General features: G+C 43.2%; 4 protein-coding genes and 1 long non-coding RNA gene across 6 annotated transcripts in view; 1 reads left to right on the top strand and 4 right to left on the bottom strand.

Moving 5' to 3' along the window:
- Positions 1 to 12,524: 12,524 nt before the first annotated feature.
- LOC115560363 (apoptosis-associated speck-like protein containing a CARD) lies at positions 12,525 to 14,232 on the bottom strand. Its single transcript, XM_030379764.1, has 2 exons — positions 13,713 to 14,232; positions 12,525 to 13,041 (listed from the first exon to the last, which is right to left on the bottom strand). Exons 1-2 carry the CDS (start codon positions 14,088 to 14,090, stop codon positions 12,913 to 12,915), a joined length of 507 nt encoding a protein of 168 aa, XP_030235624.1. The 5' UTR covers positions 14,091 to 14,232; the 3' UTR covers positions 12,525 to 12,912.
- Positions 14,233 to 18,101: 3,869 nt separating this feature from the next.
- adam12b (ADAM metallopeptidase domain 12b) lies at positions 18,102 to 87,014 on the bottom strand. 2 transcript variants are annotated; one of them, XM_030379162.1, is made up of 23 exons: positions 86,579 to 87,014; positions 78,012 to 78,133; positions 76,951 to 77,024; positions 54,896 to 54,974; positions 53,220 to 53,296; positions 51,530 to 51,737; positions 50,210 to 50,275; positions 49,096 to 49,167; positions 48,473 to 48,642; positions 47,438 to 47,522; positions 43,013 to 43,161; positions 34,638 to 34,815; positions 32,877 to 32,966; positions 31,432 to 31,627; positions 30,950 to 31,058; positions 30,113 to 30,311; positions 29,554 to 29,631; positions 27,735 to 27,843; positions 27,204 to 27,390; positions 26,794 to 26,905; positions 24,269 to 24,544; positions 20,305 to 20,474; positions 18,102 to 19,869 (listed from the first exon to the last, which is right to left on the bottom strand). In XM_030379162.1, the coding sequence occupies exons 1-23, from the start codon at positions 86,688 to 86,690 to the stop codon at positions 19,794 to 19,796; spliced, it is 2,994 nt and encodes a 997-aa protein (XP_030235022.1). In that variant the 5' UTR covers positions 86,691 to 87,014; the 3' UTR covers positions 18,102 to 19,793. The 2 variants fall into 2 exon arrangements, with proteins under 2 accessions (XP_030235022.1, XP_030235023.1); XM_030379163.1 differs by having other exon boundaries at positions 27,204 to 27,342; positions 86,579 to 87,012.
- Positions 87,015 to 87,855: 841 nt separating this feature from the next.
- LOC115560186 (uncharacterized) lies at positions 87,856 to 94,031 on the bottom strand. The gene is made up of 4 exons (XR_003979706.1): positions 93,598 to 94,031; positions 91,332 to 91,395; positions 90,147 to 90,246; positions 87,856 to 88,283 (listed from the first exon to the last, which is right to left on the bottom strand). It is a non-coding gene; the product is annotated as an uncharacterized LOC115560186 (long non-coding RNA).
- A 22,601-nt stretch (positions 94,032 to 116,632) lies between these two features.
- LOC115559482 (indoleamine 2,3-dioxygenase 2-like) lies at positions 116,633 to 124,674 on the top strand. The gene is made up of 10 exons (XM_030378242.1): positions 116,633 to 116,976; positions 118,676 to 118,771; positions 120,665 to 120,781; positions 121,413 to 121,531; positions 121,659 to 121,673; positions 121,760 to 121,859; positions 122,536 to 122,653; positions 122,739 to 122,790; positions 123,015 to 123,163; positions 123,841 to 124,674. The coding sequence occupies exons 1-10, from the start codon at positions 116,890 to 116,892 to the stop codon at positions 124,239 to 124,241; spliced, it is 1,254 nt and encodes a 417-aa protein (XP_030234102.1). The 5' UTR covers positions 116,633 to 116,889; the 3' UTR covers positions 124,242 to 124,674.
- A 2,213-nt stretch (positions 124,675 to 126,887) lies between these two features.
- The window catches only part of LOC115560217 (inhibitory synaptic factor 2A), a 22,048-nt gene continuing 4,756 nt past the window's right edge, over positions 126,888 to 144,179 (bottom strand). Inside the window, exons 2-6 of the mRNA XM_030379536.1 lie at positions 140,259 to 141,001; positions 139,747 to 140,174; positions 136,264 to 136,335; positions 128,913 to 129,434; positions 126,888 to 128,752 (exon numbers count right to left, since the gene is read on the bottom strand). Of these exons, the coding sequence (XP_030235396.1) occupies positions 129,251 to 129,434; positions 136,264 to 136,335; positions 139,747 to 140,174; positions 140,259 to 140,996 (1,422 nt within the window). The 5' untranslated portion in view covers positions 140,997 to 141,001 and the 3' untranslated portion in view covers positions 126,888 to 128,752; positions 128,913 to 129,250. The remainder of the gene's footprint in view (positions 128,753 to 128,912; positions 129,435 to 136,263; positions 136,336 to 139,746; positions 140,175 to 140,258; positions 141,002 to 144,179) is intronic.

The following is a 144,179-nucleotide window of genomic DNA, read 5'->3' on the forward strand; positions in this document are numbered from 1 at the left end:
TTCTTTGCAATTCTATGCACTACGATTTTAAGTCATTGCAATGTGGTTTTATTCTGTGCAATATAATCTGAAATATGTACTCGGACAATTGCAGTTGGCCAATTGGGGAGTATAGTCGACCTATGGCTATAAGATGTGTATGTAAACATACTGACTGTACAGCAAATGCAATTGTGTTGGGAGCGTTTCACCTGGTAGCCTGGAAGCTAGTTTGCTCCAACGCAACTGTGTTGGGAGCGTTTCACCTGGTAGCTTGGAAGGTAGTTTGCTCCAACGCAACTGTGTTGGGAGCGTTTCACCTGGTAGCCTGGAAGCTAGTTTGCTCCAACGCAACTGTGTTGGTAGCTTGGAAGGTAGTTTGCTCCAACGCAACTGTGTTGGGAGCTTTTCACCTGGTAGCCTGGAAGCTAGTTGCTCCAACGCAACTGTGTTGGGAGAGTTTCACCTGGTAGCCTGGAAGCTAGTTGCTCCAACGCAACTGTGTTGGGAGAGTTTCACCTGGTAGCCTTGAAGGTAGTTTGCTCCAACGCAACTGTGTTGGGAGCGTTTCACCTGGTAGCCTGGAAGGTAGTTTGCTCCAACGCAACTGTGTTGGGAGCGTTTCACCTGGTAGCTTGGAAGGTAGTTTGCTCCAACGCAACTGTGTTGGGAGCGTTTCACCTGGTAGCCTGGAAGCTAGTTGCTCCAACGCAACTGTGTTGGGAGCGTTTCACCTGATAGCCTGGAAGGTAGTTTGCTCCAACGCAACTGTGTTGGGAGCGTTTCACCTGGTAGCCTGGAAGGTAGTTTGCTCCAACGCAACTGTGTTGGGAGCCTTTCACCTGGTAGCTTGGAAGGTAGTTTGCTCCAACGCAACTGTGTTGGGAGCGTTTCACCCGGTAGGGTGGAAGCTAGTTGCTCCAACGCAACTGTGTTGGGAGCGTTTCACCCGGTAGCTTGGAAGGTAGTTTGCTCCAACGCAACTGTGTTGGGAGCGTTTCACCTGGTAGCTTGGAATTTAGTTTGCTCCAACGCAACTGTGTTGGGAGCGTTTCACCTGGTAGCCTGGAAGGTAGTTTGCTCCAACGCAACTGTGTTGGGAGCGTTTCACCCGGTAGGGTGGAAGCTAGTTGCTCCAACGCAACTGTGTTGGGAGCGTTTCACCTGGTAGCTTGGAAGGTAGTTTGCTCCAACGCAACTGTGTTGTGAGCGTTTCACCTGGTAGACTGGAAGGCAGTTTGCTCCAACGCAAATGTGTTGTGAGCGTTTCACCTGGTAGTTTGGAAGGTAGTTTGCTCCAACGCAACGCGGTTGATTGTTGGTTTTTTGTGCGCTTTTGACTGAACAATCCGGACAACGTGGCCACCAACGGGGGAGCGAGGACCCCCGCATGCAAGTCACCAATCGTTTGTTATTCCTTGAGCTGGTTGAAGTTGTTTGGTTATGTTTGGCTGCTGTTTTCAGAATGTGTCCACCGCACACACACATCGCTATATTCTTTCCCCTAAACTTAACCTGGATTTTACCGCTCGTCTGTTTGTTTTTGGCTTATTCTAAGTTTAGTGCAGTGTTGTAGGTTGTTTTTTAGTGTATTGTTGCACGTGTTTGTTTGAGGCCTAACGGGGGACGACTAAACGACTGACTTTACTAACGCTGCGGACCGCTACAACAACAACAACAACCTGTCTGGACACTGGGAAGGATGTGCTCTTGAAATTGGACGCAAAATGGAAGAACACCTGCAACTATTGTGAAAGTTCAACGTTTGGGCAAAATTGGAATTGGTGAAAGCAAACAAGCGCAAGTTAAATGGTAAGTATACCAATTGGCGAATGCAACTATTTTCGCCAATTGCTTTTTTGTTTCACAGCACCACTGGACTACAGAACATCCCTAGTGGAAATGACATCGGTGCAATTCTGGATTTTACAATTTGATGTCACAGCACCTTCTGCCGATGCTTCACCTCCCTCAGGAATCCACAAAGAACTGGAAGTTTTGGGAAAAACCCAGAACGGATGTCTGGCAAACCGAAATTAGGGCGAGTGTGAAGTTGTGACCTCAAACTTCCACAATGGGGTTTGTTTTCGCTCCAACCGTAACCCCACTGGACTGGTGTATGAAAAGCTGTCAGACTGACTTCACTAGACGAATGACTGCGGGCACGTTATGGTTTGGTTTCAATTGTTGGTTTTTGGTTTGGTAGGTTTGAATTTAGGAGATGGATTAGTTGATTTACACATCCACACAGTACTCTACATTCTCCCTTTTTTACAACTTTCCATACATTTGCAAATTGTTGACATCTGCTGAAGTTGTAGTCTACTGCTGCTTCACACTTCAATGTGGTTTTATTCTGTGCTAAATGATTTTAATTCCTTGCAATGTGGTTTGATTCTATGCAATACGGTTTTAATTCTTTGCAATTCTATGCACTACGATTTTAATTATTTTGCAATTCTATGCATTATACGATTTTAATTCTTTGCAATTCTATGCACTACGATTTTTCATTCTTTTCAATTCTATGCACTACGATTTTAATTCTTTGCAATTCTATGCACTACGATTTTAATTCTTTGCAATTCTATGCACTAAGATTTTAATTCTTTGCAATTCTATGCATTATACGATTTTATTTCTTTGCAATTCTATGCACTAAGATTTCAATTCTTTGCAATTCTATGCACTACGATTTTAAGTCATTGCAATGTGGTTTTATTCTGTGCAATATAATCTGAAATATGTACTCGGACAATTGCAGTTGACCAATTGGGGAGTATAGTCGACCTATGGCTATAAGATGTGTATGTAAACATACTGACTGTACAGCAAATGCAATTGTGTTGGGAGCGTTTCACCTTTTAGCCTGGAAGTTAGTTTGCTCCAACGCAACTGTGTTGGTAGCTTGGAAGGTAGTTTGCTCCAACGCAACTGTGTTGGGAGCTTTTCACCTGGTAGCCTGGAAGCTAGTTGCTCCAACGCAACTGTGTTGGGAGCGTTTCACCTGGTAGCCTTGAAGGTAGTTTGCTCCAACGCAACTGTGTTGAGAGCGTTTCACCTGGTAGCCTGGAAGGTAGTTTGCTCCAACGCAACTGTGTTGGGAGCGTTTCACCTGGTAGCTTGGAAGGTAGTTTGCTCCAACGCAACTGTGTTGGGAGCGTTTCACCTGGTAGCCTGGAAGCTAGTTGCTCCAACGCAACTGTGTTGGGAGCGTTTCACCTGGTAGCCTGGAAGGTAGTTTGCTCCAACGCAACTGTGTTGGGAGCGTTTCACCTGGTAGCCTGGAAGGTAGTTTGCTCCAACGCAACTGTGTTGGGAGCGTTTCACCTGGTAGCTTGGAAGGTAGTTTGCTCCAACGCAACTGTGTTGGGAGCGTTTCACCCGGTAGGGTGGAAGCTAGTTGCTCCAACGCAACTGTGTTGGGAGCGTTTCACCTGGTAGCTTGGAAGGTAGTTTGCTCCAACGCAACTGTGTTGGGAGCGTTTCACCTGGTAGCTTGGAATTTAGTTTGCTCCAACGCAACTGTGTTGGGAGCGTTTCACCTGGTAGCCTGGAAGGTAGTTGGCTCCAATGCAACTGTGTTGGGAGCGTTTCACCTGGTAGCTTGGAAGGTAGTTTGCTCCAATGCAACTGTGTTGTGAGCGTTTCACCTGGTAGACTGGAAGGCAGTTTGCTCCAACGCAAATGTGTTGTGAGCGTTTCACCTGGTAGTTTGGAAGGTAGTTTGCTCCAACGCAACGCGGTTGATTGTTGGTTTTTTGTGCGCTTTTGACTGAACAATCCGGACAACGTGGCCACCAACGGGGGAGCGAGGACCCCCGCATGCAAGTCACCAATCGTTTGTTATTCCTTGAGCTGGTTGAAGTTGTTTGGTTATGTTTGGCTGCTGTTTTCAGAATGTGTCCACCGCACACACACATCGCTATATTCTTTCCCCTAAACTTAACCTGGATTTTACCGCTCGTCTGTTTGTTTTTGGCTTATTCTAAGTTTAGTGCAGTGTTGTAGGTTGTTTTTTAGTGTATTGTTGCACGTGTTTGTTTGAGGCCTAACGGGGGACGACTAAACGACTGACTTTACTAACGCTGCGGACTGCTACAACAACAACAACAACCTGTCTGGACACTGGGAAGGATGTGCTCTTGAAACTGGACGCAAAATGGAAGAACACCTGCAACTATTGTGAAAGTTCAACGTTTGGGCAAAATTGGAATTGGTGAAAGCAAACAAGCGCAAGTTAAATGGTAAGTATACCAATTGGCGAATGCAACTATTTTCGCCAATTGCTTTTTTGTTTCACAGCACCACTGGACTACAGAACATCCCTAGTGGAAATGACATCGGTGCAATTCTGGATTTTACAATTTGATGTCACAGCACCTTCTGCCGATGCTTCACCTCCCTCAGGAATCCACAAAGAACTGGAAGTTTTGGGAAAAACCCAGAACGGATGTCTGGCAAACCGAAATTAGGGCGAGTGTGAAGTTGTGACCTCAAACTTCCACAATGGGGTTTGTTTTCGCTCCAACCGTAACCCCACTGGACTGGTGTATGAAAAGCTGTCAGACTGACTTCACTAGACGAATGACTGCGGGCATGTTATGGTTTGGTATCAATTGTTGGTTTTTGGTTTGGTAGGTTTGAATTTAGGAGATGGATTAGTTGATTTACACATCCACACAGTACTCTACATTCTCCCTTTTTTACAACTTTCCATACATTTGCAAATTGTTGACTGCTGCTGAAGTTGTAGTCTACTGCTGCTTCATACTTCAATGTGGTTTTATTCTGTGCTAAATGATTTTAATTCCTTGCAATGTGGTTTGATTCTATGCACTACGGTTTTAATTCTTTGCAATTCTATGCACTACGATTCTAATTCTTTGCAATTCTATGCACTACGATTTTCATTATTTTGCAATTCTATGCATTATACGATTTTAATTCTTTGCAATTCTATGCACTACGATTTTAATTCTTTGCAATTCTATGCGCTACGATTTTAATTATTTGCCATTCTATGCTCTATATGATTTTTATTACTTGCAATTCTATGCACTAAGATTTTAATTCTTTGCAATTCTATGCATTATACGATTTTAATTCTTTGCAATTCTATGCATTATTTTAAGTCTTTGCAATTCTATGCATTACGATTTTAATTATTTGCAATTCTATGCACTACGATTTTTCATTCTTTTCAATTCTATGCACTACGATTTTAATTCTTTGCAATTCTATGCATTATACGATTTTAATTCTTTGCAATTCTATGCATTACGATTTTAATTCTTTGCAATTCTATGCATTACGATTTTAATTCTTTGCAATTCTATGCATTACGATTTTAATTATTTGCAATTCTATGCACTACGATTTTTCATTCTTTTCAATTCTATGCACTACGATTTTAATTCTTTGCAATTCTATGCACTAAGATTTTAATTCTTTGCAATTCTATGCATTATACGATTTTATTTCTTTGCAATTCTATGCACTACGATTTTAAGTCATTGCAATGTGGTTTTATTCTGTGCAATATAATCTGAAATATGTACTCGGACAATTGCAGTTGGCCAATTGGGGAGTATAGTCGACCTATGGCTATAAGATGTGTATGTAAACATACTGACTGTACAGCAAATGCAATTGTGTTGGGAGCGTTTCACCTGGTAGCCTGGAAGCTAGTTTGCTCCAACGCAACTGTGTTGGGAGCGTTTCACCTGGTAGCTTGGAAGGTAGTTTGCTCCAACGCAACTGTGTTGGGAGCGTTTCACCTGGTAGCCTGGAAGCTAGTTGCTCCAACGCAACTGTGTTGGGAGCGTTTCTCCTGGTAGCCTGGAAGCTAGTTGCTCCAACGCAACTGTGTTGGGAGCGTTTCACCTGGTTGCTTGGAAGGTAGTTGCTCCAACGCAACTGTGTTGGGAGCGTTTCACCTGGTAGCTTGGAAGGTAGTTTGCTCCAACGCAACTGTGTTGGGAGCCTTTCGCCTGGTAGCTAACCTGTGTGTTGTATTTATTCATATTACTTAATTGTCTAGCATCTGCATTAGCTAGCTATAGCTGCTGTATACGGGGAATGGTTTAACCTAGCGATTTTTAGTACTTGCACTTGGTCCTATGAACATCAACACCGGCAAATTCAGATTTGTAGTACTGCAAATTTAAATCTTTGACAAATTTTCCATTTCAATATTTTGTCAAATTTCACAAAGTCCATTCCCAGATATGTACGAACTTCGGCAATGGAGGCAAGTAAGGTTTATCACTTTCTATGGCAATTTACTTGAGTTAAATTATTTGCTCTATAAAAACATATGGTTCTCTCTGTACCATAATCATCTTGCTAGATATGCCTCATGCTGTCCTTTATATTACTTATTTGCAAGGAATTTACGCATTGACAATTATTTATGAACGTTGAACCTTTAAAGAATTGAATTATTTTTGTTCAGGGGCGGGTTTGCCCCTGAACATTTAATTTCAAGATCAGAGTTCTACAGTGTTTGTCAAATTCAGGACTGGCGCTGGAAGCTGTAGGTGGAGGGATGCCCAGGAGTGGTGCAGCTCTGCAGATGCTGAAGGGTAAGACAACGGAATACACATATTGATGGCTTGTTGGATTGTTTAGATTGTTTGGAATGACACGGTCAGCGACTCATCATACAGATCTAAAGTAATCCATACAGATGTGTTCATTCTGACTGGCTGTTAAGAAAGCATTCTCGGCCGCTAGGACTAGTCAGGATGTGTATTACATGTGGCTGGCTTTTGGGGTTGGGAGTAATAACTATTGTAATTAGTTCTATCAAAACAGCCCACTATGTACTGTGCTGTAAAAGTGCATGTAAAATACACTATTGACATCTGAGTGAAGTGTTGGACTGCATTAATGGGGAGAAAACAAATGTCCAGTGTGCCAAAGGGTCACGTGTGTTCCTGAAGGGACTGTGGCGACGCAGTCGGAGGTCCCTGCGGTGGCGGTCAGCGGGAGGTGTCAAGACCAACCAGCTCCTCGTCCAGGAAAGGTGAATTCTTCAGACCGTTCTTCAAAGGTTCAATAAAGTAAATCTTATCATCTAAAATATCTAGGACACAGTAGCTGGGTTCATCAGCAAATTGTATCTGGGCTTTTGGTCCCCCAGAATAAAAGTCAATGGTGCTGAGGAGCGCTGCTAAGGGGACTCCTCCCCCCCCCCCCCTTATTTATTATCTCTCTTCCCCCCCCCTAGAGGGGGGTGGGGGATGGGGGGGAGTTAGAGATTTATGTTTATTTATTTTTTTATTTATTTTTCCCCAATGTCTTGTTTTTTTAAAAGATTTATGATGACTATATGCTCTGTAAGGTGACCTTGGGTGTGTTGAAAGGCGCCTCTAAATTAAATGTGTAATTATTATTACCTATGGGTGATATTTATTCGAGAGATGGTACATGAAACGGATGACCTGTTAAGATGCTAGGGGATCAACTCCCAGCAGCGGTACCGTATCCCAACGTCTTAATGTTGTAACCTGTCAAACCCAACGCTAACATTTCGGGAAGCTTTCAGTGCATCCTGACAATGCCACTGTTGAGATACATTTACACTTGGTTGGGGCCATTGTATAAAATTAATCCATCGATACCATCTCAAAATAATGCTCTCATAGTGTGTGCTTTTGATTTTTTTTTCCGCTTAGTCAAACTGATATTGGCTAATGCTTAAGAATCGTAAAAATTAATAATTGCTCTTCCGGTCACACAATGCTTGCTTCCATCCTTTGTATAATTTTTATACCTACCCTTGGTGTATATTTTTTGCCCTTCTTGCTATGACTAATTTCCACTTGGGATCAATAAATTACTGTTTTTTTCAGGTCACGATAGAAGAGCAGATGGCTGTGCAGTTGCCATGGTGCAGAGACCCAGGTGAGAACTTTGATAAATGGTTCCTTCATTCTTAAATGGACCAAATGGCAATCACATAATCCCTCCCGATTTTAATAAAAATGTTGAAGACTCTGGGAACAGCTGAACTGACTTGTATACATTTATTGATGAAAGACGGTAATCCAGCACTGACTAATGTGGTTTTGATGTTGATGCACTATACAATTTTAATTCTTGCAATTCTATGCACTATACAATTTTAATTCTTTGCAATTCTATTCACTATACGATTTTATTTATTTGCTATTCTATGCACTATACAATTTTAAGTCTTTGCAATTCTATGCACTGCGATTTAAATTCTTTGCAATTCTATGCACTGTACGATTTTAATTCTTTGCCATATGGTTTTCTTCTGTGCAGTATAAGACGGAATATGTTCAGTGCGGTTCCTTTGGGATTGTTCTCAGGTGGTGTCCTTTTGGTTCAATCCATCTAAACATGTAATCACCAGCGAGACATGTGTTTACATGACGCTCGAGAACCAAATTATTGGGTTAGTCTCACTGTGATTGTATTTTTAAGATGCATGTATACACCTTAGTCTGACTAAAACCAGACCGGATCGGGTTTCTCATCGTCGGATTAAGACCTCTAGATTATTCGATTGATGGTCTCATTAATCGTGCATGTACATTCAATCAGGGTTATGCGTTCTGCGCATGCTGGAGATTTTTTCCCCGAGCAGGAAATAGAAGGAGACAATAGTCATGGTGTTGTCACTGTCAAACGGCAAACACGATTGAGAGGTCCAGGAGCAAGACACACTTTTGGACTGACGAGGAAACTCACCACGATGTACCAGTTAAAATAATGCACAATTTACAGTTTATGGATGGGAGGAAGACTAGAAACTGATTTATTTAAAAGAGGTGATTGAAATGGGTACAATGCCATGCCACCTATCGTACTGGGACATGACATGCTTCGGCCATTGAATCGATGTGTACTTGGACAATTGCAGTTGTTTCATAAAAAGGTTGAAGGCTCCCTGGGAATAGCTCAACTGACTTGTATCAATTATACATACATTTATTGATGAAAGATGGTAATCCAGCACTGACGATTTTGATGTTGTTGCCGTAATGACTTGAAGCCTTTTCTCTCCGGTAAATCAATATAAAATCCAACCTAAATTACTGAATGTAATGACCTATGTTTGATGCCAGATGGTGTTGTTACTGCATTTGTGTCTTTGATTGGCCTTCACGTTTGGTGATCAAAATGTCTTCTAAATCTGCCAGCACACTGTGAGACTGACTATACTTTGTGCCTTCAATTTATTTCAGAGTATGATGACCGAACAGTTGATCTACAACGATGGCCTACTCCCCATCCACCCTGAGGATCCCTGGCTACACCTACAATCCAATCTACCCCAGACATAACCACTCGGAGCTCAACAACTCCTACAACTCCTCCTGCCTCCTACACACCATACTGTTACCACTTTACCATTTTAACTTTAAAAAAAAGTACTGTAATTCACACCATGTTGTAGGAAAAGCATGTTTAGCTCAATGATTTATACATTCTATTTCTGTGACCCCAACTATTGTATTTCTAACCCAGTTACCTCGTAACCCTCTTTCTAAGGGAGCGACTAAAGGGACAAAGCTGGAGCAAACCTGAGCTTAACAATCTTTCTAATCTTTCTTTCAAATGTCCTAAATTGAAACATATAAAATGCCTAAAGTAACTTGTCTAACAAAACAAAAAGCCAACCTAATACCGAAACTTAACCATCTAACTAAAGTGCCTAAACTCTCTTACCTTAACCGAGTACCTAAACCGAACCATTTAACTAAACATCTCAAAGGCCTAAACTCGCTTACCTCAACCTAACCTAATACCCAAACTTAACCATCTAACTGAAGAGCTCAAACACCTAAACTCTTACCTTAACCTAGTACCTAAACTGAACCATGTAACTAAACATCTCAAAGGCCTAAACTCGCTTACCTCAACCTAACCTAATACCCAAACTTGACCATCTAACTTAAAAGCCCAAATGCTTAAACTCTTACCCTAACCTGGTACCTAAACTTGACAATCTAACTAAGCATCTCTAATAACTAAACTCTTTCCTAATACCTAAACAATCTTTAATACAATCACTAATGCCTAAACTTAAACAAACACCAATAATAAAAGTTAACCATCCTTAATCTTGAACCCAAACCAGACTTGTCCCTGGGTCGCTCCACTTTGTTTCTTTAAAGGCATCTCTTTTCCCCTGCATCTGTGTTTTGTTCCTTGAGGACTTCAGGTGGGGTGCCATAGAGTGTTGCATGGGTTCTTGGGTCAATTGTGGCACCCATTGCACTCCTGACCATCCCTGGAAGAAGGGATCCCCTCCACTGCGTTTCTTCTCAAGATTTCTTCCTTGCTGATTCAAGGGAGTTTTTTCTTGCCCGTGTGGGGGCATGGGTAAAGGGGGGTGTCACAAATATTTGGCCTGTTAAGCCCTTTGAGACTGTTATGGTGATTAAGGGCTATACAAATAAAATTGAATTGAATAAAGATACTTCATCTTTACAGATTTTGTTTTGGGGAATTGGGACAGCTGAGCAGCTTAAGCATCCTTACTGGTGAATCTGATCTGACGATATCAATCATAGGACTAGGAAGCTGCAGAGTTCTTCCAAGAAAGGGTTCCAATCCAGGATAGCTTTTAACACACTTTATTTGTTAAAGTATTTCGGTATGGTAACTACGGAGCAAAAGGAGGTGGAAGCGTGTTGAACACGTGCTGAGCGTCTCCCTGCTGATCAAAAACATTAACCCTTTGTCTGGTAGCAGCTAGAAGATTCTGAAGTCCAACTTCTCTGTCGAGATTGAACTGAAATGCAATGCACAACATGCAATTTGTCCTTATCTCAATTTTTAAAACTTATTATATTTTTTATTACTATTTATTGTGCTGCTCTCTCTCTCGCTCTCTCGCTCTCTCGATCTCTCTCTGTATTAATACTGTACTTGACTTGGGAAGCCCTGCACAAGAATTCCAATGTGTTTGAACTGTCTGGTTTATGCCCAAATGGCGAATAAAAACCTTTGAACCTTTGAACCTTTTTTTTTTTTTTTTTAACCTTTTTGAGATTGATAGGGTGAAGTGGGCGTGGCCTATGTGACGTATTAGCCTCGGCTTCACCTATCTAAAGGTGCTGCCTTCTGTGTGGTTGGAGCAGCTATTGCAGCCTTCAATAAGGTCCTGCTCCCCTTGTGGCAATGTATAGTATTTAGGGCTTATATGTTTGGTCCTGCTTCCTTGGGGCTATGTGGGGGCAGCTCAGGTTCTTAAAATACGTAACAAAGCCAATTACATAAGGCTGAAAATGTGAAAAGACAAGGTAGATAATGATCGAGGAGTAAACAAGGAAATGATTGGTAAATATCTAACATGGAAGGAAATTCCTATTTATTTGATCTGTTACTGAGGGGTCGCCTTAGGTCCGGAGGTAGAGCAGTTGTCTTGTAACCCAAAGGTTGCTAGTCCGATCCCCAGCTCTTCCTAGCTGAGTGTTGATGTGTCCCTGTTACCGTCTTCATCGCTGCATTGGGATTCGCTCTCCCTCCGGTAGCGTACCGCAAGAGCTCCACTTATTGGGGGGAGGCATCTCCTGGTGGGCTATGGGAGCCTTCTGTCTGTATGAGGCTCCCCTGACTACCAGATCTGACCTGAGTGCCCTGAGAGAAGAAAACATCTGAACCGGGGTCATCTACTTCCAGCCAATGAAGCCTTGTGCAAAGGTTACCATATCAACCATAGAGTTCATAGTGTGTAGCCTAACTCATGGACGTAGCCCATGTCGATTACTACTAGCGTTCCGTTCACGAGGTTTAAGGTATCCCCCACAATGTTTTGTATGAGGCACATTTCAGACTCAAAATAAACAAATCTGAGTTTGATTACGGAGCATGGTTTGAAATAAAGATTCGTGATGTTATAATATTTGAGCCTGGTAGATGCAAATTCAGATAGGGCATGGGCGCCTAAGCAACCAAAGGTCTCAATGTTCTCGCTCGCAGCCAATCAAAGCGCGTTCTCAATTAGTTCTACCTGACCATCCAACCCGGTCTCACGAAAAGTCGTGACACCGGGTTGGACCATCATAAGCAACGCTGTAGCAGCGAGGCGGATGCGCGGGGTTTGGACACACTTGGCCATGGACATCGAGCTCCGAGAAGGTGCTTTTGTATGGCAAGCCACTATGAGGTCACTAAAGTCCGGACCTCTGTACATTTTTTAAAACTGTATCAAAAATCTGCGAGTCAGAACTTCTCCGAGATGATCGATGCTTAATTCAATTTAGACTTGTTACTTTGTGTCCGCTGTGTGTGACATCTGGTGGTCCATGCGCGAGTCCTCAACAAAATGTAACCCCCAGAACTGATGCCGCACCAACGCACCCCCCGTACCACTGTTTTTTAAACCCTGTGCTCGGGATAGCGGATGGCTACATAAAATTCCAACAAATTACAAAGAATAACATGAATTACCTATGACCGTTTGTAAAAACAAAATGTAGGCCTAATTCTGGTTCTACATCTTCCGTTACGTTCAAAAACAGCATGATTCTTAATTCATAAAAATGGATAGAGAAACATTATATAGGCATAGTAGGCTATTTATTTATAACAACATTTTATAAACAAAGCATTTAGTTCAGATTGAGTAAAAAAATACCCCAAACAACAATGTAAAAAAAAAAAATGTAATTCTGGTTCTACATCTTCCGTTACGTTTAAAAACAGCATGATTCCTAATTCATAAAAATGGATAGATAAACATTATAGGCATAGTATTTATTTATTTATAGCAACATTTTAAAAACGAAACATTTAGTTCAGATTGAGTAAAAAAAATACCCAGCACAAAATAATCAGCACCCTCCATTATTGTTGTAATTAGGCTACTTATGTAACACACCATGGCTCAAGATCTCCTCAGGTCCTCGATAAGAAAAGTTTATATTTCCTCCAGCACGCTGAGGAAGATTAGGTTCCGCTGGACCTCAGATGTTGGGTCAGGTCCTGCGGGTCGTGTTTGGCCATGATGGAGTCATAGTCCTCCTTACTCATGATGCTATGCTCCAGCAGTTTATCCAGGATGGGAACCTCCGGATCCTTGAAAAATAAAAAAAACAGGGAACTCCGGTGTTTGTCCACAAAGTGCTCACCAGGTCTCGCTAGAACTAGGCTACACAATTCAGACTCATGTCCCATTCTTTGTAAAAAATTATTATATAGCAATTATAAATAGGCAAATCGAGAGGGCGAGATGATAAAACTGAGAGAGAGAAAGAGAAAGAGAGAGAGAGAAAGAGAGGGAAAGAGAGAGAGAGAGAGAGGGAAAGAGAGAGAGAGAGAGAGAGAGAGAGAGAGAGAGAGAGAGAGAGAGAGAGAGAGAGAGAGAGAGAGAGAGAGAGAGAGAGAGAGAGAGAGAGAGAGAGAGAGAGAGAGAGAGAGAGAGAGAGAGAGAGAGAGAGAGAGAGAGAGAGAGAGAGAGAGAGAGAGAGAGAGAGAGAGAGAGAGAGAGAGAGAGAGAGACTAACCTGTGGACGGTGGGGTCGTACGGTTGCCATGCACTAGGTCGACTGCAATTCTGCGTCAGTAGAAAATAATAAATACATGGCATATCATATATATATATCGCTCGAGTGTTGACATTCTGAACATAAAACTTTCCGAGGGCAGCTCACAGGAGTCTAATGTAAAAAAAATGGTTGGATGATGACCCTATAGTTTTCACTCGAAGTAGCCTAATTCGCAATGTCTGAGTATCCACTTTCCATCACGATTCCGTGATAAAACCCAAATCGAGAGCGTGTAGGCGCACTCTGGTCTAACAGCGATCTCGTCTTAATCCTAATATCCTTCCTATCATCTCCATTAGTCAACTTACTCTCCAGTTCGGCCTCAAGTCCCACTGCGATTTGGTTACACTCTATGGCCCGCAGCGTTTCCACTGCTACCCTCCCGGCTTTAGCCTCAGTGAAGGTTGAGACGAGAACATCAGCGATACCGATTTCGTCCTTGTCCTCCAGTGCGCTGCGCCTGACCCGAGGCTCTCCCTCCCGCTCACGGTCCAACAGTCTGGCGCAAAACTTCCTCTGGTCTCTCTTATTCAGATCCTCCAGACTGTCTAGCAGAAGTTGTCTTATCGTTGAAGCCATAGCTTACACCAATTAGTTATATATTAGTTACATATATTTATGTATTATTCATTAATACAAAATGTTGTCTGAACTTCAACGCCGCCAACGTAGGCTACACTAGACCGACTAGACCAGGAAGAGCCAAGATAGTGACGAAGTCACGCCCCTTCCCCTTCTTCGCCACTCTATAGCGGAAGTAAACTACACTATAACGCCCAACGATATATAATATATATATATATTTTTTTTACATAGTAATCTCGTCGCGTATCAATCGGTAATCACATTAAAGGAAAGCAATACAGATACACAAATAGTCCGTTTATGTTGCACTGGACTAGCCCTGATAACAGCGGTAAAGCAACACAAAGATGAGATTCAGTTGGTATTATTGTGGCATGAACGGATTTGAAAATATGAGGAAATAACTGTGAAGAGAATAAACTTTACTTTTTGTTATTACATTATTTTTTTTATTTACAAAATTACACATTATTCTTTGCATGAAGGTGATTACTCATTGAGGTAGATAGTTGCACCTAGAAAACATGAACATAAATAACAAATACAGATGCTGTACTGACCCTAGCCCAGTGCTTACAGTACACTTTATGTGGCAGTAGGCCTATTAAAGTAAACTTTATGTTGTAACACTAAATTCAAATTATGTCACCGTACTAAGATCAACTAAAAATAGGTCCTGGACCCGTTCCAGCACTTTTTTTTGTATTTAGTCCCAAACCATAGGTTTGGACTTATAAGGCTGGGGGTGTTACAGGCCCTGAATCTGTACCTGTGTTTTCTACAGTTTTCGCCTCCCCCTTTTCTTCACAGGTGAGCAAGAGGGTTGCTCTGGCCAATCAGAAGAGAGGCCCATCATAAATGGAGCACACCTGTTCAACTCTCTCTGATCTCTGTTGCCTCCCTGCCTCAGCTCTTCATTTGAGTTTTGTAAGAGCCTTAGTTAAATCGTATCTGCGTTTTTTTGCCAGCACGCCACCCTATCCTTATTATGTGCAACTGTGTTGCCCCTAGCTGTTATGTGATTTATAATATTGATAGTCATAATGAACTCCTCATAGGAGTTCATTATGACTATCTGTTCCTTTTGAGTGCAATAGACTGCTCTTGATCTATCCAGTTTGTAAAGGTGAGTAATATGACGGGATAAATGCACCTTTCACGTGAAAGCGCATTGAACCAGAAGCGGAAAACCTGGCTCGACTAATGACTGACTTAGAGTGTTTTTCAATTGCTTGAACACTATAGACACATGCTTAGACCAAAGTACCACAACTTGAAGTTTTTGTTACTATACCTTAAACACATGTACCCATTCCTTAAACAAAAGCGCTGCTTTGCACTTTAGTTGCTATTCTACAACACACTTGCTCCTTTCTGCAACACACTTGCTCCTATACACTACACACCTTTTCAAACATAAGACACTTCGTTCAAAAATGACATCTCAGTATATCATTGGGAAAACACATCTATTCAAAATACTAAACACATTGGGTAATTGAAAATACTTAAATACACCTCAAAACACTTACTTACAAAACAACACCTATCAGCCATCTACAAAAAGGCCAAAGGGCAATTGTGCACGTCCCGGGGCAGCGCGGGGGAAATATATCATTGTGTGCCGCCATAAGCCTTTGAGGGTAACTGCACCATCATGCAAAAATAGGTCCCTACAATACCCAACATATCATCACACTTCTAGATGCACTTCATGATGCAGCTGAACAGGACAGATCAGAGCAGCCCAGGTTTGTTTTTGTCTGGGATAATGTTCATTTCCATCGGGCTGCTTTGGTCCGGAACTGGTACACCAACCATAAACAATTTGAAGTCGTATACTCGCCATTTCTAAACCCTATAGAAGGTTTTTTTCGGCTTGAGGATGTAGCGTATGACCGCCAACCACATGCCCGCATGCCTCTTCTGCAGGCAATGGAACAGGCCTGTGCAGACATTGAGGTAAGGTCAAGCATGGATAGATTCGGCACACAAGGCGAGGATCCATAAGCCCACCCCAATTGCCGTGTTTTTCTGTGTTTATGTACAATTGTGTATTTTTGGTTAATTTTTGATATATTTTAGCTTGAACTGAATTTACTGAACTGTAAAGTACTGTACTGCAATGTATATTGAGCATTAGATTTTTTGGTTGTTGTGAAAACGTGCCTTCTTTGAAACTGAATAAAAACAGTGAATATGGAAGACTGCAGTGTTTTATATAAAGTAGAATAGTGTGTTGCTGCTGATCTGAAAGTGTATTCATATGATACAAGTGTGTATCATTTTTTTCATCAGTGACATTTTGACAAAGGATTGTTAGGTTTCGATAGAAGAGTTTCAATTTGACGTAGGCCTAGATGTGAATGGTAGGCTATATTTCTCAGTGTCTTATTTGCTTGTGTGTTGAGTTTTGACCCAATGAGCCAAGTTTTGCAAAATGTGTTCAAGCAATTGAAAAAAACTGTAAAGCACGGCAGGAACCGCGGATGAACCCAAAATGAATATGCGAATATCTGCCGAATATCCAACAACAAACTAACTTTACTACGGTAATAAAAATAGCTCAAATCTACCCCTTCTGACCTTCTGCCCAAACTTGGCCATGTGTTACCTTTGCCTAAAAATCACCGCCAAAAGATCACCAGATGTGCTTGAAATTGAATTAATCAAATGAGCCTTTCAGCATGTCAATCATTTGCATGATGTAACATACCCTTCATGGATTTGAGTGCAGGTGCAGATCTACACAACATATTTCAAGTTGTCTCAATTACATGGATGTCTAATGAGAACTAAGAGTAGCTGGCAGCTGACACCCCCAGTTAATTAAAGGTGCTGCACGTAAAATTGAAGAGCTATAATTTGTCATGTCGGACCATCAACAGGTTTTATTTAGGCCGTACTGACGGGTATGGTAACTGTGGTAACCAGCGGTGAACACTAGGTGGCAGTCCTGAACCATCACAGCGGAGCGGACCGGCTAGAACGAGAGAACACGAGATGTGGTTGTATTGGCGGCACCACCACCCCTATGTTTGTGGACATTAAGCTGATTTAACTTCACATTTGAGAGAGCAAGGTTTCTCAAGGGACTGATTTCTTTGTTTATGACATAGAAAAAGGGAACTTCTGTAATATAGGCCAATATAATTAGTTAGGCCCATAGTAGGCCTACATATGTATGTTTTTGTCATAATTAAATTGGCCTTTCCAAATATGATGGTGGAGCAGCGAAGAGGGCAAAAGCATATGGAAGAGGGGTAGGCCTTACGTATTTATTCAACTACGAGAGGGCTCTATTTCACGCTTCCTGGGTATCTACAATGTCCTCTTCTCGAACAGAATATACACTCACTGAAGCAAGAAACTGCAGAGGAAAGGGACACAAGGAATATATTCAATTTCTATTGGCCTTGAAGTTGAAGGGTTTGCGATTTAATTGAATAACTTTTCGAAATAAAAGTGAAGTTTTGACGTCATTTTTTAAAACTTTGTTCAGGTTATACATGCTGGCAATGGAACTCACATCAACATTTTAAATGCATACTTAAGTAGTAACGACTCTTTGGATGGCCACAGGTAAGATTAAACCACCTTAACTGCTTTCATCAATGGCTGAAAAGATTGTATCCTTGCTATAAAGGTCTGCTTGAGTATAGCAATTATAATAATAATATCTAATTTGCAAGGAAATTAATGGCCATTAAACATGTTCAACAATGTGAGCAAATGTAATGGCTTTGTTACCAACAGTGTTCATGGCTAATTACATGGCTACCGTTCCATCAAACATCTCAAAATCAAAATGGATTCCATTAATGGTTTAATAGCACATCCTTGAATTGAAAGCCTACTTGGTTAAATGTTCACGCTACATGGACGTTCTCCAGGAGTAGGTTGGGAAGACATGTGTCGCACAAGGTCATTCACGCTTTTATTTTGAACTTTCTGAATAACCTTGAAAAGGGGTATTTGGAGCGAATGAAACAACACAAAAGATGATCGAGTTCAGTGTCTTTTATTTCGCCCCCATTTTAATTTCTCTGCAAATTTCCACTTCATCATCATGACCTCATCATAAACCTATTTTTCTTCAATTTGAGCTTTTTGTAAATTCCCTTTTAATCCTTTGAGTGGAAAATATGTTATACTAGTTGTTAAAAAAGTATATTTACACTATACAATGGCTTCTGAACGCCTGATGGAAATCGACAATCATTTGGAACATACAAACAGCAATACATCTTGAGGAAGAACAAATACACACACAGTGCAGACATGTACAGAGTTTCCCGTGAAGAGACCATACTCTGTAAGCAGGCATGCTGTGTACTGCATCAAAAACCATGAGATTGACTCAAGTAGGCTACAGTATGTGATTATGGCCCTATGAGAGCAGAGCAACATGTCTGAGGGTTTTCAATGTCTTGTGGATGCAACACAACATGCACTGGATCTGGCTGAGCTGACATACAAAGCATGTAATCTAAAAGCTGACGCCAATGGAAAACATATTCAAACACAAAATAATTATGTGTGTGTGTGTGTGTGTTAATAACTTTTATCGGCTCTTGGAGGAAATAAAATCAAAATAAAATTGTGTCAATGAATCATAAAATCCAAATGTAGTGCTTGGATGTGTTATCAAAGAAAGAAAATAATAATTTCACTCTGGGAAGCTGAAGGCAGCGCTGATGTCATTCTTGTTTGGCGTGTTCCATGTCTGCGTTAGCATGCCAAGTAGCACCAGTCTGCTGGAGTTTTTTTACCGTAAAACCTGAGAAAAACACAACTCTGAAGTCTGTGTCTGTCTCTGATTGGGACGTCTGTTCATCTGTATTCAGCCTGACTATGTGGGTGTCATGAAGAAGTGAAAACGTTAAACGGTAACTATCTTTCTGCCCGTCTCTCACAACAGTGTACTTATAAGGTCATGTGCAAGCCTTTGTACCTCGCTGCGGGTGTTTTTCTGACGAGGCGCGATAGAAAACTTTCATGATAGAAAACTTTAATGTCCTGCCAGCGTGAAGTCATGAGGCCCTCTGCAATTAAATGGAGAGAAAGCAAAAAAATCCTGGCAGCTCGCTGTGTATACATGGATGTTAAAGTGTTCATGTTAAAAGGGTATCCGAGCGAGAGTTAGTCTACGTTGTAAAACACTTGCGTCGACGTGACTTCAGAGATGCACGGGGAGCAATAACCCAAGCCATGAACCCCTATCGTTTGAAAAACTGAATAAATTAGATTTCCCTTCTCTATAAAACTGTTCTGTGGTCTATATGGTGCACCCACATTGTCGTATTAAAGTATTAAATCGCCCGGTGAAAAAAGATCAAGCCAAAAATAACAAGTCATACTTCACCGCTTTTCATGTTGCTCTTTCTTTACTTTTGTGAGAAAACAAAACAAAAACGAATCGCCCTTCGCCTCCGTCAGGTTGCACAAAGTCCTAATAAATACGAAACAGATAAATTAAAGTTCATGTGTACCTGAGTGAGGACTACGTCAGTGCCTTATAAAGGCGTAGCACCAGGACGGGACGGCAGCCCTCCTTTTCCCTTTTCATGACCGCCCCGAGAACCGCGCCCTGTCCTAACCTGTCACCGGAACGTTCTCTCGGGGCTCGTGAAATAGTGCAAATCAAACGTGATGTCCACGTCGTCGTGGTCTTTGTCTCTCCCTCGGAGGGGTCCGCTACTCCAACGAGATGGCGTCACTGCGGTAGACCTTGTGGGCTTTGGGGGGGATGCGGGGTAACGGAGGGGAGTGCCTGGACGGGGAACAGAGCATGCAAACATCAGCGATGAGGCTGCACGTCGCGCCCACTTGTACACATCATGTAAAGCGCTTGTAAAGTGTAGCATAAATGCAGTTCATTATTATTATGGATAAATGGGGGACAGGACTATGTACCGGCTAGGGGGATAATCTTTATCTTTTTAAATTCAATAGAATCTGAAATACTTTGTTGATCCCGAAGGGAATAGAGGACTCTGCATTTAACCCATCACTATCAGCGCTAGCAGCTCTAGGAACACTAGGAGCAGTGGGCAGGCAGAGGGCAGCGCCAGGGAACCAACCCCAGGGCTACTGCCTATTGCCTACGTTAAGGTCAACGGCAGGACTATTAACTAGTCTTAGTCATTATACTTTTGGGTATAACCCAGGTCCAGGTACTGGGTTCGATCCTCATGGACAGACCTACCTGTTGGGGAGGGGGATGCTGGGAAGGGGGATGCTGGGTGGGGGTCTGGGCACGGTGGGGATGGGGATGGGGAGGGGTACGCCCCCGTGGGCGTGGAAGCTCGGCCGACATCTCCGGCCCAGCGGGTCAGCAGGCAGCGGCTTCTGGGGCGGGCGGGGCTTCTCTGGGTCCTAAAGCCCGACAACACAAAGACATTTACTTAGTGGTGGACGTCACGTTGTGTGTGTGTGTGTGGCTCAACAAAAGGATGTATATAAAATCCGTTGTTCAGTTGAAACTTGTATATACTAAAGAGCTCATGGGTTTTACGTCCTCTCTGACCGAAGTGCAAGACCTTGTTGGTCAGTGTCTGTTTTCCGACATAACTGTGTTTGTTGCTTTCTATTGGAGACTCCAACACTGTGCAGTGCCTGCAGTGAGCAGTTCTGTTATTTATTGAAAGGGTGGATGTAACATGCTATGAGGAACGAATGGTAGGCCACATGTAACGTCATACCATATCGGTAATCCCCGAAATATGGATTACTGATATGGTATGTAGACTCACTGGGCGTATAGAGTACAACAGCACTTTGTTCATTTATTGATCCTTACACACACACACACACACACACACACACACACACACACACACACACACACACACACACACACACACACACACACACACACACACACACACACACACACACACTGTCTCTCTCCACATACATATTCAGATCGCATAAATGGAGAAGTCCTTGAGCTGCATAAGAATTTACAGAAGCATCTTACAGAAAATTGAAACCAAAATTATTAGCATATCACTTCATGCATACCATTCAGACAACAATGTGAAGGGGGGCACTAAATCATTCATGAACAGAGTTGCGAAGAAGGAGCTGACAAAAAAAAAAGCATTGACAACGAGAAACAAAGTCACACAAGGTTATCGCGCCGATGTGTTTACACGCATTCCGGTTAAGACCTGTTTGTGAGGACCTCCATGGGGCCTGCCGCCATGGGGCCTGCCGAGTGGCGCCAGTCGCAAGGTGAGAGGTACCGCGGATAATTGGCTACCCCAATGTCCTCCCAGAGGGACCATTATTTTTCATATTGTTCACGTGCTATTCGCCATTCACCTATTGAGATGTGCTGAAGGAATTGCTCGATTCATGCACAACACACATAACACACCTTAGAAACGTAGAGGACAAATAAAGTACTTTTCGTTTCATTCGGTGGTTTCAATTGTCTTGATGAATTACCTGATCACGAGGCTTGAGACCTTCATTTCATCATGGCGATTTGGAATGAAGTCAAGTAATCAAGTGATTGAATCTAACAACCTTTTTGTGGTTTGACGTTCAAGTAAAAATAGTCCCTCGATTGGCTATGTTGTTGTGTATTCAGAGTGCAGCAGACTGCAGCATCTCAAAGCCTTTCTGATGTCTGCTAGGGAGGCAGGGCTGTGGACCGCTGAGTGGAATACAGCAGGAGTGTTTGGAACAGATGATTGTTTGGAAACGTGACAAGTATCTCCTGCTAAGCTCTTAAAATTCGCCAAAAAAGTAATCATTTTGTGTAACCTCAAACAGCAGAACAAAAAACCCATATCTGTTAGAATGTCTCAGCTTGTAGACTGAAGTTATTATGACCACTAGGTCCTCAGGTGAACGTTTAGGAGATTTCAAAGAGAAAGTTAACTGGGTTGGGTTCATTTTGGACCCTTGTACTTTTTAGCAAGTATATATTATACATATGTACAGAATATATTTTTTTTCAATGATGGCCTGGCAGTTTGGAAATAAGTGTTGCCTTATTTGGTCGCTGATTGATAAAAACATGCTCACTTCATTTGCCGAAGATACAACGCTGAGGATCTCTGTGGTTTAATATATTGCACAACCCATTGGCCAATAAAACATGAACAATTCTGTTTCTCTTTCTAAAAATAAGCCTTTTACAAGGTTTACAATTCTAGCCACTACATGTTGTTTGAAATAGGGTTTACATGATTGGCTAATCATGTAAACATGCCTTCTATTCAAATGATTCGCTCTCACAACGTTGGCTTCACACGGCTGCTTGGTTTTTAATTAGCGTAAATCCAAGCAGGATTATCTTCTCTACTTCATTCCCAACTAATTCTTCAATGCTGAGAAATCAGATATAGGGGCAGGATAGTAAAGTGCTTAGGGGGGTGGATTCCCAGCCCAAAGCCTGGGAATTTGAGTTTTATCCCCAATGTCTGTGTTGTGCCATCTGAGAGCAAGGTGCCCTAACCCCCACCTGTTCATTAATGACATGTATCAAGAAATTCAACAGAAGTCACTTCTGAAACACAGGCCTAACCACCACAAATCATAACTTGCAAAATGTATACATAGATGGAAATCATTCATTATTCTATTCCCATTAGTTCTCTTTTGTCGAATAGTGTTTTCTCTATTGTATATAATGGGTGTTTTGCCGTCGGTTACCTGAGCTATGAACCATCTCACTCTCTCTCTCTGGTCCCTCTATCATGTTTATCTTCACGTCTGGAAGTGATTTCATGATCTGCATCCAGCAGACAAAGTACCTTCCTCCACATCTGATACCCCCCCCCCCCCCCCCCTCCCTCCCCCTGGTAGTGTCTGGATGTGAGGGGCAGCGGGGGGGGGGGGGGGGGGGGGGGGGGGTCCAGTAGCCCTGGAGGGGGTCCAGTAGCCCTGGAGGGGGTCCGGCCTAAAGGCCCTGACATTCTTAAATTGGCGCGTTTGCCGAGACCAACAGGACCAAATGAAAGCGGCGGGAACAACTGCGGGCAGACCCCATGGGTTCACTGCTTCCCCCCTGCAGCCCATAATGAAGAGAGAAGCCCCATCAGCAGACCCCCTCTCTGCAGTCGATACTCAAGGAGCCTGATCAGTCGCAGCCCAACATCAATACGGGGACTGGTTAACCGCGGAGACGCAAGATGGTGTCCTGACTCTTAATGCTCTGTTTTGTATGAAGAAATACATTAGCAAACGGCGTTCTCTTTCAAAGCATTATTCGGCGGGCCGCTGCATACATATTTATGATTTCCTCCTCATTAACCGCGGTTGTGACAACAATGTGATATTGAACGGCCTCATTGAGACGCAATAACCATCCAAAACAAAACCCGGTGTCATTTTCAATTTGAAATCCACATCTGCTGGGCTAATTACAACAAGACTCTCATCACACACACACATGCACGCACACACGCACATGCAGACATACACGCACACACAAAATACCCTCAAATAGATTATACTGGTAGAATAACACACACACCCACACACAAAAGACCCCCAGTACAATAGACTAGCAGAATAACACCCACCCACACACAAAAGACCCCCAATAGAATAGACTAGCAGACTAACACACACACCCACACACAAAAGATCCCCAGTAGAATAAACTAGCAGAATAACACCCACACCCACACACAAAGTACCCCCAATAGAATAGACTAGCAGAATAATACACACACCCACACAAAAGACCACCAGTAGAATAGACTAGCAGAATAACACCCACACCCACACACAAAAGACCCCCAGTAGAATAGACTAGCAGAATAACACACACCCACACACAAAAGACCCCCAATAGAATAGACTAGCAGACTAACACACACACCCACACACAAAAGATCCCCAGTAGAATAGACTAGCAGAATAACACACACACCCACACACAAAGTACCCCCAATAGAATAGACTAGCAGAATAATACACACACCCACACAAAAGACCACCAGTAGAATTGACTAGCAGAATAACACCCATACCCACACACAAAAGACCCCCAATAGAATAGACTAGCAGAATAACAAACACACACACAAAAGATCCCCAGTAGAATAGACTTGCAGAATAACACCCACACCCACACACAACTAGCAGAATAACACCCAAACACAAGAGACCCCCGGTAGAATAGACAGAGAGTGCAGAATGACACACACCTGGTCCAGTATGTAGGAGGTGGGCTGGCGAGGCAGGCTGTGGAAGGGCGTGGTGCCGGCGGCCAACTGCAGGGGCAGGTGAGAGGCAGGGTGGGTCGGCCTGAGCCTGTGGTGGGCTGGGAGGGGAGGCAGGGTGGGCTGGCTGGACCGGCCCACGCTCAGGGACACGGGCATGGGGTGGCTGATGTGCAGCGGCTGGTAGACCGGGAGGCGCCGCAGGCTCTGGGACTGGAGGTTGCAGGGGGGCAGCAGGGGCTCTGAACTCAGGAGAGAGGGCTGGGGGGAGAGCGAGAGAGCGAGCACGGGAGAGAGGGTGAGAACGAGGGGGGAACAGAGCGGGAGGGAGAGAGGAGAGACAAAGACATTATTTTTTAGTTATTAAGTTCATCGTTTCATCGATAAAAGTGTTGTCCCTTCCAGCAAGAACATTTCTGTCCCGTGTTCTGCATAATTTCCTGTCTTCATCATTTCTCTGGCTCTTTCAAACTTTCTGTCACTGCGTTTTGTGTGCCAATCAGGCCATCTTTTATTTGTACAATTCAATCACAGACAGACTATCAACATTAATAGAATTATAACTTTGTGACGGATGTTCAGTTGATAGCTTAAGTCAGAATATGAACAAAACACTGTCCTTAATCCGGTCAGAATAGGGACAGCATATTGTAATGGATAGTGGGTTCCGTACTGGGTTCCAGCTCCCTATGTCCCCGGCCGCCCTGCAGGGATTCTTGAGCTGGATAACCTAACCCTCCATCTCTTCCCACATGAATCTGTATTCACCACAAGTCAATCTGTATCGAAACCCGTCTCCTAAATGACTACACAGTAAACAGTCCTAATAAAATGAGACTGCTGGAAGCCACATCGGAACCAATTGTCCACGGCAGCTGTCAGTGCCACAGCGCCAGAAAAAACACCTGAAATGACCAGACTAGTTGGCGGACGGAGGCAAACGCACACGTGCGCACGCACGCACGCACACACACACAAACACACACACACACACACACACACACACACACACACACACACACACACACACACACACACACACACACACACACACACATGCACGAACACACACACACACACACACCTTGTAAAGATGGGAGCCGGCCATCTGTACATCTGGATGACCCAGTGTAATCGGCCATTCCCAATTACCCTCACAGTTGGACGGTATAGTGGACGTCCACCAGAGATAATTAAGTGATTTAACTGGTGCTGGCTGATCACACCCGAGCAGGGTATTTATCCATGTCGTGAAAGACACATTTATGGAGTAACTTGTGGTTGTATTGCGGCCTCGATGCCAGAGTGTCATGAGAGAAGCCGGCGTGTGGAGTTATAAAGGTTAACAACCGCAGAAGTCTGAGAGTCTCGTCTGCTCCCGTCTGAGGACAGATAATAGGACCACACATCATTCTGCAATCGAGTCACTCGTCTAGTCTGTTGCTTGCCTCTCGTCCGTCTCCAAACACTCTGCTGGCAGACAAACCTGACTTTGTTTTTGCAAAGGGAAGACGGCGGGATTTCTTTTCGACCGATTTCAAGCGATACGTTTCTGACAGTGAATGTGTTACACGGAGAAGTATTTGAGGCAGGGGTTGTTGACGTGGTTCTTTGGTGCGGGAAATACAGTACGTGCATCTAGTAAAACATTGAAGCAATGATGAGCAAACCAAAGAAAACTCAATGTCAAACCTAACGTCAAAGTCAATGTTCCATTGTCAAAGTCTTCATGTGCATTATAATTGAAATACATCGCCAAATGTCAGGACATGTCTTACATCGAATTCCTGAATTATAAATAACATGGAATGAATACAGTACATCCCTGCACGAATGAGACGCATGTATTAACCAAAAGCACACACCGCTCTCGCCAAACCCAATGTCAACGTTTGACTCGAGTACAAACATCCATCCCATTCCACCTGGCATGCCTGAATCAATCAAGCGCATTGTGCCGCCTGGGAGAGCACAAAAAAAACAAAAAACCATTTCACCGCAGACAGAAACAATACAACCGGCAGGAGTATTATGACAGTTTTCTATTCATTAAAACACCCAGCGTCATTGTATCCCGCACACTTCTGGCTGCTGCCAACGACTCACTATAATTCATATTTCTTCAAGAGAGAGACTCTGTGTCTGAATCAATTACCTCGCCTGCCCCCCTGTTTGTTTTCACACCGAGCCGGTAGGTAAATAGGTTTGGATAAGCGTGACCGTGCCAAACCCTGGCTTATTGTCGGCCTACTGCAGAGACCCACAGCCGCTAATAGAGAATTATTACAATAGCAATCATAGTCAAGGAGCGTGACAGGAGTTAACACATGTTTACACACAGGCGCACACAAACACACATGTGTATGCGGATGCATGTGGACACGCGAACACACACACACACAGACACTGTGCTTTCCCCAGAACTTATCTCTTCAGAAGACAAAGTGCAGACCGAGAGAGAGAGAAAGGAAGAGAGAGAGGTGGAGGAAGCAACTGAGAATGCCAGCTACCTTGTATATGTTGTGGTTTCCAGAGGACCTGATTGGGGACTTGCGCTGTGGGGACAATCTGAACATGGACTGGGTCTTTGTGGGACTGTTGGGTCTGCTCGCCTCAATAGATCTGCAGAGAAACAAACAGTATTTCTTATTAAAGGGACGACGCTCTAGAACTTTGTAACATTAGAGTACGGCTCATGCATAAAATCAACTCCCTTTTCCGACAAAACAATAGATCCTGGAAAAGTTGGAGCATTGACGTCCTCGGTCCGGGATAAGTGGTCTCCAAGGTGAACCAATGAGGGTCAACGGTCCAACCTTTCCGGGATTTCTTTCGCAAGAACCCGTGTTGATGTGTCAGACCACGCTGTTGAGGAAGCCAGGCCTATCGCTGGAGCTCTGAGTGCGGCGAGGAGGGTCACCTGAGCTTCCACATGCTGTTGTTCTTCTTGGCGAACAGGAAGTGCAGCACTGACTTCCTCTTGAGGAACACCACCAGGGTGAGGCCTAACAGGATGGCCAGGAGCACCAGGATCGCCACGGTAACCGACACACTGTCCGCTGACACGCCGTATGACAACACACACGTTAATACGCACACGCGCACGTCTACATGTGGGACGAGATGATGACGCACACGCACAGCACAAGGACGCATACGATGACACACGCATGACATAATGTCGGGAGAGAAGGGACAATTATATAGCAACTGATACAATAAGCAGAACCCTCATATAAGATACCTTTCATTTAAATACAAGTTAATCAATTAATAAATTCCTTAATGATTAATTTCAACATATTTTCTCTTGGGGCATTTTCAATTTTGTCTTGGAGTTAAACACCCTTACCACCAGACTATCCTGCATGCTATACGAATGCTAAACAGTATATCGGCACTGGGTTCTTTAGGTCATCAGTAGCTGTGGAGGTGTGGAGAGACAGCCTACCTGCCACTCTCATGGGCCCGCTGTCGATGCTGCCCCCGAAGCCTGAACCCTGGCAGAGAGGGGGCGCCCAATGGGACTCACAGTGGCAGTTCTTCTTGTTGTTGCACACCTGGGAACACAACATCAGCACTCATGAGGTCAGGGCTCCCCCACCGCCTCTGGCCAGGGAGCTCACTAAGGTCTGAAAGTTCTTGCAAACCCCAATTTTTCTTACAGTTGGTTGTTATAGATATTTACTCGAAGTTTGCTCATAGCTATGAATCATTAGACTGTTAGTAGACAGGGATTTCTCCCCTTTAACAATTCTTCAACCAACAAAGTCAAGTTAAATATCTATGTCTTATATGCCAGCAAACTTGATTTTGTGGATTGAAAAAACAGCCAGAAATAAGAATATGCCAATTACTGCAATATTTCACTATGAATTATTAAATATTTGTTTACTGTGTTTAATCCTGTACACAGTGCTAGAACTATTCACAGGAAATGTAAATGCTATTGGAAATGCTCATCTCACACAATTCAGAAATTGTCTATCAGTGAACAAATCTCAGGATTAAGCAAGATTCAAAACATTGATTCTTAACTTCCAGCCAACAAAGTTTTCATTATATGTTTCCTTAGCTTGTTGTCGCTGATCCCAAACATACTTATCTGTTGTTACAGACTGTTTCTGAATAATAAGTGCTTTAAGCACTTTGATCTATTATGCATTGGGAAAAAGGAAATGATTTGATCAGTCGATCAGGAGATGTAAAACATATAGTTTCATTCATCTCTGTGATAGAGACTGAAGTTCGGCTGAAGCCATTTTAAAAAGTAAATCTGGCTGCAGGCGAAGCCTTAGCAGAGCTAAACCACAAAGTACATAAAAGATGAAAGAGTTCTGTTCAAATATTGATAAGAAAATGGGAAGAGAAATTTGAACTTGTTTAAAGCAAGCACCGGCCATTGTCCTGATCCTATTGGTATTTCAGAAGGTTTAGAAGGTATTTTCCCCTTGACACGTCTTCAGTCAGTCAGCTTTTTTATATTTTCTATATTTTACAAATACATCACCGATATGCTTTTGAGATGTAGACTTAAAAAAAGATGACAGGTTATGTGATTAGAAGCAGGTTATCCTAAAAGGTATTTTTTTGTATACCGTACAGTTCCTTGCAGCAAACTCCACAGATGACGGACAGATCCTTAAGCGGGGTGTAAACGAGGCTGTTTAACAGAATTGATTTCACCTCAGAGGGCCAATAAAGATTGATAGAACGGCACAGCTGCCATAACTCACACTGTAGGTCCATTGTTGCCTCCGCGCCGCACAGCGAAGACAGATAGCAAACACTGTTCCCCTAATGCCGTGGTTAGCATCGCTCCTCCGCATACTTTAAATGATGAAATGCTACAATAATTGCACTTGAGGAGAATTACAAGAGGTACCGAAATAGATCGATTTTTAATGAGCCTCGGAGCAATCCCTTGAACATATTGTCTACAACTTTAAACCAAATTGTAATGACTTTTTACCTGAATTAAATCATCTATACATGGAGTAGGATAGTGTAAGACCTCGGGGGCACTAAAGTACTGTATTTGATCCACAGCCTACTTGGAGGCTTTCTCGAACAAGAGGGCGAACCCTCATCCCTTTGGATGATATAGTTGGCTAAAGGTCTACAAAGGTAAATAATCCCCCTAATGTCTAATGGTGACTACAGTTATGAATGTTGTTCCTGTGCAGCTCTTGTCCCATCCAGAGGTAACACTTTAAAAAATAACACAAAACCAAGAACATGGAGCCATCATCTGGTGTTGCACAACTCACCCCACGCCCGCTGCACTTTCCAGAACATTCATGGACGCCAAACTCACTGACGTTCTGGCACTGGCGGTTCAGGCACATCTTTTCAGATGGAGAGAATATACGTAAGCATGTGTACTGTATATGAAGCGCAAGTAAGTGTATTGTAGGTACACAGGTTTAGGGCTGCAGTATATTGCAGTATATAATATTTATAGAGTAGGTGAAAGGGTTAGTGTTCGTGCTGCAGTAGTATGTATTGAACATGTGAAAGGGTTAAAGGTCAGTGTTAGTTTGTATTGAGTATGTGAAAGGGTTAATGCTAGTTCTGCAATACTATGTATTGTGTAGGTGAACGGGTTAGTGTTCTGCAGTACTATGTGTTGAGCATGTGAAAGGGTTAAAGGTTATTGTTTTATTCTACTGTAGTATGTATTGAGCATCTGAAAGGATGAGTGTTAGTTCTACAGTGGTATGTATTGAGTTGAGGAAGGGGTTAACGGTTGGTGTTAGTTCTGCAGTACTATGTATTGAGAATGTGAACGGTTGAATATTACAGCATGTCCAAAGCGTTTCCCCTCACCATTCCCTCGCCACACTTGGTACCGGATAGAACCAGTCCGGGGTCCGGCATGTCGTCCCCGAGGTACACGTGGGTCCCCCGACACAGAATGCGACCCCCTTCCTGCAGGGGGATGTTGGTTTCTATGGAAACGGCATTCGTTCCAATGACGGGGCGATTGGCCCCTCCCTGGCACTGGATTTTACCACACTTTGCGTCCCTGTGTATCACACACACACACACACACACACACACACACACACACACACACACACACACACACACACACACACACACACACACACACACACACAAACACACATATATTAATTTGTAAAAAGATAGCACTACTTGCGTGATTGTGTTAATGAGTGATATGTAAACTGTCAAAACAAAGACAATAAATGAAACGTTGCTTATAACCAGATGCACAACCAGGGCACGTCACGCCCTGGTTACCCCTAGGACGGGTCGTAACAACAGTATCACATCAACATCTAAGAGTGCATTTTGGGTATTGAGTGCATTTTCCGCCTGTGATGATAATCGCTCAAAGGCAGTGAACAACTCTGCTAAGTGCTCCATTCATTAGAGCAATTACATCAATTAGCGGGGGGCCTTTATTAGGGAGAACTCCACTCAAGTGTGAGGATGACGGAACAATTAGCGAACAACAATTGCATGGATTGATTAGCTAATTAGCTGGAGGCAATTATAAGGTGTCACGCCAGTCTTTTTAGATTTTTTCGGGGTCTCTGATTGCGCTAATGTGATAGATTATTGAGGACGATACAGAGTGAGCTTGTTTTGTGCGGTGTACTTTTCACCCCAGCTCAGTAGCAGCGGTTTCGGTCTTACCTCGCCTCACATTTGGCGAAGGAGCCCTTGGAATCTTTCCCACAGTTCCCGTAGGGGTCCCCCGCAGAGTTCACCCTCTCAAAGCAGATCCCCGGGGCAGGGGTGGCTCCTGAAGAGAGAATAAAAGAAAGATGGAAGATAGGAGCAATTTAAATTGAGACCTCGAGGACAAAAGAGGAGAGGAGGCGGGTGAGGGGAAAGATGGAATATAATCTAACTATTTAAAGACCCAAAATAAACTCCCATTAAACCCTTCATCAAACCTACATGGGTTTGACAAAGAGTAAAGAAACCGTAAAAATGAGTGAAAGAGGCCATCAGACTGATTAATTAAGAGCGAGAAAGAAAAACAGAGAGTGAAAGAGAGTTTGAGCAAGGCCGATGGCGAGTGTCGACAGATGAACAGAAACACATCGACAAAGGGGCTAGCGTGAGGGCGTCTGAGAGACCACGATCACACAGGTTTGTGGTCGGGGACTCACCGGGTCCCCACAGAGTGATGCACTGCTGCTCGTGGGTCTGGCAGATGCCGTTGTAGCAGTAGCCGTCCACGCTGGTGCAGGCGTGGCCGTCGTGCAGGTACACGTTGGCCGGGCAGTGGGGGCTGGTGCCCGTGCAGAACTCGGGCAGGTCGCACGAGTTCCCCGCCTCGCGGCACGGCGTGCCCGCTAGCTTCAGCTGTCGGAACAGTTTGGTTTTAATGAGGTGGCAGTAGCTCAGCGGGTTTGCCGGTAACCGCAAGGTTGCTAGTTCGATCCCCGGCTCCTCCTAGCTGTGAGTGTTGAGGTGTCCCTGAGCAATGCACCTAACCCCAACGGCTCAAGACGAAATATTATAAAGCGCTTTTATCCAAAGAGCTATACAAATGCAGTCCATTTGCCATAATGAGGCGTGTTTAAGACGCCGACCTACAGCCGTGTTTCTGTGTCAATGCTGGACACTAAGGTACATGCACACACGCAAATGTTCAGTTATGCATACAAAAACGTACACACATGCACACGGATATGGACACATACTGACGTCCGTGAATGCATGTGAAGACAAGAACACACATGCAGATAAACGCCCACACACACGGTTTCATGGTGTGCAGTGAGGCATCTCCTGTGCTTTCTTTTCTACGTGAGAACAAGATGTAATTTAGCCGTGAATAAAATCAATGCTAAGAGACGATTCTCAAAATGAATCAATATGGAAACTAGGCTACAAACACAATGCACTGCTACAAAACACTTCATCATCGGCAGCAACAATACCTTTTCAATGGAAACACAAACCTGTGATATTCTTTTACACAAATGCATTTACATGACAAAGGCAAATGCGCATGATGCGGTGGGACAGGCGTCATCGCTCCTCCACATCGATGTGAACGTATGAAATTTTGGGTTCTGATGTCATTCTATTTACAGTGAAATATTAATGTCGATAAATGGGAAATATATATATATATATATATATATATATATATATTTATATATATAAATATATATATATTATAATGTGGATATTATAGAGTTTATATATAAGGTAGTATTTTATAAATATATTTATTCAAAGAAATCAATTTCTGGAACTCTATATTTCATGCACTTATAGTCCTACTTATTGTGTTGTTGTTTTTTTTTTACCTAAAACCCAGATGGGGCCTTGACCCTAGAATTTTGATTCTCAGAACTACCCTGTGTTTAACCGTGCATTTGATACATAAACCTCTTCAATCCTCAATATATAAATATCACGTTAGAGTAACATTATTAACTGGAGAGCAGAGCAGAACGTTCACACACGGTTGGCAGAGCCTGGCCAAAACATTGGATTTTACACCTGTTGTCCATGTTGTTCATTGTTGTTCACTGACCCTTTAAGATGCAACAGTTAATCATTGATCCTTGTGAGCTATGTTATTGATCCTCCTCCTTACCATGCAGTCTTCACAGCACTGTCCGTGCGCGCACACTGAGTCTCCCTTCAGAGTGCACATTGTAGCGTTACAGCACGGGTTCATGCATTCCTGGTAGAGGCACACACACACACACACACACACACACACACACACACACACACACACACACACACACACACACACACACACACACACACACACACACACACACACACACACACACACACATCAATCATGTGAGTGCAGAGGAAGAGAGAAACAATAATTGCATCATCAACAGAGATCAATCTTTTTTGTCATCAACATGTCTTTGGTGATGTCATTCAATGGAGGGAGAATAAGCTGCTTTTGAAGGACCACTGTGTTCACAGTCTTTATTAGTACTTCTGTTAAATGTTTGTTTATATACACTATATTCCAATACAAGAGGAGGCTATGAAGGTGTAGGTAGTCCCCACCTATCTGATAAGACAGGTGGAAGTGCATGCATCTCAACAGGAAGAGCCATGAGTGAAATGTTTACAGTTGCAGTCGGGACCCGCTGCCACTATCACCATCCGTCTCCCAAGCACTCAGTTCCTTTGTTCACTCTTTAGTCTGAGCAGAACTTTTGTGATTAGATTTGTTCGTGCACTGCTCCGCTACATTAGATTTAACCTTGTTGAAGATTTCCAGATCGATAAACAGAGGGAATTGGTTCTGTTTGTTTCTCTGGCCGAATGGACTAACTGGCAGGATGTTGGAAATGTGTGTTCTGTGCTGAGGTGATGTATCTCTTGGGCAGGGTCCATAAATGTCTCTGTTGCCTGAGTGGCGGGCCGGGTCGTCTGGGCTAATAGGCTGGACGATGGATGTTGGTTTGATCTTCATGGACCGAATACCTGGCTACGTTTCAAGGCATTGCGTTTGAGTGTGCCTTTGCATGAGTTTGTTTGTATTTAGAAAAAGAGAGAGAGGGTGTCGGACCGAGAAAGAGAGGGAATGAGAACACATTGAACGAGAGAGAAAGAGGGTGAGAGAAAGAATTAAGAAATAGATGGAAGGGAAGAGAGAGAAACTGAGTAAGAGAGAGAGAGAGAGACAGAGAGAGACAGAGAGAGTGAAATAGACAGAACGAGAAAGAGAGAGAGGGAGAGAGAGAAAACGAGAAATAGATGGAAAGAGGGAGAGGAAAAAAGCAGAAAGTTGTTTGAACTGCACCGGCAAACAATGCTGGTGCTCTGGCTCGCGCTGATTACACATTTCTACGTTTCATTTGTCAGGCATTTGGACGCTGCGTGTGATTAATGGAGCGGCTCGGGGGAAACGACATCACGGCGGCGGCTGTCAGAAGCCCGTTCAGCCGTGTGGGGTGCGGGAGAGGGAGAGATGTAAACACACACGCTCACTATCAGACACACCTGCTGGCGGGATTGGGCCGTCAAAACTTTTTCTTTCTCGTTCGTTCTGTTGTATTTCTGTTTTCATCTTACCAGAAACAATGAAAATGACTACACGGTTGGAAGTATGCTCCACCTCGCCTTCAGGGGTGTAGACGAAAATAAGGGGTTTTAATGTGCGGAGACCTATTATCACGGTTATATTTCAAATTTCAATGCATGTGAACTGATGGGGAATTGCATCTCGTTGCGTCTCACCGGTGAAACCGAGTGTACATCCAATTCTCCATCCAGACACTCAATTTTTTCAAGCCCTCCAGTTTGTTGTGGACTAAACTCAAACCCCTCTTAACTCGTCATCGGCCCGTGATGAATCCTAGCCATGCGCCCGAAGCCTTACCTCGGGCTCCCCGCAGTCGCACTCCTCTCCCTCCTCCACGTAGCCGTTGCCACACTTCTGCCCCCCGTAGAGCACCTTGACCTCGGGCATGTTGTAGAGACACATGCCCACGCCCTTCTCCAGGCTGGCCGCCAGGTCCTTCTTACTGCAGCTGCTGAACACCGTGGGGAAGGGATACCTGCAGGGGGGGAGAGCAGTGGATGGACTCGGTTGGGTTAAAGTGGATTCAAATGGAGGGAGGGAGGGAGTGAAATACAGAGAAAGAAACCATCAGTGAGTGAGAGAGTAGATGATGAAGAAATAAAGAGAGAATGAAATCAAAAAAGGGCAATGGAAGACAGAAAGATAGAAGAAAAGCGAGGCACCGAGAAACCACCAGAATAGTTATTCTGCCTGTCTGGAGGATGAATGCCCAAAGTGCCCAAGACTAGCCCATGTCTTTGGGTAAACGGCCACTCCAGCGATCCTTCTACCTGTGGCCAATAGGAGGGCATCGCACACTGAGGACAGAGTGACCTGGATAGCTGCCAGCCACAGTCTTAAATCAGAGCTTAGTGAAGACAAAGCTGAAACCCATGCACCCATCGGAACGCCATCAGGGACAACATTCAACGAGAGAGAGGGAGAGGAGAGAGCGAGAAAGAGAGAGATCTATCTATCAACTGATGAATTCTGAAGTCTGACAGACGGATCATTTGACAGTCACAGTCATCCTCCCAGTCACCTCCATGCAGAGCGAGGACAGACAGGTTAACCCTTTAAAGTGAGAGACAAACGTCTGGGCAGCGTGCCGCCTCTGCTCCTCCCTGGCATTTGTGTCTGGCTCTGACCCCTCCGGCCAGGCTGTCTGCTCCAGAGCAGATATGAAAAAGACCCCTGGAGGCATCATAACCCTGAGCCACATCATCACAACAACAACAACAACAACCACCGCCGCCACCACCAAAATCTCTGAAACACAACCGGCACACGCATCGACCTACCACTGACAAGACGGAGAGGAATTTGGCTTCCAAAAAGGGGATGACGAAGGGGGGAGGCAGGGAAGGCCGTATCTCTATGCTCCCACCGCCTGGGTCAAGACTAGCACAGCGTACTGTGAGGCGGACATTTGTTTGGAAAAACTCCTGCAGAGCTACCAAAGGGGGGCTAGCTAGCGATGAAGGCCTGGCAGAGAGCTTCATGGTTCAGGGGGGGGGGGGGTGGGGGGGGAGGAGACAGGGGGCCACTCAGACTGCGCCAACTGGCATGTGATGTTTCAAAAAGTTTCTCTCAGACACAATCATGACATAGGGCCCCTTCATGGCGCGGGATCAGCCACGCTCATCAGCGGTTGCCAAGGGATACGCAGAGACTAGAAAGCTTGGCGATTCTGACAGCCCGCGGAACGTTGCAGAGAAGTGTGTGCGCGTGTGTGTGTGTTTGCGTAGCCTGGCTCTGTGCACGGCGAGAGAGAAATCACCGGGAGCCCGTCACATAGGGGCCAATCTGGCAGCCGTAACCTTGGCTACTCGGCCCTAACTCCAGCTCTCTGTTTTTAGCAGGGGGTAGCGGGTTTCTCTGGTCCCCTACGGCGACGGGGAAGCGCACGCTTTTTTTTCTTCTTCTGTGAGAGGCTGATGTGCTGATGCGGACGTGGGGATGAGGTGGATGGAAGCGTCGGGATTTCAAACCACAGCGGTATCAACGCGCTGTGGGCGCCTGTCCATCTCTGTCAGCGCCGACTGCTTTCTTCTTCTGGAGATAAATGATTTTCTATTACTCCTCTAGCCCGCTAACCCTGTGTGTGTGTGTGAGTGTGTGTGTGTGTGTGTGTGTGTGTGTGTGTGTGTGTGTGTGTGTGTGTTAGCAGCGCCTAAATCCACTCGCACAGCTCTCACTCATAAATTGCACACAGCTACACATTCACGTGCATTAGCTTCGATGCTTCACGTGCACGCAAGCACACACACACACACACACACACACACACACACACACACACACACACACACACACACACATTCTCAAGCACACACACACTCAGAACTCAAGTTATCAGAAAGTCGTTCACCGTTGCGCACTCAAACTAACACAACCACAGAAACGGCACCTCTGATGCTCAATGTCACGCGCGCACACACACACACACACACACACACACACACACACACTCAGTTCGCAGTAACATGGTTGCTATTGGCTCACATGGACGGCCACTGACAAGAGAGAAGAGCAATAGCAGTGTAAGTGAGAAAACATAGCTTCAGGATGCTGGGCGGACGTGAGATGCATTGAGAGACCTGAGAGGGGAGATGGAAGGGGGCAGAACACATTAGTTAGCCTCTGCTGGCTGCCTAGTTCCCTCTGTTTGGTCTGTGGGGCCTTCCACCTGTAAGGCTGATATCCCCTTTAGTGGTTTCACTGCTCAGTGACCTCATCATGATAATGGCGTGTGTTTTCTCTGTCTCTCTTGCCCATCTAGTCATACACGCGCACTGTGACACACCGTGACACACACACACACACACACACACACATATTCATATGGACACACGCACGCACGCACACATATATATATATATATTTATAGAGAAACACACACACACACACACACACACACACACACACACACACACACACACACACACACACACACACACACACACACACACAGTGTTAAGGCCATAACACATGTCTGGTCTATTGTGCATGGATACCAGCCAGGCAGGAAGTATACTCTGAGTGTTTAATAGGAAGGGGTAATGCCTCGCGTCCACCCACACCTTTCTCGTGTGCAGCCATTGGACGAGTGTTTAATCAGGCTTCCAAGTGTCCTGGCAGATGTACAATTGTTTCAGTTTAATATACCGCTACGGCTAGGGGAAACCAAGGTTGAAAGTTGTGTAAATAAAGCATTTGAGGATGAGCCGGGGATATAATTATGTCTATCATGTAGGATTATGTAAATAATAGTTTGTACAGGGGGGTGAGCGTGTGCTATAATGTACGTGCGTGCTATTATGCAACACAATGAAATGCTAAATTAGGTACATTTTGTCGTCTGCAAAATACATAAGCAAAATATGTGAAGCTACACATAACTATCTTCCACCTCATCAATGCTAAATCCTCTTGTATTCCTACAGTCTGTTCTTGTTTTGCTAAAACGATCGCTATTCTAGGAGGGGAGATGAGCTTAGTTACAAGAGCCAAAAGATCCAATGCACTACCAATCGAGGTCAAGCTGTTACCCCATGTAGAGCCTCCGCCCATGGGCCTGTAGTTCAACAGGCCCCCCCTGCTGTGGTTCTCACTCTTCGCTTCCCAATAACCCCGGAACCAGCCTCTGAAAACCAGCGAACCCACTCTGAGAACCCAGCATTTTCCTAGCACTGTCAATGATGCAATACAGAGAACATAAACACTTCCATAAGGTAGTTCTTGTCCGTCCGTACTTCCCATCTCGGAAGGCCTCTTGCTGTTTCCATCTCGACTGAGATATCGAATCTTTGCCGGACAATATTTACAGCACAAACATCTGCCCTGAGACAAAAAAGCAAAGAACGGTTTTACCGGTCTACGCTCTCTCTGTCTGTCTCCTTCCGTCTCGCAGGCTCTTGTTTTATCTATGCGCCTATCTCGCTTGTACGACGGAAATATCATCCAATAAAATCATCGGTTCTTTGAGCGGACTGCCAGATCCAGACACGATGCACCCCTCCGGTATCTCCATGGATCTCTCCGCTCGCCCTGAGCCTTACTGTATCTGACGGCGCCATCGATGAACACCTCGTTCAGATGCAGTTAGTGCTCCTCTTCGCCGGCCAGTGCAAGCCAGAGATGTGCTGAACGCACTACTAAATTCTGACTTATGACCACGCACCCGTGGACTCCGGGCGGGTGGTGCCCAGTGGTTTAGCTGGACCAGACTATTAAAATAAGTAATAAACCACGTTTAATGTCTTGGGAATGAAGGGCAATAGTCTCGTGATTGGTTTCTGAAATGTTGACCAAAAGGCCTCTGGGTAATATTTCAGGGGATAAAATGAGGCGGATGAACTGCTGGGTCAAGCGTGAACTTTAATTTCATTGGATCACGTCCGTCCGTTCCCATGTGGCATGCGGGCGTACCCCTGAATTATTCTCCATATAAAACCTGATGACTAGGGCAATCACCAGATTTGGAGGTTCCTAGATGTGTGGGTTGTGTTTAGAAATCTAAAATACTGTTCACGAAGAAGTAAGGTGCTTTTATTCAAAGTGACTTTTTTTTTTTTATCTACTTTTCATTTATGTGCTGGTGGAGGTTATCTTGCTCAAGGTGGTCTACAGATGCGCTGTGGGCTTAACAACTGGATGGTCCATATCTAGCCGGCCTTCCAACTTATCTCGACTTTGTTGTGATTTCCTTTGTTGAGGACCTTGACAGCGCACACACTCGGCACACAGTTAAGAAGTACATTTCATTACTCTTATCGTCCTAGAGTGGAAATGTATTTTCCAGCATTAAGTAAATGTAAAACCAACATAAGAGGATGGGGTTATCCTGTTGTTGCAAAGCAGAAATACACACACACTCACACATTCACACACACACACACACACAAAATTGTTTACCTGTTATTTTTAGCAAAAAGTAATGGAAGTGTTTTTCGTCAACAAGGGAGAAACTGAAATATACATAAGTTTGGTTATTAAGTGTTAGAATGTAACATCATTTTTACAACAATAGCCTTGAGCGAAGGAACAACAGAAATTCACAGAATGCAGCTTTCTGATTGAATACACAGTTCAATATTTTCCCAAATAGTTTAGAAAGTAACAAAACACAATCATAGATTTATGTAGACTTCATAAGACAGTCTACAAACATAATTTGTGCATGGCCATATATGGGCGTGTGGCACCAAATGGCATCTTTCTAGCCAATAAGAAAAAAGCAGTTGCAGTGGCGTGCGTTTCACCAGTGTAGGAGCTGTACACATGAGTCCCAGTCATGTGTGTTTGATAACTCCTCAAAGCAGCTGTGGACTGGAGACAATGGTACAATATATCAAGAACAAACAGCGGAAACTTCCCGCATTCAATTTGACACTTTAACATGGTGGCAAGGTGTTTCTTTGCTTGGTTTTTATACAATATTTCCCCCTGCTTTGGAGAGGAATCAAGTCTTGAGTTCATACGTCTGTGACTTGTGGGGACTTCGAATCAGATAAAGTAAATTGGCATCAGCCCAAGGGTGAAATCTGTTATGACGTCTCGGGGCCCGGTTATCTGGCTGGTGTTTACACAGGAAACGTCCAGGCGGTCCATCACGGCCAGCAGGCCGTTATCACAGAGACCCAGACCCAGCTGATACACCTGCTACTTCACATGCTGATGTTTGCTTTAGTCTATGTGTGTGTGGAACCAGAGGTGTAGTAGTGGTAAAAAAAAGAGGTGGCCAAACTATGAATTTGTTAATCCAGGTAAGGTGGACCATGACATAGTGTATATAATATAACATATTCAGAATATTGTTTATATATGTAGAATGTAGTAGAAAAATTACAAAAAGTAGAAAATGTGAAATTAGAAACTGTATTTGGAGTGGAAGATTCAGTAACGTATGTGTATGGGGAGCATGGCTCTCAAAGAAATTGTTGAAGCTTAAAGAATTTAGATCACATCGCTTAGATATTCAAATGTGATTCACATTATAAGAAGCTGAACATTTTGATGGAACATATGTCGATATAAAAACTGGAGGAGCAGCAGCCGTTGGGTGGCCTCTGCTCACTGTTTTTACTCTCTCCTATCTCTGTCTCTCCACTCTCTGTGTCTCTTCCCTGTTTGCATTCTGTCTGTCTCTCCTCTGTTTGTCTTCTTTCTGTTTGTCTCCCCTCTGTCCTCTCTCTCTGTCTCTCCTCTCTCTATTTCCCCTCTCTCTGTCTCTCCTCTCTGTCTCGCTCTCTGTCCCTCCTCCCTCTGCGACTCCTCTCTGTCCGCTCTCTCTCTGTCTCTCCTCTCTGTCCCTCCTCTCTGTTCCTCCTCTCTCTGCGACTCCTCTCTGTCTGCTCTCTCTCTGTCTCTCCTCTCTCTGTCCCTCCTCTCTGTTCCTCCTCTCTCTGCGACTCCTCTTTGTCCGCTCTCTCTCTGTCTCTCCTCTCTCTGTCCCTCCTCTCTGTCCGCTCTCTCTGTCTCTCTTCTCTTCTGTCCCTCATCGCTGTCCCTCCTCACTCTGTCTCTCCTCTATCTCTCCTCTCTTGTTTCCTCCTCTCTGTCTCTCCTCCCTCTGTTTGTCCCCTTTCTGTTCCTTCTCTTCCTGTTCCTCCTTACTCAGATCCCCCTCTCTCGGTTCCTCCTTTCCCTGTGTTCTCTGTGCTTCCTGCATCACTACCTGCCTTGAATAAGGTCTTCAGCACACCGTTTCTTGTTAAGTATAACTTTATTAGCATTTGAAAGTAAGTAGCAAATCAGAGTGATTCTAATTTTACTTGTGTAGTTCATTTGCGCTCTCTTTGAGGTTTAGATATTTAGCTGGTATCAGCAGGAGATAGCTTTATTTTTTTACGTTTTAGAAGTCGCCGTATGGCCGTTTAATAGGAATCCCGACACGCTAGTCAGCCTTTGACAGCTAGAGCAGACTAGCAAGAGCAAGCCCCATTCTATGAGCCCGGCTGCCGCAATAGAGGATGTGATTGGTCACAGATACCGTGTCACAGAAATCGAAAATACTCATAATGCAGCAAATTTCGAATATGCTATGGCTTAGGCTGGTACATTTGGAACTCTTTTCCTGAGCAAATTGGAAAGTTGCATAAACTCTATTTCGAGGTGAGTTAGTGCTATTTCGAGGCGTGTTCAAGTGTGTTTAGCATTGACAGCGCCGTTTACGTGCCTCCACTACAGCCCTGTATGTGCGTGTGTGTGTGTATGCATGTATGTGTTTGAAATATTGGCCTTCAGCTCTGGCCAATATATGCTTTTGTGTGTGGTGTTACATGTGTCTGAGGGCGATGCATGTGTGGGCATTTATATGAATGTATGTGTGCGTGGTGTTGGTGTTTTCTTTTTTTTTTGTGTGCGAGTGTTTGTTTATGCATGCGTCTATTTGCGCATGTACGTCGACTGTCCTGCCACCCCTGGAAATCAGGAAGAGGCAGCCCTGAAGCATACTCATCTTAAATACACAGCAGCACTGCTAAGCCCTACTCAGCAGCTCAGACAGCTCAATCACCCACAAGGCAGGCGCAACTGCTAATTTTGTCTGGAAAGTAGCAGCCACAGTGATTTCATTTGCAGCTGAACATGTCATGGTGTTTAACGGCTGCAACACAGAAGTGCTGTAAGTAAGCAGGGCTTTTCCCATTGTGCTCCTGTGTCCTTGAGCCGCGCATGGATTCAAAGCGCTTTCGACGGACGGCGAGAGAGGAGGGTTTCATTCATCTGAGTCTGCTGAGCCGTGGCAGTTTAGTATTCAACATCAACAGTGTGGGGTGGAAATAGTGCAAAGACAATCAGGAAACACAATCTCTTTACTAAGTATTTGGACAATTACAGTACTGATGTTGCCAGTACAATAGCACCGAAACCAATAGAGTTATATACGATGTACAGTTAAAGACATACAAGTAAATTACATAGACCCAAAGAGCTACATATATATTTATATATATATATAAATTATAAGTGAATTGTGTCATCTTTAATTAATCCATTATATTTAACTGTATAAGCTGTTTTCATTAACCATTTGTCCATTGTGGATGCATTCTGTGAAGTCAGTTGATGCTGTGATGCTTGAGAATGACCGTTGCATCATGCACCCTTCGCTGCTCTATAATGAAGACACCTTTCGCTGTGGCCCGAGTTCATCACCCTGTTCAGTACCAACAATGCTTTACTGTCAATGCTTCTGGTTCAGTGCTAGTCTTATAAGAAGTTGGGGAAGCATGGCCATGCCTTCATAAAACTTGTACTCAATGCTGGTCAAGTGTAGCATGGAAACCAGACAATTTGGCCCTCGCTCCCATACAAATCATTTTCTGCCAGGCACGAAGCAGACCGACCAACCACAAACGCTTATCCAACACGAGGGTAAAAAACAGGACAAATAGCAGTTGCAATTCAACAACAACAGAGATGGCTGCCGCTGATGGACAACGGTCGGTCGATTCTGGACTACGGGACAGTATTAAACGAAGTGGACGGTATATTTTCACTTAGAGAAGAAAAGACGCTTTTGTTGAGGAGAAAGATGTAATTTTTTCTTCGCCCTGTGCTGCGAATGAACTGAGAGGTTCCGGAATTGCAGTTTGAAGGTATCAGGCTAGGTCTAGTGTGTCACACTGAAGCTTTCCTCAACAGTAGTTCTGTATCGGCGGTCATGATGCTGGAAGGGTCCCACTCACCCTGTAGAGGGGGTCATGATGCAGCCTCCCCGGTCCACGGTCATCCTGCAGCCACACCCCCGCTCTGGCGTGTCGTGGTTCATCCCAAAGTTGTGACCCAGCTCGTGGGCCAGGGTCACGGCGGCACCCAGAGGGTTCTCTGAGTGGTCCTGGGAGAATCCGCAACACATAGATACTTCATTATTATGTTAGAGGTTATACAATTCATCTGGTTCAACTTGTGTTACTTACACTAATGGAGCTGTTGTTCATGTTGAAATATATGAGGATAAAATAATAATAAAATATCCATGGCTAAATTAACTAAGCAAGTGTCAGTAACGATCAGTCAAGTCTGTTTTTAAATCTATTTGGAATTTGGAGAAAAATGCATCGAAATCTGCAGTGAAAAGGCACTTTGAGACACAATCATATGATGACGTTACCCTTAACTCAGTCATCCACTCATTTGGACTTTAGATTTGACAGGTAATCTTAAAAAAGAAAAAACTATTAACCAACGATCAAACTCAGAACAGGCTCCTGCCTCAAACCCTGTTTCAGGAGCCTTCTTCCCCTGCTCCTTTCCCCTGTCCTCCTGCTTCACACTCCCCCTCACACTCTGGGTGTGAGACATGAACCCATTCAACGCCAAATGCCACCCAAACCCCCCTGTGAAGGCCCCAGGTGTTAGGGGGGCCGTTGAGAGACAGCCTAGAACTGAACAGCTGAAGGACTCTGGGCACAACTTGCTGTGTGTCTGGTGGAAGCAGTGCTAAACGACATCTTCAGATGGACTGACACCCGGAGAAGAAGTTTAGGATTTAAAGATCTTTTAAGAGACGGTGGAGAGAGAGAGAGAGAGAGAGAGAGAGAGAGAGAGAGAGAGAGAGAGAGAGAGAGAGAGAGAGAGAGAGAGAGAGAGAGAGAGAGAGAGAGAGAGAGAGAGAGAGAGAGAGAGAGAGAGAGAGAGAGAGAGAGAGAGAGAGAGAGAGGGGGGGAGAGAGAGGGGGAGAGAGAGGGGAGCAAGAAATAAGATGGCTGTGAGGAAAGGCAGCCTGCCACCAGAATTGCAGAGAGAGACGAGAGAGTAGCGACGTAGACGGCAAGGGATCGGGGGAGGGTGGGTGAAGGGGGGAGCAGGAGATGGAGACAGGAAGTGTAGCGTTTCGGAGGGGGAATGACAGGTCTGTGATGGCTCTGGTTGGGTGTAGCGTGGATGTAGCAGTGTGCTGTGTCACATACACCACAGAGCTCAACCACCTATGCAGTGCACACACACCCACACACACACACACACACACACAAGCACAGAGATCGACGCATGAACACGCATACAGAAACTGTACACACACCCACACATACACAGACAAGTAGACGAAAAAACACTTGCACACAAACACATGCAAAAGTCAACAAAGAACCTGCACGTACACACGCCTACGCCTACGCACACGAAAACACACAAACACACACACAGATTTCCACTGCATAAAAAGTATGATTGGCAGAGGCTTGTAATACTACTCATGAGCAACTCTAGCCCGACCGAACACCCTTCTCTAGAAAGTAAACCATGCAAGAGTAGAATCATGTTTGATCTTCCCTCACATTAAATCCCTGCTTCTCCTCTTATCCCCTCTACACCTATTATCTCTTCTCCTCATCTCCTTTCACCTATTATCCTCTCTTCTCTCCGCCTATCATCTCTTCTATAGTCTCTGCCACGTCTCCTCTCTCCTAGACTCCTCTCTGCTCCTCTCCCCTTTTCTTCTCCTCTGCTCTCTTTTCCTCTCCTCCTTTCCTCCTCCTCCTTCCCTGTCTCCTCCTCTCCTCTCCTCTCCTCCTATCCGCTCCTCTCTCTCCTCTCTTGTCTTTTCTACCCTGTGGTCAGCGCTGTCTCCGCTCGGAGCTGGGGGCTGAAGGGAGGGAACATAATGTGTTGTTCCCTCGACGGTGAAGGTCACGTTTCAAGGTCAACAGAGATCAGAGACGCCTTCTCTCCCCTGACTAAAGAGTAATATCTGGGGAGCCAAGACACTGCCTCTCGCTAGGGAAAATGGGAATAATTCAGCTCCTCCAGTTGTTATAGTTGTGTGTTTGTGTCTACTCGCTTTTTTCTGTATTTTGACTCGGTGTGTGTCCTTTGTTTGGCATCTTGACTATGTGTGTTTGTTTCTGGGCTTTATTCTGTATCGTGACTGTTTGTGTTTGTCCTTAGTTTTGCATCTTGACTGTGTGTGTGTGTGTGTGTGTGTGTGTGTGTGTGTGTGTGTGTGTGTGTGTGTGTGTTTGTGTGCTTTATTCTGTATGTTGACTTTGTGTGTGTCCTTGTTTTGCATCCTGACTGTGTGTGTGTGTGTGTGTGTGTGTATGAGTGCACTATCTTTTCTCTTTTGTTTTGCATCTTCACTGTGTTGGTCTGTGTTTGTTATTTTGTATCTTTACTGTGTTTGATGGGTTTGCGTGTGTCCATGCATTATTTTGTATATTGCTGTGTGAGAGTGCACCAGCTTTATTGTGTTTCTTGACTGTGTGTATGTGTGTGTGTCTTTGTATTCTGGCTGTGTGTGTTTGTGTGTGTCCGTGCTTTCTTATGTATCTTGTGTGTGTGTGTGTGTGTGTGTGTGTGTGTGTGTGTGTGTGTTGGACTCTGGGCTTTATTCTATATATTGACTGTGTTTGTCTGTACGTGTGTGTGTGTGTTTGGGTGTGCGTCTGTCTGTCTTCTGTCTGTCTGTGTATGACTTGTTTCAAACCGCAATCACATAAAAACCCGATAGGGTTGTTATGGAGACAATAAAAAAGAAAATCCAATAAAACATTTTTGGCAGGAAATAACTGCCAATTTAGAAGTGTTCTACGATATTTCTGTTTGCGTTGACAGATAATATTCACTCTCTCGCCAAACACATTGAAACATGCTGACACGGCGGAGGGTGTTATAAACCGACTACATCTGAGCCAACTTCACGAGACCTTTTAGGTGAAGTCATTGATAGTGTTTGCTCGTGAGTGAGCGCTGGATTCGTGGGGGGGGGGGGGGGGGGGGGGGGGGGCTTGGAGCTTGGATCTCCCTCCAAGACGTCTCTCCAACCACCTGCCAGTAGCCAGCAGCCCCCACATCTGGGGATAAGCCCGGGCCATAAACCCGGCCCACAGACAAACATATCTGTCAGAGGGTCGGAATCCAGAGCAGTCTCTGTCGGACTAACAGCTGCCCGCTCGATTGGCATGAAGTCAAGTGACCCGGGATGGACTCAGATCCAGAACTCGGTTTGTTATTTGGTCTCGGCTTATGCGTGTTGTGCGTGAGTGTTGTGTTGAAGTGTTGTGGTTCAACAGGGTTAGGGAGATTGTCCTTTTATTCACATGTGGTGTTGTAGAGGCCTAATGTGGTGCAATTTATCATACCAATAAAAATGTAAATGTGGAATGGTTTAAAACACTGGGTCCGCTAATTTAACCAGGGTCAAGGACAGCCAGCCTCTATGTCCAGGACATACACATTTACACACACATGTGTAGATGTGTGGTGAAGATGTGTGTGTGTGTGTGTGTGTGTGTGTGTGTGTGTGTGTGTGTGTGTGTGTGTGTGTGTGTGTGTGTGTGTGTGTGTGTGTGTGTGCGTGCTTGTAAATGTGTTAGGGTGTGTGTGTGTGCGTGCGTGTATGTCAGGGATGGGTGAACGTGTGTGTGATATGATTTGTGTGTGACATGATGGAGTGTGGGTGAATATGCACCATCATATACCTAAATGTATACAGTACAATACATACATACAATATATTGTGAAGATACACGCCTGCAGCATTGCAAATCAAGGCGTTAATCTCTTTGATGTGTCATTTTAATACCTCCAAGGCCCCTTAAAAACATGCCTATGCATCCAACACTAGAGCACAACTTCTCTCCTTGTATAAGTCAACCCTTCAACAGAGAGCACTGGGATCCCTGTTCTCCTTCTCAAGGTTCTCCTTCTTGAGCCCAGAGCAGCGGGAGTGCGAGTTTCAGTTCATGTTTAGTGCAGAAGATAGAGTCCTATTGTTTTATAGGATCAAAGCCCATTCAGCATGATTGTAGCAGGGCTGTATTTTTCTGATGGCTTTGTATAATAGGCCTCAGCTCGTTTTTTTAGACATGGAACATCAAAAACATGATTTTGCATCTGTTCCTGAGCTCCACGTTTGTACATTGTTCAGTTGGTCCTCTCGGCTGTTTCCGTTGCCTCCGTGTCTTTTCTAGATTGTCAGTATACGTCGTCCAGCACATCTGCCTGCAGCCTGCTCGCTCACATACGTCCTCCCTCCTGAGCATCTCATTACAGAACAGACGGTTTTTACTGCCTTTCTTATGTTGGGTTACGACCACATTAGGTAGAGGGAAGAGGAGGCGGCTGGGGAGTAAATAAAAAGGCCTACGGATGGCTGGTTCAGGGGAGCTCACCATGACGACGCCACCCGATTGGTCCACTGTGCACATGCTCATTATAGGTGCCATTCCAATCGTTGTACCCTGGAAGTAGACGCCACTAGAAAACAGAGGACAGACATCAAAATGCGACCAGATTCTGAACAGTATACGACTATAAATTTAACACTGATATTTTTTCTTTACAGCTATATTCCTCCCATACCCAAGTGCTTATTATGTATATTATTTATCTTTTCAGTTATTTATATACGTCTTGTTCTTATCTTTATTGCTCCTGGTCTCTGAGACTAACCAAACATACTTTTGTTGTATGCCTATGATGACTTTGTCTTATCTTTATCTGACTTTAAACACTGGTCTTCACACTTAGGGTTTGGACCATAAAGCCTGCCTTATGGTTGGTGTGATGTGTCGTTCATGATGGAAAGTCAACGCACGGCCGTGGCATTTAAAGCGGACGTCAAGCCGTAACATCGGTGTGGACGTGCAGATCGATCACCCTCTGTGCCCAGCTTAAAAATTGTCAGGGGAACGTGACAAATCGGCATAGGAACCATGAACGAGCGCCGTAATAACATCATTTTTGCTTCTCCTTGGCTTGCGTAGTTCACCTATGACGCCTATAAGTGAAGTCTACCTGGGCTGCGGGACAATTTGCATTTTAATTTGTTATTTCATTCTAAAATATATATGCAGGCCTACATGCCTTAGCTGTGTCTTCAATAATTGGCATGTTTGAAGATTGAAAGGGGGCTTACTGTATTGAAGAGTCATCATATATCTGTGCATGTTATTATCTAGTTATCCGACTGGCATACTTAATGTACGCAGCGCAAGCCAAACTAATAGGCAATGCAAGATTGATTCGTTGATTAAGATTCCGAACGATTTACAAAGATAAATTACATTTCCCTGGCCCTGGTAATGTTTTGGTGGGCCCTTGGGCCAGGAGTCCCTCCACTGGCACACCATCGCATGCCAAGGCCTGATGTTATATCTGGAAAAAAGGATCAAATTGGCAGTTGTGATTCAGTGTGTTCTTCTCACCTGATGAGCTGGGCGTTGTCGTGAGGTTTCTGGGGGAGGAGCTTGGCTTTCCTCCAGTCCAGGAACTCGTGGAGCGTGGAGAAGGGATCCTGAGACACGGGACACTTATCGGCGTCGCTCCACACCTCCAGGCCCACCAGGGCCACCCGGATGTTCAGGGGCCTGTAGAACTACAGGGGGACTTTAGATTAGATCTGAAAACGTCCTTGTCAGACGTGACCATTTTTTTGACACTGCTGCTAATAGGGTGTGCACTATAATGTTTTGAATAGGTTGTGATTCATAGGGCTAAAATACATAAACGCATGCAACAATTTATCAGGGATCGTACCCAGTACATTTTGGCAGGGAGCACAACCTCATAGCCGCTACACTACCCTGATATTTTGTTATCTTTTTTTCTTCATATGTTTTTCGGTCAGAAAACGATGTGTGCTTTCTCTCCACCCAGAGATAATCATATTGCATTTTCCATGCCGGCGATGTATTCAATTTCATCACATTCGTAAAGAACCTTCTGCAATACATCACATAGAGCCCTTACATATCTCCTGAAAGGTATGTCTCCTCTAGAAAAATAAAAAGATACATTTCTTCTGTGTCGTGGGGAGGGCGACTCTTACCTTGTCCACATAATTTGCTATCTCCGCCAGTCTCTGCTTCACTCTCTCCACATCCTTCCCCTGTTTCTGGAACTGTGCACAGAACATTGTGTTAGCCGTATTGAACAAGAACAAAGAAAGATCCATACTTTCTCAAACTCGAGCAGACATTTCAGCTGTTTTTCTTTCATTCTCAGTGCCTAAACCTCATTAGGGACAGAGATAGAAAAGTATATAAGATTTGTAGATATGTGAAGAATTCCACATTGGAAACAGATTATAAGACATTACTGAAACATGGGGAGGAGCGGGGTGGCAGAGACTGTTCTGTTGTCGTGGAGGCAGACTGTTTGGACCTTGATGTACGGGGCTCTGCTCGGAGATTGAGTGTGAAATCCGAAAGGACCAGAGTAAACAGCCGAGATGAGAACAAAGAAGAGCTTAATGTTTCCACCCAAGACAAACAGGGTACAAACCCATTTTGAGTCCAAATACACTTTACTGCAAGACAAAATACAGAAAAGAAAAAAAAAAAGGTTCCAAGGTTCCATTAAAGGATCCAAAAGCAAACAGGAGCGCAAGATGCTGAAAGCATTTCTAAAACCTGTGTGTTGAGTTTCACATCTCAAACTGTCTTTCTGTGGATCTACAAGGTGCGTCCACCTGTGGCTGGGGGGGGGGGGTGAGGAACTTACAGCCACACCTGACTGACTGACCATTCTACAGCTCCTCTCGTTCCAAAGAGCGGTTCAAGCAGTTCAGCGTTCACTGCTGGCCTCAGCTGAGCGTAGCGGAGAGGAAATCCTCCGGCGTGCCCAGGTCTGCTTACAGAAGAACTGGGTTGTATCCTCCCGGCCTTTTCCTGTTTCCTGTCCCCCCCCCCCCCCCCCCCCCCCCCCCCCTGCCCCCAACACACCCACTCCAACCCCCCATCCACTGGGGGAATTACTCACCGCTTCCTGTCTGAAGAACTGGGCTGCTGCCACTAGACCATGTTGCACACTGACCTAATTCTGCAACGGGGCCACTGGGACCTGTGTCACTGGTGGTACTGCTAACCCCACCCCTCCTTTAAAGAGCTGCTCGTTAGGGCGGCCCGGCGGTGGTGGTGGTTGGGTACACTTGTTATTTTTACCTCTCGGTTGTCCGCAACGATGACCAGCTCCACGTATTTGGTGGTTTTCTGGGCATGTCTCTTGTGCTACGTTTGAGAGAGAGAGAGAGAGAGAGAGAGAGAGAGAGAGAGAGAGAGAGAGAGAGAGAGAGAGAGAGAGAGAGAGAGAGAGAGAGAGAGAGAGAGAGAGAGAGAGAGAGAGAGAGAGAGAGAGAGAGAGAGGGGGAGATGGAGAGAGATGGAGAGAGATGGAGAGAGGGATTCAATTAGAAGAGGAGGCGGTTTCAGGAGGAAAACACATAACCGGTGTCAAGGGCAACGTGTTTTCAAAAGTGTTCAAAATGTGTGACCACAAAAAGCTTTCACTGATTTAGCGGTCTCCTTTGGCCCACACGTTGGCACAATGTTGGAATATAACAGCTTCCCCTGACCCATTTTAAAAACTTCATTATAAATCCTATTACGCCTGTAATACATAAATCTGTTCCAGCGAAAAAGAGGCTAAGCTACCATGAATTCATTTTTTTCAAAAGCATATTGCAACAATTTATCCAAGAACATGTTTGGAATCTGCAATTACTTACATGCCTCGTTGGTATGCAGATTATATAGCAGAAAGACACATTCTATATTCTAAGTTCTCAACAGTAAATGCATGTTGATATCCTGATTGCATTGGTAGAATTTATTCAAGTTTAGACAAAGCGTGGACATCGTTGGCAATGTGACCTGTCCTTTTGACCAATCACACGGAACAAGGGCAGTGGGATTACACACTGTTGGCAGATCCATGTGCCAAGAGTGTAGTCGGATGGCAGATGGACCGCAACACGCCACAAACACGTAGCACATGGCATGAGCACTGTGGGCCAAAGGCCACCGCAGGAGGGTCGAACGCTGGCCTCTGAGCCCACAGTGTAAAGCCCACGGTGTGGTGCAGAGACCTGGGGCTTTAACACAAAGATCTCGCATCATATTGACCTGGTTGATAGCTCATTTCAACTCATTTATTTTCCACCAAATTAACATTTGATTGATATCGTGATATAAAAGAATCAATCAATTATGGGAAACAATGTATACAATAAAAGATTTACCTCACAATTAGTGATGTACTAGTGGATGGAATGATAGATTGACACATCAGTCCACTCACCCAGTCGACTGTAACAACTGATTGGCTAATCTATCTCTCACTTGTGATATCACTATTGGATACATTCTTTAATGGCTTGGAATGGCAAATCAAATTCACCCCAGGACAGTAAAATACCTTTCCCTTTGATGATTTGTTCTTGTGACATTTAGAAAACACAACAAATAAATCAGAAGAACACTCACCCGTGTGCTGAACGAATGAAAGGGGTTTCCCATGCCGTCTTGAGGTGCGGGAGATGACACGTTGAACCCATGTCCGCAGGTGCCGGGCGTGAGATCGAGGTCCTCCAGGCGATAGAGGAGGTGGGTGTTGTTGTCTGCATAGCCACCGCTGAGGGGCCTGGGAGTGGGCTCAATGACAAGGGTCTTGTTCTCAAGGGCGATGAATCCCCTGCCGAGGAAATCACAGGGATTGGTGAACAAAACACTTGAATGGTCGCTCCATTCTCAGACGAGATGTCTAGACTCTTAAGAAAACCGAGGTCGAAGTCGCACAGATTTTTTCTGTTCGCCATTTAGCGGATACTTTTATCCAGTGAATGGTAGGGCATCCTACTCAAGGTTGCCTACAGGTTAGGCTTGGGAAAATGGGGATCAAACCCAGAACCTTTGGCTGGTAGGTGAACAGTAAATGTCACTGAAAGAAGAAGAGAACTAAAGGATCTCAAAGCTTTGGCAGCTAGTTTCTTTGCATCTATTTTGTATAATTTGCCAAAATATTCTATCAGAATGATATGGTCTTATGAGCCCTGAATGTTCATCTAATGTCTGGTCCTTACCAATTATAATGGGGATTTACGATAAACATTCTAATGTCTCTTGATGTTAACAGTACACATTTACATTTAAATAAATAAAATGCACATGCTGTTTGGGGGTAATTGAGCAGAAGATGCAGATTATAATTTCTATATATACTTTTTTCCTGATGTCTAAAACTCGGGCACTTTGCGGATGGCTATTAGGAGAAAGAAACGCAGACAGAAATAAGTGCTAAACGGCACTCGTATAGTGATAAATAACGATGTGTGACGAATGCCGACCAATAAACGGACCCTCCTAGCATCTAATTTACATTGAACCGAGGGGGCTAACGACTTAAAGGCCATACTTGTGTACACACACACACACACACACACACACACACACACACACACACACACACACACACACACACACACACACACACACACACACACACACACACACAGGGCCCGGACCATGGGCAATTAACACCACACCAAGAGATGTTGCTGTTTGTTTGTGTGCATACATCACAACAGGGTCAGAAATTATCTGAAATGAGCGGGGGCTCAGGGCATTTTGATGCTAATAAAAATAGAATTGCCCCCTGAAATTGGGATGACGTGGGCTTTCAAAGCCCACATTAAAGAAGTAATAAACTTCTGTATTTAACGCTGCGTTTGCAAAGCGTTCGTTGAAGATTGGTTTGTTAGGCAACATAGGAAAAAATATACTATTTTCCCCTTCAGTCAGACAGATTTCCAGTCGACCTGGCAGGGGCCAATCCTAACCGCTCAACTAATGAGGGGCGGGTTTGATATCAGGACCCCCTATGGGAGCGCCACAGAGACATTTACATACACCAAGATGGCTGCCGCTGATGTGTCACACGCTCTGATTGGTGGTCGTAGGTCTATCCAATTGTGTCCAGTGCATTTTGGTCTGCGGCTGCTGATAGCGCCCCTTGGAAATGGAAAAATGAACTGAGAGCTTCCAGACCAATATGCATTTGCAAATTGGCCGGCCAATGTCAGGCTACCTGAAATGTATTTAAAGAGGGGAGAAAAAGCCCTTGTTAAAAAAGTGGTTACTACTTACCCTGTAACATATTACATTTTTAATTTCTTACCGAAGGCCTGAGCAGGCACTAAGGGAGACATCCGATTTCAGACGCCCCTGCACCTCTCCATGGTAGTAGCAGTTTTTCTACGAGAGAGAAAAAGAGGAAGAAAAATGTGATGTCCGTCCTGCTTCACCGCGCAAAGTGCCTCAAGAGAGGCTGAGGCAGAACAGCCCGGGGGAACATCATGGCTAAACAGTGAACCGGGCGGGCCCGACATCGTCCGGTACCCTGGATGAGGGCAACGGAGGTAGCGGCTAATTTTAGCGGCAAATTAATTCAGCGTCTTTGTCCATTCAGCGTCTCATGGCACGTTTTATGGGAGCACATAAAGCTCCCCAGTAAAATGTTTTGTTGTCCCGCCAGGCATAACTCTTTGAGCAAGTTACCAGGAGTCAATTATAAAGTAAAAAAAGAGATCCTCAGCACTGGCTTATTCCCAACAAACTTTTCAAAGGGAAACTTTTTCAAGGGGGCTCGAGGTCATGTCGTTTTGCGATTGTATATTTATTACTTTGCAATCATGGTGGATCATCGTAACGTTTCCTTTATCTCACATTCAACGCATCATTTTAGGTAGACTATAGAAATTCAAAGTCGGTGTCCCCTTAGTGGTCCACTGCATGATCCGACATTTGTTTTAAATGACGTTTTTCAAAGAAGATGCGGCTGAAACAAGGAGAAGGGAATGTTTCCATATTCACGTCTCCAACATGAACGATACATTAGGAGGATATTGTTTACCGCTCACTATGAACGCTTTTATCAAACAACAAACCTGTCTGGCCATATTTATGTTTTCATACTGCCGACCATTTATACAATATTGAAGCATAAAACATGTTGTCATCCAGTGACTCAAAAAGATTCTCAATATATTGTTCCATCTAATTCTGCTTTTAGTAGCAAAAACCAAAATGTGGAGAACTTTGCAAAGTTGCAAAGGCTTTGTTACAAAACAGCCCTTTCCCTACTTGAACATGTGGCCTCTGCCTTTTAAGTGACATGCCGGGTGGCCTATTGGCCACAAAAAGAGGTGTGCCTTATTAACTCAGTCCTCTGGGAATTAAGCAATGACTCAAGCCTAACAAACTCCTTGGCATTCTTTTCCGTGCATTATAATAATTAATATCAACATGGTCGCTGCCAACTCATCAGGTCTCCAATATGATTACAACTATTTCACATTAGTCTTGATTTGGTTGAGGACTGATTCACTCACACACACACACGCACACACACGCACAGACACACACACACACACACACACACACACACACTGATTCACTAGGGGAACTCAGGCACTCACACAGGAGCACACACCCGCTGGCACAGACGTGATTATAATTAAAAATAAGATTGTATAAAATCACTTAGAAAGGATTTGAGTGTTTGAAGAGCCGCAGCAACGGAACGTCCTGCTGGTCTTCTCAGTTGTGGGATTCGAGGCGGCTCACTCAGTGGTGATGTGGAAAGAACATTAAAAGCAAAAAATCGTAGAGAGACCCCAAACGTTGAAACACAAAGACCAAACGAGCAACAAACACTCTAGACACGAGAGGTAGGTCTACGTTTTCATTTGTACTTCTTAACAAGATCTATTTTCTTAAACAGCGTATCAAAAGGTCTGCTGTATGCCAGCTGTCTGCCACGCCCACAAAGGCCCTGTGCAGTGGGAAGCCTACCGTGGACGCGTGTGCGTTGGTGACGGCGTCTCCATCCTCTCCATAGTGCGTCTCCGTGTAGTGATTCGTAAAGAGGCCGCTAGAGTCGGAAGACAAAGAGAGCGGAGGATTATTTGACAGAAAGCAACGATTTTTGTGTCAAATTCTGATGCAAGACCGTTGCAAAACACAAACACTGCCATGTAACCGATGTAATAACCGATGTTTCAGACAACTGTGTTGGTCTGTAATGGTTGTCAATAAACCATGTTAGTACTTCAAAATAGATAGACATCAAATCTTAAAGAATACATTGCCTTTTTTTTCAATTAAAAATAAGTCTTATGTTAGAATTCCAATGTGTGTTGCATATTTTGTCCACATTTGTCTTCAATGGTTGTTAAATTAAGCATGTACATGTTTGTTAAAAGATAAACAAGTGCTAGATACATAACAAATTCCTCTGCCTTTGCAAAAAACGATATGTGGTCATTTTTGACAAAGTGTCCTTAAATAAACTTCCCATTCAGACGGTTTAAAAAAAAGCATAAAGAATAAATTCTACAGGGAGAAGGCCTAATTATCTTCACTGTGTGCCCACGGGCCCCGGTGTACTGCTGGATGTGTGCTTGTTCGTGTGTCTTAACACCTTGAGCAATAAACAGATGGACACACACAGTTCCAGTCTGGCTAGGCAAGCGATAGAGAGACCAGCACCTTTCTAGAGCCGTATCTAGAGCTGCATGCCTGCACTGACTGGCCAGGAGTGTTTGTGTGTGTGTGTGTGTGTGTGTGTGTGTGTGTGTGTGTGTGTGTGTGTGTGTGTGTGTGTGTGTGTGTGTGTGTGTGTGTGTGTGTGTGTGTGTGTGTGTGTGTGTGTGTGGGGGGTGGTCTTTTGTTGAGCCCCCTATGCTGGTTGGTTCAGACTAAACCGATAAGGTCCGGTCGTAATTCAGTTTCCCTTTCTTATTCCCTTCCCTTATTGTCCGACAGACAGGCCACTGTTATATTCTTATTTAAATGTAAATCTGAATCCCTCGGCCCCAATCTGTACATTCTGCTGTGACACCAACGCGGCCTGTCTCGGAGAGTTAATAAAGAACAGCTTATCGGGAAAACCTGCGTTTTCCGCTGGATGCCCTTCCTCGTAAAAATGCGATGAAATAATGTGCCTTTCTGTGGAAAGGGCAAAAGATATTTACATTGTAATAGGCAAGCGGGCTGCCATTTGGTTCATTAGGCCAGTCTGATAGTGTAGTCTTGATCTAGATCGTGTATTTAAAGAACAATGTATTTAATTTGTTATGTAAAAAAGCATTCCGTAGCATATTTCATAAAGATTCAGAAGAATACGGTTTAGACACAGAAGCCACTCTTTAATTTCCTCCTACAAACGTGGTTGAAGCATTTTTATGAAGGCAGGCATTTGTAGAGAGGTGGAGAACATTTTCCTTCTCTATTATTTAGTTCGGTGTTTCATATTTAATGCAAACCTTGTATTTCTCTTGATGTGTTTGGCGGGGGGCTCTGTCTTGGCTGGTAATGGCGCTTATCTGGTAGAGTTTGCCTTAAAACCCATCAAGGATATCACCATCATTTGTCTACCAATGGATATATTCTTCAGAGAATTTTCATACACCTGATTTGAGCAAATGAGACCCACAAATCTCACTTCCAATGAAATTAATAAACCAAGTCGAGGCAAAGCAGCTTCCGAGATAAGACGCAGCCGAGCCCCATGGGAAATGAAGTTTTTTTTTATGATGGTATTATGCCACCACTTTTCCCGAAACTCAAAGGTCTTTAAATACCCATTACGCCTTTAATGTGGCTTATCATATCATTAGCGACCGCTAAACCAAATCTGATAAGCTACCAGCTGGTAATCACCTCCCGTTTGTGTCCCATTTGAAATATGTGACGATAGGATAGGCTAAAATAACAACCGTTGTGAACGTGCTAATGTGTCGCTGTTAACATTAGCCTGTGTCGCTGTTAACCCCAGCGATGGGGTGTATCTCAAATATGGGTTAGGAAAGAGGGTTGCAGCCTTGCATTTCTGATGCAATTCAATTGATCAGTTAGGAAATCCAAACCCATGCAATTTTGAACTTTGTAACCAAAACTGTTGGTGGTACTGCGGTAAATGTGGTGGTTTTTTAAATGGATTAAAGGTCACGCTCATGATAATTCCCGCTTAAATTCTGTAGAGTTGGTTCGTAGAGGACTTTGGGAAGGGGGCGGAGGCTGGTTGGTTGGTTCGGTAAAGCTGGCTTACAGCACTGACCAATGGCATACCGTATTAAATCTGCTTGTTTTACAAAAAGGAACCACTAGTAATCAAATGTTTGGCAAGGCATGGAGCAGAAGGTTTCAAGCTTCCCCATCATCTTTGGCAATATTCCTCTTATAAATATGGTTACAAGTCTTGGTTTTACAAATAATTAATCTTAAATTCGTCATATTTTGATGATAAAACATGTATGTGTATTGCTCCCAATCCCACTCTCTCATACACACACACACACACACACACACACACACACACACACACACACACACACACACACACACACACACACACACACACACACACACACACACACACACACACTCTTTTGCTTTCACAGCATCACAGTATTCACAGTGATACTCAACAAAAAAAGGAGGAACATATCTATCAAAAACTGCCATGGGTAGCACACCGGGGACTACACGCACACACAGAGACACACACACATACACACACACACACACACATTCACACATACTACTCTCAGCCCCGGGTCACCTTGAGATAGCTGGCCATGGATTTTGAATGATGCTGTATCTGTTGTTCTAAAGCATTGCAGTGGAAGTCAGCTAACATGTTGGCATATTGTTTGGATTCTAGGGTTTTAACAGGGTGGGAGGGGCCGGACATTTAGTTCACCATCATCTTGGTTCGTCCAAGGGGGGGCAGAGTGGGGAAGGGGGGGTGTATCTACTCAAATTGCATTCAGATGAAGGACAGCTTCGCAGTATCCACCTTTTCTTTGATCTAAACCCTGGGGAGTCACTACGGCTCCCGGTACAAAGTGATCATGACCGATGACGTAGCCGAATCAGTTTACCTTCCCCTTACAGTTCAGTGTCTTAAGTACAGTAGTACAGTGATGAGCTGTAAAAGTGGGTCACGTCCCAGCCGAGGAGCTACGTGTAGTGTGGCACATGGCAGATAAGACGGGCTGCAGCATTCAGCCCAAAGCACCCAGCCCGGTATGGACGGATGCAAAATTGTGTTTTTTGAATTTCCAAGTCCAAAAAACACGTGGAAAAACACAGACCCAATAAATTCGCACTGTGTTATTTTTGCCATAAAAACAATATGATTATATTATTATTTTTTGGTCACGCTACAAATATGAATCGGGATTCATTCTCCATGTACTTTGGGTTCTAGATATATAAATCACGGGTTTGTGCGGCTCTCGCTCTGAGAGAAACTATTGCAGAGGGACGTGACGTTTGGCGCCCCCATGGATTTGAGCCGCGTTGACAGGCTTAGCCTGGAGGTTGCTGATCAGTACGACAAATGTAAAACCATGGTTCCTTTCTCCTCCTGGAAACTACTGAGGAAACAGCTTCTGATTCGTTCTTGGTCTGTAAACAAAGACCTTTTAGAAATCTTTTCTTGAGGAATGACTTATTTAAAGATAAATCAAATCGGTGCATATATGGAAAATGAAATAATGCAAGGATTTAGTCACAGCTTTTTTGCATTTGGCGAGAAAGACAAATTAGTAGTTGAAATGCCCTTTTCAAAAGATGAATCACACCCTGAATGTGGATTACTTGCCGTTTCGCTGCATTTACCCACGTTTCCTTCAAGGTGCACCAGTTTGTTCCACGTGTTTCATAATGGTCGAAGATTGCTTTATTGATTCCAAGCTCCTTAAGAGTCCTCTGGTCTTTTTCACAAGGCACCAACCTGAGTATTAATGACTTGTATATATGCTAAAAACTAAATTGTTATAACCTGTGCAAGATCCATGTTCCCACAGGGAGAAACACATTCTTTTGAACATTTGAAAATTCACTCAGTATCTTGTGCTGTTACCCAAAAACTCAGAAAAAGACACACACATACACGCATACAGAATCACTGGCTATTTATATCTACTGCCCTTGGTTGAATGATCAAGTGGGTTTACTATGGTCAGTTCCAATCCCCTAACAAAGACAGATAAATGTGTTGATTGGAAAAGAGGCAGAGCATTGCTAGAGTGCTCGGTGAATTTAGAACAAACGACAACAGACACGCATCATGGGTAAATTTAAAACTGTTATGCATAACAGTGTAAACACTCTTTACACGATTTGTTGATTCGCAGACAAATTCAATCTTTCCCCAGGCAGAACGTTGTATAAAATGTAGTTGCATTTATTTATATTCTAAGAGCTCACTCTATATTATTTATATATTTGTACATATAAATATATATATACACATAATTCTAAGAGCTGTGGCTGTAACATAATTCATTATAACATTCCCTGGAGTGTGGATCCAGTGCGGAGAAAGACGTGTTTCTTCCTCTGCATTATACGGGCCACGTTTGATCACGGCTAAATAGTGTGTTTTATTAAGCTCCTCTTTCTCCACACTAATCGAATCCCTGCCCTCCCCTGGCTCATATCTACCAGAGAAGGATCCTTCTGTCAGGGATGGGGAGCGAGAGAGAGGAGGAAAATTGAGACTGAGAGTTGAAGTGATACAGAGACAGAGACAGAGAGAGTGAGAGCGAGAGAGAGAGAGAGAGAGAGAGAGAGTGAGAGAGAGTGTGAGAGAGAGAGAGAGAGAGAGAGAGAGAGAGAGAGAGAGAGAGAGAGAGAGAGAGAGAGAGAGAGAGCAAAACAAATAAATGGAGGGCAAAAAAAGAGAAAGAGAGGGAATAAGAGAGATAGAGGGGAAAAGAGTGAAAGACAACCATAGAAATACAGAGATTAGAGAATGGGAACAGAGGGATATGGTGGCTGGAGAGCGAAAGAGAGAGAATAAGGTATATATAGAGCATAGGAGACAGAGGAGAGCAGTGGCTGACAGCTCTAATTCTATATCCTGGTACGGCGGCGGTTGTAATTGATTTACATTGGGCTGCGTGTCACCTTGGCTGATCCAGGACTCTGTAGGAGCACTGAAGTGTACAGTGGAAGATACAGAAGAAGAGAGAGAGAGAGAGAGAGAGAGAGAGAGAGAGAGAGAGAGAGAGAGAGAGAGAGAGAGAGAGAGAGAGAAGAGCAAGAGAAAGCAAAAATCCCCGGAGATAAAGATTCATCATTTATGCAGGATCTTTCTCCTGTGGGGAACTTTACTAACCCCAACTTGTAATCTGACACCCTCTCTATTAAGGGTGATACTCATATGTATCTGAACATCCAATGTGTACATTCACATTTAGTTATTTAACACCTATTCTCCAAAGCCAGAGGGTGAGGCTGAGAACGATCACAATATTGGATTGAATTAAGTGCTTCGCAGCCAAGTTTCTGAAAAACGTCTTTCTTTTAACATTAGTGCACAATCGTTACATCTCAAGATACGAAGTGCAGTCTAGGTCAAACATCATAAACCTGAGCGTATGCCGAGTCAGTGATTTTTAGATAAAGTATATTTCTCCAGAATAAAAGGCGGAATCTGATTAAGAAATCAGTTTTGAACAAATGGGTAACAGACTGCTGAAACAAGAGGAGTGCTGTATCAAAAGTGAACACGATCTAAGACAAATAAAGAGAGACATTTTAATGCATTTCACAAGGCAGTGATCGAATCAGTGTGCCTGTGAAACAAATGGCTTTTTAAACTTTAGCGAGGAAAATAAGAATTTGATATATTATCGTGTCACCCAAGTCTCAATTAAAAGCAATTTCAGAGATCCAACGTTTTGAAAATCGCTCTTTGTGGATTTAATTAAGAAGAAACAGATAACACTGATAAATGTATTTTGTAATACGTTTCTAACCTCAGGGAAACAAACCCAAATCAAATCTTCTGACTTGGAACAGAAATATTGAGCTAGGGCATAACACTTCCACACAAATCCACAAAATATTATTAATAACAAAGCATTTCATTTATATTGCTTTTTTTAACACTCAAAGACACTTTCCAAAGGCCAAATAAGAAGAAAAATACAAAATAATCGCATGCAAGGGAATAGGCAAATAAGAAGGACAGAGAGGGGAGGAAAGTGACATGTTAAAGGCACATTTGAAAAAGGATGTGTTTTGATGATGCTTTCATAAATCAAGTATTAATAAAGAAAAACCATATGTATCTCTTTGACAGGACATGGCATTGCACACCCAGGCTACAACAGCAACACTGCGTAAGAAGACCTTGCACCCTCACACCTTGTTTTATACTGTCGACATGGCCCTTAACGACAACAACGCATCGTCCCTACCATCCAATTTCATGAGCAGGACCTAACAACTATGAATCCATGCACGCCCTCTCTACCCCCCCTCTGATCCTCTGTGTAGCGTGGAGGGTTTTTCATCACCTATCGCACAACACAAACCCACGCCTCACCGCGCATCATGTGTCATGGGATGCCCAACGGGAGTAGAAAGAAACACACAACAAGGCTCTTTGGAAAAGAAGGGCCGAGAGCCTTCTTTCAGTCCTGACTCATCAAAACCAAAGTGATGTTCTCCCCTCCTTCGCTCTCACCGGAAGGGCATATATACTAGTGTTTAGTATCAATCAGCGATCGGTCATACCATCGTGTGCATTTATGAGTTTCTTATCTTTTATATGATAGGGTGTATAATTTAATAAAACTATTTGCCAGAACTCAGGTCTGCAGAAACAGTAAAGTTCAATCAAAAACATAGATACACAACACAGACAAATCCATACAAAAAGCCATCAGTGACACATAATGACAGATAATACACCCAATCCCACAGTCCATGCAGGAATGGGAAAGAAGGGTTAGGGCTTAAGGCGTTGGATTCTCATACAAAGCTCCCTGGTTTCGGTTTGAACTCCAATGTTCTACATGTCGGTTCCCTGAGCAAGATGTCTTAATACTACCAGCTCCTTAATGATCTGCATCTATCAAAGTCAATTATACTGAAACGGAAATAGCTTAACTACTGGCTGGTGAAGGGCCACTGCCAAAGCCTGGTTGACTTGATGTGGAAGAACGCCTACGCACATGAACACACAACGATTCAGTCCGATGATTAAGGACAATGATTCACTCAGCTGTTGTTCTGCACCTCTGAACCCTACTCTCTACCTGGATGAAACATTGCCATGATGTCTCACTGACTACCATTTCAGAGAGAGAGAGAGCGCAAAAGAGAGCACGATTAAACGAAAAAATGCCCTCCCTTTCGGCTCCCTCCATCCCATTTTTCTCCGGTATTGAGAAGTGTTGCATTTGTGATCAGGAGAGATGGATTTTCTGAATCATCAGAGAAGAGATGCAATGATTGCTTGGTCTTAACTCTAAATTTGCCCATACAGAGGAAGGCGCAGTCAACCAGAACAGATGTTCTCATAGAGCATTTCAATCATAGCTGACAGCTATGGTATTTCTTACAAATTACACTCAAATAATAGCTCTTAAATCGTACCTGCAAAACCTTTCAAGAGCATCGAAAAAACTTTTATTACCTAACCAGGTCAGGATAGTGTCGTGAGGCAAGGCGACTCCCGGAGTCGGACCAAAGGTACTGATACTAGAACAAAGGTATTGGGTTCAATCCCCAATGTCCGCAGGCTAACCTGTAGGCTCCCTTGAGAAAGCTTACCTTTAACTCCTACCTACTCCTTAATGACCTGTGTCTGTATGAGATACAAGTCATTGAGGGAAAAAGTGTCAGCTAAATGACTTAGAAACTGTACGCATGAACTATCCGAGGAAATATTTGAACCATTATTCACTTTTTGGTAAAAAAAAAGAAAGAAAAAATGATTGATGTGCAATCAAACAATGTCTACTGTCATAATATAACGTTTTGTACTTCCACATTTAATAAAGCGCCTTGGGCCACTTAGGTTCAGCAAAGCTCCAGATGAATTATTTTTATTTTTTATAGAGCTGGCCTGCATGTGCCCGTTGAATATGCAAAAACGGAAAATGATTCCCTCACTTCACACATTTTTCCTCATTACTGTAAGAGCATGAAGTCATCTCGCCCCTCGGATGGTTTAAAGGTACAAGTTGGCAGATTTGAAGAGAGCCCGAGAGGAAAAAACACGCCTTTCTACAATACCTCCATGTGCTGCGCAGGCCTCTATTGACTGCTTGTATAAATCACATTAGAACCCTATGGGGGTAAACTTCCACTGTCTCCCCCTTGATTCAGACCCATTCCATTAAATGCCTTTTCCCCCCAGCGGAGCCAATTTGTTTTTGCAAAATAGATGCTAGTGTTGGAGACAGAATATTTCTTAAATGTGTTGTTTTATTTGGTAAATGAGCGTGTGATTAATGAATCGTGAGTGAGCTCACATCAGCGGGCTCAGGAACAATGTGGGGAACAGGGGAAGGGTGGAAGGTAAATGCTAGCCGTTCCTGGAGGCCTTATCGACAATAAGGCGCAGTCAGCCATATGCTTCTTCTGGCTCCTCCATAAATACACCATAGATCACATCATTAAATGATTATCTGTTTGTCGTTTTGTTTGAAGTTTTGATGAAGATCTACGTTAAATGACTTTTCAAACAGGGTCTTGTGGTTTGGTGATGTGCATCTTCGTCTGCTGAGCAGGGGTTTGATGTATAACCATATTTAATGGCACAGTTACTTTCAACTTTTGCATAATATAGATACTGTTGTAGGCCTATACGATTTTAAATACAAGTTTTAGTCTATCCATGCGGAGCCCTTTATTGAACCACACTATTCAGCTAATACCATAGTTATGGCAGGAGAGCCGCAGTGGAGCTGAAACAGAATACAGAGACAGAAACACAAAAGGAAAGTCAACATGATGGATGAGGACTGCAGCGAAATGCTGGACAACGTTAGCATGTCGTGGGAGGGCCATTACACAACTCAGAACAGATGTCGCAGACGTCGCCATCATGCCAAGGGTCAGGAAACCGCAGTGGAGAAAAAAGGTTGTATATTTTTTCTGTTTGAAATTGATGTTCACCGAGGGCTAATGGCTAATTTCCTGGTAACGTACCGTCCATGGAGAACACACCTTTCCCTCTCTCCATTGGGTTGACTAGCGATCCATCACATTGTTTTAGCTCCAGGTATCTCTTCAGCTTGGGGCAAAAGGATGTTCTATATTTCCCCGTGGACAGGGCGCTCCGTATGCCCGCGTGTTGCCTCCTGGCTGATGGGAATCAGGGGGCAAACTAGCACGTGTGCAACTTCAAGCTAGTGCCCTGCTGTGTAGTGTTCTAGGGTGGTTAGTGTGTACGACAAATTAATTGAGACGAAATTCATGCATTTTCAAATATACTATTTCATCATCGACTTTTTATCCAATTAAGCGTGCCATTAACGAGCAGGCATCGTTTAGGCTTACTCGGCTGAGCATTTCATGCCAAACCGGAAATTAACCCAGTCCGCAATGTCGATAGGTGCATCACTCCAGTCCAGACTATCCTTCCTGCCTATCCTTTCCTCTGAAGAGACAGACTGAGACGGATATTTCAAGGTCCGAAATATCCTTCTCAGTCTGTCGACGGAACAAATAGTGTATCATGCCCTTCTCAGTCAAGCTTAGAGCATCGTCTCTTCACAGAGGTGGTGAAGTATTTGTACATAATCTGTAAATCCGATGAGCGTGTTTGTCGCTGTGGGGAAAAACAAGGTGGAAGCTCTGTTGCTGCTTGTCTCTGTCTTTGCTAGTGGCCACTTCGTTCGCTCTTGTTGTAAGCACTGCATGCATGGAGTCAGGGTTGGGCACAAATACATCAAAATGTATTTCCAAATAAAATACCTAAAACCAACCTTAAAAACGTATCAAAATAAGCTACGAAATACAGCCTCCAAAAAAATTATCAAAAATAAAATACTGCATTATTGTATCTTCAAAATACTACCAAATACTTCTTTCCCCAAGGCAGTTTTTTAAACAACCTTTTTCTGATAGCCTTTTTCATCTATCCCTTCACTTGTACACTACCTGGAAAAACATCTGAAAGCAAGAGACTCCTTCCATAATCAACAGTCAACAGATTAGATATGCTGCTGACCCCTCATGTTAGACATCCCAATATAAACCTCTGCCCTGAGAAATGTTCGGTAACTCAAGGAAACCTTCCTTATTTACCCTCTTGGTGTAATAGATTGCCCACTATGAATCAGTGACAATAACTCAAAGACAAACAATACAAATGCATGATTTATTTAAAAATTTAAATTAGGCAGCATTTTAACCTTTTCAGTTATTTAATCCCATCACTACCAAATTTATGGTGAGTTGCATTACAGTTGAATAATTTTGTATACACCTGAAACTGTTGCGTGCACAACCTCTATCAATGTTATGCAAAAATGTAAAAAAGAAAACAATCTGGTTGTCACATTAATACCAGTATCAATCATTTCTTATTTGAAATGTGCAAGAGGTTGGAAATGTCCTTATTTGAGGTAGGAAATTGTGTGTGAAAAAAGAAAGGAAAATAGCAAACTCAAGTGTGCTATCAAAGCTTGTGAACTCAAGTCCTTGTGCTGTCCTTGTGTGAGCAAAGGAGTATGTGCAACCTTAACCACCTTGGCTAGTGGTGTCTCCTCAGTTGATGCCTTTAAGCACAAATAGTGTTGCATTCAGACAACGCCTATGGGGCCTGTTAATCAGTCCAGCAAAGGAAAATAAACGCTCTACTGGAGCAGAAGACGGAATGATGGTATTGAACCTCGCAACAATGTTTTTGATGAGGGGGTACTGGTCCAAGGATGGCGAGTACTTCCTTTGGTCCTCTAAAGCAGTGACTCTAGCTCAGTCTTGCTGTGAGTTGGCTTCTGGAAAACGTCCACGTCTTCTGTAAGGATAAAGAAGTCATCCTCTTCCTCTACCATAGCAGTTGCGTTTGAAGCCTTAATCTCAGTAACAAGCCCAAGATCTGTGGCAGCCTGAAGCATAAGTTCTTGGATTCGTTGTTTTTTACTTGACATTTGTGGAGGCATCTTGAAGTACGGATGGGTCACACTCGCCAGGGTCGCTTCATTCACTTCTGGTCGAAGTTCTAGAAAGGCACCAAATCTGCGCTGGAAACCATCAACTATGGCATGCAGAAGGTGTGAGCAGAAACGGAGGCTGTTGGCATACAGAGCTTCAAGCTTTGCCTCTACTTCAAATAAGGTCGGAATTAATTCTGCGTAACAGCACAGTGACTGGCTCTGCAATGGATCAATTGCCTGCGCAAGGGGTTTCAGGACTTTGGTATATTCTTCGATGTACAAAGTGTCTTAGAGTACCATATTAAGCGCTATATAAATTTCATTTATTATTATTATTATTATTACTCCATCTCTGCATCCTTAAATAATGGCAGGTTTAACTTTTTCATGAGATCAGGTAGTGTCTCGCGGTTGCTGCAGAGCTGATGAAGGCTGTCATAACACATGAGAGTTCCAACATGTCGCACAAGGTGTAATCAACCAGTATTTTAGCCACAGACAGACAAAGACAAAGAGATTACGTGCTCTATCGATAGATAGATAGATGTCATCACAGTGTTTGACAGAAAGTATTTTACAGTATTTTGAAAATACAAAAATACACAACACTGAAGTATTTTGATACAAAATACGAAGGCATTTTCATCATCTCAATAAAATACAAATTACAAAATAGTATTTTGTATTTGAAATACGTATTTTAAATGCATGTATTAGAAATACTGCCCATCTCTGCTTGGAGTGCATGGAGACACAACTTAAAGCTGAATGCTAAAGGCTTTCTGTGTTTTACACATGCAAAGGAATGAGTTTTCAGGAACTTGCATAAAGATCAAAAACATAAAACCAATATAGAAAATAAATTTTCTTACTAGATGAAAAGAATAGGAGGACAGATAGAATTGTTATATAAATGCTTCCTCCGAAGGTATGAATGCATCCAAAAAGCCTGCAGGCTGCGGGTCAATACTTTATTGGAAGTTGCCTCAAACGTGTTCTCATAACCAAGGAGACATGAGGTCTCTGACATCTCTCTAGCATCAGTTTTCATTTTTAGTTTCACATTTTCATTTCATAATAATGTGGAACTGCAGATCTGGAAGGAATTCTGGTTTGATATTATTCATTGGAATCAAAACAAAAGACGAAAATAAATGGAGAATGTTTAGTTTCTGTTGGCCCAATGTATCTCCACTTGGCTCCCCCAGGCGGGCTCACTGTTCAGCTATGCTCCTCTGCCTTTAGGGTGAATAGTATTAGAAACATAATTAATATGGAAATACCCTTTTCTCCAATGTTGCCTCTCTCTCTGAACATCTAGTCTCAGTTAAACTACTGTGATAAATTGATAACAGAACCTTATTGATTTTCTATTTCTCCCTGCCAACTCGATTTAATAAGCCGCCTCAAATAAACCCTTAATGCCATCGCATTTCCGACTTCTTGGTGGCTTGGTTGGATCCACTTTAATCAAATAAGTTTTTTAATATCAAATCATACTTTTCTTTATTAAAAATGATATTTTCTGAAAAAAAAACATGCAACACAGAAGAGAGACCACTTGTGGTGTGAGGATATTTATACAGTATATATCATGAAATACAGACTCTCCTGTCTACCATACCGATATAAAGTGAGGTGGTGAAACATTCTCAACTCTTTGTGGATAACATTTGAAACTCAAGAGAAATGCGTTCTAAATGCTAGGCTGAGAAACAGAATGCAGAACTAAAAATAGAGCAACCCGAAATATTGTGTGTGATTGGTCAGAAATTGAAGGTAGCCTTGATTTTTATTTTGACGCAATCTGATCGGATTTCTCGTCCCCATAGAGACCCCACCCCCACCTCTAAACTAACTGACAGTTGATGATCCGTCAAAGAGTAGTAAAAGTTTGTCTGAGAATAAATTCTTCGGTCTTGGCCAGCCAAAATAAATTTGACTTCACGGATTCTCTAATGACATAATGGCCTTCCGTCTATCTTCCTCTGACATTCTATTACCTTGGCAATATGCTGAGGGGTGAATCTCTTAATTGGCATATTGGAACAAAAGAGTGGGTTTGATGGGTGGGTCGTTGATGCTGGGCTGAGGCAGCAAAATAACTGCAAATTTTATGTTCAGAGAGGGAGAAATAGGCTATTGGCTGGTTGTTTTGATGCCAAACATTAATTTTGTTTTTCAACCTGGTTATCCTCCCACAAATGGTTTTACACCATGCGAAGGCACGCCACAGTCACACACACGCAAAACACGTGGATATTGTCATAAACACAAACCCTGTTTCACAACTTCCTCCTCTATGTACATACGTCCACCACTTCAATAAGGGATTAAAAGCAACAAACAAAACAAAAACAAAAATAACATACAGGGAGCAGAGTGCAGGAAAGACCAAAGTGACATTTAAGCTGTCGAGGTGCAAGGGCTTGTAATTGGCAAATCTGAATTTTAACAGAGAAAGCAATTACTAGAAATAACAAAACTCTTGACTTTTCAAGGTGACTGGAAATAACCCCAAAAAATATTCCCTGTAAAAAATCCCTATTTTTGCATATCCTGTTTACATGTGTATGAAGGGAAGATCTTTGTCCTATCGGCTTATCAACAGAACAGTTTTTTCTTCCAAACTGATTTATCAGCTGTCCTATTGACTTCCTGTCGAAAAGTTCCCAGAGTCCTCTCTGTTTATACATGGAACCTGCACTGTTAATTGTGCTGATGACCCTGAGTCTTCACAATAACAGCGCAGCAAGAAAGCCCCTTCTATCATTTAGGTCATGTGATGCACTTCCTGTCTGCTGTCTGTTTTCCTTAACACAGCTGGTTGGTTGTGGAAGCACACTTCCTGTTGCAATTGTGTGTGTATATATATATGTGTGTGTGTGTGTGTGTGTGTGTGTGTGTGTGTGTGTGTGTGTGTGTGTGTGTGTGTGTGTGTGTGTGTGTTTGTTTGAGTACATACATGTCAACATGTGCCCTTTGTGAAACCTGAATGAATTCAAACATGGCTTGATTTGGATAGGACGGTCTGCTTAATGAATACATAGTAATTTGTAATGATAGTTTGTGTTGCCCATTCATCAATTCATAACATAGACGGTTAAATAGGGATGTAGCCTCTGTGACATCAACGTTTAGAGGTTGTAGATTCGCGTTCTATGAATGGCGCCATTGCTTGAGATCTTTGCAACTATACATATTCTGCACATTATTGTAAGAATTGAAAGGCCACATAAAAACATGGGTCCAAAATCATTAATATTCAATCCTGAAGACATTTTTAATGAAATATCCCTGTCAAAACAGGGCCTCTAAAAATACATATGGAAATGAACTAACACTGAGATTCAAACCAAACAATGAAACAATGTTTTGGCTTTTTATTGTGAGAATGAGGTCACATTTTCCCCGCTGGCTTAGAATGTTGACTGGCCTTTTTGCGCCCAACCATTGCAAGCCACCTGTAGGCCGTTAGAGGAACTACCTCTTAGTCCCTCCACCAGGGCTTCACGTGCAGGCGGTCATGGCTGCCCATACATTTACCCACCAGGGCTGGCCAGAACCAGCTCGTTCAGATCTAAACATGAGGTGACAGGCCAATAAAAGGTCGGGACCAATGAGTTATAACTTAAGAGTTGTATTTCTCATGGATCCCTTTGCACTTAGCAAGAGGATCCCCTGGCGTTTGAACCGGCATCCCCTTCAGATGCCAGAGAAACATCGGTAAAGCCACAAAAGTGATGAAACACAGACAAAACAATGTGTTGATGACCTTGCAGACAGAGAGTGGTTTTCTGTCTACAAGATTCTCGTTTTCATTGAATCTCAGTTTCGGTGCGTGAGTCCGTTCTTTGGATCATAGATGAGGAGAAACATAACGGGATGACAAATGATCCAGTGATTGGTTGCCTTGTGGTGTCGGGAGAAGACGGTAGGATAAGAAAGCATCATGAGAAACGTAAAAGTTGACATTGGCATAGCACTGTTTAGAGAGGGGTCTGGGAGGATTGATGTTGAAGGAGATTGATGGATTCTCACTCAGACTCTCGAGAAACCAGAATGTATTATCTGCTGATGCAGGAGGTAAATCAAAGAAATATGAAAATTATACAACATTACCCTTCCATCAAACAATAACACCCTCTCAACAGCCCCTGAATATATTTATTTATATTTATTTTATGATATTAATATAATATAATGTGTGTGATTTGAGCAGTAACTAAAGTGAGGAATATAGTGATATACTTAATCTCAATTTTGATTCGAAACACTGAATATATATATAAGAGGCAGAATGGCTGGTTGGCAGGTTGGCTGCAACGTTATTGGGAGATGGGTGGTGTTGAATGTATGGAGATGGGTGTTGACAATGTATGGGGAGATGGGTGGTGGTGTTAATGTATGGAGGGATGGGTGGTGTTGATGTATTAGTGGATGGGTGAGAGTTGTTCATTTATTGGAAGATTGATAGGTGGTATTGTTTGTATTGGGAGCTGGTTGGGTGCTGTTGAATGTATTGGGAGATGGATGTTGTTGATGTATTAGGAGATGAGTAGTTTCACAAATCATGTTGCTGGAGGCAGGAATCTAAGCGTGTAATGGCTACAGCACACACAAACTCGGCCAGAAGGTAACTGTCAAAAACACCGTGTAGACTGGCCACTGTATAAGAAACAAGTTATTAATCCCGCCCCTTACAGTTTTTGGTTTCCAAACCCAGGCTCTGTGACGTCCCACCGCAAGCACAGGGGTCGCTGCTGCAGAATGCATCACCTCATGGTTCTATTTCAGCAGAACGTTCTCCTTAATCCCATCCCTTAAACCCTGCTGACCGTGTCCATGGCTGAAGTGCTCCTCCCCGTGAGGGGCCTTGATAAGTGACCCATGTGTGGCAGAGAAACATTCCCAAAGCACATTAGATGAGATGAAGTGCATGCATTCACACACATGCATGCAAATAGACAAAAACACACGAGCGCAAAGCAGCGATGAGGGTAGGTTGGAAATATATGTTTCTCCTGATTGTTTCTATGTTAATATGAGATATTGCTCTCCGGAACATTTTCCTATCCAACGGCCTTTATACTGTTTTACTGACATGGCCAACCAAACTGGCTTTGTTGTTTATGTTGTTTATTTGAGCAAGAACTTTGAACTCCTGAATGAGTAGAAAAGTAACAAAAGATGACTGGAAATTAAAAGAAACTAGAGAGAATATTGCAATTTAAATGTTTACTTTTCAAGGCCGATAAAGCTCTATTGAATGGAGTTAAATTAAAGAGAGAGAGGAGAGACATCAGTCTTCTGTCAGAGAAGCGTTATTTTAATCACTTCCCTGAGCAACTCCAAAAGCTCAACACACTCTCATCCTCCAGGACTGAGGCAAACTACTCCCCAAGGGCATTCTGGGAAATCCTCAAACGCCACAATGCACACAGCACCAATTAAAGTATAAAACTTGATTAATCTTTCTGAAATTATTCATCGTTCATTATTTTACTCAGAGCTCTGGCTTTCATGGAAATTACCATATTATGGAAAATCAACCACATATAATCATATACTAACACACACACACACACACACACACACACACACACACACACACACACACACACACACACACACACACACACACATATACACACACACACATACACACACACACACATATATACACACACATATATACACACACAAACACACATCCAGAAGAGAGGTAATAGATGTTCTATCAGGTTTGGTCGAATGGAAGGAAATAAAAACAGGTTGTCGGCTGGTACCTGGTTTCCATCAGCCCTCACACCCCGACCCCCCCCCCCCCCCCCCCCCACCTCTGACAGACCCCTCCTGCCAACTCCATCAGGTCACTGATGTGACACAGAGATGTGGTCGTCGGGGTGGGGGGGGGGGGGGGGCCTTTAAGTACAGGCACCCTATTAGCCTCTGAGGCTGACAGGAAAGCTACGCCACGCCACAGGGTTTTTTCTCGCTCCGACGTTAACAGTTGAGTGACACAGGGAGCAAAACAAGGTTCACGCGCTTGACAGATCCAATTAATGTGACTAACGCAAACAGGGTGGGGTTCTCTCTCTTTGTGGGGCTTAAATATACAGTCTGCAACGTCACTGTGTGGCGCTAGGGATCACACCATCACCAGTCTCTCTTTTTTCTTCAGTCAGGGTCAATCTTGAGTTCCTAATGAGATATACATCTGAGGATGTTGCCATGGAGATGTTTTTCGGCGACATCATGATGTTGTCAGAGGTGTTTGTGTGTGTGTGTGTGTGTGTGTGTGTGTGTGTGTGTGTGTGTGTGTGTGTGTGTGTGTGTGTGTGTGTGTGTGTGTGTGTGTGTGTGTGTGTGTGTGTGTGTGTGTGAGGGGGTGTTTTCTTGTGAGGGTGTAGGGTGCTTTCCCATCCCTTCCTGTCCGTAGAGGAAGAATGAAAGGAAATTACCTCAAAGAAGTGCGAGAGAGCTTGGCCTTCTTCTGAGATGGGTGAGAAAGTTGCAACTATATCAAATACGGACAAATGCATGGCACTCTAATGCTGCAGCAATAACTGGAAAAATATTATAGTGGAATTACGAATACAAGTTCTGGGGAATAAATTGTTATTACGTCTTTGATTAGTGAACAATGTCAACTCCAGCTTGTTCTGGGTAATTTTACCTTATGGACAGTAATGAATTGTTATTTTGATTATAGGTATGTTCTGCTTGATATTCCTATAATTATTAGGATGTCATGAAGGAAGAACACAATGTGCAATACAGCCTTGAATTTAAAAACACGGTTAAGGGGGTTCTGGAAAATTCACACATCAGCCACCCCTATGCAAAGACTTGCATGCACTCATGGTATTATAAGTGTCCACCAAAGGCATATGTTAACTGGAACATGTTCGATGCAGTGGTGTACTCTGCCAAGGTTCACTGCAGACTCCTTTGACAAGCCTAGGGCTGGCAGTGATATATTTCATTGTGTCCATTGCTGTTTTGGTCACTGTATTATGTCCTTCCTATCTAGCACTATGCTAGCCCTTGTATCCCGTGGCCTGTGGTATGTTTGCGTGGAACATAGCGTTGAGGTGGTAACACAATGTTTCTCTATGTCAGAATCATGTGTGAAAACTATTGTAATTATCTTTTATAGCCTTTTCCCCATTGGATAACTAAATAAATCGGACCCCTTAAAACAATATTAAAGAGCGAAAAGATTAAAAAAACACATTCATAGTGAAGTAAATGTTATTACTTGATTACACGCACGCACGCACGCACGCACACACACACACACACACACACACACGCACACGCTCTCTGGACTTGGTTACACTTCTACCATAGTCTTTAATCAAGAGTAATGTAAAGAAACCTCCTGTATGGACCAGACATTAATCAGCATGGAGCGAGTTCCCCACTATACATCAAACCCGCCCCCGCTGGCCCAGTCTGCCTGTTCCCTGTATGAAATGTCAAGCTTTTAAAAATGTAATATTACATCTCTGCCCATCTCTCCCCTCCCCCCCCTCTCCCCCATCCCTCACACTCACACACCACACCTCTGCTCTTATAAAACAGCATGACAAACCCTAAGTGAAACAGTCGTTCCATTGTTTCTCTCCTTGTTATTTCCCACTCCATTATTGGGCGAAAGAAGCATCAAGGGAATAATGTGGTTCAAAACGCTCGTACGCAGAGTGTAAAGAAAATGCTTTCTAAAAGAATATATGTGCTGTATGCATTTAGAAAGCACTTTCTTTACACTCTGTGTGATCTCATTACTTGCAAGAGAGATGCTTTCAACTTCTGATGAGAAGTTTGAGACATTTCATTTGTATCTGAAATTGAAGTACAGAGAAGAGTTGACTAAAGAAATACCGCCATAGGAAAATAAGACATGTTTGAAGCAATATGTGGGTTCACAGATGAGACATACATTAAATGTGAATAATGGTATGGCAAACAACTATGGTGAAAAAGCTCAGAACAGAGGGATGGCGTTAGGGTTGGTTGCTCATGGGGTGGATGCACATTTCAATCAGAAACATTACTCTGATTTAATTACTGAGTTATAATAAGGACTTAATTATAAAGTCATTGAATGAAACGGATGAATTTGTGTGTGCAGTGATGTGCTGGCCCATCTGGAGAGGATATCCCTGTGTTAAGTATTCAACATTTTCCCCACTGAGTACACAAACACACAACCCCAAGGCAAACAAACACACAAACCAACTAACTTGGTACCCCCAGCGGGGTTTTGACTTGCTCCGTCTACGAATTCAAACTCAATTTGACCACTAATGTCCGTTCCCTCTATCCTGCGTCAGCCTGCCCTCCACTCCACTGTTGGCATGGCAACAACGGACAGGGACACAGCGACGGCTAAGAAAATAGTCTTTCTAATTGAATTGCGTTCTGCTGTTGGTTCTGCGTCCGTCCGACAGGTCTTGGAAGACTTCCTATTGCTTTAGCAGCGTTTGCTCTGTCTGGGACCGCTGTTAAGACGAGCGTCGTGTCAGCAGACGTCTGCAGGCCCAGCTTTTCAGAACAATCAAAAACATTTGCAATTCTTGCCTCACATTCACCCATTCATACACACATTCATAAGCCACCGCCAGCTCATTCGAAGGTGGGAGGATGAGGTGCCTAACTCTGGGACAACTCGGCTCTCAGTTAGAAAGAGCAAGGGACCGAACCTTTACTGAGCCACTGCCATAATGGCGCCATTAATGCCTCCACCTTAGTATGGACCTCATCAGGCAGCCTTTCAAAGGTCGATCCGCAAGGTCAAATGTAATTACTCGACATTTATAATTATAATAACAGAGGTGGACCATTCAGATGAGTGTTGTCGGGGGGGTTTGGGGTTAAGTACTGTACCGGTACATCTCCGCCTTACCCCTCACAGTTTCATAATGACCTCATGCTTGGACGTGAGGGACAGAGAGAGAGAACCAGAGGCTCAACTTCGAGTTACTTTTAATTTGTCAAATGTGCGCAAATCAGTGAGTAAAAAACTCAAGCGTGTCTTCATACACACACACACACGCACACGCACACGCACATACACATCTTGGGATATGTCCAATGAGGTCATGAGCTCCTCATCCCTCTTTTCCTCTGACCCCAGCATGTCACTAAGGGGGGACGGGGATGGGCGGGGGGCTCTGCTCTACCAGAGGTCAGAGGTCAGGGAGCAGCTGCTCAAGGGTACATAATATCAGAGGACACATCTGGAGCGACCGCGAGGCCAGTCAGAATGGCGGTGGCTACTCGCTACCGGGCTACCGAAGCAGTGATGGATCACACACACACACACACACACACACACAAATACACACACGCTCTCATGAACACACACATGCTCACACTAACACATACATACATGTGATCACATCACACGCAAACACACATACACACGCTCTCACCAACACACACATGCTCACACTAACACTACATACATGGGATTATATCACACACACAGACACACACAGGGATACATGCATCACAAACAAAAAACACCCCCCCAACACACATACACATATACACATGCACACATATACAATCACAATGTAGTACACAAGCTTTAAAAGATGATCATCGTCCCTTTTTCAAAGTGTGTTTTTCTTATTCCATCCATTCACATCCAAGTTCTTTGGTGAGTCTGCATTTGTCAACCACTGTGACCAACGTTTCGTTGCTATTAATCAGTTTCAATCAATCATGATTGGGTTGTGTTGGAGATATTTCTCATGGCACAATGTATATCGATGGGCGGAATCATGGTGAAAAGTGAAAAAGATGTATCTTGAGATGTACATGCTCATTCGTGGGCTTTGCAGAATAAACCAATCTGGTAGTGGACGACAGGGACATTTTAATCAGTATTTGTTCTGGTGTTGGCAACGCTGTGGGTCTGGCTGTTTGAACAGATCTATCAGCGCACTGACAGACTCTGTATCCACAAAGCCATGAATTAAAATGCTTGCACTTGCTGTTGTGGATAGGTCAGGCCAAGCCCTGACTCAGCAATACTATTCTGGCAAACTGTACCTTTTCCCAGACGTACTACTGTGCCTTTCCAGCAGACTCTTATGCTAGTGCTGAGGTTTAGCTTATGTAGAAAAGTACGAGTGGTCTAGTTTATAGAGAGAGAGAGAGAGAGAGAGAGAGAGAGAGAGAGAGAGAGAGAGAGAGAGAGAGAGAGAGAGAGAGAGAGCCCTGTGCGCTTGTATTTTTCATGTATGTCTGCATGTTTGTGTGTGAGTACTTGCAACTAAATCTAAAAGTTAATATACTAACCCCTAGGCTCCTCCGTCCGGGAGAGGACCGAATGATCAGTGAGGAGGAGAAGGAAAACAGCAGTATACACCCAGAGAAACATGGATGACATCACGGCCTCCCCCCCCCCCCCCCCCCCGCCCCCACCCTCCCTCTCATCAGCACTCCTCTCATGGAGACGTTCTTAAGAGGAGAGAGACTGAACTGAACTCCTTCACCAAAGCGTGGTATGACGTCCCTCCTTCCTTTGAATATAAAAATACATCCACAAGGAGCAGGGCTCGTAAAACGCCCTACTTCGGCAGCATGTTCTGCAGTGTCCCTCCAGTCCACTAGTTTTAACACAGCTCGTAATTAGCAGAGAGAGAGAGAGAGAGAGGGAAAGAGAGAGAGAGGGTGAGAGTTGAAAAAAAATAAAACTAAGAAAAGTGCTAAATATTTAAGCTAACATTAGAAATGAATATTTGATGCAGCTCTATTTTTCTACTTTATTTTATTTCATATTATATATTCATTAGGTAGTCGACCCCTGCGTTGTCATGAGGATTTCATTGTCAAGAGTTTCCCTGTGGTATACACTGTTCACTTGGGGTGGGAAAAAAAAGGATGACTTTGAAAGGGAGGAAGAGGCAGACTCACTGGTTTTTCTCCAGTTCCAGGATCAGCCGTTCCCCTTCCGTTTGTACCAGCAGCTGAAGGCTTGCAGGGTAGTCCTGGAAGACACGAGACAGACGTGTTTACGTGTGTTTCATCCATCCGGCCAGTGCGTAGGGTGGTGGGAAGACTTAGCATGACGCACACAGGCAGGATGTGGCACGGCACAATAGCGTTGGTTTGACCAGGCGTGAAGTTTGATGGCGTGTTCAGTTTTGTTTTTATTTATTTATTTAACTTAAAGTGTCTGACATTCGTGAGTTTGATTTTTTCTCTGACATTCGCACCAATCATTGAAAATAAGAAGACCAAGAAGGGGATAATGAGGCACACCATCGCTTCTTTTGCAATCAATATATGCCAGTTATATAGTGTCCAGCACCAAGGCTTATCAGTGGAGGCAGAACTGGGTTCAAAGGCAGCTGAACTGACCCAATAACAAGGATAACCTGACTATATGTCCGTCCTTCCCTTCCCATGTTTAAATGAAACAAGCTGTTCGACAATCTGTGTTTAATCTAAACTCAAAGCTTTTGCTTTTGATCGTTTTTGTATAATAATGCGTGTTTGCTTCACATTAGTTTGAATGGAAGGCAGATACCTAATACATCTTAAAAACAAAAAGGGGCTGTGTATGTGTGAGTATGAGTGAGAGTGTCTGTAAAAACCTCCCAAATATTAGGAGAAGCCAAGTTTCTTGGCACTGTAGATCTTGCTGAGCTGTTGAAAGAGCTGGGAAGTTTAAGGAAGGATTTCACAGTACGTGCGCAGCCTGCCTGGCAGGCACACATGCTCACACTAAAACAAACAAAAGGCTTTCAAAACAAAGACGGGTAGAGTAGGCCTGTGTGTAAATAAAACCACATGGGAGAGGATACGCGGCGCGAACAGGGGAGAGAATTAGCACAGAGGAAATCCAGGCAAACAGGAAAATAAGTCTGAATGGAAGGCGTGCATTAATATTCGGCTCTAGCAGGCTGAGCTCCGAAAGCAAACAGATAAGCGGGAGGCTAAATAGGTGGTTGCTTGGCCGAAGGAATATTTACCCCATATGTGAGGTGGTCAAGGGGTCTTTGCTTGGTGCCCTGTAGAATCATGGGTATTGAAGTGCTGTAGTGCTGTGGCTTAGTCTTCGCCCCGTGCCACTCAGCTTGGGAAGGAACATTCCCTGCAAAAACAGACAAACAAAATTGGTAAGGTTCATTTTAGAAATGTAACTATGATGACCATCAGGGGAGGAATCGCTAGACAGAAATGTCAGAGTTTTTTTTTTTTTTTGTCCGACGTGTGGTATGACATCTATGAAGTCAGTCTGAATATTTAAATGATCACGATCAGTCGAGTTTCATCGAACTACGGAAATAAATTAAACAAAGTTCTTCACTGTTCAATTATATCGGTAAGCCACATAATGTGTCTGTCTATACATATGAGTGCTAGCCCAACCTTGGATAGCGCAAAATGAAGTGTTCCTTTCGCCGGCCAAGAAAAAATCCGGAAAAATAAATACAATTAATAATACATTTTTTAAAAGTGTGCGGGTTAAATATTTATGTAAACTCGACTTTTGGTTAAAAGTGTACTTAGTGTACACTTGTAGGATTAGGCAGTTAGAACAGTTAAACGAGACAGTAATAACGTCTTTCATAATTCATAATTCATAATTCACACACACCAATAATGCACCAGACAATAAGTGGATGCAGCCGAGGGCGGGTGGGCCAGCACCTCGGACTCGCAGAGCAGAGCATCTGTTAAAGTTTGTAGACTGTTACTGTCTCACTTGTGTGCCTTTGAGGAGACACAGTGTCCTTCAGATCATCAATTATGCATACCGGCGCACTTTATGAGGAGCTAGGAATCTAGAATAGCCTCAGAGACAAAAAGAAGAAGAAAATAAATCCTCTCCTACTTCTCATCATGTTTGTTAGCTCGTTTTTTTTTCTCTAACAAATATCTTAGACGCGAATTTCCAATTTCGTAACTGTCATTTTCGGGCTTTTCCTCATACATCTCATCCATCTGGATGATTTGTAGTCATACGCCACAGAATATGAATTCCCCTATTAGTCACTCTCACCACACGAGAATAAAATGTATGAACTGTAAGGAACAAACTCTGTTAATATTCAAGCATGCAGGTTTTATGATACGCTACATCAATCAGAGAACTTTATTTCTCCTTTGCGTGGTTCAAGGTTATGGTGCATCCAAGAAATCCAAGTCTTTTCAACGTCATACAAGACAACAAAAAAGTGCAAATGTTAGAAGCAGTCTAAAATGTACGTGTCTAAAAACTTCAGTCCACTGTGTGGCCCTGACTACCCGCTGTTTATAACACTGCTCATAACACAGACAAGGGCCATGATAGGGGGTGGCCTCTCTATTTCACAGGGTATCTAAGCACGTGGATACAGCATTACAGCAGTAATGTTGATTTTAGCGGTGCATGTTAAAAACCAGGGAGCCCTAGAACCAAGACCACAGACTAGCTGTGAAGTATTTTTTAAATGACAGCGCTATAAAAAGCCCTGCCAGGCAGACATATTGTCAGCAAACACAAACCAAAAAAGAAAAAAACATTTGGCTGCTGCTTGCAAACTCATTTTGATGTGTGAGACACAAAAGCAAGCTGGGGTTGATTAATCATTGGTGCCAAGGAGAGCTGACTTGTGAAATGTGGGGACACGCAAATTAGGTGAAATTTATGTAGTTATGTCTCTCCCCAAAAAGTCAATATTTCCAGGAAAACAGGAAGAAACTTGACTTTCAGTTGAATTCTCACAGGCCTTGAGTCATCCTGGGAACCAAAAAAAGCGGGGGTAAGCCTAATTCCCATCTGGTTTCTGGGGAGTAGTTTAATTGGTGAACTAACCAAGGCCATATTCCCTTATCCACTGTAAGAGGAAATCAGTTGAAGGAATACATACACGTTTCAACTCTGCTTGGCGTCATGAAAATGGTTCCCACTCTAGCTATGTAGGCTGCGATTCTACATTGCATTACATACGTTTAAAGAGACCAGAAGAATGTAGCCCTAACACATATACATTTTAATTGTGGAATTGTATGCCAGGCTTGGACCACCATCCACTGACTCACTAACGGGATAATCTACATTGGCAGGAAAATGCACTTGCACGGGCACAAGCCAATGCTCAGATATACACCCCAAGGATTGACTTAACGCTGTTTAATGAACCGTCATCCATGTGTGTAAACACTAAATTAAAAGTAGGCTTGCTTGCAATTTATTTGTGGGGGCGGGTTTCACCACAAAATCCCCCATATCAATGTTTCATTAAAACATGGTAACTAAAACATCTATACACTCGTGTAGTATTATTCATGCACAATTGCTTTGGGCGTCGTGCCCGTGGGTCTTAAATAATGCTTAATAAGCCGTGTTCTGTCGCTATGATGTACGAATAGACTCATTATTGTGAAAAAATACACACAACACACATAATATGCTCCCTACAACATGACACATTGCAGTTATTTATATCTAGTAATGTATCGACAGCGACCTACAGTGATATAACGTACAGATAGGCTGTATACATTGGAGATCGAACCCTTAACACTGTCAATGTGCTTCACCTCAGTCAATGTTTGAAATCAGAAAATATTACTGTCCTTATCTGAGTGTCACAAGTGAATGGTCATCCTAGTGTACCTCAGATACTGTTTGCATGTAATGGCTAACACGAATTATACTCCTTTCCTTTATTTATCTATGTTTGATAGTTTGTGTGTGTGTGTGTGTGTGTGTGTGTGTGTGTGTGTGTGTGTGTGTGTGTGTGTGTGTGTGTGTGTGTGTGTGTGTGTGTGTGTGTGTGTGTGTGTGTGTGTATGCTGCAAGTGAAATAACATAAATAAGGAAAGATAGTGATAAATAAAACATTTCAAATAAATCTTGGAAAGGAACATCTGGGGGTCTAGATTATGATTCTGGTTTGGGTGGTGGATTCCACCAGCAGTTATAAGACACCTTTTCAACACTTTACTGAGATTAACACAAAGTGGCTTTTATTTAGCAATTTTCAATACATTTAGATTTTGAATACACAATTATTTTATTGATAAAAATTCCCTCAATTTTTCTCAATTTCTTTCAATATTTCATAAAGTCAACATATTTGTAATGGTTCCATATTTTAATCTATTCAAAAAATTAAATTTTTCGAGCTAATCTTTAAAGGATTTCAAACATTAAAATGTTTCTCCTCTCAGAACAAAGGCTTCCTCCAAGAAACAAGGGTTCCTACAGAAACACCTATAGCTAAGCTTCACGGGTATACATCCAATTAATAATTCCTTAAGAAAACCCTCACTGAACTAATACCACAAGGAACGCTAACGCTAGCATAGGGCCTACATTACTAACTCAGAAATCAGAGAGCTCTTAAAAAGACAACAGAAAGTGAAGAGGCTTTGAAGAGTTTCAAGACGGTGGTCTTATGAAGTAGATCTAAGCCAACCTATGTTTCCCTCCCTGGAGGGTACTCAAAAAAAGAAGAATAGACCAAAAATAAAAAACATGAATAATCATAATAAGTCTTTTGAGTTGTTGAGGCGGCACCCATCAAATAATGAAGCGCAATATTTGGTGTTATGGCACCTACTCAGTTACATTTAATACCAGAGGTCTCTGGAATCATTGTCATCACATTTACATATCTTTGTGTGATTGGACAGTTATCCAAAACTGTTTACGGTTGGGGCGGATAAAAAAATCTAAATAAAATTAGATAACAATGTTTGTAACAAACAAAAAATTCAGCAACCAGAAGCTGGTAAACCTTAGTTATGATAGACCACACTGTACAGAAGATGATCAGTCATTGGAATACGGCTGGTTACTCCCTTGGAGATATCCAGGTCAATAACAGAACCAACTGTCTTCGAACGCTATTCTTACCAATGGGAGACCTGCACAACGAAAAGCTGACTTCTTTCATGAAAACCGTGAAAGACGCACTTGAACACGGGTGCGTCAGTTCAAGAACTCGTCAGATTTTGAACATAATATTTAGGGAATCCTAGTATTGAACATCCCAATATATATCAGGTTAAACAAATAGTCATGCCACTGAACGTAGACATGATGATAGGAGACAAGCCGTAAGCTTTCAAGTACTTATCTTCAACTTCACTTTTCTCATCCACTCGGTTTGATTTCTTGATGCTATTTTGAACAAGACCATGGGAGACAATCAATGTGTGCAGTACCGCTGGTTGCAATCTTTCAAAAATAAATACAGCAGTTTGAAGATGAGATAGGTTAGCATACTGTTGCCTTGGGATGGTTGAAGACACTGGAATAAGAAAGCCTGTGTTGATCATAAAAAAGTGGCAAAAAGTTTCAAACAGAAACTTAAATTAGGTTAAGCTTCAAAGCTGCCAAATCCATTAAAACACCCTGACTCGACAATAGATCTAACGAGGAATAGAACGCATAATCGTAATTAATACTTTGTGAAATCTGCAAACACTGTTGTCAGTGTAGTGAGTTACAGCGGTGTAAACTTCTTTGTATGCGTCGCGACCCTGCTCGGGAAGGCAGTATCATGATAATGAGACAGCTACTACAAAGGGCGGATGCTCAGGGACATCTCGCTGTGGAGATGGGGAGGGAGGGAGGGAGGGAGGGAGGGAGGGACGGAGGGAGAGGTGGAGGGAGGGGTGGGGGCGGGTATCCTTGCACAAGCTCATCAAATCATATTTCCTTTATTGGTTTTGAGTTTGCTTGATTCCTTGATGGCATCCACCACATGATGGGGAATGAAACAAATATAGACATCACTCCACCTTCTTGGAGGCTGTGGTCGAGACTGATGCTTTTACAAATGCTTTACATCCACAGCAGACTGAACAGTTTTTTTTTATTTTCATTATGATTTTCCAGTGGCTAGATTTCTTTTGCTCTTTTTAAGAATTTTAGCCTAGTAAATCTTTCTTACCCCATTCGCAGATTTTCTTGCTCAATCCAAGATAATTTGGCTAGATTTGGGAATATTAGGCTTATTTCTAGAAGGGCCTTTTTTGCAGTGTGGTTTCTTGCCTCAAGTCATCCATCTTGCCCTCATGCTGCTTTCTCTCCTTTCAACAACATTTAATTACAGGTGATGCTAATAAGGTGTTAATTAATGGATGTGAGGCCCCCCTCCCAATCTCTACTCCAAACACAGCAGACCCCCGGGGGCCTGACTGAGAGTAAACACCAGGGCATTTGGATTAACATAAACCAATACTAACCCTCCCCATCAGGCAAGCACCCTTTAAAACCCTAGAAATCTCTCAAGTGGAACCCAAGGTAATCCTGTATGTTATGCTAACATGATGACATGTGGCCATGGACAACCAACAGTGGAGGAGACCTTTCCATGATGTAAGTCATGGAAATCTACATCTACATGTTGATACAGTAGATGGGGGAATACAAGCGGCGGAGCGGGGGGGTTATTCCAGGTGAAGTCATTAAGTGGGTTGGGGGGGTTGCTTCACTGAAGGGACCATAACACAGATTCCCTCCTTGCACTCTCCACACTGTACCTCTCAGAGTGAGGGGCTGTGGGATTTGCTTGATCTCATCTCAGACGCTGTGTCCACTAAGAAGCAGGTGCACCGCAGATGAGCCTCTGCAGAGTTTTAGCCCACAGCATTTGTCCATTTTCTGTCAATCACATAGCTAGATAGCGTTCAGGGTTTTGGAGAAAGCATGTCAGAAAAGAGACTTCTTTTTACGGAATCGCGAATGTGCGCACACACATACACAATGTGTATTTCATTGATGAAATATTCCCTGTGTCGCTCAGAACTGTCAACTCCCATATCAAAGCGTTCCCAGTATTAAGTGAGGAGTACGACTATAAGTGGTCTTGTCTGGTGGATGACCGACAGGGCAGTACACAAATCAGTGGCCAGGTCCTGATATCGTTCTACCAGTCACAGGTAGACATTCTTCAGTAGCAAGATATATATGTTGGCTGTTCTTAAACGGCTGAACTACCATTAATCAGTGTACAACACACTTAATCCTTATGTTAATGGCCCAAAAAAATACCAATAAGTGGAAGGGGCTTTCTCTCTCAAGTTAAATTGTAAACATCTTCCCCAATATATGCACACATTCTGTGGGCTCCAGCCTCGTCCTCTGTCTCTTCATAGTTTTCCTTCTCTCCTGTTCCTTGGGGAGCACAACCTCTAGACATCTCCACTAGGCTACCTCTACATCCCAGAGAAAAGTCCTGCACATGGGGAGAGAGACAGCAGAGCTTCCCTCTGGAGATCCACCCATCTGTATACCGCATTGAAGACTTGGAAGAACTGGCTTATAGCAAGCCTCTATTACCTGATGGAAAATACTTATCTATTTACCAACACACACATGGACACATACATGCATACACACATGATACACCATACAGACACGCCCACACATCTACACACATAGACACAAGTGAATACAGACAGAGACACGCAAAGACACATAACACACAGACCAACAAATTCACACTCGTGCGTAAACACATATATGTACGGATACACTCTCACAAACATGCACACATAATGTATCTCACTCCTTAAACACCCACCCACACACACACACACGCACACAGTCTAGCTCTCGCTCTCTCATGCACACACCTATACCCATGGCACTGCAACCGGTTGCTGACCTCAGCATAAATGGTCGCTCACCTGTGCACACACAGCCACACACACAGCCACACACACATTTATCCTCCGACGTAACCTGTGGTCTCCTCCCTACACCCTTCTATGTATCATTCCAATATCTCTCATCACCCATCTATATCACATCTTCCCACTCCCACCAAGGGAGCTGCAGGAGACGAGACAGGGAGAGATGGAACTGCCAGTCACCTGTCTCTGAAACGCCTGCATGTGTACCCGATTCACATCAAAGTGGCATATCTCGCTTAACTATCACACACACGGTGGTATCATCAGTTCATGCCTTTGATGCGACGTAGTTTGCGTGTCAACGAAACGACAGCAGCTCTTCAGTTCTCTAGAATTTCACCTGGTCTTGTTCTTCTCAGACCAGAGAGAAATGTCAAACTGTCGAACCAACAATTGGTGGGTGCGAAATTAACGCTGTTTGATTTAGCACACATCCCAGAGGGGAACGGACAGAAAGAACAGTATGAATAGAAGAACAGAAAGATCTGATTAAATACGAGGGACACCTGTCCAAATGTCCCAATGTTAGTGAATTCTGTTTTCCACAAGAGGTTTCACAAGGTTATTTGGGGTCATTTTATCAGGGTGGGAGTAGTGTGTGTGTGTGTGTATGTGAGTCTGTCTGTCTGTGTGTATGTGTGTGTTTGTGTATAGGCTATGTGTGTGTGTGTGTGTGTGTGTGTGTGTGTGTGTGTGTGTGTGTGTGTGTGTGTGTGTGTGTGTGTGTGTGTTTGTGTGTAGGCTATGTGTGTGTGTGTGTGTGTGTGTGTGTGTGTGTGTGTCTGTGACGTGTGTGTGTTTGTATTTGTGTGTGTGTGTGTGTGTGTGTGTGTGTGTGTGTGTGGGAAAGAGAGGTTTGTGATGGGTGTGTGTGACGTGCCTGAGACTGTATGGATATGGTTGGGTGAATACACTTTCAGGGAACGGTGTTAAGCGGTAGGGGAGATGGTGGAAGGGAAGTGTATCTGTATGGATTTTTGTTTACTCTTGCCTGCGTGTGCACACTGTGTTTGGATGTGTGTGTGTGTGTGTGTGTGTGTGTGTGTGTGTGTGTGTGTGTGTGTGTGTGTGTGTGTGTGTGTGTGTGTGTGTGTGTGTGTGTGTGTGTGTGTGTGTGTGCTTGTTTGTCTGTTTGAGTCTAATTGTATGTATGTAGCTTGGTTTGATCGAGAAAGCCAAACCCAGGTAGACCTGGATCAGTTAAAATACAGGTGAATGCAAATTATCTTCATGTTGTTTTTGAAAATAATTTAATCCCACAAATATATTTTAGGGAATTATGTATCAGTAGATGTATTATCACTAATATGTGCGTTGGTAGTCGATGGTGCAGTAGATCACTTTCCTCAAGGATGCCTTCAGGTACACCGTTGGAAATGGGATTTGAGGGTTAGGGTTTATTTACGAAAGGCAATTTTAAGCATTTTGGCGATTTTGGAACTCACTTAAATGTTTTTGGGAATTAATAAGTAACCATCAAAAACGGAAGACTTGCCGGTCAATCATCATCTTCCTTTTGTCTGATAAAAAAGCTATAATTTGCATCGTCTTGAGCGATCAAAAACATACACGCACGCACGCGCACACTCTCACGCGCTCATTCATTAAACTCATAATTCTCAGCTCATGGCTTGTCCTAATAAAATGGTGCATGTTTCAATTGCCATTCTACAGGTTAATTACGAACATATAAACACTTAAAACGTTCAGAATGCAGGAAGGGAAATTATTGTATTTATTCATTGGTATTCTGCTTAATAGAATAGCCACCAAAGACATCCAACCAACTACGCATACTAGGACCCCGATATGATCCGGCTCACATCGCCACCCGAGTCTATTAACGTGTTCCCACCGGTCACGCAATGCAATTGATTAACTTCCAATAAATGCCACCTACCTTTGTATATATTAGAAGTGGTGATGCCAGCTGTGTCTTGAACCGGTGACGCGCACAAGACGTGCAGAAGAGCGACCAGAAAAGCAAAGTTAACGAAGCGCCAGTTTCTCATGTTGCCCGACCAGGGTCCGACTTTGTTATAGTAAAATAATCATGCTACAGACCATGTCCCGGCGATAAACCTGGCAAGATAGCTGTAGTCATTAAAAAAAAAGTTCCTATGGATTTTTGGTAAGAATACACTTCGGGCTAAACACTCAAAAGAAGAGGCTTCTAAACAACTTTTTGACGTTGCATGTTCCAACCGCGATTTGTCCTAATGAAGTCAAATACAGTCCACTATATAGACAGGCGAAGTTGTGCCAATACACTTAGGAAATGTGATGAGATACACAGCTGAGAGAGAGGGATGTGACAGAAGTACACTGGGGTAGTCGCACCCACCAACCCCTTGTATCGAAGGAGCAGCTTGAGAAGCACGCTGCCAGAGAGTCCGAGTCTGTTGGGTCCTAGTGCCGGTTATAAAGTACCCCACTTACCTGATGTAGATTTTAATAAGCAATGCCCGACTGTGTTTTTTGCAGCTCTTCTGTGGAACATTTTAGACTTCATTAGGACATTCTAAATATTTGACCCACCTATGTCTAGCATAGCCCCTTCCTTTAAGTGATTTTGCTTGAATAGTATTCACCAGAACAAAAGCAACGTGTGCTTTCAACCGTATAGGCCTATTTATGATGTATAGGTATACAAGCCTCACATAATTAACCATAGGCTTTTGTTTCCATCACAAGCTATGTATTTCTATCATTAACTGACCTCACAACGCAGTCTTTTCAAACCTAGGACAATGCCTCTCCTACAGCATTGGTGGTAGGCTAATACCTTTGGATTTTCCTAAGGACTCTTATGATTACAATATCATCTGTTATGTTTAAATAATAATACAAATCTATCTAAACAATAGATGCCGTGGGTGAACTGAATGACGTCTCCCGCCCAGCGAGAGTTTAGTTTAGTAACTAAAATTGCTACCAGATTATTAAGGCAAATTAAGATATTTTATCTTATTTCTGGAGTTCTATTCGGTTTTATATGGCAGCGTTTGGATCCCTAGGTTCTTAGCGCCTTTATTTGATCCTCTGATGTATGATGTAACATGTGCTCGATCGTCTTCCATGAAAAGCCTTCCAATGACACCTCCAAAGTGCTCTGCTCCATCATTGATTTACAGAAAGGTCATTCTATATAGCTTCAATGCGAAAAAGCTTGTTTATTCAAGATGTTAGGAGATGCCAGTATTTATTTGCATTGTAAATAATATATTAACATATGGAGTGATTGCATTTTATATTCAAGGTTAAATATACTTCTACTTCATTGAATACATCCATTAATCTATGTTGGCAAGGTTATTGTGGTTTGGTTGGCGCTATGTCCTTTTTTTTATCCAATATTTAAATATCGAACATTTGTTGTGTAATACGTAATAGTAAGTAAATACATAGGAATATAGGAATAGGTATAAATCCTGATCACACAGTTTGTGCTATATTGTGGAAAAAGTTAATGCGAACAGTACTAATGATGATATGTCAAGGTGCATTTGGATATATCATGACACATGGAACATGGTTTAAAATGATACACTCGATTGGTCCTCATTGGTCCTGGTTCATCTTTGTAAAACCTGCTCCAGAAGTCTCTGAAACAATAGGAAACACAAAAAAAGAATGCCAATTACTTGATTGATTGATGGATGGATGAGACATTGATAGATGATGGACAGCTGCTTGCATGAGTGTCTGTGAAGAAGCTAGATCGATCCTCCACACTTATCCGTGCCTTCGACCATGAAAGGATAATCTTTCCCACTGAGTCCCATCAGTGGGAACCCAGCTTCTAACAGGACCTGCTGCGGCTTCTTAATGAGCTTTAACCTTTGCGCAGGCTCATTACCATCCCTACCGACATGGTGCTTACTGATCCCACAGCCACACTGCGATCACCTCATGAGAGTACAGCACCCTCTTCTACCCAACGCAAACAGGCTCCTTTAAAAAACCCTGTGTTGCAAGGCTCCTCCATGTCAAGTGCAGTCAACCTATTTGCATATAGGTCTAGAGACCTTCAGATGCCCATATTATGCAACACCCCCCTAACCCTAGGACCTCTTAAGGGCCCTAAGGAAACCCTCATTATCAAGGAAGAAACCTGCAGAAGGGACACAGAAGAGGGATCCCCACTTAAGGGAAGGTTAGGGGTGCAAGAGGGGTTAGGGGGCACACGTAATGGTGTCCTCAAACAAAGCAGAAACAACAGTTCACTTATTTGTTAGTTGTTTGACAAAAGTTGATTTGTAAAATGTTTATTTCAGTCGGTGTGGTTCGCTGAAGCTGTATTTTCTTCATAGCAGTGAGGTATCTCAATAGGAGGAACACATTAACCTAATGGGTTGGTAGGCAAGGTGAGGCAGGATTCATATTTCGTAACATTTCAGTCTGCACCATCTACCACTATTAATGACATATTTTTCTTGTAGAAAGCCATTTAATGAGATCCTATTGTCCTAGCATCAGTAACAAGTTCATACTCTTTTCAGATATGTTGTGCTGTAATTACTGGCAATAAACCAAAGCATTACACAGCACATTTTGGTGATTAATATGTTTCCATCTAGCGCTGCAGCACCTCCTGGAAAAGTATCCTTGGAAATAGTGATTAAAGTTAAGCTATTAGATGGTCAAATACCCGTGCTATTCCAGTTCATTTCCCCTTCAATAAATTATACACATACCTCACAATAGAATCTTCATTACACCTCTATAGGCCTATAACAGATAAGCAGAGCTCTGCGATAAGCAAAATCATGATTAAAAGGCACAGGGCTTTCCCCTTGCGCTTCTAACAACGGGTCTGTCGTTAAGTAATAGCTTCTTTAATTAGGGCGTGAATACGATTTAAGTAAATGGTTTTCCATATCGGACTAAGGCAACCGCTTTTTTAGACAAACGACCAGAGGAATCGTTGTATTATGAAGTCAAACACTGGCCTCTGGTGGCAAATTACCGAACTTGTAGTTAATCGCTATACACACAGAATCTACAGATATACATTGTCCCTGGGTTACTACAGTACGTACATGCTTAAACAGGTCACCATCAATACATTTTATTTTATTTGTTTGTGCATTTGTGTCTTTCTGATTCTTATTTTAGCTCCCCTGAAACCTTTCCATTCGAAAGATTCATAGTTACCCCAATCTAGTTGTCACTTTGGATGACACTTAGGATACAATCTTTTGCTGATCTGCCAAATAAAAATGTACGGTCTTTATTATGCATGCACTATGCAAAAATCAAGTGTTTATTTTCTGATTTCCACTTTTTTTCACTTTTTATCAACAGTGCACTTTCGTTAACAATAGGCCTACATGCCAGACTAACGTCATTCGTAGCAACAATAATAATTGACTGTCTTTATAAAGCACTCTTCAAGGCACTCAGAGCGTTTTATAGAGCGAGGTCATAGTAATAATAACTGCTCAAACAGTGCGGAGGACCTTTACCTTTTTAAAGAGTTCTGCACGCAGTCTGTTGGACTGTGAAACTGCCTTTTTCCTTTCCTCCTCCCTTCTCCTGGCCACCTCAGGTAGCTTGTAATACATCCTACGAAATACACAGAGAAGGCAGGGCCATGCATGCATCAGTAACATTTGAAAAACATCAAAAAATCAAGGAAAATAATTTAAAGATGAGAGTAAATTAAAGTATGATGGGTGAAAGGGGGCGTTAGAGTGAGGGGGGAGAAGGGAGAGCGGTGTTTTGCGTGTGTGTGTGTGTGTGTGTGTGTGTGTATGTGTATGGGTGTGTGTGTGTGTGTGTGTGTGTGTGTGTGTGTGTGTGTGTGTGTGTGTGTATGGGTGTGTGTGTGTGTGTGTGTGTGTGCATGTGTGTTCGTGTGTGTGTGTGTGTGTGTGTGTGTGTGTGTGTGTGTGTGTGTGTGTGTGTGTGTGTGTGTGCTTGGGCTCTGCCAAAGAAAATTGGCTCAAACTGGCGGCGACCGCTTTTTATTTTATTTTTCCTCATTTAATCTTAGAAGGACCACAGTTTCACCAACTGCGGATGAACCGATAAACAGCTCTCTTCTCCCTCTCCTCTCCCTCTCTTCTCTGTCTCTCTTTATCAGTACATCACTTCCAACGAGACGAGACGATCTGTCCAGAGATTGTCGGGAGCCATAAGGGGGATTAGCACTGTGAGGAAACAGCTAAATAAGTGAAAAGGACACAAAGGGCGGCCATCTTGCGATCAGGTGTGTCTCAGGAGATAATCCAGGGAGTAAAGAACCGCACAACAGATAGGCGGGAAAACAGAGGGTCCTGCTCTTATCTCCAGGGGCGACGGTCGCTTGGGCTTTGAAACATTTGTCATGCCGTTCACGTGTGTGTGTGTGTGTGTGTGTGTGTGTGTTGGGTGGGCTTTAAGGTGTGAGTGTGTGGCCGTGTGCATGTGTAGTGATGGTTTTGAAGAGCGTCCACGCTTGCAAGATGTGCAAAACTGCTCCGTTGTATTTGAGTGACGGAAGAAAAGAATAGGGTACATACAAACATGGACGACAGAGAGGGGGCGAGAGGGAGAGAGAGGGGGCGAGAGATAGACAGAGATAGACCGAGAGAGTTAGACAGAGAGGGAGAAAGAGAGAGAATGAAAGAGAGTGACATATTTTTGTTATGGGGGTGGGGGGGACTCACCGTCTGGATCGCAGCTGCATCTCTCGGCCTGATATAGATCTCTCTCTGGGCTGGAAGAGGTTATCTGCAACACACATACACACATGTAAACACACACATGCACACGCATGCTTGAACAGACACACACACCAAAACCTTAAATTGACTTTTGAGTTGAATTTGAGATTCTTATCTCATACCCCCCCACCCCCCCCCCCCCTCTCTCTCCCCCCCACCACGCACGCACGCACGCACGCACGCACGCACGCAGGCACGCAGGCACGCACGCGCACACGCACAGACACACACACACAGACACACACAAACACACACACAAACACACACACATGCACACACACAAACACACACACACAGTACTGAAGCCAGATGACACCCTGCTGAGAGTGTAAGTGGACTGACTGCTGCTGTCTAATTCAACAGCATCAAGGCTCATCCTGCATAATTAGGATTCAAGTCAAAGCCCGTCCGCATCATTAGCCACAAAATAGACAGCGACGCTCCGCGGTCTGCCATGTCGGGCTCACTGATGAATATTAAACCAGGGGGGGGGGAAAGGAACTGAACATCTGAAGTCGTGGTGACTTTCAGGGAAAATTTGGGGTATTTATAAGTCAATGACATGATGTGTAAAATTCAAGAACTGAATAACTGATTTTCTTTCAGGACACAACTAACAATGACATGTCAGCATATGCTGTGCTTTCTTTGTATATTTAGTGACCGTTTTGTAACGTTCTTTATTATTTTTTAACAAAATGTTGAGTCATCACAATAATACAAAGTGCATTATTTTGTAAAATATCTGTTGGATGAGTCAAGTAATCTGTAATACTAGGTAACAGCCAGCAGAGAGCAAAGAATACAAGCAATGTATCTCTCTCTCTCTCTCTCTCTCTCTCTCTCTCTCTCTCTCTCTCTCTCTCTCTCTCTCTCTCTCTCTCTCTCTCTCTCTCTCTCTCTCTCTCTCTCACACACACATAGACACACATAGGGACACCCACACACCCACATATGCACACCCCCACACATCTGCATACTCTCTCACACCAAACACACACACACACACACAGTCACACACACACACACACAAACACACCCCAACAATCGCAGATACTCGTCCTCTCTCACACACACACACACACACACACACACACACACACACACACACACACACACACACACACACACACACACACACACACACACACACACACACACACTTGCAGTAACTGATCATTAGGGCTGTTGGCGATCCAAAGTATACATTATGGAATGTGGATGAATATATATCCCATAATATCCACACTGGGCCTTTGCTACAGTTTTCCCCCCTTTAACTCTACTTGCCAGCTGCACTGCCTATTACCACGGAAATAGCTTCAACAAACTAAACAAAACATCAGCCAAACAGCATACAGTTTCATTTTTTTCTTTATGGCCTTTTTTTAACGGAAATTAAATATAGACAGGAAGGTTACGAGAGGGAAAAAAGGATAGTGCAGCTGTAGCATTGGGAATCCACCTGCGACACTGTCAGGGCTGTGTTGGTGCCTACGTGGTAAGCCTGCTAGTGGGTTGGAGAGCCACAAGGCCGGCCCCAAAACAAAACACATTCTTGATCCGTGAGCGATGCGGAGTAGCGCTGTAGGTTCATGCAGCGCTGATGTAATGGACAAACAAGAGGAGCGTATCAGCTTCCACGAAGCCGTCCTGGGCTGCCGGCCAGCTGACCTCCAGAGTGAGAGGCAGGAGAGGGGGAGAGGGAGGTGGTAGGGAGTAGGCTGGCAGATGGAGTGGATAGGAGATGGAGCAGTAGCAGGAGATGAGGACCCTAGTAGTCCACACCTTTCAACACCTCTGTCCTGCTGACACGGTGCTGTCGACCATGTTGGCCTCCCGTCCATGTTCACAGCACCGTAGATGGACACAAAATGAATACCCGACGGGGACGAGTGTGTTGTTCATAAAAGCACATGACCGATCACGGGTTCCACTAGGGGAAACTAAAAGCACAAATTGGACATGGGGTCTGTGTGTTGTTTTTCATTCTTTTTTTTTTTTTGTGGATGAGAGAAATTCGAAGTTCAGAGCACTTCTTCATGCACAACTAAATAATACCCGATGGGACACAAATGTGTTGTTTGTTGTTCTATATGACCACATCTTTTCTAAACAGGACCACTCTGGAAAAATAGAATCCCCAATTGCAAGAGATCTAGTGCGTGTTTGTTTCTGTTTGTCGTGGTGCACCTAGTCCACCCCTTACCACTGAGCGGATGAGGTGTGGTGCAGTTCCTCCTCCGATAGCCTGCGTCCCCCCCCAGGCCCTGCTCCTCCTCCTCCACGCTGTCGTCCTCCAGCGTGCTGCTCCTCCTCCGTCTCCTCCTCACCCTCTGCTCCAGGCACCTCAGCCTCCCCTGGGATCGGCTGATGAAGTCTGGCCTCAGCAGCTCCAGAGCCTCCTGGAGGTAATGGTTGAGGAAAACGGTTGGATGTGGGTCTCACAAAGTATTGGTGAACGTCTCTGCATTATTTTGGAATAGAAGGTATTAAGTTGTTAAACTTGGGAAAATGATGCTGCTGTATGCTGCTTATTAGACTGAAAGCTCCTTCCCAGAGTGGGTTTTGAAAACAGCCCTCGCACTTGCTCCTCTGGAACTCAATGTGTCATTCACGGACTGAAAGCGGGGGTTTACTTATCCTTTAATGTTACTTGGGGAGGACATAACAAAGTAGCCTCCACCACTAATCCTGCATCCGAGCGCCCATTACAATCACAAAATGTGTGACTCCCAGGATGAAAGGTGCTGGGTTCGAACCTCACTGTCGGCTTGTCTACCCTGCACACATTCTTGAGCCAGATGCCCAAAATCCCCTACCTGCTCTTGTATCCGTCTTCACTATCTATCCCATGATTTCCAACCTTGGGGTCGGGACCCCACTTGGGGTCTTCTTATGGCGCGTTTCCACCGGAGGGTGCGGTTCGGTTCGGTTCGCAAAGGTGCGGCACGGATCGCCTTTCCACCGCCAAAAGTGGGTGTGACCCGTACTGAGCCGTACTCGTTTCCAACCGTCTCGCAGTACTCCTCCGTTGGGGTACTGAGATGCTGAAGGCTGCCAGCAAGTTCGAGCTACACACGCCCTCCATTGATTGGTCGACAGAATCGTCACTTCCGGGCGACAGGGGGATCAAAACAAACAAACGGTAACCGCAAGGTATTATTCTGAACAATGGACATGTCGCGCAAAACTTTAGCTTGGGCGAATAAGGAAGTGGAGACCGAAACCGTTGCTGGACGACTTCCATGGTAGCTCTTGGTTAAATGTGTCTCGTACCTCTTTTCCATTGTTTTAATTAAGCAGGCTACATTGTGTCGCGCTGCTATGATGTCGCAATTTTTACGTAGCTGCCACGGCGATCGACAGCCGGCCTACCAAAAGGGTGCTGTCAGCGGTGGAAACGCAAAACTCGGAACTGAGCTGGGCTATTCCGCCCCCTCACTACCGAACCGAACCACACCCTCCGGTGGAAATGCGCCATTCTATGAATACCGGTATGCAGGAGAATGCAGACAAAAGCTATAGATATTCGATGATCCATTTTAGGGAAGGTCTCATAGGTGTCCTGTATATACAAACTGCCAGCCTAATGATTAATAGCCACGAGCAAATCATTTAGTGTGTAGTAGAGCGATGTGATTACGTTCACCGGGACACTGATATTACAGGCAGCTGTTGATTGTGTAAAAACAATTTGTGTGGAAGCAGATGGACAAACGTTAAAGTCGGTGTCGCATACATTTTCAGAGCTAGAAATGTGATCACGAACCAAACCTGGTTGAGAGCCACTGGGCTAACTGCTTAAAGACAAGCATCCGTATTATCGCTTTGAACGAAAGCTTCTGGTAAATGATTGAATACGTTTTATAAAAGTTGCACAATACAATTATTCCAACAGATACAAGCCTGGAGAAAAGAAATGTGTGTATCCCTGTAATCTGTGGTTTAACCTTGAAGGATCCTCTTTGCTGACTTGCAGTACTGAGAGGCTGCAGGCAGGATGAGTAAACAACATTCTGCTATGCTGGGGGATAAAGGTAAAGTCAGCTTCACTCACTGGGTAGATTCTGAATCCCTTAACATGTCTTGTAAACATGGCGGTATTTTTTAGACCTCACCCCAAACTCGCATGACTGTAGGTGGGTTTGTGTGTGTGTGTGTGTGTGTGTGTGTGTGTGTGTGTGTGTGTGTGTGTGTGTGTGTGTGTGTGTGTGTGTGTGTGTGTGTGTGTGTGTGTGTGTATGTTTAAGATAGTTAGTCGCCCTATTACTCAAATTACAGATTAAAAGAAGCAACCACTTTTGTAAAACAATAAATAAAGTTACCTACTGCGGTCAATACTGGGCACTTCCATAGCAAACTTCCAGATTTGCCTCAATAGTTTTCTGCATTAAATATCAAAATATATGTTTAAGTGAGTTATCTTCTTATCTATCTTTGAGTAGATGTATGTGCAAAAGGTTTATGTAAAAGAGGCTGCAGTGACCGACATACAGGTAAGAGAACCTTTTGTCACTATGTAGAAAAATACTCAGATAGTTCTTTGAATTGTGTTTTAAAGACCGTTCTGAATCAAGTCAAACAATAAAAAATAATAACATATAACGCCAACAAACACTAACAGAGTTGTGTGTGTTTTGTGATTGCAATGTCATGAGCGCCATCTGGTATCTCCCATCGTTTCAAGGTTGTACTGTTCATTTATAACTTTACGCACACGCGTAAACACACACACACACACACCAAACCCACTCACACACATGCACATACACACACCCGACACATGCACACACACAAACCCAAAAGACGCACACATACACACAGACACACAGACACACACACACACACACACACACACACACACACACACACACATACGCACACATTGGGGGGGTTATTAGCGATAAGTCGTTTGCGTTGATTAATGGCGAGCGGAACAGAGAGAGCAGGAGTCCTACTTTGAGGGTCAGGGGGTCGGGGGGGCTGTCCGGTGAGCAGGCGGTTGAGGGCGAGGGATTATAGCATGCTGTCCTCTGATTAAACACTGCAGTGGTCGCGGAGACACTTTGAGGTCCCCCAGGATAAACACACGTTTGGTGTCCTTCTTCTCTCCGCCCGCTCTCTGAGTGCAGAGAGAGAGAGAGAGAGAGAGAGAGAGAGAGAGAGAGAGAGAGATGAGTGTGGCGGAATTATTCATAAGAAAACAACTAATAATTATGCTACCTGCAACATCCCTCATAAAATTGGGCCGTGACAATGTCATTTATTTGTTAAATCATTTGTGATTGCTTATCTGTTAGGCTTGCAAGAGATGAATAGCAACAGTACTGTAAGAATGCAGCCAAAGAGAGAGTCACGGGGCTCCCTGGACTGTAACTGTTCCTAATTAACCCTCCTCTTTTTATTGCTCTTTCTAAAGCTAATGTGTTATCTCCCCCTGGACAAAGCCCACACAGAGGATTACATCACAAAGCCCCAAAATGAGCAACTAATAATAATTATGAATAATACTGCTAATAATAAAAATCATAATAACAAATCTCACTGCAAGTATTGCGCGTTAAATCTGTCATTTTACCCATTATCGAGGTGAATGTGAGACTAGTGTGTGCCTGTTAGGTGTGTGTGTGTGTGTGTGTGTGTGTGTGTGTGTGTGTGTGTGTGTGTGTGTGTGTGTGTGTGTGTGTGTGTGTGTGTGTGTGTGTGTGTGTGTGTGTGTGTGTGTGTTTGACGTGTTTAGTTTCCACACCTTCCTGCTTCCTATAACAGACTCACACGCCTAATCCGAGCTTTCCCCGATCTGGAGAGGTGTGGGGGAAGAAGCAGACCTGGAGGTGACCCTGGTCTATCTCTAGCTCACAGAGAACCAGCCGGGGGGAAGTCAGGTGTGATGGATGAATAATTCAACACATGACCATGCAGCCATGCTTTAAGACTGTAAACCGATCCTTCTATGGCCGTTATCCCTTCTGTTAAAAAACAGCCATGTTGCCTTTATAAAATAAACATGGCTACATGTCTGACATTTACATTCTACTATGGGAAAAAGACCACGGGATAAATAAGGTGACGTCTATGCTGTACGTGACGTGCAAAGGTCTGAGTTAAATAATATGAAAATAAAGGCGCTAATGTAGAGCAAATAGTTAATTTAAGCTTCACATTTAAGCCATAGTGATGTTACCCTCATAACCTTTTTCTATGAATGTTTTTTTTTGTTCAGGACAATAGAATAATAAAATAACAAAATGAACAGAAGAATCATATTATTATAATATATATAATATATTATTCTTTAATATGTAGCTATGCAAATTTTAGCTCTCACCACTGTATCAGCTAATCCAAGATACCTAATCCTTTATAGACAGACTTTAGCTAGTTCAGCACTTCAGACACACTGGGCAGCAACCATTGCATACCAAACATTTCATTTTTTTCAATTAGGGAATGAAATGTTAGGGACTTTCCCTTGGTGGTTTTAGCTTTTGATCTCCCTTCTGGATAGAAAACATTGGGAAACCTCAGAGTGGGAGACTACATTAAGAGATGCATAAGGTCTATCTTTTTAACAGCCGTCTGCGATAAACGTGACAATCAGTGCCAATCGAGTGCAATCATCTCCCTACCTCCTGCCAGTTCAACCCCCTTTTACCAGAGGGATCATTAGCGATTAGCCGTTGATGGAATCAAAACTAGCACACACTTCGGTCCCTCAAAAGCACATGATTAAATAACATTGCCAAATTGCGACACTTCAACTGCCGTAAAGAAGAAAGCTCCACATAGCTGTCAATGTGTATTAGCCAACTGATTTACATAACATATGGTTTTAAGGGCTGTAGAGGCCCTCAGAGTATCACACTGCGATCATTTAAGAAGCGTCAACCATTATTATATAAAATGGTGTCCATTTAAAAGACAAGAGCCAGGGCAGAATACTTCTATTGAGTGGCTTTCTTCCCACTTTTCCCTTTTTTCATGAGAGAATCTCACCTCCCAAAATATGTCAGCCAAGGGAAGACAAAAAAGAACATGGCTAGAAAATATTCCACGAATCAACTGTTCTTGTAAACTTCAGACATTGTCTAGTGTGCTGGAAAGAAAAAAACAGGATTCAAACCTGGGCCGGCGCCGAAAGCCATGTGTAGTTTGAAATTGCGCTGGGAAGAAGAGCTTGGCCGGGCCTCCTCTCTATTCCCTCCCCATGCCTCCGCGGGCCGCCGGCTGATGCCCCTGAATGACAATATTTCCAGAAGTGTCTCTGAATCATTTGCTTTGTAGTCAACACCCTGGGCCAACGCCGGGCCCCCCGCCATGTGGGGGCGCTGTTGATTTCCTTGAGGGCCTCTGGGTGGGGGCCGACTATAAGCGGGCGTGCTGCGCTTACGGCCGCCAGTGGGTGTCGGCTTGAACGCTCCACGACTACTGCCACCGCCGGCTTCACTGTCCGTAGGGGGTCTTTGACGAGGCACAGCTCCAAGACGTAGAGAGCAGGTAGACCTGTGGAGACAGCGCTGAAAGGCTCTCCTGCTCTCTGGGCCCTCCAGAGGAACCAGAAGAGGCTTGTCCCAAAACACCACAGAGCAGGAAGATCTAAGCGGCAGCTGGAGGTGAACCCAGGAGCGATGAAGCGGCAGGGAAGGAAGAGGACCAAAGGAGTCCCTTCCCATTTCCTGAGATTTTGCTCGCTCGCTCCACTTTGTTGTAGGTCTCTGATGCTCTTTGTTGAATGGAGAATCGCACCGCTTGACTTCCTCCCACCAACTAATCATGGGACTCTGTCTGTGAAGGTCCGGTTGAGGACAGGGGGCTTGCATCGACCGGCAGGCTGAGGTGAGTTTTCTGCTCCTGGAGGATTCTGGGGGATGACTTGAGGCAGAGGACAAAGATTGACAAGGACAGGACACACACTCGTAAGAGCTGGAGTGTGACTTGGTGGAGTTCCTCGAGGAGATGGTGATGGAGGAGAGGGCAGCGCTTTGGTTTCCTCGCCCTGCGACGTTGGGAAGACTGGCCGCCCTGAGCAGCTTGGTGCTTTCTTTGAGAAACGTTGGGTCTCCTTTCGTAGCGTTACTGCCAAGCTCCAGCCACGACTTTCTCGTATTGTACCCATCAACGCAATGCATGATGGGATATATTTCCGCTGAGGTGAGAAGAAGGCCTCCACAAGGACAAGCTGTAAGAAGAAGGAACACATTTGACCTGTTAGCATGGCCAGCTATGCTGACACATGAGCTCTGGTTTCTCAACTAAATCAATGAGGTACCGTACAGTCTTTCGGGCAGAGTGAACCATTACACCATTACACTAACCAGATCTCCATCTTAAAAAGAAAATCTCCCTACCATCTCAGCTTCTATGTTGTCAATGTCCTTGCTAACCAATCTGACGAAGATTCTAGCAAAGTAGAATGGAACTCTGCTCAGCAGTAGCGATCAAGCTGCCTTGATCTGACGACGTGCACTGAAGCCCCTATTCATGATTGGATTTCTGTCCCCCTTCATTTCAGTGTCGGAAGGGAATCAATCAATACATGCATATAAAGAATTCAATAGGGGACTCAACTGATAAAACAGAAAGTATTCTAAATTTTCTGACGGCTTGTGCCGGGGTGGCATGTAAGATCCTGCTCAAAGATAACAACAGATAAAATGTGGACATTAGGGATCAAACCCAGCAGCTTAACGTAACCACTATACCACCCTTCCACTGCACACATCATGACCGTTTTAAAGCCCGTAGCGTGATAACACAGCTCGGCAAAATAATCAAACATTTGTCTGCACTTGCATGTGACTAGCTTGTGTTGAATCCATATATCACCAAAGGTGGACCTAGCAGATGAATATTGTTGCCTCAATGGCTCAAACAGTTAGTTATGCAGTTAGTTATCATGATTAGAACAGGCGTGCGCCATGTTGTGTGGAGTCGGGGGGGGGGGGGGGGGGGGGGGGGGGGAACCTGAGCAACCCTGAAATGGAGCCATTACGTATTCATAGTTTAATTTTGTTTTGCTTAGTTTTTTCTAAACCCATTGTTCATTTAATTTTTTTTTCACCACAACAGCAAGTCCTGTTGGAGGGGAAGACAGTGAATGTGAGTTGGCAATACAGAGAGAGAGAGGGAGGGAGAGAGTGCACAAGAGAGAGAGTGAGGAAGACAGAGAGTGATGGAGATAGAGAAAGCAAGAGTGAGAGTCAGAGCGAATGACGGCACGCAAGCAAGAGAGAGAGAGAGAGCACATTTGTGGTTTGGCGACGATGAAGCGTTACGTGATCCGTACTGATGGGGCTGTAGGGGCAAGACGGAATACACTAGGAAACACTGCCCTACAGAGAGTGAGTGCAGTAGAGTGACCAAGATGTATGCTGCCTGTTTTGTAGGGCCAGGGGTTTTCTAAACCACATTCTGAAGTTATAGGCGCTGTCTGTAAGGCCCAAACCACGCAGCCTTATCGGCACAGATGGAAAACAATGTTTTGCTTCCAAAAACTTGAATCCTAGTAGACTTGAAACACTTAGTTAAGAGGGAAAACACTGCAATGTGAATGGGGCCAACGCGTGGTTAGCTTAAAGGCTAAACATCAGATCTGGAACCCTACAAAATTTCAAATGATTTTTAAAAGGTTTTTTCTCCCCTGCTTCTCTTTCCAGCGTTTTTTTTTATCTGACAACTAATATATCTATTGGTTAGCTGACTCTCTGCTGCAAGTTTTGAACACCAATGTCTGCAGTCAACCTTTCATTCATGTTTTATACAACACTATATAATAAGGGTACAACAATTCACTTTTGTTAATTGCATGTTTACTAATGGAGTTAATGTTTACTTTGGTAATGGGGTTCATGTTAATTAAGGCATTAATGTCTACATAATTTAATGTCATGGTAACCCATTTACCCTTTACCCTAATCGTAATGCTAATGCTATGTAATAAGGATCATTAATACATTAACAGGTCATAATTATTGTTTCCTAGTCCATAAGTTAACTGTTTGTTTTCTATTATTTTGTAGTTTGTTAATTATTATAACTTCATTAACTTATTGTAAAATCACTGTAAATTTGTCAAGGACTTAATAGTAAATATGTAATTTAACAGACCCTTTAAAACAATTATGAAAGCTGTCATGTAGTAATCATCCTGACCTTAGCTTAGTGGAATGTTTTGACCACTTTCTCAGTGGCGGAATGCTCCAGAACTCCTGGGGAGATTTTCATGTTTATATGGTTTGACATCGCTTCCCTAACTGGAGTTGAAGGGTCATTTCCTTTGAAACCATGCAGATTCAAAAACAGAACAATATGTACTGGCTGAGGAAGGGGCTATGAAACAGCATACGCTCCCACACTAAAGTGCATGGTGTGTTATGCGCTATTCAATGTGAAACTCTTATGCCCCTTACATAATAAGTACTATTTGGATGTGATTTAAGATCCAAGCTCTTAATTCTAGGCGTCATTGTGTTGCCCATAATACTATGTATGGTTCTGCTACTTGTATGTATCAGGCCACATGGTCCATGCTCAATCGTGAGTCCCTTCCCCAGTTTAGTCTACTACCCGTTCCTAACACCTGTGCTTGTCCCACGAGGATGCCTCCGGGAAAATTGTCTATCGTTTACAATTTTAGGTTAAAAGGATTTGAATATAAAAGACAAAGACCTATTGTCAAACCATGAAATGCCTGAATATCAAGCGTGTATAACAAGTAATATTATCATCTAAATCTTCAGTAACGTCAAACTCATTTGAAAAAGCATCCTTTGAAAGGATCCTGAATGATCCTACCTGACGAAGTGACAACTCAATATGAAGGTTGTCGTGTGCTCCTCGTTCTGAATGGTTTGCCTCTCTGTTCTCAACAAAGGCCACCCTTCTAGCTCCATCTTCTACACCCACCTGTGGTGCGTCTGATCGGGGCTGTCGACGTAGCCAGGTAAACACCTCCGGTAGTGCGTCAGCAGTGCGTCCCCAACAGCTGTGCTGGTGGGGAAGGGGCAGAGGCAGGCAGAGCCCCCCCCCCCCCCGCCACAACTTACATGCCAAAACAATGTAATTATTCAACTATTCCTATTGGTGTCCTTAGCGTAAACTGTCTCTCTCCTCCTCTCTCTCGCTTTCTCACTGTCTCTCTCCCCCGCCCCTCCGAGCGACAGCAGACGTCTCGGTTGGACACACTTTGTTGGAAGTTTAGACTGTGGTTCATTCTGGGCTCCCTCCACACGGAGCGCCTGGCTGAGGAGGAACGCTGGATGAGGAGCCCTTCGGGGATCCCACCACCAGCACCTCCAGCACCACCACAACCCCACCCACCCACCTCCTCCACAGCTTCCAGGAGCTCACTGACCATGCCCCCTTGGGTCCAGTCCTTCAAACAGGCAACAAAGTAACACTCGCTATTCCCCCCACTCATGTCCCACCTCCTCCTGCACTAGCTTTACCACCACCCACCGAGCCCCCTCCATCACCGACACCTCCACCATCACCACCACCACAACCCCCTCTTCCAACTGTGTCAACCTGCACCACCAGTGATATTCTTTATCCACCCCCGCTTCCTCTCCAACACCATTGTCTCCTTCTCGTCCCGCCCCCCCACCCTCCAGCCCCCACATTCGTCCCTCGGGCCGAGGCTCAGGTGGCGAAACAGGTGATGGTATCTCATGTTTCAGGACTTGAGGTAGTATTAAGTTATTAATGGAGTCAGCGCTCCAATGACTTCCACTGTTGCCTTAGTGACACAGTGCAAACTATATATAATTATTTTCGGGGGGGGGGGGGGGGGGAGAGAGTGTATAGTGGCTCCTGGGGGTTTGACTCCCAGCACAAATGTTCTTTGAACCCCAGTATCTGCAGTCTACCGGTAGGCATCCTTGAACAAGATACAGAGTTCCTCTCTATATCAGTATCTTCTTTTAGATTTGTATTTTAGATATATTTTCTGCTTATTTATTTTGTAGTTTGCATTAGCTATGTTGTTTTTATTTTCATTTTTTGTTTGTATTGGTATTGGTAGTATTTGGTTTCTGTTTGTGATTTTCAGAACTTTTTGCAAAGTGCTTTTTGTAAAGAAATGTGTGAACCTTGTTTTGAAATGTTATGTAATTATAGGTTGTTGTTATTATGTACCTCAAACAAAATGATCAAAGTCAATTTGGATAAAAGCTACAAAATCTACAAAATTAGAATAGCAGAGGTTATTGTACGGATGGTTTCCCAAAATTATTATTGTAAAACAGTCAACAAAAATGACGTTGAAGACCTAGATTTGGAAATAGTAAAAGAAAAATGCTGGAAGAAAATTAGGGAAAAAATGCTGGAGATCATTGCGGAAGTTACTATCATTGAAAGTTCTGTACATGGTACGCTATGACATTTGATTTGCTTCGTGAAACCTAACCTGAAGTCGAAAAGATGGAACTGGAAGTACACCCCCACACACCCACAGTCTCTCTCTCTCTCTCTCTCTCTCTCTCTCTCTCTCTCTCTCTCTCTCTCTCTCTCTCTCTCTCTCTCTCTCTCTCTCTCTCTCTCTCTCTCTCTCTTTCTCTCTCTCTCTCTCTCTCTCTCTCTCTCTCTCTCATTCACACACACACACACACACACACACACACACACACACACACACACACACACTCACACTCACACTCACACTCACACTCACACATACACATACACACAGGAATGCAGAGTTCACAATGATAAATGATCAAGCTACACTGTTGGATGTTTTGAAGTGTAAAAATATCCCCAAAAGATAATACTATTTTTTTTTTCTATCTATTGATTTTTGCTGGCCTACTTTAATGGTTAGGCAGTATAAACATTGTTGAAATAAGTAAGGAGATTGCATTTAAGTGATGCCTATGGCACTCTTAAATTTGAACAATATAGACCATTATGTTGGCAAAACTTTACTCTTGGTGAATATAATAAACTATTAGAATTAGCAGTAATTTCCACATAATTCCGCTAGATTAGTGCCAGATCCTGCACCTGGTCTAGAAATGATTATTTCTACCAACCCAACTATCAAGAATTTAGTATATTGTAGAGCATCTCAAACTCTTGCATCACAATTTATTTTAAATTGTAAGGATTCATATCAGGGAGTATGTTAGTGATATCATTTATTTGCCCAAGGTGTCAATTTATACTTGTGTATGTAATTACTTTGTCACCAAAAATGTATGAACCCCTTCCAGGACGGAAAAAAGTTGTTCAGTATGCCAGACTACTTGTATTACTTTCATATTTCAGATCGCCATACACCATGAACCCCTGTTCAAGTGTATTATTCTGTAAGGAACTTCAACACAAAAACTCTCTCAATCTTCTCCTTGACCTAGCTGTGACACCTACAGAATGAAGATTCATGTAGTTCATTCATCATGGTGAGACTCCTGTATTTTTCTTCAACCAACTTATTTCTTTTTTTTTATAGAAAGCCTATATTTGGACAAAATGTAGCATCTGCCAGCCAATTATTAAAAGTCTGCGTTAACCTCTGGGGTTCTCCCCTCCATCCACATCTTCTGCATTACTAGGTCTCATCGAGGTACAGATACAGTGTGCATTCTGTGTTTATTCATTTGACCACCACTTATGTATCTGCAGTGGTCAGTTCCTTTTCAGTGAGATGAATGATAGTTCTGTCCTTCTGATCAATGGAGCCGACCAACCAACAAGCCTAATTAATAAAAAATAGAAAAGAAAGATAATTATAGTTTGATTTTATCTGCACGGACAATGAAGCATTTGGTGAAATGCCAGAACTAGAGAGAACAGTGTTGGTGTCTGGCAATGCTTAAACTAAAACGGTGGCATTTCCTTGGCCGTATTAAACATTTGACGCTCTGACCTTATGCCGCAGCATTGGCTGCTGCTCCCTCACTGTGACCTTCATTGCTTTAACATTTACTAATTGCCTTTAAAGAATTTCATTCACAAGATGGGGGTTGATCAAATTAACGCCATGCGTTATTTCTGCATGGGGAGGAAGTGGGCCCCATGGAAATCCCACAGAAGTCCTTCACAACTGAATGGTTTCACTTTCACTTTACAACACTTATGCATCACGTTTGCAACTCAATGTTCACAGAACACATAATTGGAGCTTTATAATACATGTTTGAAAGGAGTTTGGTATCCTTGGACCAATGGGGTTTGAGGATGCTGGAGTAGAGCCAAAAACGATTCTGATTTTATCGCCATGACTCAAATCAGTTTTGCCAGCCAAGTTGTGATGCATCATTAAAGATTTCGGCCATAAAGAAACTCACAATAATCTTTTTTTGCGCACAGGATTATGACTCATACAAACAAAAATTGTAAGAGGGTCACTGAAAACGTGTCGTTAATTTTGGTTGATTTAATTTGGTCATTGGGTACGAAATACATGAATAGAATTCAAACACAAGAAATGGCCCCTGTCACGTTAAAATTGTAACGGGGGCGAAAATTGTAACGGCCTACGTCATCAGTTGTTGACAAATTCCAAACCTGCCTGGCAACAGACGACTTGATCGTCTGTTGCCTGGCAACGGGCGATCGCGTCGAATGACGTAGGAAGGTTCTTGAACATTCGTGAACTTTCTTGCTCGTTCATTGCACTCCTTCATTGAGCGTGACAAGACAGGTTTTTGAAACCTGCTTTAAACACTCAGTTTACTAGCTCAATTCGATTAAACAATTCAATACAATACAAATATAAAGTAAAAACAAGTGCTATCCAGCGATCTGTTATCTGTATTATGTTATTTCGTCTTTGGAAACATGAGCCAAATGTTTTTTGAAACCTGCCCGGCAACGGACAACCCTTACGTAATTGGTTGTCAAGTTGTCAACAACTGATGACGTAGGCCGGTACAATTTTCGCCCCCGGTACAATTTTTACGTGACACCACCTTAATTTTAGAAGTATATGAGCATAGGACTTTTTTTGTAACAATGTTGTTTTGGTCATTGTTTAGTAATCGTGAAATTATGTCATGATGGGGAGAGATTTTTCATTGTTCATAGCTGCTACAGCGTTTCTCATGTGAGCCATACCCTCGGATAAGGTATCTGTTTACATTTATTTATGTATTTCCTTTTTTTTTTATTAATACTTTTATTTGATTTTTTTTTTTTAATAATAAGCAAATAAACAAAAACAACAACAGACAAGAAATAAGAAAGAAAAAGGAAAGTGCTTATGTTGTCCATTGTTTGACCTTCAGGACATCCTCTCAAAAACATGTCGAAAATATATCAATAAAGACCTATAAACAGTATTTCCTGCTCTATACAATTATTTGTGGTATTATTTTGATATTTCCAAGAAAAAAATCCCATGATGCATTCTGATGTGCAAGCCCTGATAACCAGAAATGGTTATAATTCCCTTAAAACTTGCTGTACAGGTTTTTTTGCTCCAGGATAGGAACACCTGACTAAATGGAAAACAAATACACAGAAGGATATAAAAAGTTCAACACCACAGCAGGTATTCAAACAAGGATACTGAGAACTTAAGGAAATGAATAACTGAGGAGCTTTAGAAAAAAACCCAGAAACTATACAAACAGAACTATTCAAACGGTGACAACTTCAACCTGAGGCGAAACTATCTGAACACCAATAACCAATAGCAAACTTCAGAATTTCTTGATATATATATATTTGGTGTCAGCATTCAAATGACTTCCTACATTGCTATTGGTGCAGGGTTAGAGAGGACAGTCACATTGGTTGTACACTTAATTAACAAATTAAGACCTAGCGTGATCACAGGATCAGTGATTCAATCTTCCATTTCCACAGAGTTATTAAATGCTGTTGGAGGGTTACGGCCTAATTGTGAGAAATTTTCCGTCTCCAAATTAATAATGGCAGAAAAGCATTTGCATGATAGAGATATGAACAATTAATATCCGAGACAGAGTCCTCACTGAGGATAAACCCATGCCATGACAACATCTCCAAGTACCTCTGTGGGCAGTGAACCCAAAACTGCTTCAGGGCTGTGTTTCCTCAATAGTGATAAAAAAAGATACATCGTAATTGTAAAGAAAATATAAACCTTAACTTTTAACATCTTAGTGGAAGGGGTGCATTAATTTTGTTTCTTCATCCTTGGGGGATGTCATCTGCTCCTCTTCATGACACAGCTGTCTCATTAAAACCCATCCACAATTAAGAGGTCTAGTTTGTACCCATTGTTTAGGAATGAAAGCGAGGCTGTTGGTAATGTTAGAAGTGCGCTTGAGGCTACTATTAGCGCCCCTAAGGCCCTTATTTGTCATTCCATGCCGTAATTGGAGCCATCAGACCACCATTGCAGAAAATTCACTCTAAACCAATTATTAAGACGTTGAAGATATGGATTCAAAAAAATACATACATTGTTCCTTAGGCTGTAAATATATTGCCTTGAAAATCTGCTCAGAAATGGAAGTGAAAGTGAAAGAATGAAACCCTCCGAGATTTAATTCTCTGGACCTTATTGCGTGCGGAGACATGCTGAAATGTGGATGATAATTTTAAACCACTCAATATCCCAAAGATGTCAGGTTTTGATCCATTGGCTAATTTTGGGGTATTTGATACAGAGATATATTTTTCTGGTGATTTCTTTCCCCCGATTGAAATGTTTTTTTTTGTATCGTGTAACTGTTGAAGCCTGCCAGGAATAAACATGCAAAGTATCTCAGTCAGACGTTGGGAAATTATGTTGTCAGCTGTAAATGGAAACTCTTCCATGGTAATGGCTTCTTCCTGGATCCAACACAGCAGACTGCCGGTGTGCGACGAGAGAGACACTGGATTCACTAAGGTAATGCAATCTCAACACACAGTGAGCTAAGTAAACTTTGAAGGTTCTTGTATGTTTGCAAATGTTTGACAGACAGTGAGAATGACAAATTAGGAGGAGGGTAGGGGTTGAGAAAGGAGTGAATTGAGAGGAAAAAAGAGAGAGAAGGCAGATGTAGAGGTAGAAGACAGCTAGCAAGTATATCCAAGCAGGAAACATTTTCCAGGTTCTCTTATCTACCTGAGCTTCACCATTGCTACCCAGGCTTTCTGAAAGACCGGCACGTGCTACGCAAATTCAAGTGTCACTAATAGTTGTACAGATTCTTTCATAGGCAGCTATTTTCGTCAGACACACCGATTGCCAAAAAAAAAGCTATTAATGGCTTTACTTATGGACGTCCTTGAAGATGCATTAGGCCTATAAGGGCGACGCATCATTGATTCCCCATATTGTAGGATGGTCTATGGGTCAGTGTGTTCAATTTCAGACCAACAGGTTCTGGGTAAGAACCCGTTGAGGGTTCAAATAAAACAACTTTTGGCAGAGAGCTAGCAGGCTTGAGCAAGGAAAGCCCAGCCCCTACCAGTTCTGTCCTTCAACCAAATCCGTCTGTTTGGATGGAAGCCTCAGCTAAATAACTAATTAGTTAAGCTAGAATTGTCATGCAACTTTAACATTCCGATGTGGAGCACATGTTCCGAGGAAGGACGGATTGACTTTTATGATAATGAATTTCCAAGTAAGCAGGAAGGAGTGGCAGTCCAACCTTCTGTTTGTTTTTCGCTTTAGATTGATGAACGTGTCTAAGTTGGTTGCATCCTGTCCTCTATCAGTCGTCATTAATCTAAGGGTGTGTGTTTGTGTGTGTGTGTGTGTGTGTGTGTGTGTGTGTGTGTGTGTGTGTGTGTGTGACATGAAAACATAGCTAGCAAGCTAGGAGGTCACTTTTTTTTTCTGTTAACCAGACACTGGATTGGCTTCATTAAACATGCACACACAGAAAAACGAAAGGAAATCGTTATTTTTAAATATTTAAATTGAGAGCTAATAGCTCCCTCAATCGCAGCTGCATTACACCAGACGGTAAAAGCTGTACAATCTAAGAAGTGTTTAAAAAAATGGCCTTCTGTTGCATTTTAATTTCTGCTACTTCTAGGATGGTTGCCCTTTCAGTTGGGGAAAAGCATTGACAGTTTTCTTTAAATATGATACAAAAACATTGTGGTTCACAGCTTCAGATATTGTTGCCCAATTAAGGCTTGGACGAGGTTCCTTGACATTTCCCAGCTCAACTTGATATTTAATAAAGCCCACATAAAAAAAAGAAAATCATTCTGAGCCTCATGAGAATGTGTGTAGGTTTTAAACTTCGGTGCATACAATATTAGTTGTGATAGTACAATAGGTATTACAATAATACTTTTAAAAGGTGTTTGGGTGTATGCATGTATATATAAAGATCTATAAAACAAGGCTTCACTATGACTTCGACAGCCTGCTTATTGTTCCCGCTGAGAAAAAGAAAAAGGTAATCTATATGAAACAGATAGATGCACCTCTGAATCAGGGTTGGAATCAGCCACTAAGTCAGTGAGTCCATCATCATATCGCAAACATTACTCTCCTGTTAAAGCCATGATTACAAGGGTTGCACGTCTAGCCTGTTTCTAATCTATCAATTTTACAAACCACATGTTTCCTCTTGCTCACAAAATTCATTTGATAATGAACTCATTGCCTCAGATCTTATTATGCAATTTTGGTGGTTAATAATTTCATTTTGGAGTTCTACTGGAATAGGCACAGACTAATAATAAAACAATAGTCATCTGGCCCTCTCTGTTGTGATTGGTCAATCACTGACACTTACAATCTCACGGCCATGAGTCCCGAGCAGCCGTAAACATGGTCGATAAGAATGGCTAGGGTTCAGCTGTAACTGTTCGAGGCTGAGTCGGATACCAAAACCCAATGTCAGGCCGAACAATCTAATCAACCTGAAAAACCTTAAAAACTGAGACTTGAGCAGAATGTTTCACATGTTTAAGAAGTTATGTTATATTTCAAATGTCACTTTCTAACTGTCATTTCTCATCATACATCACAGAAACAACTGGGTGTTCTTTTACTGACCAAAGTGTATAATATATGTTTAGGTGCACTTGTGGAAAGTCTGCCAGAATGCCCAGCAAGTCTGTAAACAACTGCTGCAAAGAAATACGAAAGGATGCTAATAGTAGGTAAAATCAAAGAATACATAATTCCTTTTTTGTTGTTGTATCTCAGTCGCGGAGAATGAGACTTGGAAATACTACTTCGAGTCCTGCGTCACCCATGTTCGCTTTACAAACACTTACAAGACCAGCCTCACCAGGTCATCCACATCTGTAAAATATTGCATTCAAATAATCAATGTGTTATAGTGTATGTTTTTAAATACAGCTTTCTTGTTCAAATGTTAAGTGTGCCCGTAATTATTTCAAATATTTTGTTTTTATTTTTCTGGCCAAAAAATATGCCAGAGGAATTGTATTTAGGGCCTATTTGTATTGGCTTTGCGGTGCAATCACCCTTCTTGTGCTGGTGGAACACAACCTAGAAGACAGCTTGACCGAACATACCCATGCAATTGCAAACCCATGTGCACACACCCACACAATATCCTTGTATTACATACAGAACAGGCTGTGTAACTCTGTAAAAACTACACTGTTGGATAGGTAGCAACATGCCTCCACATAACAGAGCTTAGTAAAAGGTGCAAAATTAAAGGAAAACAGTGGCTCATAGCCTGGCAAATAATGGTCCATCTCCACACTTGAACAATTGTCATCTTGTGATTGAAAACGTAGCTGTTTCAGGCAGGTCACGAGAGGTGTTTTCTGTGGGAGGGAGTCACTGCCTTTGGCTTGGACTTTGAGCTTGGGAGCTTAGCAGACCTTATTCATGGATAAAACACATACGTAACAAACTAAAGGAAAAGGAGAAAAATGAAAGAGCATTACAATACCCTTTTAATATTAGGTCTATATTTCATAACCTTTAACACATGGCAAAGGATTTATATTCCATAATCTCTAACAGATGTTGTTGACCAACATTATTCCCTCCCACTGGCCGTCCTCAGTGGAAAAAATGCATATATTTTCTGGTGGGTGCCCTTCCACATTTTCTTTATTAGTAAATGTGTACATTTCATGTACACAAGAACACAAGGAAAAAAAGAAAGAAGGAAATACACTTGCCCCCATGTTCCTCACAATGTTACATCTGAGCTGGCCTGCACTTGCTCTGTGACTCTGGCATTAGATTGCCAGAGATTGTAAGGCTGACTGATGGACAGATGTCAAGAGGCAGATATCTATTTGCAGATTTTATTTCATAAAGAAAATGTCTAAGTCTTCAAGTAAGAAACTAAGAATACAAAGAAAAGTGGAGGACAAAATGTCCAATATGTTAATAGTGTGAAGTTGTTTTATTTGTAGTAATAAAGCTAATGCTTGATAATAATGCTACGATAGACCATAGACCAGAGAATTAGGGTTGTCAACTTTCTCACTATCAAATACATTTTCACAGGTTTATCCTTATTCACACATGCCCAACCGACCAAACTCCAGAAATCACTTTATTTTTTGGCAGGAATTGTCACATTTACGCTATACATACAACTGATGCACATTAGCAGGCCTGTGATTGGATGACAGTCGATGTCACCCATGGTGGGATCAGCACATGATCTGCTGCTGTATCAGATCTAGGAGCCGCATCAGGTCTAGGATCTGTACGAGTGCCATCTGGTGATCAGAGTAGAGTAGCACTCAATAAACTTGACAACGGAGGTCCCATATGGGACAAACCAATATAGACCCATATAAGGGATGTCCATGCTAAAATTGGACATTGGGCAAACCTTACGCGAAACATTACAATAATTGTTTGTTGTTTGTAGCTTCTTTGCAGCTACATGTTTTTGCTTTGATGTTTCTACTAGATAAATGTCCAGATACACCCGGGAAATATTTTCAGAAGCCCCCAGCTGCTGGAGAGGGGACTTGTGATCTCCCATCTCCCCGACTCTCTGAAGCAAGTAAGTTCTGCCAATTATTTGTTGCCTCTGTGATGTACCTAACAGTTGGTCATATTTAACAATTTATTCATTATTTGATCCTTGATTTGTTGGTTTAAGGAGTCATTTTGATTCATAACATTTAAATATTTTTTTCTTGAAGTTTGTTGTCCCTATTTATGTGGTAGAAGTGGGTGGTGGTGAGCACTGTGGGAGTAATCTGGATGGTGGGGATTGTGTGTGTGTGTGTGTGTGAGTGGGGGGGGGTTCTCCAGGTGTGTCGCCTGGTGTCCCAGCTCCCCGCCAGATGATCAGAAGTGGCAGCCAACGCCACTAACACTTATTCTTATACTATCTGGATCCTCCCCGGTCACGGCGAGCCTACAGTTATGAAACAATGAATCCCAGGGCTAGTTATCACTACTGTGAAAAGGGGTTGCCACTGTTGTGGCTAGGAGCTGCATAGCATGCTGTAGCTACTGAGCGGAATTGACAAGCAGTTGGACAAGGAACATTTTGATAGCTATTGGCTCAGCTGTTTGTTTGTCTCACTTGAGATTTACAGCTTAATGCACACTTCACGTGGTGCTGATGCAGAGCAATTATGATGGCTCAGGCAGTGGTCACTAGGCTGTTTCATTCGGGGCTAAAGCCCCGGATATTATTTAATTAGCCCTGAATCTTATTTATTTATTTATTTTGCTTGCTTTACACTAGAAACAAACATGGGGATTCCAGTGATATCTCAGAATAAAGTAGCCTAGTCCTTCTAGATAGTCCTTCTGTCAAGTTTAAAAATATAACCAGACTGTTTACCACCTCAGGTGAATTAACCTATCCTATCCCCAGTGAAATATATATATATATATATATATATATATATATATATATATATATATATATATATATATATATATATATATATATATATATATAGATAGATACATATATGTAAGGTCTCTCTCACTTGTATTCATTTTACTCCTGACTGGAACTTTAGATGTCTGGGAATAAGCAGCACAGCACAGCAGCAAATATAACCAGACTGTTTACCACCTCAGGTGAATTAACCTATCCTATCCCCAGTGAAATATATATATATATATATACATATATGTAAGGTCTGTCTCACTTGTATTAATTTTACTCCTGAATGGAACTTTAGATGTCTGGGAATAAGCAGCACAGCAGTCAGGTATTTAAAGCTATAATAAACTGCATATTTTGCTTATTTAGGTAAAGCCTTATGAAAAAATGTGCATGCGCAATAAAGCATACACATTTTTTTGAAAAATTCCCCTTTTCCCTTTCCCTCTGGGCTAAGCCACGGATATGTCAGAAACCTAGAAACGCCCCTGGGCTCAGGTATTGTGGTTTCGGGGCTAGGCATGACTCAAAGAATGGTAAAGGTTCAACAAGATTGTTTATTCAGAGATACAAGGTAAACGAACAGGCACTCTAGTTGGAGTTCATGAAGCATCTGTTGGAATCCAGGTATCTTCAGTCTGTATTGGTATAGGCGTAATCGTAAAAAAGCCACGCCTATAGAAGCAGAAACCAGTCAGAACTGTTGTTGGCACTATGAATGTGTGAGGTTTAATATCGTGTGGTCTAATAAGGTGATGGAATAATTCATTTGCATCTACTGAAATGGTCGCTGACATTCAATGCACTCCTAATTTCGTTTTTAAATAAGCAGCAGTATCTGTTTGATACTGCTGCTCTGGAGCCCCATTCTACCACTGTCTACGTTTACCCTGGCTGTGCTTATGTACAGCTTAAGCGCTAGTACTTGAAAGTCACCATACCCAAATGCTTCACTGAAATTGCTGCTGATCAAGACTTAAGGGGGAACCTCCAAGCTTGGATATTTTCTAATAGAGAGTACTGCTTCATATGCGAGTTGTAAAACAGTCAGGGCCTGCGACTTCAAATCCATTTTGGTTCTGCAAAGAAATCCAAGAAAAGTTCCGCCATTTAAGGCCCTTTTCCGGAAATCCTGGATCAACAACGTCAATGGTGCAACTTTTCCACAGACACAAAGAAAATAGCAAACTGCTCGTAAAGTTCACTGAATTTAAATGATGTCTATTGTAAATTCTTCTGTCTTATCAACCTTTACAAAATAGTAATAGTTTTTCGTTAGCAGAGACCAATGCTGCAGAAAAGTGCTTTTTATTAACTGATCTTTTTCATTTTCCTTACTTCAGTGATAATGCTGGCACCTCTTATTTCAAGGGCCGAAACTGACTATTAGTAGCGCAACCATGGAAAACAATTAATTAATTTTTTTACACCCCATAAAGTCCCTACTCGAGGGGGTAGTACCTTCCAAAAGTACAGAAACTTTAGGTGTGGGCCTTGCAGCACTAAAACATGTCTGATTGGTCGAGTACAGATAGCATGTTATTTCTGCCATTTCAACATCTGCAGCCACAAGCAGGGATGTACTAAATCACACACAGTCCTTTTATTGCATCCATTGTGGTAAACGACCTCCATAGACCTATAATCATCGCTATCTGTTGTATGTATTGATCATTCTCTGGATAGAAGTCTGCACTGCAAGCCAATGATTACTTGCACTACGAGACATGAATATAGGTTCCTTTGAAACAGGGAATCATCCCCAAAAACAAACGACTCCCAAGCATGGTTGCATTAAAGAATGCACACCCACTTAACCCCTCATCCGCATATTGCACTTCGCTCCACTATTTTACACTCTGCAATTTTACAACTCCATAATAACCAAATCGTCTCAATACTTATATGTTATGATGAAAGTAAAGAGCATACGCTCGTATTGCCGTATGTCTTGTCACTACCCTGATTCTTATTGGAATTAACTTACGTAGAGTTAATACTTAATTAATTGAATGTAACTGCCCTGCACTTGTCGTATGTTTTGATATGCTGTTTCATGTGTGAAATAAAACAGAAAATTACTGAAGGACTTTGCTGGTTGTTGGGGTGTTCTGCAAGAGCCCGCGAATAAAGGGATTGAACATGGTGTCTTGGCTCTATGGTCTATTTGGAACAAAGGACTTGGATACTGCACCTTGATTTGAATCCTTCTTTTCACCAGCCTCCATCTTTCGCTGTCTCCTCATTATTAGGGTCACCTGAGACCCCTTTCATATGCAGCGCAGAAAGATAGATCTAGAAGAACAATGCATTTGATAACAAATGGGATTATATATATATAGCCAATAAAACCATTTCTCCCCGTCATCTTAATTAAAATACAGATAAAAGCCATCATCTGTCATAGGCCTAAATGCAACCTTTAACCTTACTTGGTTTATTACATTTTTTATCTTGTTATACTTACTTTCTTATTTTGTTTTTTTGGATGATTTTTTTGAGGGGCTGTAATGAATGAGTTACAGCACCATTGATTGATACACATCTGGGCTTCTATCGTTCTAGGTGACAGTCAGCCATGGTCAACAAATGAGTGTTATGTTTTCTCATATGGTAACATTAGAATGGAGAGCTTCTTCTGGAAAAGGGGACAAAATGTAGCAACTTAATCTCGTTGTTTCACTCAAGTAGGTCTATATATATGACAAGTTCATTCTAATCCTGGCTGTGCCTGCCTGCCCGAACTCTGGCCATTAGAGTACTTGCCTGCCTGCTCTGCGGTTTTCGTAAAACCTAGTTTGGGTCAACCTTGTTTGTGTGTCATGTCATGTGTTTGGGTTCCCTAGTCCGACCATAACGGCCATCTGCATTCTTCCTGGAAGCAGAAAAAGTACATGACCAGTGTTTATTTTGACGATGACGAGTGGCTTCAAAGATAACCATTAGCATACAGAGAATTCCTAGGAATCTTTTCAGTGTGTGAAGTTACTGTATGAATAAGATGTCCTTTGGTGATTCTTTTTTGCTAGGTATATCGAGAGATTATTTTGATAAGCAATACATTGAGCTGTGTGATGGAGAAGCTGTTTGATGTAATGGTATATGTTGGAGAAGATACTATTGCACATTGACCATTTTTAGCTCAAAACGCCGGTGATATCCCGATCTATAGTCAACATCTATATAGATGTATATCTATATATATACATTGATATAGATCTATATATAGAGATATTTTATATGTATATATATATATATACATAATTTAAAACAAATTCGATTATTTTATTGAAATTACACAAGAAAAATTAAGGTTAAAAAACTTGACTGGGGCAGCATAGGGCCAGGCCGACTTTGCCGCAAAACGTCGAAAAAAGCAGAGTGTTTTCTAAATGTAGTGAGGTGAAAGTAGGCTATATATATGTAATAATTTGTGTAATGAAAAACTAATTACCTTCTCCTATACCTTCCCCTACTACAGATACATTGAATAAGCTCTAACCTCGCAGAATGTTTGGATTACATTAGTAACAAGGCAAGACACTAATCAGGAGAAGCCCACACTGTTGACAGAAGAGAAACAGATTGAACTTTGAAACAACTTTATGAAGAAAAATGCAATGTGATTGGCTCTCAGGCTCCAGCCGAATATCTTAGGAGAAGTGATGTGATGGTTTAAAAGGAAATGGTAAGTTCTCGCTCAGCAGAAAAGAAGGTCACTTTACCTGCTATAGAGAATATTGAGAGCATTAGACAGGATGAAGACTACGAGCGAGGAGATGCTGCAAAGAGACATGTACTCATTTGATATATCACAACTTGGGTTTGTTCTTACGGAGCCATTGGTGAGTAGCATACTATGGCATTTATATGAAATCACACAAATATCAGAGGTTTAACTATTGCACAGTTCCACCTGGAAGTGAAAATAAGCTTATCTTTTCTATTGATTCATACCATGTGCCTCAACCCTACTTGTATTTGATTTATTGTATTATTTTGTTAATAATTTAAAACAGAAAATAAAAAATTTAACACACTCCTAATGTATACAGTGTATAACGTTATTTTTCTTTTTTTCACACATACATGGTACTAAAGCGATATATGGAAGGTTTTCATGTTATTTATATGACCTAAAGGGACTGTTTAGGATTTCTACATGCAAAATAATTTAAAAAAGGGGAAAAGGGATGACATTAACCATGGATAATGGCAAAAAGGTTTGTTCTTTCACAAGTATTACTTTGAGTAACTTGTTTTCAGGATTTTAACTAACCAGTTTATTATTGCTATTGTTTCAACCCACGGACCTTGCACTGACTGCTCTGAATGAGAAGTCATTTCTGACTAATGTTTTTTTGTGTTAGACCCCCAACGTTTCCTCTGCTCTTTGTCCCCTCCGCCCTATGTTCCCTCAGCTCTATATTCCCTCATCCCTATCTTCCCTTAGCCCTGTAATTGATAAGTCCAATATTAACTCAACAAAAAGTCAATGTGTGGCCACACACCCACTTCCTATTTAGAAAGTCACTGTAGGGGATTTTGAGGTGAGTCATCGGAGGAGTCAACTGACTCCAACCACTCCTTCACTTCTCTATTGATTCCTACCACATGCCTATGAATTGGATTGATTGCAAATAATGTATTTATAACTTAAAATAGGCAATAAATCAAACTATCTATTAATTTATAATAGAAATATTTAATATTATATAATTGTTCTTCATTCACGTGTGGTGCTAAGGGACATACCTTGGCATCATGCTGAGTTTCAAACGGAAGGTGTTTAGAGTTTATTCTAGGAGGGGTGTCTCCTTTATAGGGGGACGCCTTTAGTGTTTTGTTCTGTTGATCTTGAATATGATCAAATTTCTGATCATTTTCTTTCTGAGAACTCTAGTTTAAAATGTTCAAAATAATGGTCAACATTGGACTCAACACCTCCCTATGCAGATGTATCTAGAATTCATGACGTTGCCCAGACGGTGTGATTCGTTGACCAAACCTCGAAAGTGATCACCACCCAAGGCGCCCCCCAGGGCTGTGTGCTCAGCTCCCTCCGGTTCTCCATGTTTACACATGATTGTGCAGAGACAAACAGTACTAACATTGTCAAGATTTCTCAGCTCAGCTATGGCGTCACATGTCGTGAGTGTACAAATCATCAATTTTTCCTCACAAATCACAATCTCATGTAGATGGACCAACTTGTTCCTTGCTTGACATCTTTCTTTAACTGATCATTATTCAGACAGTTTGGCCTTAGTTAAGCTGGAGTAAATTACCATAACGTTGTTTGTCAACTGTCTATAAAATCAAGAAGAAGGCCAGAGGCTTTTTTTATTTTCAAAGGTTTGCTTTCAAGGAAATGAGTACTGACAACAAGTTCTCTCTATACCTTCCTACCTAGGTTTTTTCATATTATGACACTGACCCCCCCCCCCCCCCCCCCCCCAGTCACAACCACGAGTGTTTTACAGGGTTATAAATGAAATTGTTAACCATATTTTCTGAAATTTGTTATATTGCATTTAATTTTAGATGGACCTTCCGGAATACTACCAGATATGGATGGAAATAGCCCATAACATTTGCCACCTGATTAACACACATCAACTACGCAGTGTGGTTCAAAAGGTAAGAATGATGGTATAGGAAGCATTCTGTATGTCGAACACAGGATATCCCATCAGTGTGTAGTAGTTTTGATGTATTTCAGGTATACACAGGGACATAATTAAATTCTAGAGCACTGTATGAACATTTATATTTTTAGTACTCAGCACGACAAGCAAACAAAGATAAACACTTCTGATTCCCATATTGGCAATAATTATATTTGATTATATCAAACATGTAGCATAGATTATGCGTGCACAAGGATTACAAATAATCTTTGTGATGAAAAAACATCAGCTGATGTATTTTGTCTTGTCTTGTCATAAAAACGGGCTCTTTTCTTTTCACACAAAATGATATCAGAGCTCAAATCTGGAAGGCTTGATCCATTCGATTTTGAAGTCCTCTTATGAGGTACTCTGACCTCTTTGCTTATTCGCGTAGGACATTACTAATGCAGCTTCACCGGGGACGACACTGAGGCGGTTTGTCCGGGCCTCTGTGCCTCTTGAGGTTGTTGGTTTCTTCGCCACCTCTACATCTAACCTCCCAGAGGGGAAGGCGCTACTCCTTTAGTGTTTTACTCTTCAGCCAGTCTCCCCCTAATGTCCTTTCCAGGGCTGGCTGTCAGGTGCCGTGAGTGGCACAGAAGCAGGGAATATTCAGATCTGAGCAGCATTTTGAGTGACACCAACCGTTTTTATAATATATGCGTCCTGTGCGTGGCTCAGAACGCAGTGTGCTCGTGGCGTTGAATCTAATTGGTTTGGGTCACTCAGTTCACTTCGGTTTTGTTGGTTTGGCTTCAGTGTAGTACTTAGCGATGGGGAGTGGCCTGGATAGCAGGTGATTTTTGTGCCATGGTTGAGATTGTAATAGGTTTAGTACAAACAGGATAAATCGTTCAACACATAATTATCCCTAAAAAGTAATTACAGTCATTACAGTCAAAAGATCAAATACTTTGTTTGCTGCAATACTACTTATTTCAAGAAGAAGAAACATAACCATATGGCATATACTGTAAAACTGAAATAAATTAAAATCCCAAACTGGATAGTAAAACCTTCAACATTAATTACACGAATATGTAACTAATAGGGAATTTAAACATTGTTGTTGAGGAAAGGGGTGTAGAATGCTGGTGTATTCTAGTGTCTCTCTGTGCTCTCGTGCACACACCTGTGTTCACACTACTTAGAGTTAGAACAGGCCAGGGCCTCTCCAACAAACCTCCATTTGTTTATTTCCCTACAAGGATGAACCAAATGGCCGGATGCCAGGCCATCTGGGTCATGTCCAAGGGAGACACTGTGTCAGTTCTTTTGTGAATTACGTTTTTTTTAGTATAATACTCCCCCTGAACCTTTGGTTAGGTGAGAAGAGGTAGCCAAGGAGCACATCTGGAGACTGCTCCTCACCCAGATAAACACAGAACGCTTCTTCTGCCTCTGGAGCCCTGACCCGTGAGCCATTGTGGACAGGGGTTCTGCATTAAGAGTTGGACCCTAAAATGACTTTAACTGCTTAACTGAAATGGGTTTGGGAAGGGCTCTGATGGCCTAAAGATCCCTGTCTTTGTGCACCATTGTAATTTGGATGCACTGAGCCTTGTGGCCATTTTTATGTAGATGTAGAAAATCTACATCTGCATCTATCATTGACCATTAGTGTTTTACAACTGTATCACTACAATTGACTTATTGTAGTGATACATTTGAATTGAATATTGAAAAGGCTGTATATGCAATGATATCCATTTTCATGAAGATGGAATACGCAATAGCATAGTGGGTTTGGTACGTAAGGTGCAGCTTGGTACAATATCTTTTAGATATTACACAAACTATTAGTTCCACAAATTGCAGTTTTAAAGATAAAGCCCTAATCTTTCAACCTTCAACGTTTCAGATGCCCATGCTGAGCATAAATCTTCTCAGTAGCTATCGAGAGCTAAGGCTAGCCCACCTGGCGCTGGGGTTCATCACCATGGGCTATGTATGGCAGGAAGAGAAAAACCCTGCCCAGGTAAAGATTTTGTCCCCGGTACTGTCTAACAAGCTAACAAGCTAAAATCAAACTGATGAGTCAAAAAATACATATAAATGCTTCATAAATTAAATCTATTGGAATTGATTTTTAGATGACGTTTTTGAAGAAAGTAGTCCAATCCAGGTCGCTTTTAACTCAGTTTATTTGTTAAAGTATTTCGGTATGGCAACTATGAAGCAAAAGGGAGGGAATTGCATCTAACACGCGTGGAGAGAAATACTGAAGCTACTTCGACCCCCGGGGCTTAGGCCCGAGGCTCTCTGCGGGTCCGCCTATGTCTCTCACCTCCAATCTCACTCCTGCGCTGGTTTGTATCAAGTGGACGTGGCCTATGTGAAGTAGTTGTGGCCGGTGTGACGTATTGGCTCCGCCCTCCTCACCTGTCTAAAGGGGCTGCCATCTGTGGCTGGAGTAGTTATTGCAGCTTATGTGTTAGATCCTGCTTTCTAGTGGCTATTTGAGGGTAATGCAGATTGTGTGTTCGATCCTGCTTCATAGTGGCTATGTGGGGGCAGCTTATGTGCTTAAAATACGTAACAATGACTACATTAAAAGGGCTCTTGTTGAAATTGAGTTCTTCACCTTCACACTTGTTTCCCCCTGACAGAGACTTCCCAAAGCCCTCGCTGTCCCCTTCACGCTGGTTTCCCGTAAGCTGGACCTCCCAGCCATCCTGACGTACTCTGACTGTGTCCTAGCCAACTGGAAGCTGAAGGACCCAGCGGGGTGAGCCCCAAAATAATTCAAAGATGATGATGATGATGATGATGATAGTCATCTTCATCCTCATCCAAATCAAAAGCATATGTTCTGAAAATCACTGGCTAACATACACAGTGTTCTTTTTTTGCAGGGATTTGGAACTGAAGTAAGAAAGCTGAACCACTTGCATTGAGATTTGTCCATCTCTTTTTACAAATTATCTTTCAATCATTCAATTACTTATTGTTCTAGGAACATGGATTTAATTCTCAATTTCCCTGGCAATGAGAGCTGTCGGGGATTTCTATTGGTGTCGTGGATTGTTGAGAAGGCTGCGGTATGTGGCCTTAAGGTTTGTTATAGAACACAATTTTTTCATTTACCAGTAGAAAGCCAGATACCACAGCAGTATTTCTTGTTTGATTATCTTCGTACGGATCAGATATACCAATGCGTTTCTTTAATTAAAAAGCTTTATATAAGGCTATCCCATTTCCAGCTTTGTAAAGTAGGAATAAATAGATAAAATTGAATATTCAAAAGCCAGTTTTGAAGTGAAAATTTACTTTTACCAAATATGCCTCTATAAAAAAGAGGCATATATGCAGATTCTAGCCACTGATACTGATACCGCTTTTAAACCAGTGTCGGCCGCTATGCCCTGACCCAGTTACAGATCGGTGCAACGACAACAGAACGTATACTTCAGCTGAACCTCACCTTTTAGCCTCGCTTTTAGACCGTTATTCAGGTCTTAACCATGCCTTTTTATTTTCATCTTTCTTTTGTTTACTTGGTATTTCTGTCTTCCTACTATTTTTGTTATGCTTATGTAAAGCACTTTCAAATCCATTTTATCGCACACAGTAATTTCTTATTATCATACATAGAACTGCATTTAGTTTTTGTATAAAATGTGCGGTATAAAAACATTTGAATCGAATATGGACAACAGAAATCATTTTGTTAATCACTCAAGCTTCATGACGGGTCAGACTGATGATGTGTTGTTTTTTTGTATGGTGAAGGGTATCCTGGCAGTGAGAATGGCCATGGAAGAGCACGATGAGACCGGGCTGCTAAAGGGTCTCAACGAAATAGCCGCGTCATTGAAACAGATGAAGAAAGAATTTAACCTCATGCACGGTACATGACCAATGAGTCACCGAAATGTCCTTCTGCAGGATGAAATGGGAGGAGGTTCATTTACCGGCTGTTGATCTTTTCACAGAACATGTCAATCAAACCGAATTCTTTGGAACATTGCGGATATTCTTCTCAGGGTGAGTTTAAAGAATATACTAAACATGAAACATTAATTTCACAACATAACCTATCAATGCCTAATATAGTCATATAACATTTCTCCCATCCTGTTTCGGACATGATTACACCATGTAAGAATTCAATCATTGAATAACAATCAAATAAAATCCTATGCAGCATAAATATAGACTAATATTGATTGAGCTAAGCCTAACAGAATCTCCCCCTTGGTGTTGCTCAGGTGGAAAGACAACCCTCAGCTGCCAAACGGGCTGGTCTATGAAGGCGTTAACGACGAGCCCGTGTATTTGTCGGGCTGTAGCGCGGCCCAGAGCTCAGCGGTACAGAGCTTCGACGCCATCCTGGGCGTCCAGCATGAGGAGAAGTCAGGTAACCCCACGGACTGTAATAAATATGGACGCAGTGTTCCTGACGATACCACACTGCCGATCAAGGGCATTACATGGCCCCCTCGCAGTAGTTTAAGGCAAAGACTCATTGATATTCAGTCCTTTATTACTTTTTTTTACAAAAAAAAAACTGTAAAACGGGTCCTCCAAAAATAGATAGTATGGAGATGAACTACAAACTATGGTCCTAAACAAACTCCAAATTTTCCTGTTGACTTAGAATGGTCTCGGTTATTTTAGCATCCCTATAGCCCATTAGAAGTACGTGTCAGTCCCTTCCACCAGGGCTTCATAAACAGGTGGTCATGGCTGCCGCTTGGGTAACCCCGCTTGTTCTGGATCCATCCAACTCAGACCTTCCTCTGGTATTTCGTTCGCCAAACATGGCTTCCAGAACTGCACTCATTTGCATGTCACTCAATGTTGACTTCACAGTCAAACATTGTGTGACATGGATATTAATATAAAAGCCAGTTCATGAGCCAGATCATGGATATAAAAAGTGGAACAATCATTTTTTTTTCACTTCATCCACAGTTAGGGGACCAGTTCATACAAGGTCTATTACTATCCAGCTTTTTTGGGCATCTGCAGTCATTGGTCGTTTGTCCCATGCTAACCAGACCCCTCTCTCCCTCTCTACACCAATCCATCCAGCGGCCTTCCTGAGGCACATGCGTCTTTACATGCCCCCGGGCCACAAACAGCTGATCGAGACCCTGTGTGCGCCCCCTCGGCTCAGGGACCTGGTGGTCCCCAGCCCTCCGCTCCACCAGGCGTACAACGCCTGCGTCTCGGCCCTGGAGGACCTGAGGACCTTCCACCTGTGTGTCGTGGCCAAGTTCATCATCATCCCGGGTGGCCAGGCGCGGGCCACTGCCGGCCGCTGCCCGCTAGGCGGTGGGGGCTCGGGTCTTGGTCTGGGCTCCACCGGCACGGGAGGGTCCAACCCCATGTTATTCCTCAAGAGCGTCAGGGACGCTACCCATAATGCACTTATCCCGTGTCCCTCACTGGGGGAGAGGATCTTGCCATTAAGTATGTGTGACAGGAATTAATGAACGCGGGGGTGATGATGGTAACAGCCCGGAGTGGTTTGTTCCGCTTGTACCACAGTTTAGCACGATTATATTCTTTAGTCTACAAAATGATTATGTTTATTTATATATATATATATATCAGCTTACATTTTTATACCCAATAATATTATATCAGGGGGAGGGGGCTTAAAAAAAGTTTTATTTAGTTGTTTGATAACCACTTTATTTAAGGGCAGTAGCACTTTCCAATAATTGTCTTTTTGTAGTAGAGCACATACTATTTCAACATTTTTAAAGATTGTCAAGTGTGTATAGTGTCAACTTCAGCAGTTAATCATACTTATTGTGCTGGTGAAAATGGTTCTCTCCATCTGTATATCGCATTGCTTTTTTGCTGATCTGATCAATTGAATGGTGCTGCATTTGTTCAAATTGTGGCTAAAAAGCGTCATTCACATTTTAACTTATTTTCAAACACTTCCACATTCTCTTTATCGTTTGGGGATTTGTCATGATTGGATGTAAACATAGTGGGTGATCCAGAGAGAAGTTATTGACTATTTACACAAATTTTAACTAAAAGTCACAAAAAATGTAGCTGCATGTGTAAAAAACGATGGGTTTAGCCAGAGGAATCGGAATTGACCATGAAAAATCTTAATCCAGGACACCCTTATATAAATATATAATACATCTATATAATATTTGAAAAACATCAATTGTATACGTGAAATAGTTCATATTTCAGTTGTTTGATGTGTTGCCAAAGAAAATAAATTAAGAGCATTCATTTATATTTTCATGCGTTTTACAATCCAAATATAAAGTTTTTCACATAAATAGGACGGACCTTAGCTACGACTTGGCAACGGGAGGTATTCTAGTCCGCTGAGCTATGAGCCAGAGAGATAACGTTATGGATTGTACATATTTATAATTCGAAATTCGTCCCAGCCTTTATACCACAGATACTCTAGGGTCTATAGCATATTCTTAAGAATAAGCATTGTTTGATTACAGTTTAATTCATTTTTCACAATTTACCAGCTTTCGTTTTGAAGAATGATCACCGCGCCATTTGTTTCAAAGGGAATGGCGACAGTCTTTAGTTTAAACATAAAGTGTACATATTTATAATTTGAAATTCGTCCCAGCCTTTATAACACGATACTATAGGGTCTATAGCAAATAGAAGCGTTTTCTGATTACAATTCAATGTAACAGTGAGCTGACAACATCGCTAATTAACACTTCAACTGCAAATTAACCACACAGAGATAACCATTGCAACCGGTCAAACAAATTTTCTTCTTGCGATCATTCTGCACACACATCTGCCGTGTTGATAAACAAATAATCCCCCTATACTACATTCTCATTGCCATTTTAAGTGTTAATTTTACAGTTTAACAAGATCAGGTTGAATCAGATTCAGAGAGTATGTCTTCAACGGCTCACCACTGCCACCATAATTTGCAGTAAAGACATGCATATCATTGTTTTTAGGGAAATTAATGGGGAGAAAATACAAAACAAAAACAATTAATAAAGTAATAGTGTTTACTTCATTATGTATCTAAACTTATCGCAATTTATTCAATACCATGGGTAGCAACAGTACTCTTAAATGGTAGTGGCGGTGTTGAGGTTGAGCGAAGATCTAACCAGGGCATCCTGATTTTATTAAGACGTAAACATGTATAACTGGTAGGAAGGAAACCCCTACTAGGGAAAACAACAATACAATCAAATTAAAGTTTTATTACTGGATATATTTAGCTAAACGTAAAAAAAAACATAATGGCCATTGCTTGCTACATGTTCAGGGATATTTCTACCTCCACCTTAATCCCCACCCACAAAATAACGTGATTGTTTACTAACAGAAAAGGGTTCTACAGTCTCAGGTAGAAGAAAGAATGTCCGGAAGACACACCACAGTTCACTGTCAAGTAGCAGTTGGCCCTAGAGGAAAAGTGTTACCGTCTAAGTTTCAAGAGAACCCAAGAGAAGAGGACTGCTCTTTATCAGCAATGGAAAAGACCCTTGGACCGAAGTTCCTGATTGGTTGTCAATAGAGGTGAAAGGGCCGAAGGGACCAACAGCTTTTTTTATTCAAAACCCAGCCCCATTGCTGGAGGCTGGGATCTGTAAGCATGCAATTGTTTGATAAACTCAGCCAGCAGTAGTAAAATGCAAAGAAGTGTAAAGCTTTTATCCAACACTGTCTAGACTGGTCACTGTAGAAATACCCTTGTAACAATACCCTTCTGAAAGCTTTATACACTTACACTTATACGTTCTCTGCAGAATATCTCAGAAAACAAGAAAACAAGGTGTAACTACGTCCCTTGCCATTTTTGGTTTTTGGCGCTGGCTCTCTCCTGTTACATAAGAAGGACTTCTACATCCAAAAATGAGAAAATGTGAGAACTCTCCAAATATGCTCAACTTTATCTTGGTTGGATTGTCAAAGAACGTCCCGGACGATGCATCACAACACACTACACAGGGCAGGACAACCCGATCTGTCTTTATTATGACTTAAATACTATTTCTGTATTCAGCTTTGAGGGAAGAAAAATTAAAATGATTTCCTATGACTACCGTATCGATGAGTGCAGTGTGGCTATCTGAAAGAAAAGTAGCTTTGTGTTTCACAAGTGTTGTTTGTTTTTTTTATTCTGAAGTAACAACAGTATAAAAATGCATAATGTTGCACAAAAATAACAAATTGCACTCGCTCAAAGTACAACATTTTGCCGTGAAACCCGGGAACCAAACTAAAATCAGAAGGTAGATTTGTGTTGAAACACAACAGGTGTGTTCTAATGCTTGACGGATTTAAGGTATATTATATTGGATCAAGCACATAAACTGTTGTGTAAATAAAAAATAGCGTGCAATTTTTTCATATGATCAGCTACATATAGTCATTTTATTTGATGGAACTGTCAATCATCTTGGCTGTGACATAGCCCTTCTATTCTTGCAGTTGCTGGAACAGCAGTTGCTAGAAGACTGGTCTGGATCACTGCAGAACCACATTACACATGGCAAAGCCAAATGATACTTCTGCGTCCAATAGTCGCCAATCAACAAGAGTCTCTTCACCGGTGCCTTCATTAATGCTTCTGCTTCAGTGATTCGGAGCTTAGTCTGCCCAAGGTCACCGAGAGTCTTGACATTTGGTGATATTAATAATGTGAAGATGATCCATTGTAAAAACGGTCAGATATGAAGATGTCCTTAACTGCTCTATCGCAAATGAACCGAACGCAACGCTTTGAAGGGGTGCCTATATACGCCCGCCCATGAATAGGTGTACCTACGGCTATTCACTGCAGAAGTATCATTTGGCAAATATAGCCACTTCATAGACGTCACCAATGGTTTAATCACCCAGACCGGTAGGCCTATGGCCCCTCAAGGAATTGAAGGAACCCATTCCAGGGGAAAATGTACAAATTTTCCATCACAATCTGTACTCCGAGGGTCACGATGGATGGGTACAAGCAATTGCCAAGCCTTCAAGGACAAAAAGAGGCATGTCAAAATATCATTTTCATATTCTCTTTTGTGAATGTCAATAAAACACTGCTATTTGTCATAGAAAATACTAGTAAGTAAGAAAATCAGCAGCACGAGATTGAAAAATGTTCAACATCTTATATTAGTATGTTAGAAATTCATTTCAGCGCATATAACATTCTTTATGTTGAATAACTGTCTTGTTTTCTCTTTTTTCATTAAAAGGTCATCAATATAGAAGACCAAAAATAGCAGTTCTGTGAGAACAGTGTAGTATATGTAAAAAAGAACAAACAAAGAGTTGCGAAGAATTTCTAGAAAACAATTTACATCACAGCTTTCAGTCTAGAGATGGTTGACAGTGAGGACTTGATCACATCGAGTCGTTGTCGTATTGGTTCTTGTTACACAACTGGGGGGCATTTACTGTGAATTCAGGGCACTTCCTTGATGCCCCCGAGAACGCCATCTTTCTGAACAATTGACAAAATATTTTAGACTTTCAGCACAATTTTCTCTCATCTATTTGAACTTTTATATTGTGAGTGTCGACTTGAATGCAAATATGGACGATAATATCGATTGAATATCAATACCAAAAAATGCCAAATACTAAACAAAAAATGTATGCAGCAGAATGGTTTGGATGGTAAATAGGAATCATATAGCACTACATGGACAGAACATTTAAGACACAAGTGATCTGATGCACAATTAACCAAAAATGAGACAGATATATACCCAACCAAAATATGAAACAAAGAGGTAGAGCAGACGAATGTCAACTGTAAGGACGTGGAAAAGCGCTGACACACAACCCACTGCCACGCGCTCCGCTCTATCAGGTCCTCATATCCACCGTCCCCTCGACGGAGTGTGAGCTGGTTGTGCTTTAGCCGAGAGCCGAGGCCAGAGTCCGTTTAACGTTTGTAGCGTCACTTGAGAAGAAACAAAAGGGCCCTTCATGAAACAGCACCTCCTTGTAGTTGAGCAATATTCTGTAAGACAGGAGAGTGCGGTTTGTCACATGGCTTGTTCACACAGACCGTTGTCCTGTCATGTATCCCTACCTTCAATTCATAAAAAATAAAAATGTTAAAATAAAGTTAAATAATATAATTGATTTCATTGCATTTTCCATTTGGTTTCCATACTCACCTGGGGGTGTGAGGTGGGTTGGACCCAGACAACGAGGTTTCCCGGAAAATGAAGAATGACATGATCTCTCCGACTTTGCAGTTTCCCCAAACTCACCTCCATCCTCCAACGTTAATACCAAATCACGATTTAAATGTTATTATTTTGTAATTTATAATGTCTACCGTTATTTACGTCTGCTTTTCCGTTCCAAAGGGGGTGCCATAAACCTGTTGATTAATCCAATCCATCTGCTTCTATCTCTGCTTTTCCCTTGCCTGGATCTCCTTTCAAATCACACCGCTATGGTAATCCGAAAAGTGCGAATCCCCAGCAAACAAAATCGGAAGTAACCGTGGCTATAGGAACCAGAGTTTCCAGCGAGCGTGTTTCTTGGACTCCGTCTTGGTCCTGCGCTTGGGGGTGGAGGTGAAGACCTCGTGGGGGTAAGGCAGGGTGGGGCACTGGGGGCTGTCCTGGGGGAACAGCCTCTTCATCAGGGGCAGAAGTTTCTCCTCCTGTTGCTTGAAGTCCAGCTCCACACTGAACAAGATCAGACACACAAATATGGAAGCAGGGAAATGAAACGACAGCCAGTGGTTATGGGTGTGTCATGGCATATGGCAATAGTACAGTCAGATCCCTTAATGACATGCCATACGTTTATTCAATCATCCTTACACAGTATCTAGATGTTTCTGTAGCGCATGTCATTCATAATTTAAAATGGATTTTTTTTCAAATGATCCACCAAGTTCATTCCTACAACCTCTTTTGTTGTTATATTCATGAGAAAAACCACAGCCGTACGTGACACATTCAAGGTTGATCGTAGTGGGCCGATATCAGGCTCCAGTTCTTGTTTTTTGTATAAAAAAACATCTGAAAGTGTAATATCAGTCTTTAGTTTCTGGTGAATTCCCTTATGTGTCGCGTAGCCTGGGGCATTTCCGAGCACAGATATTAGTTTGCTCTTTGACACTAGACAACAGACGATCTCAGACATGGTGTATTGCTCATTGAGGAAATCTGAGAGAACTGAGACTTCACAGAGACTGTTGTTTCACCTGTTGCTGATCTTTTTGAGATTTAAATAACCACGTCAGGAACGCTGCAGGCTATAAAACTTGGCCTGCACCTTATAGGCCTCCAACTTACTAGACTTAGTCCTCCCATAGCCAATCGCGTGAGACCTCTCTCTGCCCATTTCACTTTCACTTTCATTAACTCTCATTCCAAATGTGATAGATGCAATATGGAGTCACCTCAGAACCCCATGAAAAACCACCAAGTTGGTAGGTCCTGGCTCCTATTAAAACATTCAGTCATACAGCACAGCCATGTCCTATTTGGCTCACAGTGCAATGGGTGCAAGGAGTACCTGTACCCACAACCTGGCTCATATTTCAGTGCCTATTTCAGCACTAATTATAGACAGGCAGACATTAGTATAATCTCAAGCTGTGTCTTGCATTTAGAAGATGTATGTATGCGTTTATCAAGACACAAAGGCCTATTTGTTTCAATCAGAACTATTAGTCATGTGATGTAGCATATAGGCCTACTGAATTTAAGCTGATATAATGGCCCAGACACAACGGCTGTAGCATGAAATAGCATTATGCTGCATCATATAGCTTGAACTAAGAAACATGCTACTTTCTCACTATTCAATTTGACTTCAACTGTTGCATTCCTAACCACCCGGTTTGTCCTTGCTCTTTGAGGGTTGAGGCTTAGGAGGGTGTCAGATAATTTGGACCTGTGAAGCCCATTCGAGACCGTGATCGTGATTTAGGGCTATGCACAATGAAATCGACTTGAAATCAGGGTCTTGCCAAACAGCAGAGAGCAGGAGCTACGGCGAACAAGAGCACCAAATCTTGAGATTATCTGCCCATGTTAGCGCACAAGGACAGCCAGAGATGAGAGGCTGGGGGGAGGGGGGGGAAGATTAATCATCTCGCTGAGGGCTCAACATGCTTCTGTGTGGTTTATCCAAATCCCACGCACACACACGGCGGGCAACAATGTTGCGAACAGTCATCAATTCATACTGCGCAACCTATACGATGTGTCAATACACCGAATGTACACTAGGGGAGGATTTGTCAACCATTCTGTATAGATAATAGGTCAACTTTTTCAAAAGTAGAGCAATTACAAGATTTCGATGCTTATTAGAATCAAAGCTAAACTAGCCTAAATGTAGTCTGTTACAGCTGTGCTCATCAATAACCAATCGGTGGTTAGGCAACATCAAGGCGGATATCATCGCATTGCTCAATGGCCTTAGATTGAAACCATGTTTCTGGCTTGATGTTTTGGACCACTGCTTCCGGCACTTATGTGTTGCAGTTAACAAGCATGTATGGACGTTTAGCTGTGCTCCGCCCCTGCAGCTACTGTGACCACTGCCGATCTGGGTGCCGGCTGCTGTCTGCTGTCTGTCTGTCTGTTGGTTGGTTCATCTGAGCTAATGCAGCGCTCAATGATTGTCCCCCTTAGGAGTGCTTTGGCTGCGGCCTATCACTTTGTTCATGCAGTGGGTGTGTGTGGCTAGTGTGCTTTCAAATCTCCTCTGCTTTTGTCAGCACTTTTAAGTGTAAGGTTATTTCCCCAGCTGCCAACATACAAGCTCTCTCCCTGTCTCTCTCTCTCTCTCTCTCTCTCTCTCTCTCTCTCTCTCTCTCTCTCTCTCTCTCTCTCTCTCTCTGGTATCTCACAACTTTCAGTCTAACAAGACCAGTAGCACGAGCCAAAGTCAGTCTAACAATGTCTATGACTTGGAATAAGATGTACTTTACTAATCCCAGACGGGAGAGCCAAATACTAGCTTGTATTGCCTCTACTATGATGTCTCTGCGATTGTGACAGCTTTAAAAGATCATTGTGGGAACATGTCCCAATATTAAGATGTCAAGGCATGTCACAAGGACGTCATCGGAGCCCTCCTGCCCCAGGTCATGCGCCATACTCTTCTTGTTGAGCTTTGATCATTTTTTACTCATCAAGGTTATTAGCCTAGCAACAAGAGCGAGGAAGTGGAAGGAAAAAACATTCACATTAATTAGAAACAGAAAGAGAAAATGCTTTCTCAACAATTATTCACGAAAGCAATCATAGCCTTTTCATCTCTGCATGGGATTGAAGAGCAAATTAGATATGCAGCACCTCATTTTGCCAAGTCTGGCTTATATTCATTTCACATTTTTGCAGAGAAACCCTAAAAGCAGCGAATTTAACCAATATCAACCTTTTCGTTTTCATAAATGTATTATATAAATTGTATAAATGTTGGTGCATGTGTTTATATATTAAAATAAGCATGGCAGTCTTTATGACATCTCTCGCTATCTCGGCATCGTAGGGATAAATAATAAACGTTTTAAATCACGTTCAGCAGCTATGTGTTTCTGAACCTTGCATTGTTTAAATAACTGCCTCTCTGGGTCCTATCTTGCATGCAGCGCAATTGACTTTCTACAGCGACGCATATATTTTTGCTAGTTTGCCCCCATCGCAAAGCCGATTTCCCCCGCAGCAAACCTGCGCCACTAAACTTGGCCCTGACACCTGGTTCACACTACATGCGTCCGTCAACGGATGACCGAGGGCGTGTCTGACGTATAGGGGACTATTCTTTGTAGACGCATACTGCAGCCAATCAAATCGCTTCCCGCTACAAACCCAATGTGTGGATATAAATACAAAAGATGACTTAAACAACAGGTGACTACAAACAATCATATCATTGCACATTATATAAAAAAATATATAATGGACAGATTTTTACTGCTTCTTCCTGCTTTTTAATGCAAAATGGATCCAGTAGACGCGTGGAGTGTATTTGCATAACCGCAATCTGATTGGCTGATGGATCCGGCGCTGCCTGAAAAGTTGAACATTTCTCAACTTTATGACGCAGGCCACGGAGCCAAATGGACGGACGGACCCATAATGAATTTCGCGAGCGCCCCATGCAAAGTCAATGAGATCCGTTGACGGGCGGAGGTAGTGTAAACAAGCCAAAAGGTGTGTCGGCGAAAAGCAGAGGCGTGCTACGGCACAAATGATACATGGTGCTATCTTACAGATCGATAAAGCAACTTGCGCAACTGACAAATACCTCATGGTCTAAGTGCACTAGCAGATAGCACAGTTGGCAATGCTATTTTGACGTACCATGGCAGGTCGGAACTGCAACTTTTTTCCATAGGGGCTGCAGGAATGAACACTGTATTAGGCTATGCCATGCGTTAAAATAATAATAATAATAATAACAATGATAAACTCTTGGCTATAGGCTTGCATATAGCCAAGCATATAGCTTGGCTATATGCAAGCCTTCCAGAACAAATTCTTGTTTTAGGGCCTAAATGATAACGTTGGTTAAATTATTTGGGAAAGAACAGTGGATACAGTGGTGATAAGTTGTATTTAAATCAATGCATATGGAAACACATCGAAAACATCGTTACCGCGAGTGAGTGTTAAAAATAATGAATGAACGCAGGCGCACTTGTGTGCATCCATCTGTTTAAACAAACGCAAACTAAACCAAAAACGCATAATACAGTCCATGGCAATGCACATTAACGGGGGGACACATGCATATTAGGAAGACAAGTCGATAACGATAATGTATACAATACTGGTAGGAAACGGCTATTCCATGTGTAAACGCGCTGTCAAAATATCAACTCCTCAGGTTCAAATGCGCTCATGGCTCTTAAAGGGGATGGGAGATGGCACTTTCATTGGTTTATTGCACGTTACGCCCAAACCACACTTACGGGTAATAAGGCTATTTCAGGGCAACCCTTTTTAGATTTGCGTCAAGATCAATCTATCCGCCGGTATAATAGCAACAGTGGCAGAGCCCCGCCCACAAAGCTACTTCCGTTTTGCGCTTCTCATTTGCGTTTCAGAAAATAGGAACCTCTGTATTTTTTTCACTCTGCGAAGTCATATCGTACAAGAGTAAGACCCGCAACAGTAAATGTAGACCTTTTATTTATCAGTCCCTACCTTCAATCTCTCTTCCCTTCGGCAATCCTTCACCCCTTGGTCCCCTCTCCCTCCTCCCCCTCCTCTCCCCCACCTTGCTCTATTCCCCAACCTCTCTCTGTCTCTCTCCCCCCCCGCCGTCTTATTCACCCTCCATCATCTCCTTTCCTCCACTTCCTTCCTCTTCTTCTCTCTCTCTCATGCACCCTCTATCTTTCCCTCTCTTCCTCTCTCTGTATCTGCTCTCTCTCTCTCACTTTCCTGCCCTCTCTCTCTCCCTCTTTCTCACGCTCCCTCCATTTCTCTCTATCTCTTCCTCTCTCTCTGTCTTGAGCCTCCTCTCTTTCTGTCTCTCTCCCTCTAATGCCCATTTGTAGCGGTGATGAACGATTGCAGTATGGGGGGGGTGGGTGCCGATGTCAGGAGAGAACTGAATTCTGGGCAAAGCCCGTAGATTGACTACCTTAGTCGAGCGATGGCCGGAGACTCCAGAATTGATTGGACATATTGGTGCTGTCGCGGTGCTGTCATGGATGGAGCTCCACCGTCTGGGATGATTTTGTGTGCGTGTGGTTTGGTTCGGTTTGACTTTTCCACAGTTTTTCATAATTATTAGCACATTTCCCTCCCCCAGCAGTGGTGCATGGGCTTGTTTTCATTTGCATTTGCAGAGCAAGACCAATTTGACAGATTTGTACCTTTCAGACCAAGTCGGATGCAAATTAGACGCAGCACAGAACGCTGTTTCCTGGCTGCCTTGCTTGCATGTAAACAGCAGCATCGCCACGTGGTAATCTATATCCTCTTGGTCGACCAGTTTTTAATGGATCTCTCAAATTAAGAATCTGCCAGGCTCAGATTGAAAAAAATATGGATCATTGGAATATGATAGATTCAGATAAAATATTTTCTTTTGTGAAAGCGAATGCAAACTTTCTGAACTCACTTATCATTGACTGTATCTAAACTTCCATTTAGTAGAATACTGGTATTCTACTGAACGGACTCCAGTGTGGCTTTAAAGCATGAATACGTTAAGGACACTGACATGTATCTATTCACATAAGCATCACTACTAATCACATACTCTTTCTTTTAATGTCTTACCCTCCAGACCTCTGTCTGTCTTTCTGCAGCTTCATTTGTTTGCCTTTAAATGTTTTATTTTTTACTGTATATTGAGGTTTTATTTTTTTGTTACAGCTCACTTCTGCTCAATTTATAACTTATTAATGTTGTAGCTATAAATCATCAAAGTGATAAGAATTACTTAATGCTGTATGATTCAAACTCTCGGAAAATACATGCAGCACACATAGTTGCTTTGTTAAACTGGAAGAGAAACAAGGAAGAGACGATACAAACATCATGTGACATAGTCACACATCTAGCCGGCCTCATCTCATGACAGGAAGTGTAACCATGTAGGTTGTCAAAACTCCCTCATTCATCATAATTTGCCCTGTAAGCTTGTTTGCTGATAACCTAAAGCAGTTCCTCTTTCGATTTGTTTGGTGGTGGTGGCTTTTGTTTAGTGATCCACTTAGCTACTGATGGGGAAGACTTTGGTTACTATAGAAATTATTGCATTAATACATAATATAATGAGAGAATGCTGGTCAATAAATTGAATTCATGCTTGTCAAGTCTGCTGGGAAAATCCCTTTTTAGGCTGTTATCTATGTGCTGCTTTCTAAGAAGACGTTAGAATAACATTAAAAAAGGGATGATTCTTCCGTTTGCATATTTACTTTTATACAATGTTTATGAATATTCATGCTCTATTGTGATTGGCCACTTTTCCTCATTCGGAATGGCTTCTGTTTGTTGTGATAGATCTGTGAGCTTGTCATTTGTCATGGTGAGTCGTCAACGGGTTACGCTTTAAAGGGGATGTCACCCTTTTAAGGGGATGTCCCACCTGCGTCCCAGACTCACAGCTTTCTGAGCAGCGACACCCAGAACAATCTCACCCAAAAAAACAACTTGATATTAAATTGATATAAACTATAACGGAGTGGTTTGCTTGCTCACGATTGACCTGCAGAGTGAGTACACCATCACCGGGGTGCCGTTCAGCTTCCCGTTTGCCTCTCTCAGACAGGAGTCTTGTGGTGCAACTCTGCCAGACGTCGAGACAGAGAGTTCTAGTTCCTCTCCTGCCTGCTCCTTTCACGCTTCCTCGATCACTTTCACGTTCCAAAAAACAAAAGCACAACCACAGACTGGCTCTGCCTTCTCACTTGCATCATGTCTCCGTTTACGCTCCCCCAGTGCCAGAAAGAAAAGAACAGAGGCGTTCAACACTGGCAGGAAGACATGTGTGTATGTGTGTGTGTGGGGGGGGGGCATAAAGACCCACCTGTATATGATGCACGCGCTATTTCGACACGTGTCACAGTTTGCCGTGTCCTGTCCCGTTCGGTACGTGAGCCTGTCAGGAGAGAACAAGAGGGAACAGGTTTGTAGATATTATCCAGGATATGACAGGTTATGACATCACTTGACAGGGGATGACATCATCGTTTCAAGGCCTTTCTGGGAGAAAGATTCCCCCCTATAAATACAATAAACCTTGCTGATGACGCCTTGCCCTGAGGAAACTATATCTAGTGACATTTCAAGGATGATTTGAACATTTGCCTTCCCTCCGTAGTCACTGATTAATACGAATTTACTCTTAATAGGATTACCGGATATGATAAATGTGCCCCTGAACACCATATTGTAGAACGTTAGTGTTAAACGTTTCCTAAATCATATATAATTAAAAATCAATAGCTCTATGTTCACCCTTTTTCAGTACAGATGGCAACGCTTATTTTACAGGCTGCTCATTACTGTTTTTTAGTGTGACTAATAATGAGTAATACAGCGACAAAGAGTGTGATGTAATTTACACCTAAAACCATTAATTACAATTTGTTTACTAAGAATCGCCTGAAATCCATACCGTCTGTATAGGCATTGTACCAGACTGATTAGGAAGCATGTTAACTGTTTTGCAAGATTAGAAATGTAATTTAAACATTTTATCTTTAAATAACGCCTGCTAACCTTGCGTTAAAATCTGTTTGAATTGTTGTGTGTGTGTGCTTGAGTATCTGCATGCATTTCAAGTGTATATGTGTGCGTGTATGTTTGCGCTTGTATAATATCAATTGTTCATTTACAATTGAGTGTGTGCGTGGGTGTGTGTGTGACTGTACATTATTAACTTGTATGCGGCATACGTGCCTGGTCCTGTCCTAGTACAGTATGTGGACCACCACATTCAGGTACAAAAACACACATTTACACAAACACACACACACACACACACACACACACACACACACACAATACCCATTGAGTCAAGCATTAATTGTCCTTTACACGGCTGCATGTGTAGTCATGGCGACATCATCCTTTGTGGCGTTACTTTACAGCATGCAGGAATAATAGGAGGGGGAGATGCAGGAGGGGTGGGGGGGTTGAGGAGGAGAGGGGAAGATGGAGGAGAAGTAGGTAGAGGGGGTGAGGGATCGATTGAGGAGAAGTAGGTAGAAGGGGTGAGGGATCGATTGAGGAGAAGTAGGTAGAGGGGGTGAGGGATCGATGGAGGAGAAGTAGGTAGAGGGGGTGAGGGATCGATTGAGGAGAAGTAGGTAGAGGGGGTGAGGGATCGATGGAGGCGGAGCTGAGGGGGGGAGTTGGGGGGGGGGGGGGGATGGAGAAGGCGTGGAAGATGGAGGAGAAGTAGTTGGAGGGGGAGAGGGATCGATGGAGGAGAGGGGTGGTTCGAGGGGGAGAGGGATCGATGGAGGAGAAGGAGGAGAGGGACAGCAGATGGAGCAGGGGAGGAGGAAAAGCAGAGATGGGGAGGAGGAGATGGAGAAGTCTAGATGCAGCACGAGGGGGTCGGCAGCGGCAGCAGCCCTGCAGTGTCTCAGGTTAGGGATTGGGGCCCGGGGGGGAGGGTTAGGCAGGGGGGGGGTCAATAGCACATGTAATCGTGCTGTCACCAAGAGCCCCTCCGCCTGAGGGAAGATGAGTGAAGGGGTCACCCCCTGTGACACTGGGGTCGACCCTGGCAGGCTGACAGAGCCTGAAGGTCCTGGATTTGGGAGGAGGTCATACTTCCGTCCTCATGCACACACACACACGTTATGCACACATGCGTTCGCACTCATACATTGCGCACGCACGCATGCAAAAATAATAAATAATTACACACATACGCACACACACACACACACACACACACACACACACACACACACACACACACACACAAGCAAACACAATATGCCCAGTCCGACAGCTGGTCCCAGATGCATGCTGTTGATTTATGTTGTGTATGTGCAAGGTATGTATGTAATATTAAAATTTCTGAGGGCCATTTAGTGGAAGCTTTTATTTAAAGTGTCTCATAATATCGTCAGTTCATAGCTTTGGGGGTGGGCCACAGTGGGATTCGAACCCCTGACCTCTCATGCAGTGTTAATGCCTTGTTCTCCTGGTGGAACAACCCAAGACCAACAATGCCACTCTCGCAGTTATTTTCTGGAAATCCACTACGACAGTCGTATCATCTCAATGACAGTACCTCCACTGTAAAATGGACCACAACGTGTGTGAGTGTGTTTGCACACGATATCGACGCTTTCCCAAAACGACAGATATTAACGCAGAGGCAGAATTGTCCTCCAGCGTGTTTGCACGGCGGAAAGTCCTCCGCTAAGCTGCTTGTTTGTTGGCACAGTTTTACCACAGATCTACCACTGGGCCCACGTCAGCTGGCCCGGGTCACATGCTGCCCTCCCCATCCCAATCCCCCTGCCTTCATCCTTCTGCCTGCCAATCATCCCTGCCTGTCTGCCTGCCTGGCTGGTTCATCTGTCTGTCTTTCTCCCTGTCTATCCGCCTGCCTGCCTGTCCATCCGTTGGCCTGCCTGAGTGCGGTTCTGTCTGACCCTCTGTCAATCCATCTGTCTGACGGCCTGTCTGTCTACCTGCCTCAGGGATTGGCATTGCTGTCACCCAATAAACACTTTAGGCAATCATTTAGCGAATGACAAAAACACAGCATGCAGAAATGCTCTAAAAACTATAATTTGTTCTTTACTATTTACATACTTAAACACACACACGCACGCACGCACGCACGCACGAACACACACACACACACACACACACACACACACACAAACACACACACACACACACACACACACACACACACACACACACACACACACACACACACACACACACACACACACACACACAAATAAACTTTTTACTATTTAAGTATTAAGTTATTTAGATTATGCTTTTCTCCAACCCGTTCTACATTTATTTGCTTTAGATACATATATCGTCAATAAATAGGGAAGGGCCAGGGGCAACTTGCCCAAGGATGCTTACAGGTAGGGTGCGGACGTTGTTTTTTTTCACCTAAAACCCCATGGAGGAAAACAATATCAGTGGGCCTTCATCATTGTATGCATAGCGTGGTTTATAGATTTCACCCTGCTACGTGACTGCACTGTGTGTAATTCTGCACTGCAGGGTTCTCTGTGTCACTGTGGGTATAGAATGTATTGATCTTCTGGTGGTCTCATTAACTTAACACCACAGCCATTTAATACCGCCTACGAGGGAGTTCAACACCGGCCGGTACATCTTCCTGTAACAAGTTTGTTTACAGGTAAACTTCCTGCTTGTATTCAACATAAAAAAAACATTGATCAGTTTGTTAGGTAAGACGATAATGGTCCAATAATGAGAATCATCCTTCAATGTTTGCACGGCTGTCCTATGCATTGCACAAAAAACGGGTGCATAATATACCTTTACTCACCCTTCTCTCAGAGCCTCTCCCTTCTCCAGCTCCTGGATGACTCCCAGCAGGACTTTAATGGTCTCCTGGCTGGAGTTGATGAGGTTCTCCATAGCCTGGAGCTGTGCTTTGATATCCTTATCCCCGGACGACGAGGGCGTAATGGGCTGGCTGGCCCCCAAACGGGGCCCCTGCGACTGTCCAAGAAGCGAGCCCTGGTCCCCTGCGCTCTCCGTGTGCTGGAGCTTAGAAGAGGCGGACGCGTGCCGGGTCCGGCAGGGGTCCAGGGAGCGACCCGAACACTTGGCATTGTGGGGCAGTGTCTGCGACTGCTGCCCGTTTGGATGTGAGCCCTTTTTTCGCTTGCAGCAAGCCGACGGGCTCCCCAGCGACTCCACCTGTGTCAGGGAGCTCCAACCGCCGGACCCCATGCCCTTTGACCCCGTGTCCTGAGAAATGTCCCCGCCGGAGGTGGTAAACCGGTGATCAGTGGAGGATCCCCCACCACCACCACCACCACCACCACCACCGACAGCCCCACCACCACCACCAGCCCCCATCTCCTCCTTGGGTAATCCTTTAGACCGGGATCTTCTGGGGCCGCACACCTGGTACTCCGGCTCCTCTTTCCACGCAGGAGGGCTGCATGGATGGGAGCCGGGGTCTTTCGGGGGGTCGGAGCCCAGGGGTCCGTCTGCAAAGGGAGCACCAGACAGCAGGTCCTCGGTGCCGCTGCTGTCGTCGGTGTGATGCAGCAGCGCTTTAGTCTGCCCCACGATCTTCCCCTCGCACGGGGAGCCCAGCGGCCCCGACCCCCCCCCCGCCTCCTCCCCCCCCGGCCCTTGCATGTCGCTCAGGAACCCGTTGTTCTGCTCCCGGTAGGTCTCCACCACGGCGGCGTGTTTGAACGTGTGGCCCCTCTTCCGCTCGAAGGGGAAGGTCTTGTAGCGCAGGTTGATGTGCGGCGACGTCTGCACGCCCGTGCTCCGGGTCACGTTGGGGATGGAGCGTCGCGAGGGCATGGTCATGTACCTCCGGTGCGTCACCTTACAGGAGATGGATCTGGAGCGCCTGGCGCGGCGCTCCTTCTGGGCGTCGCAGATGTCCTTGAAGCGCACCTGGAGGGCCCTGTGGCGCTTGCGGACGCGCCGGTCGCCGGGCCTGGGGCCGCAGGGCGCCTCGAAGCTCTGCTGCGACGCGGCGTTGTCCGAGTCGGACTCCGAGTGGGAGCTGGAGATGACCAAGCGTGGGCCGTCCTCCTTGCTCACCATGTTACCTGGGGAAGGGCCGGAGAGCACGCACACACCGTTAGGGCATCCACGCTTTGCACGTCTTCTGCAGTACAATGACCAATGCATTGTCACTACCATGTCAAAAAAAGGGACTTGATCAAAGTTTCTCTGTGTATTGTTCATCTCAGAACGGTGTACCCCTCTTGGGTCTATGCAAAGCCACCAAACGGTATTCATGTATATTTTTGAAAGAATCTTGCTGAACATTAGAGGATAGACATTATGGATTGAACCCAGTGCATTTCAGCTGGGAGTTGAACTCCCTAACCACTACTCTTTCCTAACAACGGCACTATATGCTATGAATAGTCTCACGTGTCTTTGATAAAAAACCAATGGTGTTGCAAAAAAGAAAAAGCCCATAATGGAAGAAATGCTTTGAAATGAGGATTCATATTCATATAACCCTAATGGGAATTATTGGATTCAAAATGAAATGAGATTTGTGCTAGATTTCCTAGCTAGACCTTGTCATATACAATGCCGTGGAAGGAAATTAAATATTGTCTGATATTGTTGAAAAGATACATTAGTCATGCTTCATAATGTTCATATGACAAGACCACCCAAGAGTCTGACTAATTTATTATGACACAAAGAAAGGCCAGACATGGCAGCTTCCTCGAATGTGTTAGATGTTTAATCTTTTTGAGAATGATCAATTTGGAGACAAATCCATGGATGTGATTGCCTAGCTGAGAGGAAATGTATTTTAAAAAACAGTAATATATTTGACAGGCACTTCCACCTCCTGTTTAAAACAACAGGAAGGAAACATAATCAGCAAGGCGATAAAACTGATTGTAAGTTAAAGTAACATTGATTTTACTTTATACAGTCTTGGTTTATGCAACCAAACTTGCTCAAATGCTGACTAAGGAGTTACTCAAACATAATTTGCAAAAGGCATATTAAAATACATATGATTTGAGAAACACGCTTGAAGAATTGTTTAATGAAGACGGTGCAATACTAATTACCATGGATATATTTAAGAATCCCTCGAGCATAGCACTCATCACTTGCTATAAAAAACCCATTACTTGCATACATTTTCAGAACTATGGAAAATGCAACCTCTGGTACATGATTTTATTGCACTTGAAAGATCTGTGTATGTACCTGTTTTTCTGTCTGTGGATGTATGTGTACTTCTGTGTGTGTTTGCATGTGGACACAGTAACATCTGAACACTAGGGCATGTCTATAAATATATATCCATTTGTGTTTTTGTGTGTGTGTGTGTGTGTGTGTGCGTTAAGAGACAGAACATGTGCGTGCTTTTGCACACAAAGACACACACACATACACAGACACACAAGGACTGATAATGAAATAGGGGTTAGGTTGCATGCGTTTGGACTCTTGCCATCACTTTAAACTGGCAGAGCTTCTGCTGTGACCTCCCCATAGCTCAGGGTGACGATGGCAAGGAATAAATTCTCTCTGCTCTTCCCTCCGCTCTCCCACTTTCTCTTTCCCTTACTCCACTCTCTTCTCCTCTATCTTTCCTCCCCTATCTTTTCTCTCTCCACTATCTTCGCCACTTTCCTCTCTCACCTTTCTCCACCCCTCCCTCCTATATTTTCTCTATCTTCTTCTCCACACTCAGACTCTCGCTTCTCCATGCCCTCCTCTCTCTCCTCCACCGTCTCCTCTCTCTCCTCCACTGCCACCTCTCTCTCCTCCACTGTCTCCTCTCTCTCCTCCACTGTCTCCTCTCTCTCCACCACCGTCTCCTCTCTCTCCTCCACTGCCACCTCTCTCTCCTCCACTGTCTCCTCTCTCTCCTCCACCGTCTCCTCTCTCTCCACCACCGTCTCCTCTCTCTCCTCCACTGTCTCCTCTCTCTCCTCCACTGTCTCCTCTCTCTCCTCCACTGTCTCCTCTCTCTCCTCCCACCGTCTCCTCTCTCTCCACCACCGTCTCCTCTCTCTCCTCCTCCACCGTCTCCTCTCTCTCCTCCACTGTCTCCTCTCTCTCCACCACCGTCTCCTCTCTCTCCACCACCGTCTCCTCTCTCTCCACCACCGTCTCCTCTCTCTCCACCCCCGTCTCCTCTCTCTCCTCCACTGCCACCTCTCTCTCCACCACCGTCTCCTCTCTCTCCACCACCGTCTCCTCTCTCTCCACCACCGTCTCCTCTCTCTCCTCCACTGCCACCTCTCTCTCCTCCACTGTCTCCTCTCTCTCCTCCACTGCCACCTCTCTCCACCACCGTCTCCTCTCTCTCCTCCACCGTCTCCTCTCTCTCCACCACCGTCTCCTCTCTCTCCTCCACTGCCACCTCTCTCTCCTCCACTGTCTCCTCTCTCTCCTACCTCCTCTCTATATTCTCTGCTCTCTCCACCGCTTTCGTCTTCACTCTCATCTCCCCCCCCTCCTCTCTCCTCCCCTCTCCTCCATTCTTTCCTCTCCCCCCACTCTCATCCCTCCCCTGCACTCTGACTCTTCTCCATTCTCTCCTCACCCCCTCGCTCCCCTTATCATCACTGGAAGGAGAGCAGTCGGGCCATGGCAAGCAAGCAATACACAGAGAGAGAAAAACAAAGAAGGGATGATCCAAAGGGAGAAGGAAGGAAAGAGAGAGAGAAAGAAAGAAAGAAAGAGAGAAAGAAGGAGCTCTGGTGTTGGCTGCTTGGGGCCACCCTGACTAAACCACCCGGCGGTGGTAGACGTGAACGAGCCACCGGTTCAACACAGTCTGCAGCGTCATGCGTTCCTCCGTGACTCAACCACCAAAAACTGTTGTTGTTCTGGCGGTGGCTCTCTCTGGGCTGGCTGGTGGGCGGGTGGCTGTGGTACGGCGGAACAGCTTAGCATTATCTCTGATTACAGCATTAAAGTCGGGGTTTCATTTTTGCTTTACTTTATGAAATTCTTTGGCTACGGAAATGGATTTCCCTCCCGGCGGCTTCCAGACGGGGGGGATCCGGTGTTTATTTCACACCTTAGAAAAACGGAAAAACCAGAGGAAGTCTCGTGTTATAAACGCTCCGGCGGCTTTTCCGTGCGGTTGACTTGGCTCTCACAGCGCATGGAGCAGAACCGAATTAGGATTCACGCGGAGAAGCCGGGAGAAGGTCTTTGATTACTCGTTACCGCTGGCAGACAAACGAGGGGCAGCCGTAATGAGAGCGAAGAGGAGGAATAATGGAGGAG

This window comes from Gadus morhua, chromosome 15 (genome assembly GCF_902167405.1).
Source record: "Gadus morhua chromosome 15, gadMor3.0, whole genome shotgun sequence".
In the NCBI taxonomy this organism is placed as follows: Eukaryota; Metazoa; Chordata; class Actinopteri; order Gadiformes; family Gadidae; genus Gadus; species Gadus morhua.

Excerpts from the sequence above, each read along its gene's own strand:
- LOC115559482 (XM_030378242.1), top strand. The coding sequence starts at position 116,890 with ATGAAGACTACGAGCGAGGAGATGCTGCAAAGAGACATGTACTCATTT. Across the intron at positions 122,654-122,738 it reads AGAATTTAACCTCATGCACG|AACATGTCAATCAAACCGAA; the intron begins GTACATGACCAA and ends ATCTTTTCACAG. Across the intron at positions 123,164-123,840 it reads CCAGCATGAGGAGAAGTCAG|CGGCCTTCCTGAGGCACATG; the intron begins GTAACCCCACGG and ends CAATCCATCCAG.
- LOC115560363 (XM_030379764.1), bottom strand. The coding sequence starts at position 14,090 with ATGGCTTCAACGATAAGACAACTTCTGCTAGACAGTCTGGAGGATCTG. Across the intron at positions 13,042-13,712 it reads TTGGGTTTTATCACGGAATC|GATCCGGAGGTTCCCATCCT; the intron begins GTGATGGAAAGT and ends TTATTTTTCAAG.
- adam12b (XM_030379162.1), bottom strand. The coding sequence starts at position 86,690 with ATGAGAAACTGGCGCTTCGTTAACTTTGCTTTTCTGGTCGCTCTTCTG. Across the intron at positions 54,975-76,950 it reads CTGGAACTGGAGAAAAACCA|CGGCCTCTTTACGAATCACT; the intron begins GTGAGTCTGCCT and ends TTCCGACTCTAG. Across the intron at positions 31,059-31,431 it reads CATCACTCTGTGGGGACCCG|GAGCCACCCCTGCCCCGGGG; the intron begins GTGAGTCCCCGA and ends TTCTCTCTTCAG.